The sequence below is a fragment of the Phocoena phocoena genome, chromosome 12 (genome assembly GCF_963924675.1).
Source record: "Phocoena phocoena chromosome 12, mPhoPho1.1, whole genome shotgun sequence".
NCBI classification, from domain to species: domain Eukaryota; kingdom Metazoa; phylum Chordata; class Mammalia; order Artiodactyla; family Phocoenidae; genus Phocoena; species Phocoena phocoena.
In genome coordinates, this window is record NC_089230.1 from 53,694,101 (window position 1) to 53,838,279 (window position 144,179).

A 144,179-nucleotide genomic window follows, 5' to 3' on the forward strand; every position below is an offset into this window, starting at 1 on the left:
CACATCTTCTTTAGAAAGTTATTTATATTTCTCTGGTTTTCATTGATAGACCCTCATCCCACTACTTTCTTTAGACCAATTAACTCTAATCTTCTATTTTCCTGGCAGGAGTTGGCAAATTATGTCCTATGGATCAAATCTGGCTTGTGGTCTAAGAATTTTTTTTAACATTTTGAATTGTTGCTTAAAAATTTTTTAAATGAAGGAGAATATGTGATGGAGAAGAATATGGGGTCTACAAAGGCCTAAAAATATTTACTATCTGGCCCTTTATAGAAACAGTTAGTTGACACCTTTTCTAGGAGTTGGCTCCAAGGCCCTAGTCATAGCATGTGCAGAATAAAAATCATTATGGTCCAGGCTTGGCCCTTGATATTCCCAGTTATTAGACAAGACCTGAATGTCTTAGGCAGTGGTATAGTTTCCTGTATATCTCTGACAAGAAAATGCATCTCTTATATAGAAATTTATCCTGTAACCAACAAAGCACGAATTTGGAAAAAGTACACATGGAGCATTGAAGAATTTTGAGGACATCCATGTAGTCAGTCACATTATGCCAAATCCATCGAGGAGGTCAATGAACTTATGTTAATACCACATTACATTTGCATCCATGATAATTATGCTGGTTATGTAGCAAAATAAAGTGCATATGTGGTCTTCTACTTCTGCTTGCTTATTTGCCAAACTCTTGAACTTCTAGTTAGAGTTTCTTCCCACTTAGTTGGCCGACACTGTCAATCTCTGAGAAAAGAGCCTCTGATGTTAACCATCTTACCTCCTGTACTCTTGGTTTGCTTCTTTTAATAAGACTGTCCTTTATTTAAAATATGTAAAAAGAGATTATAAGGATTCTGTTCTTACCCTTAAGTAAGAGGTGACTTTCTTCTTGAGTGGAAAAAACTTTTCTCTATATACTCTGCTTGCTTATCTATTTTTCCCAATTGTGTTCGCACCCCTTTATCTATCTGGGATAAAATCAAGACAAAATGTCTTCTCAACTAATATGCACATATACACACACACACACACACTTGTGGTTTTCTTCCTAAAGCAGGTTCGTATAAAGTCATTTTTTGTCTTGACAGGAAAAAAAAAGTTAAAATGAAATTCCTAAAATAAAGATGAGAATAATCATATCAGTACTCATCATTTTTCCCCCTTCCCCAATTACCTCATTCTTCTTTTCATTCTGTTTTTTTTTTTTTTTTTAATCTTCTCTGGGTTAGAGCAAAATAATCGGTAGTGAATTAAGGTATTTGCTTCTAAAATATCAAGACCATGAGGGCTCCAGAGGACCTACGTCACAGCTGTAATCAATGGCCTCCATTTAATGCTGTTCACACCTGTGAGCAGCGCAAATCTGTTAGCTGTTATCTGTCCACACAGGATTATTGCTTAAAACCATTGTCTCACTATTACTGGCATGCATTGAGTACTTGTGGACTTGAATCCAACTGAATTGAATTGAATCAGATCAAAGGGCAGGAAGACCTTATTCTCTGTGCACTGTTGTTGGCAGCTGCTTGCCTACTGCTTCACTTGAAAGTGCTGTTTCTAGTTCTCAAGTCTGAATTCCTTCCCTTTCTATTTTATACAGCCTTAGCTTGTACCCCAATCCTTATTTTTGTTCTCAGAGTTGACTTTTCCTTTCCTTGAGTGTGACTCCTGGATATCTGATTTTAAGACCTTTACCATGCCTCTGCCTGGGCTCTGTGGATGCCAGATTGGCCTCTGCAGTTGGCCTCTGAACTGTGCCTGTGCTTTCACTCCAGCCACTACTGCATGATACACAATAAAATATGATTTTCTATAAAAGCAAACTATCCGAAGTAGAGGTGGTGCAGCACTATTTACAATAGCCGGGACATAGAAGCAACCTAAGTGACCATCAACAGATGAATGGATGAAGATGTGGCATATATATACAATGGAATATTACTCAGCCATAAAAAGGAACGAAATTGGGTATTTGTAGTGAGGTGGATGGACCTAGAGTCTGTCATACAGAGTGGACTAAGTCAGAAAGAGAGAAACAAATACGGTATGCTAACACATGTACATGAAATCTAAAAAAACAATGGTTCTGATGAACCTAGGGGCAGGACAGGAATAAAGACGCAGACGTAGAGAATGGACTTGAGGACACGGGGAGGGGGAAGGGTAAGCTGGGACGAAGTGAGAGAGTAGCATTGACATATATACACTACCAAATGTAAAATAGATAGCTAGTGGGAAGCAGCTGCATAGCACAGGGAGATCAGTGCTTTGTGACCACCTAGAGGGGTGGGATAGGGAAGGTGGGAGGGAGACACAAGAGGGAGGGGATATGGGGATATATGTATACATATAGCTGATTCACTTTGTTATACAGCAGAAACTAACACAACATTGTAAAGCAATTATGCTCCAATAAAGATGTTAAAAAATATACTTTTATGATACAGAAAGCACAAAACAAAACAAAACAGAGGTGATAAGGGCACGCACATCACTGTCCATGGTCCTGAATTTACCACTGCGCTAAAACACCCCGGTGTTGTCTTCTCTGATCTACCTACACTCCATTTATCTTGCTCTCCAGTCTGGTTCACGGTCTTGGCCTCTGAATTCTGTTCTGCCAAGCATTGGACGTGAACACTATTTTAAGTTGCAAAGCACCTCCAGGAAGGTGCTATGTGGAGGCCCTGAAATGGTGAACTTGGCCTGCATCTGCCACCTGAGTTTATGTTCATTTGATCAAAACATGTTTAAAACCAAAGACCATGGCTTGAAAGAAAATGTTAAGTGTGGATACAAATCTTAGAACTTTTTTCCAAGTTATTTTATTTGCTGATCCCTCTATTTTACTCAACTCTTTATCTGTCAGTGCACACTGATAGGTTTATATACATAATTATCATTGTAGTTCTTTGCACAGGATTTTTATATTTTTTGATATTTCATTTTTGTCACAGGGATAGAGAAAAATCTTAGAGGATCTAGATTTTAAACAAGCTTGCCCAGATAGTTGTGAAACTCTGATAAACGACCTTGTCATTAATGAAAGATGATTTCAAAGCCTAATTAAAACTGTTGAGAATGGTGAGTGGATCAGAATCCAGATATTTATAAAAATCTCTTGGGCTTCCCTGGTGGCATAGTGGTTAAGGATCCACCTGCCAATGCAGGGGACATGGGTTCAAGCCCTGGCGCAGGAAGATCCCACATGGCACAGAGCAACTAAGCCCATGCGCCACAACTACTGAGCCTGTGCTCTAGAGCTCACATGCCACAACTGCTGAGCCCGTGTGCCACAACTACTGAAGCCCGTGCACCTAGAGCCTGTGCTTCGCAACAAGAGAAGCCACTGCAGTGAGAAGCCCGCGCACCGCAAGGAAGATTAGCCCCTGCTCACTGCAACCAGAGAAGGCCCGTGCACAGCAACGAAGACCCAACAGCCAAAAATTTAAAAATAAAATAAATAATAAATAAATTGATTTTAAAAATCTCTTCTTTAGAGAAAGATGATTACAAAGAGGAAGAAGTTATATGAATAGAGAAAGTAAAGTTTTCATGTTAGGCAAACATATTTGGCCATAAATTGATAATCACTGAAGCTGGATTATGGATACTTGGGGGTTACTTATGAATATTCCCTCTACTTTGGTTTGTGTTTGGCAAACGTAACAAAAAGTTTTAAAAGTTGTTTTAGATAGTTGGGAACAAAATAAGAGACCTATGAATAAAATCATACTACATCTATATAATAAAATACCAGATACATATTAAAATGATTTCTGAATGTTTTATGTAAGTATGCTTATAATATAACTGTGTCATAGTATCAGAGCTATTAGGGGGATGGGAAATTCTATCGAGTCCGTGTCAAATCCTGCTCTACCAGTTCATGTGGTTTTTCTGTTTTGTTTTGTTTTTCAACTGGCAAGATTAATACTTAATACAACTTGGGATTTTTTTGATAAAAACTTAAAAAATATAGAGACATTAAAATAAATGTATAAATTTCTGCATGTGGCCTTAGCTTTACTTCTCTCAATATAATGTCCCTCCTCAGAAGTAACACCTTTATCAGGTTCATGGGTATTACCCTTGAAGATTTTTTTAAAAAATGAATTAATATCAATGTGTAAATTTATAAATATATAGTTCTATTATACATATATGTGTTAACAAATTGTGTGTTTTTCTGTCAATTGAATTTTAAACTTAATTGCATTTGAGAGATAATAATAGTCATTAAAAAGGAATTTAGGGACTTCCCTGGTGGTCCAGTGGTAAAGAATCCACCTTACAATGCAGGGGATGCCTGTTGGATCCCTGGTCAGGGAACTAAGATCCCATATGCCGCGGGGTACCTAAGCCCACGTGCCTCAACTAGAGAGCCCAGGCGCCATGGAGCCCGCGTGCCACAAGTAGAGAGAGAAAATACGCATGCCACAGCTAGAGAGAAGCCTGCGTGCCACAAGGAAGAGCCCACACCACAATGAAAGATCCCGCATGCCGCAACTAAGACCTGACGTAGTCCAAAAAAGGTTTTTTAATAGATTTTTTTAAAATAATAAAAAATAAAATAAAAAGGAATTTACTCATCTATTTAAAATACCTATTTCATCTTAAAACTGAGTCTGTTGTCTCATTATTCTAATGACAAGCTTCTGAGCCTTCCTGGTATAGAAGAAAAAAAAGGATGCAGTTTTAAAGATAAAAGAAAATATTTATCACCTATTATTACCACAGTCCATGTAAGTATGGCTAATTGTTAGCCTGAGCTTATAAAATACCTGGCAGTAATGATTTGGAAATACTTCTCTGGTTTTCCCAGAGTCATGGTACTGAGCCAAAATTAGACTTCCAATCATGGTGGATTCTGCTCCGGTCCATAATTACACCCTAACGTGCAGAGTCTGACAGCTTTGTTCTGGGTCATCCATGTGCTCATGACTGCCTGTCAGTTGTTCTCCATTACTTTTATTGAGCATACAATTACTGCAATTACAGCATCAAAGCACTGGCAGGGACGTAAACAATTATCTGATTTGCTTAACGAGGGTGATAGCACAACACCCCATATTATTGACATGTTGATGTCTTAAAACATTACCTGCTTCCTTAAATCCCAGATACTTTTCCCTCTTGCATTAGCTCTGTGTGTGTGTGTGTGTGTGTGTGTGTGTGTGTTTTCCCAGCTCTATTGAGATGTAATTTTGTAAGTTTAAGGTGCACAGTGTATTGATTTGATACATTTATAAATTGCAAAATGATTACCATCTCCATCCTATCACATTGTTAACCATTTATTTTTTTGTGGTGAGAATATTTAAGATCCACTCTCTTAGCAACATTCAAGTATATGATACAGTATTATTACCTATAATCACCATGCTGTATATTACATCCCCAAACTTGTTAATCTTATAACTGGAAGTTTGTACCCTTTAACCAATATCTCCCCTTTTCTCCCACCCCCATCCCCTGATAACCACCACTCTACTCTCTGTTTCTCTGAAGTTTGTCTTTTCTAGATTCCACATATAAGTGATATTATACATTATTTGTCTTTCTCAAAATCCAGATTTTTGCTTTCACATAAGTAACATTACCTCAAACATCACTGAGGCATATCAGCCAATGGTGTTATAAGACATTGACTTTTAAATACTTTATGATAGAATTTCTGTGTATATGAAATTGATAAAACCTGGGTTACTTTTCCTGAGGCTATGTAGCCTCTTACCAATTAGACTTGCTGCTGGGGTGATCTCTTTTAACATTTTCTACTGAAAATCATGTGTCCCTTCCATATGCAGGAGCATATTTCCAGAATCAAATCTGTAGTGAGATTTTCATAAGAGGCAGTATGTCTTGTAGAAGAGTAGCTATTGTAGGGAGGAGCAGGGAGAATATAGAGATAGAAAGACCTCAATGAAATCACTTAGTGAGGGAGCCACACAGTAAAACAACCTAACACATGGTGATTAAAGTGTAATATATGTGTGTAGAATAAACAATGGGATCCTAGAGGGCATACCCCTAACTCATCTAAGGAGTGTCATGAGCTGAGTCTTGAAGAAAACGTAGGAATTAAGCAAGTAAATGAGGCTGGAGGAACATTCCAAGGAAAGGTAACAGCACATCATAGATGTGATATGTGAGAAAGCACTATATATTTGGAGAACAAATATTTTGTCATGGTTGGAGTGAGGGGTTCATATAGCAGAATATCAAAAGAAGATGAAGCTGAAAATGGAGATTTAGAAGGGCCTTGCATGCCATTCCACTAGTCTGAACTGTGTTCTGAACGTGATAAAGACCACTTGACAGGGAATTCCAGGGCAGTCCAGTGGTTAAGACTCCCCGCTTTCACTGCTGAGGGCCCGGGTTCAATCCCTGGCCGGGGAACTAAGATCCCACAAGCCGCGCAGCACGGCCAAAAGAAAAAAGAAAAAAAAAAAAAACACTTTACAGACTTTAAGTAGGGGAATGATATGATCAAGTATTTGAAAGACATTTGTATAATAGAAGTATGGAAGATTGATTGCAGGGGGCGAGGCCTGACTCAAGTGAACCAAGTCGGATACTATAGCAAAAAATAATCTGCTGTGCATCAGGCTCTTTCTGCAGAGTGATCCTGATTGTAACCTGGCTGCTGTCCAGATTCCCTTGGGTTTGCCTTGTTCCCAAGCCTGGCTGTATTTTTCCTAGTAACTCCTCTTCAGCTTAAATCAGTCATAAGTTTCTGATGCTTGCGATCAAGTTCTTTGATGGATACTAGCAAATTTGGAGGGTAGAATGGTGTAGGGCTGTAGAGAAAATGTTTTTATGTGTCTATCTAGCTAGGGCTTTCTGAACAAATGTTACTGCAACTTGGTTCTACCAAGCCGTTAAAGGTGACTTACGACTAATTAGATAATGAGTTCTGTAGAGATTTACCTCAGAGAGGCATGTGTTTAGAGTTGCGGAGGGAGGGGTGAAAGCCAGGACCTCGAAGGCATCTGTGGGTTGTAAAGCTGAAGACAATGGTCTTTTCCACGAGGGGTTTATTTACATGAGAATCCAGGATCCATTCCATTCTACCTCCAAGGAGACTTTCTGTGGGGAAGGGGACAGCTGCTTGATTCTTTTATATAAATGTCCTGATTCCTTTTGGTTGGTGGTGGGGAACCCTTTCCTACAATACAATCCCTGTATTTGTAGAGTAATATCTGGCTTTTGTTGCATCACCCCAGGGGAAAGAATAGGGACTTGGGGAACCACAGGGTGCTTACTTGGTTTAAAGTGAATAATAACGATCTGTCTCTACTCCAGAAACCTCGTGTGTGTGTGTGTGTGTGTGTGTGTGTGTGTGTGTGTGTGTGTTCAGGATAATATTAACAAACAAGGAAAGAGAGAGGAAGAAATAGTAATATGTTCATGTATCTTGGAGACATCAATGGACTGAAGGTAGCAGTTTTCAGGAGGTCACAGAGGAAGGACAAGGGGACTAAATTTGAAACGGTGGCAAAAAATAAGAAATGGATCAAAGTTGTATTAAGAAAAAAGTTGTGATTGTAGAGAACTGATGGAGAGAAACAGGAGGAAAGAACTAAGGGCTAAACACCTGGAGAACTCACATCCTCAGGGACAGGGTCTAATCCATTAGCCAGAAAGTTAGAATAGGAATGCTTACCCTCCAGAACCTCATTCATGCCGACAATTATTTGTGCTCCTACACTTGCCAAGTACTGTGCTAGGTTCTGAGGATATAACAATGAACAAAAATAAACAAAGGTCCTACCCTCGAGAAGCATAAAGTCCAGTGCAGGGAGACAAACAACTCTATGTGTCAGGCAGAAATAAATATACTGTAATGAGAAAAAATAAAACAAGATGAAGGAGCAAGATGACAGGAGGGGTCAGATGGATATGTTTAAAGATAAGCTGAGGTATATTAAATTTTTTAAGAGTTTATCTGAGCAAAAATCCATTCAGATTGGACAGCATCCAACCGGAAGTGGTTAGAAGTGCTCCACTAACAGGAGCTGGGGCAAGACTTTTATAGAGAAGACATGGAAGCGAAGCAAGGAAATTAGATGATTGGCTATAGCTTAAGTGGTTGCCTTATTTGGGAAAGCCTAGTTGGCTCTTTGTGATTGGCTGTCCTTAGGTTTTGAGTTCTTAGAACTGAGGCACTTACAGGCTTAGTATCTGGTTAGCTTACAGAGACGGCCTCAGTCTAATGGCCTCCTTGTTTAATTAATTTAACAGTATTAATTTATACAGGACAGTGGTCAAGGGCTTCCCTGGTGGCGCAGTGGTTGAGAGTCCGCCTGCCGATGCAGGGGACATGGGTTCGTGCCCCAGTCCGGGAAGATCCCACATGCCGCGGAGCAGCTGGGCCCGTGAGCCATGGCCGCTGAGCCTGCGCGTCCTGAGCCTGTGCTCCGCAACGGGAGAGGTCACAACAGTGAGAGGCCCGCGTACAGCAAAAAAAAAAAAAAAGATACGTGCAAAGGTTTGTCTTTTGATAGATACCGCCAAACTGTCCTCCAGATGAGTTACACTAATTAACATTACCTCAACGATACAGGAAAGCTGTTCAATTTCCCATCAAACCCGTTCCAAGCAGGTTATTCCACTGAAACCACACTTGTCAAGGACACAAATGACCTCAAACTGCCAAATTCAGTAGTCGATTTTCAGTCTTATTACTCTAACTCTCAAGAGTGCTTTAAACACTTTTTTCACTTGGTTTCTAGTCTACCAAATACCACTGATTGCACCTCCTTAGCCTGCTGTGCCTGATCTATCTACACTTCCCTATCTGTAAATGTTGGATGGCTTATTACGTCAAATTTTCCTATCTACAGTCATTCCCTAAGGGGTCTCATTCAGTTCCGTTGTTTTATTTTTTACTTATTTATTTTTAAAATTTATTTATTTGGCTGCGCCGGGTCTTAGTCGCGGCATGTGGGATCTTCGCTGCTGTGTGTGGGATCTTCATTGAGGCATGTGGGATCTTTTTCAGTTGCAGCATGCAGGCCCTAGTTCCCTGACCAGGGATCAAACCCAGGCCCCCTGCATTGGGAGCGCAGAGTCTTAACCACTGGACCACCAGGTTAAGTCCCAGTTCTGTTGTTTTACTACAATCTAATGCTGATGAGATACGTAATATGAGAAATGTATTATATCTAATCCTGACCTCTTTCCTCAATGCCAGACTCATAATCCAGCCTTCAACTTGACATTTCCTCTTAGATGTCTAGTAAGCATAAAAGGACTCTTGATTTCTCCCATCTGCAATCATCTCCTCCTCCCGTGTCCTCCGTATCAATACATGGCCCAATAAGGACTTACAGTATAGCACAGAGAACTATACTCAATATTTTGTAGTAACCTATAAGGGAAAAGAATCTAAAAAAAAAATATATATATATATATATGTATAACTGAATCACTTTGCTGTACACCTGAGACTAACACAACATTGTAAATCAACTACACTTCAATTAAAAAAATTGAGAATGAAAAAAAAATACATGGCAACCCCAGTCACCCAGAAACTCGGGACAAAATCCTTAGGCTCTAAATCTTAGACTCTTGTCTTCCCTCTTTCTCTCAAACTCCTCATTCTATCTACCAGCAAATTCTTGAAAACTATCATATCTCACCACCTTCAGTGAAGTAGTTATCTTAGTTCAAGCCACCACCATCCCTGTACTGAATTGTTCCAATAGCTTCCTAACTGACCTCCTAGTTTGCAATTTTTTACTCCTACAGTTTGCTTTCTGCTCAGTAGCTAGGGAAATATTTTAAAAATATACATTAGATTACATCACTCCATAGGTTCAGACCGTTTGGTGATTCTTCAAACTATGGTCTCTCACATCATTTCCTTGCACTTTCTCCCAAGCTCCCTGTATTTTACTTACCCTAGGCTTTGTGCTATTCCTCAAACACCCCAAGCTCTTTCCCATTTCATGACCTTTGTACTTCTGGTTCCTTCTGCTTTTTTCCCGTAGCACTTTTAGATAGCTAATATTATATTATTTATTTTTATTTTCATATATTAAGTTTCCTCTACTTGAATGTTAACCCATGAGGACAGGGATATTGTCTGTTTTACTTATAGCTATGTCCCCAGTACCTAGAACAGTGCCTGGAATGGAATAGATACACAATAAATATGTGTTCAGTGAATTAAAACGTGTGTGTCTTGGACTTCCCTGGTGGTCCAGTAGATAAGACTCTGTGCTTCCACTGTGGGGGACACGGGTTTGATCCCTGGTCGGGGAATTAAGATCCCACATGCCACGTGACGCAGCATGGCCAAAACAAAACAAAAAACCCACCTGTCTTAATCTGTTTTCTGCCAAGTATTTCACCTCTACCCCACCTCCACCACCAGCTCTCGCTTGCTATTTTCTTAAAGACAAGGACAACACCTTATATTTAATCAGTGTCTCCTTCAGCATGAAACACAGGCTCTGCCCTCTTTCCACCTGTTGAACACTTGATGAAATAGTGATTTGGAGAAATAAAGAGGTGTCAGAAGGATGAAAGGCTTTCTTTTAGCCTTACAGTCTGATGCTATCTTCCAAAAATGTTTAAAGTTATAATCAACTCAATTATAAAAAGCTGTTCAGAAAAGAATAGCTAGTATAGTAGCTATTCTATAACTCTAATAGAATAGCTATTATAGAATAGTGCCAGCCTAGTGGCACTTCTGTGAGCATCACTGTAAGCGGTTCATAGCCATGTGGGTCCCTCAGTGAGAATCAGACTCCTTCCCACCGTCAGTGCTCCTGAGAACAGCCCCTTCCAGAAATGAGGTGGTCAGAGCCATCTAATTCTCTAACAGAAAGCTGGGTCTGAGTACAGATGATCCCCCCAACCCCTGGACAATTTCTCAGACATCAAGTCTAGAGCACCCACTTCCCCTTTCATCTGCCTTCTGCCCCAACCCCCACCAAACCTCTCTCCACATGACCCAGGAAGTGTAACTGGATCCATTGTCTTGAAATTCAGAGAAAGAAAGAGAAACTAAAGATTCTGTAGAGATTAATCAGGGAGATGAAAAGAAATCATTCCTCACCAACTTAGTGCTCAGCTAAGAAAGTACCATTAAACATCAAAGATTTGCTACACTCTACTTCTACATCTACATACCTCCATTTCCAGGTATGCACATTTTAGGTAATTGTGAAGAAAAGATAGATCCATCATTTTTATTGTTTTTTGGCATGAATTTCCATATGAAGTGTAGCCCTGCCTTTGTGAATGCTATAGGCATACTAAGTCATAAATGTAATTTGAAGAACCAGTGCCCAAAATGTTGAAATGTAGGGGTTAAACTGGAGCTGTGGGATTAGGTAGGAAGCAGGTGGGGGCACAGAAATTAATGGTTAATAAGGGAGATTTAAGGTTAAGTAAGGACTTTGGAGCTGTGGTATGTGTCCAGGTGAAATAAAGCTGTAAGAAAACTGCTCTCTCTCGACAGCATGAAATCTACCACCTCCAAGGCTCAGAGTAAGGAGGCTGACCAAACATTCTCGACCCTGTCCCGAATGGCCAATTTGGGTCAAGAGAGTGGTGAGGAGGCAGTCTTCCACAATGGCTATTACAGAGGGTAGAGGGGACAGCAAATTCTGCTAGATCAGCTCAGCTTACTTTAAAGAAACAAAAACAAAAACAAAAACAAGTGATAATATATTCAATTAATCAATAATTCCTGGGGTGTGGTAGTGCTAAAACTGAAGGATTCAGGAGACAAATGCAAGACTGGAAGTACGAACAAAAGAAGCAAAAAATTTACAAGAACATTTTAGAAGAATAGATGTCAAGGATGTGCCAAATAAGGATGCTATTTCCCAGACACAGACTTGTAGGATTGAATAAATAAGTCCGCATCCTCTGTATTGGCCAAATTATTTTGCATCTCTCAGCTTCTACCTTTTGGGGAACTACATCTCCCATGTACGTGGTTTTTAAGAGAGCAGCCTATTTAAATAGCCTGACCCTGCACCTTGATCCAAGAATGAGCCATCAAGAAAAGCTGTAAGATATGAGATCATGTGTCCCTCCATGAAATGAAGAAAGAAATAAGTGAAATAAGACAGATACTGTAATTACCCCCATTTTGCAAATGATGAAAATGGAGGTTTCCAGAGGCTAAGGCAGTTTTTTCAAGGCACCTGGTTAGTACAGATAGAGCCAGGAATTCTAATCGTAGCCTGTTTCCCTCTAAGACAAATCCTGGTTGCAGTAAGCACTCAATAAGTGCAGACAATTATTAAAACAGGACTGGAAAGGTTATTTGAGAACCGATTGTGTCAGGCTTTGAATAGCATGCTTAGGAGGTTAGACTTTAAATTATGGAGAATGGGGACAGCTGCATAGATTCTGAGGGAGGAAGTGAAATGTTTCCAGTTGTTCTTTAAGAAGATAACTCTGACAAAGAACAGAGACAGTTCTAATGGTGCCTCCATCCCTTGAGGGTCCTTAAGCCATCCGCTTGTATTAATAAATTTTTTGTTTGACATATGCTAGCTGAAGTCACTTTCCTGTCACTTGCAACTGGAAAAGTCCTGATTAATAAATTTCATTTTGCTGATGAGGAAACGTGAAACCAGACAGTTGAAATGAATCTCAGTTTTCTGGTCTCAATGTCAGTACTATGTCTCCAATATGTAGCCCTAAACCACCCTACCCTGAGAAATTAGACCTTCTACTTTTTTTAACTGCACTATTTGTCTTGAAGAAAAGGTGAACAAAATAATTCTTCTTCAGGGGCAATTGAAAGTGACTTTTAAATATAATTGAAACCCACACCAATACGGATGTGGAAAACCAGCACTCAGAAAACAGGCCTTTATTAAATATATCTAGCATAGGATTATCCCATACTCCAGACTCAGCCTTGATAAGGCTCTTCAGATTCTGCAATCTAATGATTTGGAGTTATGCAACTTTTTTTTTTTGAAGATGTTGGCGGTTGGAGTTTATTAATTATTTTATTTACTTTTGCTGTGTTGGGTCTTCATTTCTGTGTGAGGGCTTTCTCTAGTTGCGGCGAGCGGGGGCCACTCTTCATCGCGGTGCGCGGGCCTCTCACTATCGCGGCCTCTCTTGTTGCGGAGCACAGGCTCCAGACGCGCAGGCTCAGTAGTTGTGGCTCACGGACCTAGTTGCTCCGCGGCATGTGGGATCCTCCCAGACCAGGGCTCGAACCCATGTTCCCTGCATTAGCAGGCAGATTCTCAACCACTGTGCCACCAGGGAAGCCCAAAAGTCTTATTCTTTATTGTACTTCCACCTTGCATATAAATATTGGTTTGCTTTGAATTTGGGACCAAGTTACTGATGATGGAGTAAACTCACCAACATTTTTTATTTAATCCAAATTGAATGCTTTAAAAAGGCAGTTATTGGGCTTCCCTGGTGGCGCAGTGGTTGAGAGTCCTCCTGCCGATGCACGGGACGCGGGTTCGTGCCCCGGTCCGGGAAGATCCCACATGCCGCAGAGCGGCCGGGCCCGTGAGCCATGGCCGCTGAGCCTGTGCGTCCAGAGCCTGTGCTCCGCAACAGGAGAGGCCACAACAGTGAGAGGCCTGCGTACCGCAAAAAAAAAAAAAAAAAAGAAAAAAAAAATTGATTTCAAATATACACAAATTTAGTGACACTGGTTTTCTTAGCACCATTATGTTTTTGGTAGGAGACATTATCTTTCATGTTCTCTCCAGTGATCACTAAGATTGTTAAACTTAATACAAAATTAGGAAAATCCTTTCATAGTAATTTCATGAAATTACTGATTTCATTTCATTTATTACAAAAGTCAGATTTCTACAAATGCATTATTAATGGTTTAAAAATTTTAAATTCTCAGTATGTCTCATTTTGGATGTTGTCTATCTCTATGTATATCCTAATACCTTACTTTGGAAGACATAGCACTGCTCTTAATAGTAGCATGAACCATGAAATTTTTGCAACAGGTATATGAAAATTTGAAACATCAAAATTATTTTAGTCATAGCCAAAAGCCCCTCCTTTACACAATCCCAATGTAAATGATTTATGGAAATCCCATACTTTACATCTCTCCCAAGAGCTAATACGTTTTTTAATCCTAAACTTCATGTAGGCTTGCAATACCTCCCGATAAAGTTCTGGTGGCTTGCAATTCATATCCACAAGGAACAGCGGCTGTTGCCATATACTTCCTTCCCATGGTTGATATGCAGGGAGAACTGCTTTCTATAGTGCTTTGAATTCATAGAGTTAGATATGGATTTTGAATATATATCCTCAATATTTGTAGTGTGTTATCTCAGGACACAAGAAAATAGAAAAAAAAATATTTTACTGCAGTTAGATTTTTCCAGGACTAATTCTTTCTCATATATTAGGCATATATGTTGCCTGGAAAGGAGAACATTTTCCACCCTATCCACAGTTGACTCTGTGTGTATTTTCTGTGATTATGGCCATGAATATATTTGGATTTATTTCTACCATCTTATTTTTGTGTTTTGTTTTTACAGTGGTTGTTCTTTGTTCTTTTCTTTTGTCCACCCCTGCTCTCTTCCTGCCTTTTATTGAACTCATTGTTTTCTTCTTTTAAATGGAGAAACTTAAGCTTGGGTATCTCCAATAAAACCAATTTTCAGGGAGAAGAAAATCCAGAAATAGAAAAAAGAAAGTTAAAACTGGGTCACAGAGAAATCTGGATTCTTATAAGTGAAAAGCGCTATATTTTTGATAATGGAATTTATGATACAAAATGCCCTTTTAAAGCTTTCATTTGATATTCTTGGTGTTGACTTCCACAGGGCAAGTGAGAATTTTCAGTTCTTCAACTATAACCTATGAGGAGCTATTTCACTTTTTTGTTGTTCTCATGGGCAGCTTCCTTCTTGGTGTGATAAACTGCCCTGTCCAATATGGTGGCCACTAGGCACATGTGGCTACTTAATTTAAATTAATTAATTAGACTAATTACATTTAAATAAATATTTAAAATCTAGTTACACTAGCCACATTTCAAGCACTCAGTAACCCCTTTTGCTTAGTGGCTACTATTCTGGACAGTGCAGACTACAGAACATTTCTGTCATTGTAGAAAGTTCTATTGGACAGGCAGTGATAAGCCTATAGTGTTACCACAGCTTCATACACCTTGGAGCAGAGCTATTTGAGAGAGTGCATCACATTGCAGGATTTAGAACTGACAACCCACAGCAGCATTCTGTAACATTCTTCCAGCATCTTTTACTCCTGTGGTGAACAGTGACCAGCATGGGGAGATGCCCACCATAGAGGTTATTGGGGACTCCTGCTCTGCATGTAAAATCCAGTCTTGGTGCCCAGAGGACATCGGAAATGATTTATATGGAGCAACAGCTTAAGGGGTGGCAGTAATAGCAGAGGCTGAGATGCTACCTTCTGTATAGCAGTGGGGATCTTGACTTTCTGAATGGTATGGGGAAGCCAAGAAAGGCAGGACCATTTCCAGTTGAAGCTAGGTTGCAAAGGGTTGGACATGGCCTGGCCCATAGTGTTTGGCATTCCTTCGAAGCTCTGATGTCTCCATCTTGTTGTTGGACTGGTTTAGGTCTCATCTGAACCAACTGGTTAGAAGGTCTACCCTGAGCCTGTTGCATCACTGGCACAAATAACTGATAGCAGCAGGTTGGAACTGATTCAGGATGGCATTGGCAGGGAACACCCATGCCAGCCACCATCTGCCCCTGCATATCCTGGAAGGGCAGGTGAGATTCTCTTTCTCCTTCTGGGCCAGCTAATATATATCACCAACGTGCATGTGCCCATTCATTGCAGGAACAGCTTTGCCTCTTTGAGGAAGGAGAAGCTGAGAAAGACCAAGCTCTTTGGTTCTCTCTTAACTCCAGCATCATCTGGGCACTGGTTATGCCCAAGAAGATAAAATTCCTCTTTTCATTGTCAGTGGTGTTAGGTAGGCTCATACTCACCTGGATTGGATAAATTCTTTCATGTTTCAGCTGCTTCAAATTTGTTTTTATCCTGGCTTGTGCTCTACTTCTGTGTAGAGCTGACAAATATGGTTTTTCCCCACTGATTTCCTTTTAATTAATTTCATCCACACTTGTTGGTATTGTCAAGTTTTTTTGCAACTCACGAAATCAGTCTTTGGATTTCCCACTGGGATCTATCATCATCTTGAGACTTCAGCATTGTTCCCAAATAAACTAGAATTTTCTTTTAGGATGTCACCATCCATATATTCCCCAAAGTTTCAACTTTGTGTCAGGTGCTGTGGTGAGTACGGGAATACAAGGCACAAGATAAAGGGACGGCTTTGCCCTCACGAAATCGCCCAGCAGGGGAGACAAATAATTAAGCTACGGTTACGTTACTTGCAATGAAGGAAAGAGTGTATTCTGCGTTTGAATTTGTTTGACTTTATCATTCTTTAACATATGAAAATGTAATATTTCAACAGTTCATGTATCTGGAAAACAAATGTACCAAAACTGGGATGATTGACGATGGATTTAAGAACCGTGCAAATCCCCAATCGGCTATATAGGGGGGAGTGACAGAATTGAAGGGAGCTGCTCTCGTACAGCTTTGCGGTGCAGGAGAAGGGGCTCGTGGGGACACCCAATAAGTCCCTCCGCAAGCCTGCGCACAGCTTCCCGCACACACCGCCCTACCCAGGGGTCTGCGTGGCAGGGGCGCGGAGCCACGGGCGCACCCAGCGTGGCTCCGCCCCGGGCGCGCGACTCGGAACTACCGCTCCCAGAAGGCTGTGCGAGTCCGGGAGGGAAGAGGTGGTGGCGGCGGCAGGAAGGGCCAGAGCGGCGTCTCCGGCGGCGGGTGTCCACTTGGTGGTCTGTCCGACAGCTCCCGGCCCCCGGACGGAGGACGCAGTCCTAAACGGCCTCCGTAGCCCCGGGCTCTGGCCCGGGCGAACCGCCGCCTCCGCCCGCGGGACGGGCGCGGGGCGGGATGTAGGGCGCTGGGCGCGGAGGCCGCGAGCGCGGCACGGGTAGCGCCTAGGGCGCGCCGAGGATGGAGAGAGCGATGGAGCAGCTCAATCGCCTGACGCGCTCGCTGCGCCGCGCGCGCACCGTAGAGCTGCCGGACGGTGAGCTGGCCGCGGGCTAGGGGCGCCGGGGGCGGGGCTCGGGGCGCGGGGAGGCCCGGGTGGGAAAACTAACCAAAAGCTGAACAAACGCCCACATTTACTTTCCTTGGCAGGGGCCGGGCTGGGACCTCCTGCTACCCCTCGCCCGCCACTCCCGCCCGGGGCAGGTGGGAGTTTGGGGGAGGGGTCCGGGCTGTGAAGGTTCTGCTGCTAGAAGAAGCAGGATCGACCCAAGTCTCTCCAGACTATCGATTAGGGGTTTTGGCGAAGGAGCAGAAATATCACCCGGAGGGCGGAGATCCGGATTCAGAAAACATCACAGTTGTGGGCCGTTTTACAGTCTCTGCCTGCTGGGGCTAGAGAGATGCTCCCCAAGTAGTATTGTTTACTTTAAGCTGCTGAGGGGAATTAAGCAGTCTTTTCTTTTTCTAAATGTAGAGCACTGTTGTATTTTGACAATAAATAAAAGGGTGTCAAATATCAAACATGTACTTGAAGTACTGTGTGTTTACATATATACACTTTACTTTAATATGCATGTCTGCCTTCATTTATTCATCAGACGGAGGGGGCTGGGGCGCTTCTACAGAGAGGAGTAAGGCATGAGCCCTGTCGTTTAGGAATTTTAGTTCAGTGTGCCAGGATTTCTTCAGAATAGGTAAAACACTAGTAATAAAAGAGATGAGAAAGAAAGCCGTTTTGTTTGCAGCCTCATGAATTCAGATGGTTTAGTGGTAGTGGGAGAGGGCAGTGCTGTCTCTAAGAGGCTTGATTCTGTATGCCCAACTGAGAGAAAGGGTAGGAGTTAAGTCTGGTGATTTTTTATTTTTAATGCATTGCATTAGTTTATCTTATATCATTTTTAAAAAAAATTTCTTTGAATTGCTGCTGGGGAGGTGATCTGTAAGGTTAGTGAAGGAGAACTTGGGTGAGAGCCATAAAAGAAATGTGGGACTGGAGACCTGAGGATAATTTTTCTGAAAAAAATTTTCCCTAGTCTCTACTTATGATTCAGAACAGGATGATTTGTGGCGACTGTTTCTCAAAAGATAATTTTGTCCTTGGTACCTTGCTAGTGTAAAGTAAGAGACTGAAAATGATCCTGATTTTAGGAACAAGACTTTTGGCTTCAACCTTTTCTTTCTCTGTTTTCTTTCCACCTTCCACCTTTGCGTCCATTTCTTAAGTGCTGATCTCACTCATTTTCCGCAGTCAGATTATTGGTATCCTTTGCTGCGTGTGTAGTTTCATTTACACGGTATTTGTATTGCTCAGTTTAAATCCCGTTTTTTTTTTTAACGTAAATGTGACTTAGAAGACTTTGATAATGTTTCTTGTTTTAAAAGTAATGTGTTTTCATTGTGGAACATTTTGAAAAGAAAGAAAAATAAAATAATCTGGCATTTCACACCCAGTGATAAACAATGTTAGTATTTTCTTTATTTCCTTCTATTATTATTTTTTCTCTTTTTCTACTGAAACTAAGATCATACTGCATATAGTCTTTTATTTTGCTTTTAGAAAACATACCTTTATTATATCTTTAAATACGCTTAATTATTTTGTAGGATTTAATGTAGGTTTATTTTGTAGGTTAATATGTAACAAATATTGAATCTAATTATTGTTTTTATAATAGATTTTATGAGGAACAGCTTTGTACATTTTTAAATCTCAGTCTGCCTTTATAAATATTTCCTTAGGATTATTACACAGAAGAGTATAGATCTAATTATATCAGCATTTTTAAGACTATCAACCTCTCAACTAACTCTTTGGAAAAGAAAGTTCCACCCACAGTCTAAGAGTTCCTGGAAGCTAGAGTAATTAAAAATAAAACTTTTTCCCATGTTGCTTACATTTGTTTTTCTTTGATTATAGTGAGTTTGCTCATCCTGTCCTTTTAATTTATCTTTGTCCCTAAGTTCTGATGAATATTTTTGAATTCTCTGAGATTGGCCCTTTCAAGTGTGTGTGTGTGTGTGTGTGTGTTACATTCTAATTATAAAAATTTAGATTGTTGTGCTTTCATTTTAAGGGCTGAACAGAAGTTCTGAGATCTGTCTAACTTTAGGAAATAATCAGATGTTTATCTTGCCTTGTTAGACTTAAGTGATTAATAAGCACTTGATTGGAGCTAATTATTAAGGTTGGAAAGTTTTTAATCAGCCCTCACTCTAAAATTAACTTTGTTGCATAGGATTAACCTGCAGATATTTTATTTATTGAATTGAATTCTGGGAAAACATATTTATGTTTCCTTGGGATGATGAAAACCTGAGTATTCCCTCTAAGTAATGGAGTGCAGGTTGTTGAGTCATCTTAGGCAGGGCTAACAGGAATATTCTTGTGAGAGAGGAAGTGAAAGGAAAACAATTATTTTAGGGATATAGATTCTCTGCGGACTGTAAAAAGTTGGCTTATATTATTCATTTATGTGGAAAAAGTAATCTTAAAGTACTGCATTTACAGTGAATGTAATTTGTTTAATAAAATAATGGAACTTGAGCCCATTTGAGCATATATTTGAATAATGATTAGGACAGTTATCAATTTTTAAAAAAATCTCTCCCATTTTATGGTTTGATGAGACATTGAATATAGCATAGTGAATCTGAGCTTCCTGTTCTTTGAGATTTTCCTTTTAGTTGCTGAGTTCTGAAATGTTATTAATAAAAATGGCCAACATATCTGATAAAGTGAGAGATTGATTAAACTTTTCTTATCACTCTGAAAACTTTTGTTACATACCTACTTCTCAAGATTTCTTCATGAGTGTGGAGAAGGAAGCACCTGACAGCACATTTTATTCAGTACTTTCTTAGTATAGTATTTCCTGGATAGTCTCCTTCTAGCATCAGAGTTGTGGTTATATTTGTGTCTTCGTACCTTTTAGCGTATGTGAGCTATTTTTTAATAAGGTTAGATACTACTTAAAAAACAAGATCTACCTCTAAATTTTATCTAAATGAACACCCTATAAGTAAAACCCATGCGAACCTTATGGTGCTCACTTAAAAGTATGTACTATCTTGATTTATAAGTTTAAATTCACAAATAAGGGTATTTCCTGTTTATGACTTTGTTTATTATGGAGTGACTTAATTGAAATTGTCATGGTTTAGAAGTTCAGATTTTTATTGGGGCGTGTATTATATGAGAGAGAAAGAATGTTGCCATAATGAGGAAGGCTTAGTGAAGTGCTTTTCAACTCCTTTTGGTGACTCACTGTTAGATAATGAGAGTAATTTAGTGGTTGCAGTCAGCATTTTGAAAAAATTGAGATGGACGAGAATAAAACAAGTTAGACTGTATTGTACATGTTAAGAATAGTATTGTAGGGCTTCCCTGGTGGCGCAGTGGTTGAGAGTCCGCCTGACGATGCAGGGGAAAACGGGTTCTTGCCCCGGTCCGGGAGGATCCCGCATGCCACGGAGCGGCTGGGCCCGTGAACCATGGCCGCTGAGCCTGCGCGTCCGGAGCCTGTGCTCCGCAGCGGGAGAGGCCACAGCGGTGAAAGGCCCGCATACCGCAAAAAAAAAAAAAAAAAAAAAAAAAAGAATAGTATTGTAGACCTTTTGGCTATTTATATAGTGTATACTGGGGGCAGTGGAAGATTTTTCTTGTAGGGGCTTTGGAATCAGCCAGCTTTGAATTCCAGTTTAGCCATTTAATGCCACCATCGCACGGCTTATTACTTAGTGCTTCAGCTTTCTCGTTTGTAAAATAGGGATAATACTAGTACCTACTTCATAAGGTGGCTGTGAAGATAAAAGAGATGATGCATATGCATGTGAAGTGTTTAGAACAGTGCCTTTAAGGTAATGGTTTAAAACATGTTGGCTGTTATTAGTAGGATTCTTTGGTTATTAAATTATTATAGTGAAAGAGTTGTTGCATCTGCATACTGTACTTGTGAATGTTGACAAGGACTAAATTGCTCTTCATGTATACATTCAAAAATAGTAAAATAATGAACAAAAATGTGAAGAAATGGTAACTTTTTTTCTCTTCCTTTAAATACTTCAGGATATATTTCTACATATATAATGTTTTTTCAAACATAATCACAATACCATTATTAGAGCCAACACAAGTAACAGTAATTTTAATTCTCATCAAATACCCAGTCCATGTTCAGTTTTCTCCTCTCAGAAATATTCACTTACAGTTGGTTTGTTTGAATCAGTATCCAGTCAGGTCCACACATTACATTTGGTTGACTCATCTCTTAAGAATCTTTTAATGATAACAGTTCCCCCTCTTCTTTCTTTTTCTTTTTAACTTTCTATTTTTAAGTAATTTTAGACTTACAGAAAAGTTGCATAAATAGTGCGCAGTTCCTGTATACCCTTCACTCAGCTTCCCCTCGTGTTCACATCTTATACAACCAAAGAACAGTGATCAAAACTAAGGAGTTAATATTGGTGTAATACTGTTAGCCACATTCCAGACTTTTATTAGAATTTCATGAGTTTTCCCACTAATGTCTTTTTTCTATTTAAGGATCCAGTTGAGGATACCACACTGCATTTAGTTGTCATGTTTCCTTAACCTCCCCTGAACTGTGATATTTCTTCAATTTTTCCTTGACTTTAATGGTCTTGATTAAGAGGACTGATCAGGTATTTTGTGGAATTCTCCTTAATTTGGGTTTGTCTGATGTTTTCCCATGAGTAGATTAAAGTTACAGATTTTTGGCAAGAATACTACAAAAGTGATGTGCCCTTCTCAGTGGAAACTCAAGGGCTACAATATACTAATATGTATTATTTCCGGTGATGTTACCCTTTATCAGATGATTAAGGTGATAATCTGCTGGGTTCTCCACTGTAAATTCACTGTGGGGGAAATACTTTGATACTATGCAAATATCCTTTTTCTCAAACTTTTACTCATAAATTTTAGTACTGCTATTAACTTTTTAAGGGCTAAATGGGACTTGTCAGTGTTACTTCTCTGTAAGTAACTTATTAAAAAACGTAAAGCTCTAATACGCATTGAATTGAGGAATGACCATTAGTAATACATAAAAGTAAATTCAGGGACTTGCCTGGCGGTCCGGTGGTTAAGACCTCGCCTTCCAAAGCAGCGGGTGCGGGTTTGATCCCTGGTCAGGGATCTAGGATCCCACATGCCTCGTAGCCAGAAAAACCAAAACATAAAACAGAAGCAATATTGTAACAAATTCAATAAAGACTTTAAAAATGGTCCACATAAAAAAAAAAAAAATTCAAACGCTATCTGAAATTTATATAAGTATTGCATGAGATCATAGATGTTATTGACTTTTAACTTCTTTTGGATCATATTTCTGTGAATTTATTCTATAAAAGATAATAAATGAAAATGTGAGGTAAGTAAAAATAAGACTTTAATGCTGTTTCATAAAAACTTCTAAAAATTTCTTGTGTTATTGACAAGGAGCAAATACTAAGTATATGTAATATTTTAAAATAATTTTAGCATACTTTGATATTCATATATACTTAACATTCCTCCAAGTACTTGTAAGTATGATGAAACATTGTGCATTATTGCAAATCTTGCAATACCTCTGGTGTTTTTCACTATCCATAATCTTCCACCTCTTCTCCTAGCTTTTTATTTAGAGTTAAGAAAACTCTGAAGTAGTCATAAGTATCACCCTTTGGAAAAAGTAGGAGATAAATTAATTCCTTTTCTTTTTTTTTTTAACACTTAGATAATGAAACTGCTGTTTATACATTAATGCCAATGGTTATGGCTGATCAACACAGGTGAGTGCCTATTTACAAATTTATATATTTTTTCCACAAATTTATATTTTTTAAGAATATAAATTTACCTAAATGTTGCGTACACACACACACAAACACACCATAGAGTTTGGACATAGGTTTTGTCCTGTGGCAAGTTATTTAACCTCTATTTTAATTTTCTGTCTGTGAAATAAGAAACAAGATTTTCTAAGATCCGTATCAACTGTAAAATTCTATGATAAGAGATTTTCTAAATGCATAGTCAGAACTTAAAACAAGTATTTGCTTGGTCACTGACAGTGAAAAAAACATTATGATGGTTTCTGTTAGAGGTCACTACTGATCTTTATAGCAAAAAGTTAGGGCTGATGGACAAGTTATTCCCTAATATTCTACTACTTTCATGTTCTTTCTATTGAGGTAGTGTTGACACTTCTTTTACAGGGTGCACATGAGGTGTGGTTGTCTGGCTGTGTGATGAGAGTTTATACTTGTAACAGACAGCTCTGCTGTGGTTAGCCATTGGGTAGTTTGGTATTATGAGGAGAAAGTAAAGAGACACTGTATTTTGAAACACGTTTAAAATATAAATGATTTTTTTGCTTTGAACTCCTGTCTGATATAATTAAAGCATGTTTTTGTCTGATTTTTCTTATTTGACCAAAATGAATATAGATAGGCTCAACTTTCTGCAGGGGGAGCAGCCAGTTCTACTCTCTTTGCTTCTCAAGAATCTAGTGGGAGCTGAAGCCAATTTAGGTGTCCTCAGAGCAGGTGACATAGTCAGAGCGGCAGACGAGGAACCCTTCAGCACCAGTTTATAGGTGAGGGCAGTTGGTTTGTGGATGATGCTGCACTGGCTGCTGTGCTACGCTTAGAGAGTAGTGCCTTGTTTTTTGGCTGATGTGGGACAAAACCTTTTGAATAATTGGTAAGAGTAACACTAAATAGCTATTAACTTGAGTTACTATGTTTTTAAAAACTTTTCTTTTAAACCTTGACTCAATTTTCTTTTGGGATAGGTCTGTTTCTGAACTACTATCAAATTCAAAGTTTGATGTCAATTATGCATTTGGACGTGTGAAAAGAAGCTTGCTTCACATTGCAGCAAAGTAAGACTAAGACATTTTGGATTAAATTTTGGTCTAGAGTAATGATCAGTAAGCTTTGAATCAGTGTGTTCCATAGTAGTTACGGAGAGAGATGAGAACAGACAGCTGAGTGGTTCTTTGTTTTGTCGAGGGCATAGTGTGCTATGCTTACATTCTTTCACTAGATAGATTGTTAATCTTGGGATTGGACTCAAGTCTTATATCTGATGTTTTAGCTTGATCTAGATCAGATTAGAGGAGATTAGGCACGGGGATTATCTTTCCTGGATATACTTAACAGGGTACATTCACCAAAATTTTACTTTTATCCCACCAATATAAGATTTTATATGCTAATTGCATGTGAAGTTGTTGGCTTTATATTTTTTACTTAGCTGTGGGAATGATTTTTATTCATAATTTTCCAGTGTGTAGCTAATCAATTTGTTGATATCTCATCACCCTTTAGGATTTAGGTTGAGATTACTCTACCTAAATAAAATTGATTTTTCAATATAAATTTGGATTCTGGAAAGCCAAAAGTTGAGAGTACTGTATGGTTTCTTTTATATGCTAATACTTTATTTCGCTTTATGTGAACTTCTCAAATACTTCATAGCTTTTGCAGTAGAATGTACCATCTTGAAAGTAGAGGATATTTACTATTTGTGACAGGAGTTAAATTGTAGGTCAATATGGACCCCCCAAATAATGTGTTTAATAGGGCTTTTTGTTTTTTAATTAAGCTGTGTCAACTATGGCTGTTTGTTAAATGTGTCTGAACTGTTTTTAATATTGTTTTAGTTGTGGATCGGTGGAATGCTTGGTTCTGCTTTTAAAGAAAGGAGCAAATCCTAACTATCAAGATATTTCAGGCTGTACACCCCTTCATTTGGCAGCTAGAAATGGGTAAATATTTTTTCTTAAGTAGCTTAAGTTGTATTGTTATGACTAAGAGTAGTCAAGGCACTCTACCTTCATTTGGGAATTTTTTTTTTTCTTTTGCCCAATATTTGCCTTGGGAAGAGGGTCTTGGATTATTTTGTTACACTTTTAAATAACTATAATTTTAATAATTTATTAAGTTTACTGATATTTTTCTTCTTGAAGATATATTTGTCAAAGTTTATTTTTACTAGTATTATAATGACATTTTCTGAAAAGCATAATTAATTACCTCTTTGTTTTAGTGTCCTTTTTCCTGGTAGTCTTTTGCCTTGCTGAACTCCATGGCTTATTTTCCACATTGTTTAGTTAATTTTATTAATGCAATTAAAGACAGAGTTAATACATTATACTTAGTTTTTTTTTTTAATAAATTTATTTTTGACTGTGTTGGGTCTTCGTTGCTGCACGCGGGCTTTCTCTAGTTGCGGCGAGTGGGGCTACTCTTCGTTGCGGTGCGTGGGCTTCTCATTGCGGTGGCTTCTCTTGTTGCAGATCACAGGCTCTAGGCGTGTGGGCTTCAGTAGTTGTGGCTCGCGGGCTCTAGAGCGCAGGCTCAGTAGTTGTGGTGCACGGGCTTAGCTGCTCTGCGGCATGTGGGATCTTCCCGGACCAGGGCTGAAACCCGTGTTCTCTGCATTGGCAGGCGGATTCTTAACCACCGCGCCACCAGGGAAGTCCCTATACCTAGTTTTTTTGTCAAGAATTTCGGATAGTCATGTCTCTGTGTCTGCCTCCACAATATTTTTCTGTTGGACTGAGAAACCAGACTAAAATAGTTGGAATTATGTTTAAAATGAAAATAAGTAGTTTTTGATTCAGGGCTTGAGGAACTTTACATTTATAAACATTTTTTGAATGCTGGAAAACTTTTCTATGAAAGATTATTCCTATGTGTCTCTTCTTTTGATTACTCTTGGAAGTATTTTTGTTGACTGTTTTGAACAGGAATTCTAGGTAGTTGAGGTGGCTGCCTAAGTGAGATGGATATGGGGCTAAAATTGTCCACTGCCTCAGTCTGAGGCCAAATTTTTGTAGACAAGGATTAAAGTGGAACCAGAAAGACTAGAACCATAGTGATGTCTCATTTGGACAGAGGAGAAGCATAGCCCTTTGACCCTGTCTGGTCTGTCCCATTTCCTGACTTAGCACGTGAACCAGTTTAGTTGTCCACTGTTGCAAGAGGTAACGTGTTGATTAAACAATTGTTTTTTCTAATAATTGGCCACATTAGGTATGTTGTAGGGTGTCACGCCCAAGGTCATAGACTAAATCATTCATTCCCTTGTTGAATTGATCTCAGGTCTAGATACATTGTCCCAAATGTTGGTAGGATAGTGACAAAGCTCTCTGAAAAAGTTACATATAGAAAAATATCTTAGTACAGTGTCTCAACAACTGTAAATGAAGGGACAGATTGGTGCACAGCAGGGATAAAATGTTTACTGCTGTTGTAGTAGGAGACTTAGTCATTTAGGAGACCATTGCTTTTTTTTTTTTCCAGCTTTGTTGAGGTATAATTGGTAAATAAAATTATAATATATTTAAAGTGTGCATCATGATGAATTTGATCTATACGTTGTGAAAGGATTTTTGTCACCTAGTTAATTAACATATCCATCACCTCACATATTTATCTTCTTTTTTTTTTTTTTTTGGTGAGACATTGAATTTGGAGACCATAACATTTTAAAGATGAAGAAATATAACAGATATTATTACATAATTCATATGGTAAATCAGTGAAGAGAAAAGGAGTAAGAAGAGTCCATAACCCTAACATAACATCTAACTTGGATGCCTTTCTATTTCTATAAAGATTACTTTTGATATTCCATACTTAATTATTTTGGTTTTTATATATTGAATGAATGCCTTGTACAACTTAGAGGTGCTCAGTAAATGTTTATTAAGTGACTTGATTACTTGTTGCTTCCTGTAGCTTTTGATGGTTTCAGAAATAGTCTTTGGCTCTAATTTCTCTATACGTTCAAATTTGTCTAGACTGAAGCAGAAGTCATAGGTGAATTCTACCCCTTTTGCTGGTCTGTCTGGTTTATGGGGGTTTTTGTTTTGTCCCCTTATCTATCGTTGTCAGAGGGGTAGAGTATTTCTCTTGGCCTGCTTTAGTGTTTCTGTCTTCAGCCATCAGTGCATTAATACTAAATTGCCCTCCTTTCCAGTGGAAAACCCAGTAAGCTGCCTCTGAGCATGTGGATGACTGGTCCCTGTGTCATTTGGGTTACCATAAACTTCTTATAATTGTTGCAGTATCTGGCCAGGAAAATAGTTGTTTCCTGTACAGTAGGATCCAGCATTGCTCATGATTTTATGAGAATATAAAAAGGGAAGACTTAAAAATTATTGTCTATCCTTATGTTGCATATTGGTCAGATTTGAAACATTTTTTCTTTTTTCTTTTTTTTTTTTTGCGGTACGCGGGCCTCTCACTGCTGTGGCCTCTCCCGCCACAGAGCACAGGCTCCGGACGCGCAGGCCCAGTGGCCATGGCTCACGGGCCCAGCCACTCCGCAGCATGTGGGATCCTCCTGGACCGGGGCACGAACACGCATCCCCTGCATCGGCAGGCGGACTGTCAACCACTGCGCCACCAGGGAAGCCCTCTTTTTTCTTTTTTTAAAAATTTTTTTGCCACACCACACCAGGATGTGGGATCTTAATTCTTCAACCAAGGATTGAACCCGCGCCTCCTGCAGTGGAATTGTGGAGTCTTAACCACTGGACTGCCGGAGAAGTCCCAGAAACATTTTTTCTTTATTTTTTGGGCTAGATTGTGAGCTCATAAAGGGCAGAACTCATAAGTTAGTTAACATTTTAGTTCCATTCTAAGCAAAATTGGTGTGCACTTAGTTGGTCTTTTTGATTTACTCGGGGTTCTGGAAAATAGCAATAATGATTATTAAGTAAGAAAAAGAATATAGTTCTCTTATATTGCCCTGTAGTTTTGCAGTTCATTTTTGGGATGGCGATTATGGATTGCTGCTTTTCTTCAACAATCTCTACCCTAAACACTTCTTTAGAGCTTTTTTCCCTGGTACAGTCCCACCTAAGTGTTTATTTTGACAATATGCCAGTGGTCCACGACAGGCTTCTGAATAGATTTTAGAAATCCAGCAATATGGGTGCAGACACACACACACAGACACACACACACACACACACATAATTTAAACAATGCAATATTAATTTTAATAAGACTTTCTGGTCTGTTGCCTCACGTTATTGAAGATTTATTTTCTAAGGTTTTCATAACAATGTGTTAGATGAAGGAACTTTGTAAACTTTTTTTTTTTTTTGCGGTACGCGGGCCTCTCACTGCCGCAGCCTCTCCCGCTGCGGAGCACAGGCTCCGGACGCGCAGGCCCAGCGGCCATGGCCCACGGGCCCAGCCGCTCCGCGGCACGCGGGATCCTCCTGGACCGGGGCATGAACCCGCGTCCCCCGCATCAGCAGGCGGACTCTCAACCACTGCGCCACCAGGGAAGCCCACTTTGTAAACTTTTGAACTTAAAAGTTTACTCAGAGCTTTGTTTTCTTCCATTTCTTTGATTATAAAGCTGATTTTAAATGACATTTAACCTCATTTTAGATATAAAAAATCAAAGCAAGGAAAGTAATTTGTTCTCTTTTAAAAGGTTTATTCAGTTAATAAAAATTTTAGCTATTGATTATAAGATTTAATAATTAGTAATCAGTTAGTTATGCTTAGTACTGAGTTGATTAAAGAAATATGATATAATCCATGGCACGAAGATATTTATTATCTGAATAAATACTTATATATATTACATGTATTATGTATATTCTCTGTATGTCATATATATATATATATAGCATACTTGCAAAGGGTTCCTGGACCCAGTTCCACTGTGTGTTTGTGTGTGTGTGTGTGTGTGTGTGTGTGTGTGTGTGTGTGTGTGTGTACGTGTACGCTTCCCCATACCAACAAGCAATTCTCGGATGCCAGCAGAGTGTCCTAGAAGTCAGCTCAGTTCTGACTCTATGTACCTTCAGGTAGAAGCAAATTCTGTAGGTAAAGGGCTCAGTCCTATAAGACCACTCTCTACTTCATATACCATTTGCAAGCTCAGTCACAAGTGGTGCTTCTGACTGACTGGCTACAAATTGGAGGTTCCAACAACCCCCTCCAACTCAGGATTCCAGTTGAAAGTCCAGGTTGTTATCAGTACTTTTGACTGACTGGCTATAAATCAGAGGTTCCCACAATCCCTTTCTTGGGTTCAATTAATTTGCTAGAATGGCTCACAGAACTCAGAAAAATATGTTTGTTTACTCACTAGATTACTGATTTATTATAAAAGGGTATTAAAGGATACGAATCAATAGCCAAATGAAGAGACAGATACACAGGGTGAGGTCCTGAACAAAGAAGGTCCCGGCATGGTCACACGGAGAAACATTTTGATTCCCATCTGGGAAGCTCTCCCTGAAAGGGACAGAAAGCTCTCCTTTTGGGTCTTTATGCAGGCTTCATTACATAGTCATGATTGACTTAAATCATTGGCCATTAGCAGTTGATTCAACCTCCAGGTGCTCTCCCCTCCCTGGAAATCGGGGTGGGACTGAAAGTACCCTGTAGTCATGTGGTTGGTTCTCCTGGCAACCAACCCCCACCCTTGGGTGGGACCCAAAATTCACCTTCCCTGAACCGTTTTCAGGAAATGAGGGCCATTGCCCTTAACTGCTTAGGAAATTCCAAGGGTTTGGGAGCTGTGACCCAAAAAGTGTGGATTAAGACCAAATATATGTTTTTCCCATAAATCACAGTATCTCAATACTCATATTAATACTATATATACTATATTGTGTAACATTATACATAATATGCTATTACACATACCCTATTTTATATTTTTTATGTATATATATATATAATTTACTCAACTAGATCATAAACTTTTTTATGCCATGGATTAAATCATATTTCCTTAATTCAATACTGAGCATAGTTAAGCATATACATAAAAAGCATATTTTATTTATTTATTTATATATATATGGTGTGTGTATCACTTTGTTTCCAAAGCATGAATTTTCATTTAATTATTTAATGAAGGAGAAATTGAGATAAATACTGAAGAGTGACTAGGAATGGCTCAGGCTAGGAGGAAACATTGTGAGCAAAATGAAGTGGTAGGCAGTTCAAAAGGTGGCAAAGGACTTTTGTAGACATGTCTCCAAATAAGATACATAGGGGGCTTCCCTGGTGGCGCAGTGGTTGAGAGTCCGCCTGCCAATGCAGGGGACACGGGTTCGTGCCCCGGTCCGGGAAGATCCCACATGCCGCGGAGCGGCTGGGCCCGTGAGCCATGGCCGCTGAGCCTGCGCGTCCGGAGCCTGTGCTCCACGACGGGAGAGGCCACAACAGTGAGAGGCCTGCATACTGCAAAAAAAAAAAAAAAAAAAAAGATACATAGGTGGCCAATAAGAACATGAAAAGATGCTCAATACCCCTAATCAGGGAAATGCAAATTAAAACTACAGTGAGATACCAACTCACACTCATTAGTATGGCTATCAGAAAAACAGTGTTGACAGAATGACAAGTGTTGTTGAGGATGTGGAGAAATTGGGACCCTTGTGCTCTGTTGGTGGGAAAGAAAAATGGTACAGATGCTCTGAAAACTAGTTTGGTGCTTCCTCAAAAAATAAAAAAATAGGATTATCATATGGGAAATTCCTTGGCTGTACAGTGGTTGGGATTCCTCGCTTTCACTGCTGAAGGCCCCGGTTCAATCCCTTGGTCAGGGAGCTAGAATCACACAAGCTGCATGGCGTGGCCAAAAATTACCATGTGATCCAACAGTCCCACTTCTGGGTATATAACACCCCAAAATTTGTCACAGGGTCTTGCAGAAATATTTGTATACTTGAGCTCATAGCAGTATGATTTATAATAGCTAAAACAAAAGGAACCTATGTGTCCATTGACAGATGAATGGATAAGCAAAATGTGGTATATACATACAATGGAATATTATTCAGCCTTAAAACAGAAAGAAATTCTGACATATGCTACAACATGGATGAGCCTTGAGGACATTATACTAAGTGAAATAAGCCAGTCACAGAAAGACAAACTGTATGATTCCACTTTTATGAGGTACTTAGATAAGCCCAAATCATAGATGTAGAAAGTAGAATACTGGTTGCCAGGGGCTAGCAGGAGAGGGAATGGGGAGTTATTGTTTAATGGATATAGAATTTCAGCTTTGCAAGCTGAAAAGAGTTCTTGAGATGGATGGTGGTGATGGTTGCACAACAATGTGAATAAACTTAATATCACTGAACTGTACACTTAAAAATGGTTCAGATGATAAATTTATGTTATGTGTATTTTACCACAGTAAAATAAATTGAAAAAAAGTGAAGTAGGTAGGTGGATGAATAGATAGGCATTTTATTAATTCTGTGGTTTTTATAACTCATCTTAGTATTTTAAATATTTTGCAATTAAGAATGTAGGATACAACATCGAGACATCATTTTACTCTGTCCATTCCCCTTCCATTAGACTTATATTGTGTGACATTTCTAATGAAGATTACTATTCCAAATATTCTGTCAACTCTAGAAATTTCTCAGCATTTTGAATGATGAATTTGTCCCAATGGCATGAAAACCTCATTGTGCCTTTTCTTTATCCTATTATCTTTGAGTCATAGAAAAAATTTTGTGTTTTGTTTCAGATGTTACAGTACTTATTTAAATATTGCAGATGGAAGTTGATATTTGCCATTAATTAATGTTGAGTATAGTTACTGTTTCAGTAAAATAATTGTCATTTGCTTATATTTCTAGTACCAGTTATCTGTAACTGTCTCTTTCTTTTCAGGCAGAAGAAATGCATGAGTAAATTATTAGAATACAATGCTGATGTCAACATTTGTAATAATGAAGGCCTTACAGCAGTAAGTGCTAAGAATTTTTATCTGCGATTTAAAAAATACTTTTTAGAAAATAATATTGAAGGTGATAGTATGCAAAGTGTAGTACAAGTATTTTTGCAGTTACCTCTTTGTGGTAATTGGGAAGATACAGTATGATTGAGACACAGTTCTCAGCTATATTTATTAAGAGAAGTTATGGTTCACCATTTTTCTCCTTTCCCCTTATTTTTTAACTTTATGACCTTTCATTTATTTTGAAGTCTTGATCCCCTAGCTTTTGTCACTGACTTTCAAGGGAGTTTGTAGGAGCATCTCCACTGAGGTGTGTTTTGAGTTCATTATAGGACAGCTGTTTATCATTATGTCCTTTTAAATTCTTTTAATATATACATGGTAGGAAAATTTGGATGGCTATGTTTTTATAACTCATCTTAGTTTTAAAAAAGGAAAGGAATGAAAAAAAAAAAGGAAAGGAAATAAAAGGTAACTGAGGGAATGATCACTCACCTGTACTCCCTGCACTCAGAGATAATCACTGTTAATATTTTAGCCTATATCCTTTCAGACTTGTTATATCTTACTTAAACTAGTATTTTTACCCTTTTTGCCATGTCACTTTCTTTTCAAAAATATGATTATATTTTTTTGATCCACATAGATATAGGGAGGGTGGTGTGGGATATTTCTGAAGAGATTGCTGAAATCCAAAAATTTTAATCATATTGTCATTTAATGGAGCATATTTGATTTAGAAGTAGAGATAAAATAGAATTATGTGATTACTGAGAAATTGTTTTGACATTGTGACAGAAATAAATTTTGTTAAATTTTACCTTCCTGTATGTGAGGTGATGGAGATTTTAATTAAATGGATAGTGGAAATCCTTTCACAATGTATATCAAAACATTGTGATGTATACTTTAAATGTCTTACAGTTTTGTCAATTATACCTCAATAAAGCGGAACTTTTTTTTTTTAACCTTCCTTTGGTAGTTTTTGTAAATTTTGAGTCCTTTAATTTGTGAATAAAGAAGAATATTGAGTATTTACATACCGTGCTAGTTTTCAAGGCCTTTCTGATTAAAAATTTTTTTTTTCAGTGGGCAGGGAGGGAGTTGGGGCATAACAAAACAGCTTTCCTAAGATGTGAATTATTCTGAGAATGACTTGTTAAAGATTAAGTTCAATCACAATTATTATATGGAATTCACAATTCCTGTGATAATCTACATTTTTGTTACATAGTAACAATATAACACCATTTGTTCTGTAAAGAAAAACTGTATTCCAAATATCTACAGGATGCTATAGTGATATGGTAGGTACCACAGAGGGTTATAAAACTATGTAATTGACATAGCTCTATCCTTAGGACACTCTCTAGTATAGGTAAGACAAGATGCTCAGTACTAACATAGTCTGTTTAATCGCATAAGTTTTTATCTGCTAATTTTCCCCCTTCACTCCTGAACTTTAAGGGAAGTGGAATACAAAATTTTTAAAAATAAAATTTTTATTAAAAAATTATTCATGCATATATTTAAAGAGTCAAATGATTCTACAAGGCTTATTATATAAAAAGTCTCAGCTCTTTTTCTGCCTGGGACCAATCTCAGTGTTCTGTCCTGTGGCCCTGATTGGTATGGTGTGCCTCCTTCTCTTAGAAACAATTCTGGCCACCAAGCGTGTTCCTGCCTAGTCCCAGGTCACATGATGGAATTAATTCAACAGCCAGGCACATTGACCCCATCAGCTGAAGGAAGCTAGCTAGGATGGTGGAAATGTGGTGCTGCAGAATTGAATAGTGGCCACCAAGCATGTGGGGCAGTAAAGGCAAGGGCTCCTGAGATGGAAGAGCCTTCAGTGGGGAGTCAAGATCCCCAGGATTTTTCATACAAAAGGAGAGAACTGTTGACTGCATACTTTGTGGGCTGATCACCTTCACAAAGGGCTTCTCATGTTTCTTCATTCATTTGTTCTTTGAACAGGATTTTCTTGGATACCTATTATGTGCTAGGCACTTTACTGGTATGGGGTTAGAGCGGTAATTTGACTGATGCAGTCCTTGTCTTCCCCAAACTTCCAAGGAAGTCAGGATAGTCAACAGGCAATGGTGACACATTGTAATGAATGTTAACATAGGTGCTGGAGATGCTATAGAAGTCAGATAAGGGGACCCATCCTCACCAATGGCATTGGAGGAGGCATCCCAGGGAAGTATCACAAGAGCTGAGGCCAAAGGGACAAACAGAAGTTAGACTAGTGTAAGTGGTGATTGTGAGGTTGGGAGTGGTAGTGGGGTTCTAGCTCTGTGGAATAGGTTGGCAAAGGCTTGGAGATGCAAGAGAGCATGCTACATTGGAGCAGTGAGCTTAACTGGTGTTCAGATACCACTGGGGGTTTATGAAGACTTCCAAAGGTCTGTAGCATGGATAGTTAAGGGGGTCACTTTCCAGGTCTTCAGCCTTTATATGTGTGCTCCTTCCTCAAGCTGATTACTCAAGGACACCTTGCACTTCCCACCTTCACCTTCAAAATCACTCTTCTATCACTTTTATGTTTTTATTTATTTATTTATTTATTAAATTGAAGCATAGATGATTTACAGTACTCTTAACTGAGCCTTTTGTAGTACGGAAGTTTTAAATTTTGATGTTCAGTATATCAGTTTTTCCATTTATGGATTGTGTTTTTGGTATCAAGTTTAGGAACTCTTTGCCTAGCTATACATCCTGAAGGTTTTCTCCTATCTTTTCCAAAAAGTTTTATACTTTTACATTTTACATCTAAACCTGTGATCTATTTGAGCTAATATTTGTCTGTGATGCTTAAGTCAAGGCTTATTTTTTTTACCTATGGAGTCTAGTTACCCTAGCACTGTTTGTTGAAAAGGCTATATACTTCCTGCATGAAATTGGTTTTGTCGCTCTCTCAAAAATCTTTTGGGCATATTTGTATGGGGTTATTTCTGGGTCCTCAGTTCTGTTCCAGTGATCTGTCTGTCCCTTTGCCAATACCACACTGTCTTGATTACTCTAGCTATATAGTAAGTTTTAATGTCAGGTAGAGTAATTACTCCCACTTTATTTTTCTTTGTCAAGATTGTGTTAGCTACTCTGGTTCTTTGCCTATCCATATACATTTTAGAATAAACTTGTCTATGACAAAAAAACCTTGCTGAGATTTCTTATTGGAATTGCATTAAGCCTGTAGATCAATTTGGGGAGAATTGACATCTTTACTACGTTGAGTCTTCCAATCTATAAACACAGTATGTCTCTCCATTTATTTAGGTCTTTGATTTCTTTCATCACAATTTTGTATTATTCAGCTTACAGATCTTGTGCATGTTTTAAGTGTATAGCTAGGTATTTTATTTTCTTTGGAGCAATTGTAAGTGACGTTTATATTTTTTAATTTTTTAAAAATTTATTTATTTATTTTCGGCTGCGTTGGGTCTTCATTGCTGCGCACAGGCTTTCTCTTGTTGCGGTGCACGGGCTTCTCATTGTAGTGGCTTCTCGTTGAAGAGCACGGGCTCTAGGCATGCGGGCTTCAGTAGTTGTGACATGCAGGCTCAGTAGTTGTGGCACACGTGCTTAGTTGCTCCGTGGCATGTGGGATCTTGCAGCACCAAGGCTCAAACCTGTGTCCCCTGCATTGGCAGGTGGATTCTTAACCACTCCACCACCAGGGAAGTCCCGCAACATTGTTTTTAATTTTTATTTCTGCATGTTCATTGATAGTACATGGAAATGCAGTTGCCTTTTATGTGTTGATCATGTAGGCTGTGACCTTGCTGAACTCACTTATTAGTTCTAGGAGTTTTTGGTAGATTCCTTGGGATTTTCTACATAGACAGTCATGTCATCTGCAAATAGAGATAGTTTCATCTTTTCCTTTCCAATCTGTATGTCTTTTATTTCTGTTTCTTCATTTATTGAACCTTAACATTTTTTTTTTGTTTTCTAAATACGTGTTGTTAATTCATTACTAGACTTCCCTGAGCTTTGTAAATATCCTCATAACATTTGTTCAGTACCTTTCACCTTCTTGAATAGTTTTGAAGGAGTCTGTTATGGGGACTGCTGTTCTCTAAGTGAGATTGGTTGATTTCTAGGCCTGCTTTACAGCGTTATTTGGAATAACTCTTCACCATCATCCCAGAGATTCCTTTGCCTTTCTTTTGTTTTGGGTTTTTATTTATAGGCATACCTCAGAGATACTGCAGGTTCTGTTCCTGACCATGTCAATAAAATGAATACTGAGATAAAGCAAGTCATACAAGTATTTTGGTTTCCTAGTGCATATAAAAGTTATATGTAACTTCAAGAAGTGCAGGAGAGTGTTGCTACCTGTTCTTGAGCCTTTGGGGAGTTCTGTGATCTGAATCTACCTTCTTGGTGCTCTATTACTGGTTTAGGATTCAGCTCTTTGTTCTGACAATGAAGACAAAAGCTTCCAGCTTGCAAAATGTGTTGCTCTTGTATTCTCTCCTTTTCTTTTTCTTAATAGGTCTGTCCTTTAAGAAAAAGTACTCTTTACTGTCATTTCAGTGATGTTCGGGAAAGAAGTAGGAGCTGATGCATGGGTTCAGAGTTACCATTTTAAAACAAAAGTTTCATGATCTATTTTTTGAATGGAAAAAAAGTCAGATGAAAAATGCATGGACAGCATAGTCCAAAGTTTTAACATTGATTATCTTTGTGGGGTAGACTTATAGGTGTTTTATATTTTTTTAATCCTCCCCATATATGTTATTATATATGTTACATGCATTATGTGTAAAATATAGGAAGTAAAGAATATGACACCTGCTGTCATATTAATTACTTTTTAACTTATGTTTGTTTCTGGGGGAGGAAAAATATCCAGTACCTCTTCTCTAGAGATAAGCTATACATGCAGTCCATGGTCATCTAAGAAGCAGAGTATTTGGTGATCCTAAGTTTAGGATTTTTAACTACTTTGAAACCATGAAATGCTTGATTTTGAAGTACATGGTGGTGTAACCTACATCCTGATGCATATTTTTTCCCCATATAAAAATATAGGAAAAAAGTATATTGGCTTAAATTTTAATTTTAATATTTAGTGTGCATGTCATGCTCACAGTTGATAAATAATTGCATTATTTATCTGCTGCTTTTATGTGAAACACTCTTGCACAAATGTTAAGTAACCTAAATGGCTGCACAGATACACTGGCTGGCTGTGAATGGGCGGACAGAACTACTCCATGACCTTGTACAGCACGTCAGTGACGTCGATGTTGAGGACGCGATGGGGCAGACAGCGCTGCATGTGGCCTGCCAGAACGGTCACAAGACGGTAAATAAAGCCTCGAGGACTTTAAATTAAGTTGCATCTGTTTAAACTTTGAATTCATGAAAAGTTTTCCACTGTGTATAATTGGAAACATGAAGCAAAATCTTATAACATTTTCTGTGTCATGTGGTCTTCTGATTAATATATTCTATGTGGATAAAAGGAACAGAAAATAGTGTTTTTAAATATGTTTAATGTATTTGTAATTTGGATTTCAATTTTATTTCTGATTCATAGATTATAATAGCTGAATATTTAAAATTTTAAATGTAGTATGTTCACATATAATAATTTTAACAGTTTATAATGTTTATTGTCCTCAGTTTTATCAAATAACTTTTTCATATTTTTTACCATTTTCATATTTTTACCCTTAAGCCTCAAGTTTTGGAATTAGTGAAGAAAGTGAGCTCTGACATTGCTTAAATAATTCAACTTGGATTATCATATTTTTCTACTCTCTTGGAATATGATTTAAGTGCTAGAGTCACAGCTGTTTTCTTCCTTACGTTTGATTTCTAAAATCATGCATTTGTTTTAGGCAGTACTTTCCTGTTATCCCTATGTATAAACATTTGGCTTTTAAAATTGCTAATAGTTTTCTCTCTCATTAGAAGACTGCTGCCTTATTTAAAGATTGTTAGCTTAAGATTTTAGATTGAATTTCTGCTTTTTGTATTTTCCTATCCTGGTTACTTTCATTTTTTTCCCACATTTAACATTATGGATAATAGAATATTATTTATTTACTAACTAAACAACAAAAACCAGTTGAAAACCAAAAAACACCACCAGCATCTACAAAGATACAGAAGTTTGCTTGTTTATATTTATTTTTTTGTATACACTGAGTCTTATCTTTTTGTTGGGAGAATTCCTAGTAGAATCTAGATTTCTGTCTCTGCAAACACTTTTTTTTTTGTGGTACGCAGGCCTCTCACTGTTGTGGCCTCTCCCGTCGCGGAGCACAGGCTCCGGACCCACAGGCTCAGCGGCCATGGCTCACGGGCCCAGCTACTCCGCGGCATGTGGGATCCTCCCGGACCAGGACACGAACCTGTGTCCCCTGCATCGGCAGGCGGACTCTCAACCACTGCGCCACCAGGGAAGCCCCGTGCAAACACTTTTTTCCTAACCTAGGTTCAGGATGTCAGATCCTACGTATTTAGATGCTTTATGTATGACCTCAATTCATAGAATACTGCACTTCTTTTAAGATAGTGAGCTCAAGGTTGACATTGTCTTATGTTTAATAAGAGTTGGATAAAAGGAAGGATATATGCTTTTTCTTTTTTTTTCTTTCCTGGCATTTCTTCTGAACACCAATGTTCGTTTTTATTCTTTTGTCTTTTATCATCTGAAAACTAACCCATTTGTATTCAAGGAGTATTCCTTTTCATTACCTTTTACTTTCTCTATGTCAGTACTACTAAATTTAAGAAGTATTCTGGGTGGGAAAAAAAAATCATCTGTAATGTTCTAATCTTGACTGGCCCCAGTAAACAACTGCTGCCTGTTAGAGCAAGAGTCCTGCTGGCAGCTCTTACAGGACAGAAAAGCACCCGCTGTAATATAAATACTCCCTGCCGTTAACGAACGAGTGGCGTGTCATTTACTAAGATTGTAAACCTACTTGTCGCCCGGGAACTTGTGTAGTAAAAAACTGCAATTCAGATTAGGAATTACCTACAAAGGCTAATTTTAGCTGCCTTAAGCCAGTAAAGAAACAAGAATGACGCAGAAAACCTTGGTTCAAAACATGTGCATTACAGGGTGCATTAAAAATTTAGAATTGCCTTCTGAAGTTATTGAAGAGTAGTTAGTATAAGTATAATACACTCCATATGGTTTACCACCTAAAGCAGGCGTGGTAAAGTAAGGGAGAATTCCTCATAGTCATATGCCTTTGAAGAATTGTATTTTCAGAAGATTTATAGGGGGCCTGACTTCACTGTGGTGATGGGCTTCACAGGGTGAGATTTTGCAGGTATGTTACAGGAGGAAGAGTACAAAAAGTCATGTTGACTTGTGACTGATTGTATTAGTGAGTGAGATTCCTTTCTGTCATAGTTGGTCCATTATAGTTATCTGTGAGGGTTGTATACAAAGAGAATGTTTAGCACTATTTTCCAGTTCATTGTATGCACCTTTAATCCTTCAATAGGGCAAAAAGGAATCCTGAAAAATTAGGCCATCTCCTAGCCTCCAGGCTGAATTATACCTCTAAAAATCTGTGTTGATAGTTGTGCTATTATTACCTGTGTGCCATAATTACTCATGTATTTCTGGGACATGTTCAGATCTCAGTGGATGAGAATATTCTTTTATCTTGAGTTGGATATGATTTAAGAGCTGAGATATGTTATTATAGGGTAGATGTTATTGATTTTGTTTTTAACCCTTTGTGTATCTTTCCATAAGTTGAACAGAGTCTAAAATGCTTTGTCAGATTTCAGCAAATGAAAATGGCCTTTTCATTGTCTCAAAGTAGTCAGTTTTTGCATAAATTCATTAAAAGGTCTTCAAAACTTGTGTCCATGTAGACATATACCAGTGCACATAGGTTTCAAGATTTATATATATTGGTTATATATATATTTTATAGAATGAAATGTAAAACTTTAAAGGGGGAAAGAAACTCCCTTAAAAATATTCTCAAAAGCACATCAGCTCATTTCAAATTAAAGAGGATGATACGAAAAAAAAAAAAGGATGATATGATAAAGAAATCCTCTGAAATTTACTTTCTAATCTCATTTTAAGGTAAATCTCAAGAATGCATGAAAAGATTTTGAACAACTGGCTAAGAGCTCTAAAGCTTTGTAGAATTTATAATTGAATACCGTATTCTTGCTTTGATGACAAATAATTTTTAGATTTACATGACATTTTTACAGATAAAAGATTTGGAAGAAAGATTGATTTTGTCATAACTAAGAAATCAAGTAATTTTTGCCATGATTTCCTATAGATGCATCTGTTTAATTAGAGGTAAACCAAGATAAGGGTCTCTTCATCATCTTGTTAGAAGGAAGTGATTTGGGCAGTTGAAGAGTGCAGCGTGACCATTTTTGTCCTTGTAACATAATAGCACTATGATTTTAAATGACTTCTATTCCTATTTTAAAATGATCAGATGAAAGAAATGATCAACTCCTTAATAATTTAATTTTTTATAAATTTCCTTAGGTCAGCTGTTACTAGCTATACAATACCAGAATTATGGTTTGTCTTTGGATATTGATTTAAAATAAAAAATAATTAGAGAATTTGGTTATTCATCTGGCTTATTATATAGCCTTTGGCAACTTTTTCTTCCCCTGCCTTTATCTACCTCTTAAGATATACTCTGCTGATTACACAATTAAGGAAAGTGTTGTGAATATTTTGGAAGATACTTAAGAGTAATGATAGGGGCTTCCCTGGTGGCGCTGTGGTTGAGAATCTGCCTGCTAATGCAGGGGACACGGTTTCGAGCCCTGGTCTGGGAGGATCCAACATGCCGCGGAGCAACTAGGCCCGTGAGCCACAACTACTGAGCCTGCGCGTCTGGAGCCTGTGCTCTGCAACAAGAGAGGCCGCGATAGTGAGAGGCCTGCGCACCGTGATGAAGAATGGCCCCCGCTTGCCACAACTAGAGAAAGCCCTCGCACAGAAATGAAGACCCAACACAGCAAAAAATTAAAAAAAATAAAATAAATTAATAAACTCCTACCCCCAACATCTTAAAAAAAACCAAAAAGAGTAATGATAGTATTGGTACTGTTACTACCATTATTAATATTGATGATGTGATTCTGTAAGAACAGTACAAAGAGCACTACCTGGACTCTTCATTCATTTGCTCTTATGTAGTAAGCTAGGCCTAATGTGTTGTTTGATTTTTAATCTCATTTTTAGAAAGTGTAGTAAAACCTAATATTATTCTACATAGGTATAATTGACTCCATTTTTTTTGGCTATAAATTGAACTTACTTTTTGGTAATTTTTTTCTTTGTCATTAGGTCTTTAAGATTTATTGATGTGTTGAATTGCCACAAATGGTTGATTACTGTTTTCCTGGAATAACTTGGACTTAGAAACTCTAGAGAACTGTCAAACGGTTCAATCTCAATTTCTATTAGTTAAAGTACACAGCAGGATTAGTTTTTGGACTACTTTCAGTTCACTTAAGGAAATTTTATTTTTATCACAATAGACTTTATATTGCTAAATTTAGATAACTGAATATGATGGTTCACAAACAATATGAAATGATAGTTGAAACCTGCTTAGAGTAGATTACCTTTGATAGAACTGACTGCATTTTTTTTTTTTTTTACTGAAATTGTAGGCTTGTTAAGGAACAGTGCTCATCTACGTTCAGTCAGCTCTCTTGATATCTTTAGCCAGCTTCCAAGCTTTTCATCCCGAGAATTACAGGGCAGCCATGCAAACTTAATTGAAAGCTTTTGCAAAAACATTAACTGGATTCAGCCTTGAAGCATGAAGGTAGATGTACTTAACATTTCAGGATATGTTTTTAGGTTCAGAGTAATTTTATTTATTCTAATGTTAGAATTCTCCTTTCATCACTCCTGAGAAATGTGAGCAAATAATAGGAAATTCTATTACTGTGATTTTTTTTTCCTAACACAACTGGGTAATATTGATTTTTTTGCTAGGTATTACATAAGGGTTCAAAGTCTTGATAGGCTTAGGTGGACGGGTTTCTAGAGAAGACCTATACACACCAGTCACTGACTAGTGAGTTGGCCATTTTTCTTAGTGCATAAGTTGTTAGTACATTGCTGTCCTGTCATCAGAATTACTTTTTTTTTTTTGCCATACGCGGGCCTCTCATTGCTGCGGCCTCTCCCATTGTGGAGCACAGGCTCCGGAAGCGCAGGCCCAGCGGCCACGGCCCACGGGCCCAGCCGCTCCGCGGCATGAAAATCGCCTTTCCATGCTTTTCTTTCAGTATTCCTTCCCAGCTCTTCCTTACTCTGTAAGGAGGAAGACTCCCCTTGTAGATTATCTAGGAATAGGATGATAATGTGTTTTTGTTTTTTAAGGGGGAGAGGGTTGGACAGGGAATTTGAAGGTCTGAATTATTTTAAAAACATATTTTGGTGATCTATATTACACACATAAAATGATTTTAGTTCAGTGTACTTCTTAAAATTATGTTATATTAGCTTGAAAGATACAGGTAATCAGCTCGCAGTCACAGATATTTGTTAGTATACTTTCACATGTTTACATTTACTAAATTGTAAGCTGCTGAGCTTAATTTTTGCAAGTAAATGAGAAGCTATAAAAGTTTGAAAACAGGGGAACTTATGACCGTTGTAAATTACAGTGATTTATTTTGGACGTCATGGCTTATGTCTGTTAAACAGACAATGCAGTTTTCACCGAAGTACTTGTGTGTAGAGGTTTAGGGGTGAGAAATTTGCTAAAACAAACTGAATCCAAATCTGTCATAGAGAATCCTATTAGTTTTTCTGGATAGCACTAGTCACCATCTAGCATACTACATATTTTATTTCTCACGTCCCTTTGTTTTCCTTTTCCACTAGAATGTAAGCTTCATGAAGGCAGATGTTTGTCCATTTTGTTCATTGCTGTGACTCTAACATCTAGCACATACTACTAGCACATACCAACATTGAAATTTTTGTTGAAAAATGGAATGGGCTAGTCAAATGCAGTATCATTCCAAGCAGTTTTTTCTGCCATTTTCTTTCCGTTTGTAAATGTTTGTAATTTTTTTCTTTTGTACCTTTAAGTGAAGCGTATATTGATAGTGCTGATTTTTATAAAAGATTGTATCTGGTTTGTTCATTGCTGAAAATTTCTGCTTTTGAGACTCCTTAGGGATTGTAGTGGTTGAATCCAGAATTTATTCTCTTTGATTTTGTTTTCCCTTATGCTTCTGTATAATTTAAAATCTTCAAGTAGTATTGTTTCTTCAAGGGCTTTTATGTTTTTAATTTAATAGTTTCCTCCACCTGAATTCTCCTAGTTTCAAAGTTATTTTGCCCTTCATTTACATAGATTGGAAATTAAAAAAAAAACTTTTAAGTTATGTGACTTTCTTGCTTCTTTTATTATGCTATTTAATCAATAATTGAATTCTGTGTTATCCTTATTCCTCCTGTTTCAGAGATTTTACAAAAAGAAATCTGCATACATTTTTTTGAAATCACAAAGATTGATGACTTTTCACTCATGTCAGTGCTGCAAGGCAATTTTTTTTACTCTTTACATTCAAATCCCTTTATGTATTTTTTTTCTTCTTACTCTGAGGGAAATGGGTTTTTCTCCCTCTTTGACTTCAGGCAACATTTTATCTACAAGTGAGCTATTGAAAGCTTTTTTAAAATATGTGTTTCTTTTAATAGTTGTATATTTTGAGGATCTTAATTGAGATAATTTTGTTAAAACAGAAAAGCAGATTTATGAATGTAAAAGAAAATGCTGGAATGAGCTTTTCCACTTTATTAATCAAGTGTTTTTCTCTGTTAAGAACAGAATTTTTAATGTATTCATAGGATATTTCCTGTGTACAAGGGTATGATAGAAATGTATGACACAGAAGTATTTGTGTGTAGGGGTTTCGGGGTGAGAAATGTGCGAAAACAAATCATGCTGTCTTGCTATGATTTGCCTGAAGTTTGTCTTACCACTTTGTAGAGGAATATGTTAGTCTAATGTTAGTCTAATGGCTAATTTGTTTTACTGTTAGCTCTACAGTATAAATAAAAATACAGAAATACTGTAAAAAGTATATGAATTTAGAAATGGCATTATTTAAAAACTGAACGGAAATAACTGTCTAGGCTCTTGAGCATGACTCTCAAATAGTTATTTAGTAGGGAATTAGTAGATCATCTGTGATTAATGTAGCTTATGAAAATATGCCAAATTAGCCAGAATACTATTTAGTATTCTGAATTTAGAATTTCTGTTTTTTGGTAAATTGCTTAGTGGTTATGACCATGGGCTTAGGTTTTAATCCCCGCTCCCCTGTTTATTTGTGTGTTGGGGTGCGCATTACTTGACCTCTTTGAGATTCAGTTTCCTACTTGTGAATGTGCAGAGAAGGATATCAACTTCCCATCAGGATGCAGTAAATGAAATGATAAATGCTTATTAGCACAGTATCCAGGTACATGCTAAGGTTATTCATACTATTATATCATTATATACTTTTAACAATTATATAATTTTTATGAATGCATAGTATGTTTTGTTAATAATTACTTTATTTCAGCTTCTCTCTGAATTGCTAGGTTTTAATTGAATATTAATATGTATTTTTGATATAATTGCTTTTATCTCTCCTGAGCCTTTTTGAGAGATGGCTTATTGTCTATATAATTTCTGTAACAGTCAGTGAAAATTATTGCTGCTATCCATCTCACTTCTGATTTGGGACCACATACACACAACTTCTAGGTCAGATATCAAAAAGGGCAAAGCCATGATCAAAAGGTTCAAGTGGGCCTTGCCTTATAATAACCTAAATGCTTATTTTCTTATATTTTTGAGAGCAGTACTTGACCACTTGTCCATAGTTTAAGAATTATATAGCTGATAATAAAGTTTTATGTAACCATGTTTCTATTACATAGATTTTCAAATTCCTCCTGAGATAGAAATTCAAATAGTAATAATACATGAATACTATATCTTAAAATATTTTATTTTTATCAAAATCTTTGTAATAAAAAATTATAGTCCTTTAAATCACCCTTCTTTGTCAATTCACAATCACTAGGCGGCAATTTTCAGCTCTTTTAGCTTTTCTTCTGGTATCTATTTCCACATAATATGCTTCTACTGCTCTTTCTCAATTTATGACTTTTAGATATCACTGAATCATTTCTTGTTATGGTGAGTGAGTGTTTAACTCATTTAAATCCTCTTCCCATGCCCTGTCGCCCCATTTCTAAAATTAATTATATCATAAATTTTAATGAGACAATATTAGTTGCATATACAGTTAGGTAAATATTGTTTACTGCTGAGTCAAGTAGTGAACTATAATAACATTTTCTACTAGGGTGACTATTAGCTTAGCTCAGGTTTTTTTTTTTTTTGGTGAATCAGTAGTTCTTCCTATATGCTCCCACAGAATCTTTTTCAGTACTGTTTTCTTCAAAGACAAGTTCATTAGATAATGTCACTCCATTGTTTTTCTCTAAACCTGGGAATTTCTTGATATCTTCTGTGTTTGATCTTCAGTATTGTAGATTCCACATCTTCTATTTTGATGTATTCCCTTGTTTGGAGGAGGATATCCTCCAGTAGCTTCTTGAGAAAAGGTGCGTTGGAGGTAATTTTTTGGAAATCTTACATAGCTAAGCCTATTTCTTATTTAAAAGCATGTATTTGAATGATAGTGTGGCTGGCTATAGAATTCTACATTGGAAGTCATTCACCTTACAATTTTGAGGGCATTTCACCTTTTAAATTTCAGTGTTGCTGTTGAAAAGTTTAATGTCAATCTGGATTCTGTTTATCTCTGGAATCTTATATCACCAGTATTATGAAATTTCACTTTGATGTGCCTTGTTGAAGGTCTTTTAATTTATTAGACTGGACACTGGTGAGCCTTTTCAATCTGGCAACTTGTGTCCTTCAGTTCTGGGAAATTTTTTGTATTATTTCTTGATTACTTCGTTTTGGTCTCCCACCTCCTTCATTTTCTTTATTCTGAATTTCTACAATGACTCCCTGGATTGATCTACTAGTTTTCTCATTTTTCCTGTTTTCCTTTGTCTTTTTGTTTCTTGTATAGTTTTTCAACATTGTATTTCTAACTTCTATTGAATTTTTATTTCTTCCATCATATTTTTGATATCTTATTCTCTGAATATTTTTCCCCCAGCATCTTGTTTTTGTCCCATGGATAGTATTTTTTCTTTTCTCTCTGAGGGTATCAGTTACTTTTCTAATATTTGTTGCTGTTTTTTGGTTCCCTTTATTGTCTTTATTTTTCTTACTTCCTTTTTCTGTTTGTTTTTCAGGTTAGAGGCCTGCTTCACTTGTGTCTTAAACATTGTCTGTCCATTCATGTATAGTGGTGAGGCACTGAAATAGGGCTGAAAGCGTTGTGTACATGAGCTGGGTTTGTTGACTGGTCTCACTGTACGTCAGGGTTTTTTAATCTTGACACTATTGATATTTGGGGCCTGAACATTCTTTGTTGTGGGGCCTGTATGTAGATTGTCAGATGTTTAGACGTACCCTGGCCTCTACCCACTAGCTGCCAACTGGACCCTCCCTTCTATAGTAATGAAAATCAAAAAAGTCTCCCAGCATTGCTGAATGTCCCCTTGTGGCCAACTGGGCTATTTCACTGGTGTCTGTAATGCCAGTATCAGTCAGACTCTTCTCTGGTGCCACTTTCCAGAGAGGAAACCTTCAGTCTCCTCCTGCTTAAGCTTTTAAGCCTGGCTACTGGATTTCTGGGAGCCTAGTGGAGCATGGGGGCTGGAGGTTTTCACTTAATTAGTTGTTTTCAGCATGGCTGCTCATCCCTGCTTTTCCCTGTATTTCTTGTCTGCCAGTCCAGAGCCTCACTGTTCACTTTGTCCAGATAATAAACCTCCCTACTTCCAAGACAGATAGGGAGGGATAGTGGCTAACTGTATGGGATGGGGAGGAAGGGTCCTGGGGGAGGGCCCAGCTGTTAGGTTTTCAACTACTTCTCCTGTCTTAGCTCTATATAACTATCCCTGTCTTCCAAGATACCTGTTACTTCCAATTCCTGTGTCGTGTGTGTGTGTTCGGTAGTGAGAATTTGGTGGTTTCTTGTTGGAATCTGCATTTGCAGACACTTAGACTTCAGCTTTCTTTGATCTGCTAAGTCAGTTACTCTTCTTTCACTTGCTTGCCATTTTCCTAAAACTTCTGACTTATCTAGTATGTGTTGTATTCTTTGCTGTTCTTCCTTCGAGTTTGTAGTCTTAATATTTTGCTGACAATGTACTAGGGTTTAGAGCAGCAATAAAGATGAACATGTGTGTTCAATCCAGAAGTAATTATTAAACAGTCTAATTCCAAAAACATTTAAGTTTTTACATCTTGTCTTCCTTTTTGCAGGAGAAACTAAAATGAAGATCATAGGAATTAAAACCAGAAAAGATTCTCTTTTTTAAGGTTTTTCAGGCAAGCCTTGCTGTATTCCTAATCATCAGATTTTTTTTTTTTTTTTTTGCGGTATGCGGGCCTCTCACTGTTGTGGCCTCTCCCGTTGCGGAGCACAGGCTCCGGACGCCCAGGCTCAGCGGCCATGGGTCACGGGCGCAGCCGCTCCGTGGCACGTGGGATCCTCCTGGACCGGGGCACAAACCCGCGTCCCCTGCATCGGCAGGCAGACTCTCAACCACTGCGCCACCAGGGAAGCCCAAATCATCAGATATTTATTTTTAAAATTTTATATTAGCTTATTTTCCCTTAGTACACATCAAATGATTGCAGAAGTAGAGCTTAGGGGACAATCAGAGAAACTGAGTCAGTATTGGTGACTGTCAGTAGCAAAAGGACTTCTTAGCTTTTTAATATTTTATACTTTAATAATTGTCCTCTTTGAATTTTGAGAAAGAGCTCTGGTACCAACTTTTTGTTTTTAAAGGCAAAAAACTCTGGTTTTTAATAAAATTCAGAAATCTAGAGCAGCACTGTCCAGTGCTGCCACATGTGGCTATTTAAACTTAATTATAATAAAATAAAATTTAAAATTCTGTGTCTCAGTTGTACTAGCCACATTTCAAGTCCTTTGGTAGCTACTACACATGTCAGTGATTTTCTAGAACCTTCCCAGGTTAACACAATTTACATTACATTGATAATTCCACATATACTGTGTAGCGCCTGAGGCTCAGAGCTTACCAAAAAGTGGAATTTGTTCAGCCATCATAATTGGCATGTTCCTACTCTTTTTTCTTTAAAGCTTCAGGTTGTGGTGAGAACTTTCCTTATATGGACTAAAATTGTGATAACTGTGTCTTTGTTCAACTTCTCTGGCTTTACTTTTGTTTCTTTTTCCCCCAGACAGTGCAATGCTTGCTAGACAGTGGTGCTGATATTAACAGGCCGAATGTATCAGGAGCCACTCCATTGTACTTTGCTTGCAGGTATGATAATTTATATTGCCAGATGCTCTCATTAAAGAATGTTGAATCTGCTATTTTTCCAAACACAAACATTTGTGTGTATTTTCTAAAACTCCTCCCTTCCTAGAAATACTATGCTCCCTTTTAAGATGAAGTATATAGCATTATGGTTCTGTTACTTAACTGCATGATGAAAAGTGTTTTATATTGCCAGTGTTTTTATATATTGTAAGTGGGAGCTTTTGATTTACTTGATTACTTAGATTTTAGAATTACTTAGTAATAAAAAAGACATACCAATAATCCAGTAACTTTCATAGTTTTCTTTATCAAGTATCAAGTTAGTTCCAATGGGATAAGCTATTAAAGTATGCCTTAGTTCAGAGCCATGTCTTTGCTTTCTCTGGATTTGTAACTTTAAAAAATTTCTTGAATCATTCTTGTTAGATATTGAGTTATGCATTAAGTTGTTTTTAATACTCTGTCCTGGTTCATTTTCTTTTTTCTTTTTTTCTGGTTCATTTTCCTAAAGCATATGTTTTGTTCATTGATTCATTCATGTAATAAGCATTTAGTTAGCATTCACTGTGTGCCATGCATTATTATAGGCATTAGTGATACAGTAATAAATAAACCCCAGTCCTTAAGGAGCTAACAGTGTAATAATTATACACATACCCGGCCCCCCCCATAATATGTTATGTAAATTTAGTTGCAATTAGGAGCAGTTCACAATACACTTGATTTTTCTTTTTGGTTTAGATTACAGGAATTGTAGTATTTATTTAGGCTCTATTTTAGATATAAAGCTCTCCAGAAAGCTCCTCTTTTCTTATCCTTTTTCCTGTTTTATGTCATTTTACTGGAGGTTTGTTTTGTGTTTTTTTTTTTTTTTTTTTTTGCCGTATGTGGGCCTCTCACTGTTGCGGCCTCTCACGTTGCGGAGCGCAGGCTCCGGACGCGCAGGCTCAGCGGCCATGGCTCACGGGCCCAGCCGCTCCACGGCACACGGGATCCTCCCGGACCGGGGCATGAACCCGTGTCCCCTGCATCGGCAGGCGGACGCTCAACCACTGCGCCACCAGGGAAGCCCTTGTTTTATGTTTTATTTTTAATTTTTATAATTTTTTTTGGCCTCACCGTGTGGCTTGTGGGATTTTAGTTCCCCGACCAGGGGTCAAACCTGGGCCCTGACATTGAAAAGTGGTGAGTCCTAACCACTGGACTGCCAGGGAATTCCCTGGAGCTTTGTTTAAAATGAAAGATCTGCTTTTCTTCTCGTTTAGCTTTTCTTTAGGGTCTCTGATGTTGCTTTGGTCTGACTGATTCAAATCATCATTGAACAGCCTTGAATTAGAATACAAGGACTTTTGGACCTCTAGACTTCTCAATCTTACCTGAATCCAGGCTTTTTCTTATGTTATACTTAAAATTTGATTGCTTGGCTAGAACACAAATTCCTTTTTTAGTGTCCTGAATTTATGAATAATATCATTGTTTGATTCCCTGAAATCATATCCTGTCTTGAGGGGTTATCTTTAGATCAGACGTTTCTTTGAAGCTTCAGATTTGAATGTCCATCTACCTGATATACATCATCACTTGCAAGTCTCATAGAATCTCAGATATTAGCATGTCCAAAATATAGCTTCTGATTTCCTTTTCAAACCTTTCCTCCAGTTTTTCTCATCTCAGTCATTGGAACCGTTATCTTCTCAGTTGTGTAAACCAGAAACTAGGTCATTATTTTTTATTTCTGTCTCTCTCTCTGACCCTCACCTTGGAATATATTAGTAAGTTCTGTAAATTTCACTTTCAGAATACATTCTGAATCTCATTACTGCTCTCCACCTCACTAAACCACCTTAAATTTTTTACTTCTTGTCTAGAATACTGCAGTAGTCTCTTAACTGGTCTTCCAGATTCCTCTGTTGTTTCCCTCCCTTCTGTTCTTTCCTCAGAAGCCAAAGTGACCTTCTAAAAAATGAATGGGCTGTTGTCACTTTGTGCTTAAACCTTGTATTTAAACTTTTCAGTGCCTCTTTGTTGCATTTCCAATAAAATCCACGTGACCTGTATGGTCTGACCCTGCTTAGCTCACTGTGCTTCAGCCACGTTGGTTCTCTTTGAGTTCCCCCAATACATCAGACTCTTTCCAGCAGGCTTTTCTATGTGCTATTTATTTTGCCTGAAACCTTCTTCGTAGGGTTTTTATGTGGCTGCCTCCATGTCAGTGCCTCACTGTTACTTTTTAGGAAAGAATTCCTGATGAATCTAGGTAGGCCTCTCCCCATATTTCCTATCACAGTATCATGATCATTTCTTTCGTAGCACTTTGTACTTTGTATTTTATAGTGTTTATGTACTTGTTTATAGTGTGTCTCCCCTGCTAGACTGAAAGCCCAATGAAAGCAAGAATTTTGTTTTATTCATCACTTTATATTCCATGTGTAGTATAGTGCTTTGTGCTTAGATGCTTAGTAAATGTTTTTGAATGAGTGAATCACTATAGTTACGTTTTTGAAAAATATATAAAATAATGCCATGTATACTGGTAAAATATAGGTATATATTAGTGTTCACATAACTGTGATATTTGTATAGTTAGTCTGAGCATAGGGTTATGGTAAAAGAATTTTTTAGAAGTACTTTCTGCTAGTATTGTATAGCCATCATTAAGTTTGTTTTTTTTTTTTTTTGTGGTAGGCGGGCCTCTCACTGTTGTGGCCTCTCCCGTCGCGGAGCAACAGGCTCCGGACGCGCAGGCTCAGCGGCCATGGCTCACGGGCCCAGCCGCTCCGTGGCATGTGGGATCTTCCCGGACCGGGGCACGAACCCGTGTCCCCTGCATCGGCAGGCGGACTCTCAACCACTGCGCCACCAGGGAAGCCCCATCATTAAGTTTTTTTTTTTTTTTTTTTTATTAAGTTTTAATCTAGCAAACATTAGCTCTCTTTGAACAAAGATGGCTAAGCAAATATGATTAAAATTGAAACTAGAATATAAATTCTTCATTGTTGCAGGATGATAAATATGGAACATGGAAAATTTTTCATTTTATAGGCAGACTTCTAATTATATTCATGATATCTAGATAGAGGTATACATTAAAAATTATAAATTATTCCCAATGTATTGTCTCTGATAAATGAAAGGGAAAGGAATGTGAGAAATAGAACAGGTTGATCCTGCAGACAAGTTACAGGGCTCTAAGATAAAAAGCTGAACTTAATGTAAATTTTTATTGTTGAGGGATGTTACTAGATATGTCATATGTCTAGTTCAGTGATTAACTCCTAAAACTGTTTTCTTTAAATCGAAAATGTATTAAAATATATAGGAGGCAGGGTTCAAATCCCATCCCCAAAGCTATGCAACTTTAGTCAAGTTTCTTGACCTCTGAAGCTTTGTTTCTTTGTAAAGTTGAAATGCTGATATCTGCCTCGTGGGACTACAGTGATAATTCAATGAGGTGGCTTATATAAAGCATCCTGCAGAGGATTTTATGTGGTACGCGGGCCTCTCACTGTTGTGGCCTCTCCCGCTGCGGAGCACAGGCTCCGGACGCGCAGGCTCAGCGGCCATGGCTCACGGGCCCAGCCACTCCGCGGCATGTGGGATCCTCCTGGACCGGGGCACGAACCCGTGTCCCCTGCATAGGCAGGCGGACTCTCAACCACTGCGCCACCAGGGAAGCCCTGTGCAGAGGATTTTATACTTAGTAGTTGGTAGGTGCTCACTAAGCTCTAGTACACTTTTCCACACCCAGTGAGCACAGAGTTGTATTGTCCTCTTTCAATTTCATTGCAATGCATGGTTTTCTAAGAAATTTGACTCTTATCCCATCATACAGGCAGGCCTTTCCTTCTTTCCTTTGTATTCTATTCTAATTCTGAGCACTATTTAATAAAGTAATGCTTCTGTGAGTGAGTCATTTCAGATTGATTTTGACCTAAAATTATGACAGGAAGTATTTCCCAGCCACTTTTCCTCTCTAGGTATTTTGTACAAGACATTCTAATTCACTAGCTTTCTTTCATGTGGACTATAGGCACACATATATTGACCCCCCCGCCCATTCAGCTGCCTTTGTTTCCAGGACTTTTATGTGGTATCTGCAAATGCTTCAGGTCCTTAAATGATTAGATTGGTTTTATATTTGTCATAATACTTCCCATTCCCTTAACTGGGTTCCTCAACTAAAGGTTTGGATGTATAATGATTTTCAAATATTTTCTGTATCTGCAGATAACTTTTATTCTGTAAAGGAAAGCAAGGTTTAGCTGGGGTTACATAGATACAGTAAATTAGTGAGATTTTTATGGAATTTTGGAGGTCTGTAATAAAGTGAGAAACAGGTTAAGATTCTGAACATAGTTTGCAGCTACTGCTAAGCAACTCCTTTCAGTTAGGAAACTCACAAAGTAGCCACGTGAAACAGTCCATAGATTCAAAATTGCAAACTTTTAGAATAGAAAAGGACCATTAGAAAATATGGCCTCTTTGTTTCATAAGCAGCTCCAAAAAGTGTTGTTATATATATAGTACACATGCACTGTTAGCCAAATTTTCAAATTGTATCACTGCAAAGCCTGAAGTTAGGAGACTTGAAAGTGCTTGAGAAATCAGTTCTAAGTGCTTTAGAAGCACTACAGGTTTGTTATTAGTTAAATCTTTGCCAACTTCTTAGTTTCCAGAAAATACACTGGCATTTCCTTGAAGAGAGTATTATCTCAATCAATATAAAAAAAATAAGTTCAATTGTAAAGAATAATTATTCATTGAGCAAATTTTTGCAGTTATTTGAATTGAAAAGTCTTTCATGCGATACTTTGAGCAGTCTGTAACAGGATGATCTTTATCTTTTGCAATATTACACATGGGGCACTTGAGCCCGTAATGAAGTTATGCAGATTTTATATATTATTAGCAATCATTTCTTTTAATTTACTTTTGAAATGAAATGCCACCTGTTCACAGATGAGATTTTAATGTAGTTTTAGAAATTACTCCAGCTTTCTAAAAATGTCATAGTGGTATTTTTTTCTTGATATTAATTATTCTTGTCGCTATATGTGGTACAAAATTAATCCTAAATAACAATTCGGGTCTTTTTGTTATTTTTGTGTAGCTTAGTACATTATTTAATGCTTACTTGTCAGATGAATGGTATCTAAAATTAAAGCCCTCAACTCAACAAGTATATTGAGTACATGTTATAAGCCATGCTTGGTGTTATAGAACAAGGGTATTGTCAAGAAGTTTATAGTTTAGTTGGAAAGATTAAACACATCTAACACAGATAATAACTGTAAAAGAAATGTCATTAAAGTTGAGCAGAATAGCTTTGCAAATCTGGGTTTCTCAGAACCTTGGGTCCTAGCAAAGAAATCACTGACTTCTTAAATAAAGCTCAAGTTAGTTTCTTTTCACTTAGGTATTATACGGAATAGAACAGTGTTAATTATAAAATAATTCCTATTAGCTGTAATATATAATGTGTTGGCCAGCATGCCCAGCTGACAAATGTAGACTAGTAAAATTAGTTTTACTAAATTTTTTTTGTAGATTTTTCTTAATGTAGACTAGTAAAATTAGTTACTGTTGCTTTTGGAGGGATTGCTGATGTACTTACTTTCTTGATTTTCTGCTTTTTCTGGAGTAAATTAGATATTGTTCTTAAGTTAGTTTTCGTCTGTCGGTATTTGTATTAAGGAAGGTAATCAATATTACAGTAAAGTATCAAGAGAGTGATATACCTAATGCCTGCCACCAGCTTCCTAGTATGATCCTGTTTTTTTAAATTAAGTCCAATTATACTTTATGCAGCCTCATTTTGTGGAAAAGAAAGAATAGGTTGTTTTTATTTGTTTGTTTTAAGTTTCTGAGGAATCTGTGTAGTCTTTGTGAAATAACATACCTTTTTAGGTAATGGTACTGTGGGAAGAGTATTGGTCTAGAAGACCAGAGATCTGAGTTCTAGTTTCACTTGTGCTTGAATAGTAATTTTTTTCATCTACAAAATAAAATTCTTTTTCTTAAATTAATTTTTATTGGAGTATATTTGCTTTACAATGTTGTGTTAGTTTCTACTGTATAGCAAAATGAATCAGCTATACGTATACATATATCCCCTCTTTTTTGGATTTCCTTCCCATGTAGGTCACCACAGAGCACTGAGTAGAGTTCCCTGAGCTATACAGTAGGTTCTCATTAGTTATCTATTTTATACACAGTATCAATAGTGTATTATGTCAATCCCAATCTCCCAATTCATCCCACCTCCCTGCTTTCCCCCCTTGGTGTCCATATGTTTGTTCTCTATGTCTGTGTCTCTATTTCTGCTTTGCAAATAAGATCATCTATACCATTTTTCTAGATTCCACATATATGCGTTAATATACGATATTTGTTTTTCTTTCTGACTTACTTCACTCTGTATGTCAGTCTCTAGGTCCATCCACGTCTCTACAAATGACCCAATTTCATTCCTTTTTATGGCTGAGTAATATTCCATTGTATATACATACCACATCTTCTTTATCCATTCTTCTGTTGATGGACATTTAGGTTGCTTCCATGTCCTGGCTATTGTAAATAGTGCTGCAATGAACATTGGGGTGCATGTGTCTTTTTGAATTATGGTTTTCTCTAGGTATATGCCCAGTAGTGGGATTGCTGTGGTAGTTCTATTTTTAGTTTTTTAAGGAACCTCCATACTGTTCTCCATAGTGGCTGTATCAGTTTACAAAATAAAATTCTTTGATGAGATACTCTTCCAAACTGTATGACTTCCTTGGGCATTTTGTAAAATTAGCTTTAAACTTTAATGTCCCTGCATTATAAATTTATTATTTATTGTCTGTGTCTAGGATCAGATTAGCTCATTTAATAACGAAATGTAGAGTCTAGTGATTATTACCCCCAAAGCAGCTTCCTCCTAGCTTAAAGAGTGGTTGTTAAACCTACTTGAAAGAACAATTAGAGAGAATGGGGCATGTGGATGAGAGTTGTTCATTCTAGGTCAGATTGAATAGCTGTCAGCAGAAGCCAAACTGAGTGGGTTGATAAAATGAAGGTTGGCATTTAGTTAGTATTTTTGGCTAATGAATCCCCCCCATTTACTCATTTTGATATTTGTCTTTTCTCCTTCCTTTGTTTTTATTTTTTTACCACATATTAAAGTGTCATAAAATGTACTTTATTTTTGAGTATTGAGGTTCTTTTGGACTAAGAAGTCTGGAGACTTGGATGTATGTGGTAGGAAGGTGGTCAGGCTAGAGTTGAGAAGGAAAAGATTGGAAGAAAAAAATAAAGCATAAGCCTGAGTACCAGCAACTTATCCCAAAATATTATGATTTATTGTAGGTAATGTGTCCCAAGTTCAATTCTAAGATTCAGTAGGCCAGTTTCTTATCTACATTGTAAAAATATGACTTAACGTTGGGAAGTTTTTCTAACGGTTGAGGTTATAGTTCAGATCTTCCTCTCAATTTTTTAAGATTATTAATCCTCTGTTGATTGATACTAACTGTCCATAATTTATAGAGAAAGACTTAAAATTAAAAAGATTATATGTTTAAACTTTGTTTCTGTACAGTCATGGTCAGAGAGACACAGCACAGATTCTTCTGTTGCGAGGAGCCAAATACCTGCCAGATAAAAATGGAGTAAGCCCTCTGGATTTATGTGTGCAGGTACGCTGTTCACGTATGTTCTTAGTCCCTTACTTCGTAAGAGAAACCGACAAGATCACTTTTTTTTCCTCAAATGAGAGGATGGGTGCAAAGATTTTTATTCTGTTAAGAATATGATCTTTAAAAGGAACTGTGATAGTATAAGAAATATATATTGGTCTTTATCCCAGTTCCTAACACAAGAGCTTCTAAGACCCTTGGAATCTCCAGAGTGATAAGCATGTCTTTTTGTACATTAATGAGATGAGTGGTGGCTGAAAGGCCCTAGGTAGCTTCAGGAACAGGGCTGGTTGACAGGTGAGCCAACCATGTAATTAGAAGGCAATTTCCTCCCCCACCCCCAGGGAGGAGTCAGGGGCTAGAGACTGAGTTTAGTCCTTCAGGCCTGTGTAATGGAAGTTTCATAAAAACCCTAAACAGTGTGGTTCTCAGAGAGCTTCTGGGTTGGTGAACACATCAAAGTGCTGGGAGGGTGGCATGCCCAGTGAGGGCATGGAAGCTCTGTGCCCCTTCCCACATACTTTGCCCTATGCATCTTTTCCATTTGCCTGTTCCTGAGTTGTAGCCTTTATAATAAACAGGTAATGGTAAATAAAATGTTTCCCTGAGTTCTGTGAGCTGTTCTAGCAAATTATCAAACCTGAGGAGGAGGTCGAGGGAGTTCCTTACTTACAGCTGGTTAGTCAGAAGTATGGGTGACCTGGACTTGTGATTGGCTTTTGAAGTGGGGGGCACTCTTGTGAGACGGAACCCTTCTGTGTGGTCTGCCCTAACTCTAGGCAGTTAGCATGATAATTGAATTAAATTGGACACCCAATCGGTATCCACAGAGAATTGGAGAATTGGTTGGTGTGGAAATCCCACATATTTGGTGTCAGACTTATATATAAAACAAATGTTTTCCTTTAGGAGTTTTGTTTTTAAACCTAGATAATTTTAAATCTTGTTTTTAGGGTGGATATGGAGAGACTTGTGAAGTATTAATTCAGTATCACCCTAGGCTTTTCCAGACAATTATTCAAATGACACAGAATGAAGATCTCCGAGAAAACATGGTAATGTAATTGTGCTGGTAGCTATTAAATGAACAAGCTTTTTTTTTTTTAATTAATTAATTTATTTTAGGCTGCATTGGGTCTTCGTTGCTGCATGTGGGCTTTCTCTAGTTGTGGCGAGCGGGGGCTACTCTTTGGTGTGGTGCGCAGGCTTCTCATTTTGGTGGCTTCTCTTGTTGTGGACCACAAGCTCTAGGCATGTGGGCTTCAGTAGTTGTGGCATGTGGGCTCGGTAGTTGTGGCTCGCGGGCTCTAGAGCTCAGGTTCAGTAGTTGCGGCACACGGGCTTAGTTGCTCCGTGGCATGTGGGATCTTCACGGACCAGGGCTTGAACCAGTGCCCCTGGCAGGAGGATTCTTAACCACTGCACCACGAGGGAAGCCCCTGAACAAGCTTTGTTCATGTTTGGTGTATATGGCATCTTACAAATGTGTTTATTGATTTTATTATTATAAATATTTAAGTAATTTGAATTGGCTTATCTGCATTATAGGTTAAGTATGAATTATATAAGAATTAATAAACTTTATGCTAATATTTGGCCCTATGAGTCTTCTGTCCTCTGTGCCTTTGATCTCTCCTTAAGATAATTAGAATATTTCCCATAGGTAGAGGAAAAGAATCTAAGGAGGAATATCATGTTACGATTAGTAATCACTAGTTTACTGAGCTCTGTATTTGTTAATAGTTCTACTCTTTGAATAATTACAGAGTTTTTTTCTTACATATTTAGAAGTTTGGAATTAATTTTCCATAAATAAACTTGGTGATTTCTGTTCTCTCTATTTATACGTTTTCACTGGGTGATTTTGAACAAACATTGTATGTCATCTTATCTCTCTATAAGCTTTTGATTTTATGCAAGACCAAATAACTGTAAAGGACTTGGTTTCAGCTAATTGAGCTTTGGGATACTTACTAAACTAATAGGTACTTAATTTCTTGACAAAGTTTAGTGGATTATTATGTAATCACATTTTTTTATTTGTAAAAAAATTAGTTACGGCAAGTTCTGGAGCATTTATCTCAGCAAAGTGAGAACCAGTATTTAAAGATTCTAACAAGCCTTGCTGAAGTTGCCACAACAAATGGTCATAAGTTGCTGAGGTAAGTGTTTCACAATATAAGCAAATCAGTAGGCAGCAATATCTGTCAGCTTCGTCACTTTTTAGGCTTTTCTGAGAATAGTGTATTTTGTTGATTATTTTGTTGATGTCTTTTGTCAGTGTTAAGATGTTCCAAACATTTGTTGCGTTATCACTGTTTGTTTTGTTTTAAAGGATCAGGGCAATCAGCTATTCCTGAGGAGACTTTAGCCTGTCTGAAGAGACTAAAAATAGAGACTTACTTAAGTGGATTTGGACTTCTGTATCTAGAATTTTAGAAAATGATTGCTTAGACTAGTCATGTAAGTAAAATGTTCATAGAGAAGAATCAAGAACGTAGTTTAGGAATCTTGATCAGTAATTTACAAAACTGGGTATAGGCTACTGTTCAGCCTTGCAGTATTATACCCTCATGTGTCTTTATAAAGTTTTCTCCCTGAACTGTCCCGCTCAGTTCAGTTCTTTGTTTTTTTCCAATTCTGTGGTTTTAATGGCTCATCACTAAGTCCTTGAAGTTAGTGCCTTTATATATTTTCCTGTACCTCCGCTTGTTTGTGTGTGGTTAGTCACCCCAGTTAGGAGTAAACAGCCATTTAAAAATGATTAAGGTGTTATTTCTTAGCTTAAATTTGGCCTACTTCTGTTATGGATGCTTTCTTCCTTTGATTGGGTTTGCCAAAAAGTTCGTTTGGATTTTTCTGTAAGCTGGAAAAACCCAAATGAACTTTTTGGCTAACCCAATAGTTTTCTTTTCATGTCAACTTTTAATACATTGACAGTATTAGAATAGGTCGTGGTCTTCTCTCACCTTTGTATGTGGAACTGGACTTTGTTCCTCCCAACTGTATGCTGCTTCTGTAAATCAGCTACATTGTCAAGTCCATTATGTTAGCCCTTTATTCCTGTCTTCCTTTGTACTTTTCATATACTTCAGACCAGAATCACACTGTGTACTGTTTGCTTAGAAGGCCCCTTACACTTCATGGTCCAAGATTACTTTCTTGTGTCTTTTTAGCTGTTAAGTCTTTCTTCAGCAGTCCTACTCAGTATGCCATTTGCTAATTTTTCTATTATTCTCTTTCTACTTTTGAGGCTACTTTAAACTTTGTCTGTAAGATTCATTGAATTCCAGCTTTACATAATGCTCTCCTTTTATTAGTCATTTCTGTTAATCCATTTATATGATGAGGACTTTCTAAGACATACTGAATAAAAGCATGGGCTCTGGAGTCAGCTAGACTCATATTTAATCCAGACATCACCATTTACTGTGTGACCCCAGCAAGTAACTTTTTGGAGTTTCCTTTCATCATCCATCCATCTATCCAATACATATTTTTGAGTGCCTGCTATCCTAACTAGGCCATCTGCTAGATAGCAGTGAGTAAAACAGACAAGATCTTACCCTACACTTAATTTACAGTCTAGTCAGGATTTTATTTCCTTGTTGGAAAATGATAGTAAATATCTTAATGAATTGTTGTAAGAATGAAATGATACGGTTCTGTAAGCGTAGTGCCAACCATTATGTCTGGCATGTAGTAGAGATGATGATGATGCTGGTGATAATGATGGTTCTTTTTTAAATTCCTCATAATACCTTAACCTGTTTTCCTACATTAGAAAACTTGTTTTTTCTACTTAAATCTCTGCCCTATTTTCTGCTCTTCCTAATAATCAGAAAGCATTTATGTTTCTCTGTTTTTATTTTAAGTTCACCTTTAATACGTACTTAAGCAGGTTCTAATAAGCTAAAGAGCATTCAGATACATTATTTCCTTTAAACCTCACAGTGACTTTGTGATTTAGATATTATCTCCATTTTATATATAAGAAAATTGAATTTCAGTGATTTTGCTAGGCTAGAAGAACCAGGATTTACATCCTTACTAATGGATAAAGAGCAGATCCTGGGCTCCAATTTAGCTCTTAAAAATGACAGCGATATTAGTGGAACAGTAGAAACAGGGTAGGAAAGAGGGATCCGTGCCAGAACAAGTTTTAAAATTACCTTGCTAGACTTACTGCCTCACCATTTACAATGATGCCTTTCCTATGTCTTATGGAGTATGTTATTATGGCCAGTTTGGTCTGTAAACATCTCTTTGTTGGGATTGGTAACCAGTATTGGTTATTAGTATTGTGTTAGAATTTACTGTATTGGTACCATCTTGGCAAAACCTAGTCTTCCTGCTGTGTTTCTCCTTTACTCTCCCACTACTACCACATCCACACTCCTTTACTCTCACACTACTACCACACCCACAACACTTTGGAAACCAGTGGTGGGAGTTTTTATTCCCCACACCAAGCAATTCTTTGACACCAGCCGGGTGTCCTACAGTTTACCTCAATTCTGCCTAGAGATGGCATTAGATCCCACAGGTTAAGGGCTCAGTTCTAGGAGACTGTCCCCCACCACAGATGCCACTTGGAATTAGTGGATCCGCAGATTACCCACAACTTTTGTTACCTGACTACAGATCAGAGGTTTTCATGACCTCCTCCCCTTTGGATTCAGTTATTTCCTAGAGCAGGTCACAGAATTCAGGGAAACACTTACTTTTGTTTACCAGTTTTTAAAAGAATATGATAAAGGATATTGATGAACAACCAGATGAATAGATACATAGGATGAGCTCTGGGAGGGTCCATAGTACAGGAGCTTCTGTCCCCATAGATTTGGGGAATGTCACTCTCCCAGTTTGTGGATGTGTTTGTCAACTTGGAAGCTCCCTGAACCCCCCATATTTTTGTTTTTTATATGGAGGTTTCATCACATGGGTGTGTTGATCATTAACTCCATTTCCAGCCCCCACCCTTCTCTGGATAATGGGGGATAAGGCTGAAAATTCCAAGTCTCTAATCATTGCTTGGTCTTTCTGGTGACCAGCCCCCATCCAAAAGCCCACTAAGAGTTGCCTCATTAGAATAAAAGCTACTGCTATCACCCAGGAAATTCCGAGGGATTTAGGATCTCTGTGTCAGGAACCAGGGTCAGAGACCCAATATGAGAACAGAAGGTGCTCCTAGTGCACTTATCACTTCAGAAATTACAGGGTTTTTAGGAGCTCTGTGCCAGGAAAAAGGCTGGGGGCAGAAAACATATATTTTTCTGTTATCTCACAGCTACCAAAGTAGATTGTTAAGAGGACCTCAAATACAAACCATTCCCCCCTGCCAATTTAGTTTAATGGTACTTTTGCAGGTTGTCTTCCTTTTGTTCATTTGTCAATCATTTTATGTTTCTTAACCCACAATGTGATGTAATTTTGGCCACTTATTTTAATAGATATTTTAGTTAAAAAAATAATTCAAATACATATTAATTAGCGGCAATTGAGGTGTTATTTAGCATACTTTCGGAAAAATGGATAGCCTTTTTGTCTAAGTGATTCTAGGAATATTTGCTGAAGATAATAAATATTTACTGAGGGCCCTTTTGCACATAGTGTTGTGTTTCACTAAATAAGTGAGTCATCTTGCTTCCTATATATTTATGATTGAAGGTAAAGATAGTTACAAATGTGCAAATGAAAAGAGAATTCACAGCTATTTGCTAAGTAAGACACTGAATGAAAGTATAATCTTATATTAACAAAGGTAAGTACATTGACAGGGCTTTGAATTAGGAAACTAATTTTTAAACTTTTATTTTGAGACCTGGTGGCTTGAGAAGAAATTATCATTTTGTGATGAGCTGGAGCAGTTTGTGATGAAGTTTGGATTTTATGATCTTTTCATATAATACGAAAGAGATATTTCACTGGTTGGAAAGTGAAAAACGACATTTTTTAGATCAGTGACTTAATTGGAAGAAGTTTAAACTGGGTAAAGTAATATTTATATAGTCTAATAATCTTATATTAGACTGTTATTAGACTATATTAATAATTGATGACGTTCAGACTCCATTGTATAAGAGAATACTTCTTACCTTAAGGTAACTCATGAAGTTCCCTAAATCAGGTACTTAAAACAAATATTTATATATATGGTAATTTCACAGATGAAAATTAAATTCACATCATTCTCATAGAAGAATTTTTTGTTGTTGTTGTTGTTTCGGTTTGGTTTTTTTTGTTTTGTTTTTTTTTGCGGTACGCGGGCCTCTCACTGCTTCGGCCTCTCCCGTTGCGGAGCACAGGCTCCAGACGCGCAGGCTCAGCGGCCATGGCTCACGGGCCTATCCGCTCCGCGGCATGTGGGATCTTCCCGGACCGGGGCATGAACCCGTGCCCCCTGCATCGGCAGGCGGATTCTCAACCACTGTGCCACCAGGGAAGCCCTCATAGAATAATTTGAGAGTCATTGGAGTTAACTTTTCCAATAGCTGCAACACAATATAAAAAGGAAATAGTTTCAACCATACTGCATTTCTCTTTTGTCAGTCTCAACAATCTTATGATATAGAATTAAAAACAACTTTGTAAAGACAAATATGTAAAAATCAGTGTGAGTTAACCTAATGATTCTATACACATTTGATTCAAAGTTAGTAAAACAAAGAAAAAGTTTTGCTAATGTGTTGTAGCTATCCCAGTCAAATACAGTATGGATAGCAATAGCTATTGTATTTTACTAACACTTGTAACTGATAGCTAATTTTTATGTATAGTTTTTAACAATTTAATAATTTTTAGAATGAGAAAACAACATGAATGTTGAAGTAAAAATGTCAGGAAATTTTGGTTCAGTTGTCACCAGAATAGAAAATACTCTCTGATTTTTCACTTATCAAATCTGAATACTTAGAATAGGCATTTGCTATTTCCACATAACTAATCATTATTGTTTTTCATGTTAGAGGATACCTAAAAATACCATAGAGGAAGATTTTAATGAACTGAGGAAGATAGAGTAAGCTTTGATGATTAAACTTATGCAAAGGCAGTCATATCATTCTGCCCAAATGTCATGCAACTCTTTACTCTGCTTTTGTGTAACCATTGTAATACAAGATAACTGATGTTGGAGGTTTCAAAATAAAACCACCCCTGAAAAACAGCAACAAGTTTTTTTTTAAGATCTATCATTAGATTCAATACACATTTACCCTAACTCCTACAGTTTCTCTGTGGAAGAGTAATGATTGATATTCATGATGATGATGAACAATCCCCAGGCACTGGGATTTTGAAGGGCTTTTTGATTAGTCAAAGAAAGTTTATATTATATTTAATACAGTTTAGTATTAATTGGATCAGTCTTTTTCATAGTAGGATGTATTTCCCTTATTTATATACAGTCATAAGACAACCCGTAATATGGAGAACCACCCTGATACAGATAGTAACTTTAAGATTATTCAATTTGTACATGTTCTGTATGTGAACAATTGGTTACTATTCTGGGATGAGTTAGGGAAGATGGGGTTATGGATAGAATAGTAGAGTTCAGGCTCTACAATTCAGTTGTGGGTTGGCCTAAGATCATAATCAACATTCCTACTATTGGTTCTCAGTGAAATGTTCTCAGAGTTCTAAAGAATTAATTTAATTTATAAATATACTGTTCTATACTGGTGATTTTCTTCATATTTTATGCTTTGATCATTGGTTATATTCTAGTTACTTAAAAGTAAATAAATCATTCACATGCAATCCAAATAATGTACATTTGCTAACTTCCTGGTAGACAAAACATTCCATCCCGAGTATCATGACAGGAAAGAAATTTTATTCGTTAAATTATGAAACAGATGGTAAATGTAATGAAAATGTTTTAAAATCAGTATTTTAAGATGTAATTTGTTTTATTCCATCTAATCTGTTCATATTTTAATTTTTATTTTCAGCATATCTAGTAATTATGATGCTCAAATGAAGAGCCTTTTAAGGATTGTGAGAATATTTTGTCATGTCTTTCGAATTGGTCCATCCTCTCCCAGTAATGGAATCGATATGGGCTACAATGGGAATAAAACTCCAAGAAGCCAGGTGTTCAAGGTCAGAAAAGTATATGATGTTGTTAGGAAGATAGATGTAAAAGAGATGAATTTGACAAAGCATACATTCATTAATTGGAAACCTCATAAACAGGATGTAAATTTGGTTTATACCAGTGATTGACACGTTGTAAACTAAGACCTTTTTCCTTTCATCTCTGTCTAATCAGCAGCAAGTCTCATTTGGTGAGCTTTCTGTTTTTCTTACAAGTAAAATTTTAATTTCAGTAGTGTTTTATTCTAAGGGTAAAGGTATTTAATGTTTAAATATAATTAAATCTACTTTTTTTATTGGATTATAGGTCCTAAATGCAGCCATCACGATTTTTAAAAAATACGTCTTATTCAGAAAGAAGACATCCGGTTTTTAATTAGGTTTTATTATCGTTTGTGTTATGTGTGTGTCCGTGTATGTTTTTTTTTAAATACGTTTACTTTCACTTATTGGGTTTATTAACAATTCCTTGGGTAACTTCAAGGAAGAAACATTGAGGTATTTTCTTAATGTATTTTATATTGCTTTAGCTGCTGCTTCTTTACAAGCACATTTATGAATGGAATCCTTGGAAGAAAGATTTCCAAGGCAGTGTAACCATGCCAAATTACAATTTTGTGAAGTAAGCAAAATGTACATGACTATAATGGCTATTGTTAATAAATGTACATGACTATAGTTGCTATTGTTAATGCTTTTTTATGGCATTACATTTTCAAATAACTCAGATTTTGGACAAATGTGTAATTTAATAATTGTTTTCATGTTATTTTTTTAAAGGTAATTTATCTGGAGAGCTTTTCATAGTATAAAATCAGCTTTTGGGTTCATGAAAAATTATATTTCTTTAAACAGTCTTTTAGGTATAAATATAGGTTGTCTATCCAAAAGGTGATATAAATGTTTTTATGTGCCACATCCTCAAAAACGAGTTGTGATTGACAGCTTTACTTATCTATAAAATTTGAAGTTATATAAAGTTAAATTAATGATGTATGCTAAATGATTCTATTCTTACATGGCAAGTTTTTGGCAGACACAAATAAATGGTTAGCAAGCATTTTGACACTAGTCAATTCTTTAATACCTGGAATAGGTATGATAACCTTTTAGAAGAGGTATGTATCAGTTTCTGTGCATCTGTTCGTCTGCTTCAGGCTCTTTTTTTTTTTACATTGGTGCAGGAGTGTTCAGCCACATATGTGCATGCTTCTCCCTCCCCCCGCAGTTGTGCGTGCGAGTGTGTGTGTGTGTGTGTGTATGTGTCTTTTTCTTCCTTCTTTTATTTTCCCCTATTGTGCCATCTCCTGGAAGAAGGAAGTTATGCATCTTCTTGTAATTCAGATTTTAGCTTTTCAACGTACCACTTCCTTTAATACTAGTTAGAAGTGATAGCTTCCTGTCTTTGTAAAATTTGAATTTGAATTATTGATCCTCTGTTTTGTTAGTGCTGTTTTAAGTGAGTTTCACTGCTCAAACATTCATATTACAGGAAGTTGTTCTTAATGTGTTCTAATATGACTCATGCAGTTTGTTACTGAAACTTCTCCTGATTGATTTTTCTACTTGTCCTTCTACTCATCTGTAATGATGAATGAAAATCAAACCAGGTATAGATATGGTCACTATTGACAAATTGAGTATATATTATATTTATTATTGTCTTATTTTTTGTTAAAATTTCAATTTGCCACCTGTTGCTAATGATATCAGAAAATACTTATGTGCTAAGTAACCTCTTTATAGGCGTTTAGTGCTTGATTTAAATGTTATTTTTCTATCTAGACCATCAGTACAGATAAAACAGAGTAGAAAAGGATATTATTGCTTTTCTTTTAGCTTTTCTTTTATGGAATCCAGACTCTTTGTTTCATTGTTATATATCAATGATATATATAATATATAAAGTTCTTTCCTTCTCTTTTATTTCATTTGTTAGTATCTTTATTTCTCTTTTTAAGGTTTTTTTTTTTCCCCCTGTATCATTGACAACTGCCTTTGTCTCTGTCTTTGTCTTATTTTCTCTTAAATTTTGACCTTTCACTTTGGTAAAACATTTTTGTTACAAACGCAGCCAGTTTTTTAAAACATTAACAAGTGTTACTCTTAAGGAACTGATTAATCTCTTTCTATCTAATTTTATGAATTAAATGTGGACTCTTTGGAGGATGGCAAAATGATCTGCCCTCCCACTTACACGGATAAAAATAGAAACTACACTGTCATCCATGTATTTAAGGTCTTTTCATTTTGGGATGATTGAAGTTGTAAAAATCTGAACCATCTGGTCAGTTGCTGCAATTTTAGATTGGAAATACCATTTTAATTTTTACCACATTTTGTCTATGGTAGCAATTGATCCCTACTTTCTATTTCATTAACTAGTTACTATGTCACTTTATTGTTGGGGTTAGCTAATGGGTTTTCCATTAAGAATGAGTGGGTTTATAGGCCATGTGTTTGTAGTAGGTTTGTTTAACATCCTGTTATTAGTTTCCTGATTTATCTTAGAAGTCCTTTAAGTTAATCTTAACACTTAGCCCTTCTTTCAGTGTTAAGAGATTTTTATCTAGAGCCTTGTGAACTTTGGAACATCTGAAGGAGAAAGTAGTTCTGGTTATAGGAGTAGGGTGAACATGGGGAAGAGAGTTTAGGCTTCTTGAATCTTGATATGCTCCTTTTTTGTGAGTAGTAAGCTGTGACTATTAACGGTTTCATAGAATTATAATTGGAAATTTGGAAGCCAAGAAAGATTGAGAAACTTTTAACTTTAAGATCTTATCTTTTGGATCGTGGCATTTGACATTATCAAGTTGAGAACAGTCTGATTGACAGAGAATTTCAAGATGCTATTAATAAGTTTGTTAGTAAAATGCTTTCCATTTGACACATGGATCTTGAGATTTTTTAAATTGTCCAACAAGTTTGGGATTATATATTATAGCTTTGACTTGTTAACTTGAAATGTTTTGAAAATCATGTATGCTTGTCAAATCGTTGTTATAGGTAGAATATAATTCTGTGGTGAAGATCACTCAATAATATGAAATGAAGTAATACTTCCATAGTGCCAAGAAGCCTAATATTTTCCATAGTCATTGACTCATTTTTCTGTAACAGTTAATATGTACGGTACTTTGTATTGATGTTTTTTATCATTATTATGTATGAGTATAAAAAAGCCTCATAGATATGGTTTGCAATTGTTAATTTTTAATTTTTAAAATTTATTTTAACCCTTTCTGTCTGTGACTGCTACTACAGTTAGAAATTAAAGTTATTTTCACAGTATTCTTTTTGTTATTGAGGAATGAATTTTCTGAACAAGTCTTCAAAGGGACAACTCCCTACGTAAAAATGCTTTAAGGTTGGGATTTAGTTTTAGTGCACGTGTGAATGAATAAATAAACAGTGGGAAAAAGAGAAAACTAAAGAAAAGCCCAAGATGATTTACTACTTCTTTTTTTCCCTCATTCTCTTTTAATTCTTTGCTGTGCTACTTTATTGAAAACTCTTTCTAGCTTTTCTCGGTATCTTTATTGTCGCTATCATTTTTACACCGATCTGGCTGTTTTTGGATATTACTTCTGGAATGATTCAGAATTCACCTTTAATTTTTGCAGGTTGTTAGTATTTGAGAATAGGATGGTCATAGTTCAGGCTCAGCACTCTCATCCACGTGAGGAGCAGGTATCACTTCCAGCCTTAGCCTTCATCTCTATCTAGTGTGAGGATTTTCTGGGTTTTAGTCCTTCTCACTTAGAGGCCAGTTATTCCTTTTTCCTTTTGTTTCAAGCAGTTTTTCATCACCACCTGTTCTTTCTTTTTTGGAAGTTCATTTTTTGATGAAAGCTAAATAGTTTTGCTGACATAAGAAGTTCTTTTCATCTTTTATAGCAGGGTTTAATGTTTTTCTCATGAAGAGAGACTGTAGACCCAAACTTGGATCATGATTAAAATTAAGACATTTTCAGTGAAGGTACCATGTCAGTGTTGATGGCAGCTGGTGCTTCTTGCCCTTCTTTTAAGCAGTTCAGGGACCCTTTAAGAAGTTAGGCATCCAGCTGCTGTGACTAACCATGGAAAAGCCTTCTTTGTGCAGGAGAAGGGTGCTCATTTCAACCTCAGAAAGGGTTTCTCAGAAATTAGTTTCTCACTTTGCTTACCTGTTTACCTAGGCTGTACTAACTAAATATTTGTTGAATGAGTAAACTGGTTTTTTGTTGATGGTGGTAGGGTTTTTTCCTTCTTGCTTTTTAGTTTAATTTTTAAGTGAAGACTTAGGTGTGATTTAATTGTTTGCAAATTCAATAAGTAGATTATTCTCAAATAGAGTGTTCTGGAAATCTGAAGAAAGGCTGACGATAACAGCAGGGATATTTATTAGATAATAATTGTAAAGAATTGCTTGGCAGAACAGGTTATTTAAACATTTCCTAAAGTTCCAAATATGGTTGTATAATCTCTTTACATAGTGGTCTTTAAAAGTAAGATTATTTCTTTTAGTTGAAATATTTAGGGTGGGTTTTTCAGAAGCATGTGGTCTAGTTTGTAGTGTTCTGTGATCATATAAGAATCAAAAAGTAAGATTAACTTTTTATTCATTTGTAGAAAGACAATTTATCACTCTCAATAGGAATATTTAGAATAGTGTAGGAATGGAAGACCATTAAACCACTATCCCCCCTGCTCCCCTGTGCCTTCACTGTTCATCTTTATTTGGGATTAAAAAATGTTCTAGCAGGTCTTTCTTCCCCCCAGCTTTACTGAGCTGTAACTGTTACATAGGGTTGAGTAACTTTAAGGTATACAGTGTGATGATTTGATACAAGTATATTTTGCAAAATGTTTAGTACAGTAAGGTTAGGTAACACATCCTTCACCTCACATAATTACCACTTTGTTGCTGTTGCTGTGGTGAGAACATTAAAGCTTTATTCTCATAGCATCTTTCAAGTGTACAATACAGTATTGATAACTATAGTGACAATGCTGTACATTAGATCCCCAGTAGCATGTCTTTTAATAGTAGTTGGGCATTTGTATTTCTCCTTGTGTTAAAAATTACTGTTTACTAGAGATGATATATATATATTTCATTTTTCTGTAGTACTTAGTCCTGTTATAGCATTTATGATCACATAATATTTTAAAGATAAAATTTCATTTGCTGTTAATTTACAAAAGACATTTCATTATTCTCAAAAGGAATATTTAAAATAGTATAGAATTAAGAAACTGTTTACTCCTATGTGTTCCTTTTTTATTAAGCTGTTAATCTTTACTTTGAATTATGGATTTGCTAGCCAATATTTGATAGTTTCTAGTTATTAGAGATGGATTCGTGTGTGGTTGGGTATGCCTGTATATGTGTGTGTGTGTGTGTGTGTGTGTGTGTGTGTATGTAAATATCACGTCATATTTTAAAGTTTCTCATCATAAATTTTCAAAATCTCAGAGATTCCATGTAAAGAAGAGTGCAGTAAACTAAGTTTATTAAGCTCTTTATGAATTCTCATTTTTTTAATTGAAAAGCAACATAATTAAAAATAGTTGACACATTAATACAGTAAAGGTTAGGGGGATTGTATTCATAAAAGTAATGTATGGTTTAAAACTAAATATTTGAAAAATTTTAAAAGAAATATTGCTTATGCATTTTTTTGTTAGAGTTTAATTTTCCTTTTTTTTATTCTAAGGAATAAATAAGTGCAAATTAAGTTTTTGCTATAAATGAAGAAATTGTCATTTATATGAGGTTTATGTTTTTGTTACTTACCTTTAGGCATTGCTGACACATAAACTTGGGAAAATAAAAGTATCTAGAGTAAATATTCTCTTCTATAATATTTGTCTGAGTGGGTTTTTTATCCTGCAGTTTAAGAATGATGTTTTAAAAAAGCACTTTTCTTTTTTTCTTAGCCTCTTGAATTGCTTTGGCACTCATTAGATGAATGGCTAGTTTTAATAGCTACAGAATTAATGAAAAACAAAAAGGACTCAACGGATATCACTTCTATTTTACTGAAACAAAAAGGCCAAGATCAAGATGGTACTTCCATTCCTGCATTTGAACCTCCAGGACCTGGGAGCTATGAAAATCTATCCACTGGCACAGGGGAATCTAAACCAGATGCTCTTGGAGGGAAACAGGAAGCCAGTGCAGACTGCCAGGATGTTATTTCTATGACAGCTAACCGGCTAAGTGCTGTCATTCAAGCTTTTTACATGTGCTGTTCTTGTCAGATGCCTCCAGGGTAAGAAGGTTTCTGCTTGTTTTGTGTGCTGATCTCTGCCTATCAATAACCAATGTTGTGGCTGGAGCAGCCCTTGTGGTTCTTATTATGATTGCAAGACACCCTTCAGCAATAACCATCAGGAAACTTTGAAAAAAAAGAAAAGGTTTATTACTTACAGGACGTGGAAATTACATGACACACCTGGGGCCACACAGCAAGGTTGCCAGTAGAAAGAAAGCTCGAGGCCCTGGGGTTCTCTTTTTATTGGAGTTGAAGGTAGAGGCCTAGGGTTTTGAAAGCTCACTCTTTATTGGTGAATTTAAAACATGAGAGTGGGAATTTGAAGCATGAGAAGAGAAAACACAAGTGGCTCAAATGGTCAGTTATTGAAATCAACCAAGATCTCTAAAACAAAGGAACTTGGAGATGGAGGGGTGGGTCTTTATCTAGTTGTGGGCCTGGCATTATGTTTATTCGAGATAGCCATCTTTGAAGCAGATGCCTCTTTGAAGTGGATAAAGTGGAGGCAATCTGCTAGATTTTCCTCGTTTGCAGTCTGAATGTATCTGGTGATTTTTCTGAGTGGCCCATATAGCAACAGGCACAAAGATTGTCCATATATGAGCTGTTGTTGTTTCTCTGAATTTTACATCAAGTTGTCCTACTTTATATTGTATGGATTTGGAAAAGGAGCAGTTTTAGTTCTCAGTGATTCCAAGTGAGAAGGGTGGGAGAAAAATTGGAAACATTAATTTGGAGAATTGTAGCTGGATATTGAAGGAAATGAAAATTCAGCATCCAGTACAGTTTACAGGTAGAAAAAGAAAACCTCAAAGGCAGTTAACAGGACGAGAATCTGATATCCACAAGAGTGCTTCCTTCTAGTATAATTTTTCAGTGTGATACAAGACATGTTTACTAAGAGAACCAAATTTATCATTAGTTCCTCTGTAATAGAAAGCCAAAAGTGGATAAACCTATGTTTAGTAATTAATGTTTCAATATCTTACCTTATTTGGAAATGACCTAGATATTCAGTAAATTTTCCATCATTTAATTTAACTTAGCAAAACTCTGAAGTTTTTAAGTTACCAAAGAGATTTGGGAAACTTTTTAAGTAGACATACCATGAAACATAGCTATTGCTGAAAAGTTCACCTAAACTTTACTCCACTTACATCTGTTTAAATCACTTGTTCTTAACAATTATGTCTAGATTACTCATGAAAGTCTCATTAGGCATTAGACAAAATTGGCCGTCATCCCAAGCTATTTTTCTTGCTAACAAATTGTGTAACCTAGATAATATGAACTTATTTGAATTGTAAACCCAAGTAGAATAAAAGCTGCATGTCTGCATTATATCTAATGTTGATAAATCTGAGATATGCCTTTTTAAATTAAACCAACAAGTTTAAACTACCTTTTATTTACAGAAGATTATCCCAGATCACATGAACTTGAAAAACGTTAGGGTTAGTTTATTACTGAGTTTTAGGAATACTTAATTCATAGTATTTATTTTTAAGCCAATTAAATACAGCTCTTTTACAAATTAATTTTGTCAATACCATCCAGAGGTAGAGAGAAAAAAAAATCACTTGCATATAACATACATCTGTATAGACATACATAAACATGCAGCCAGACACAGAGACCCTATAGCTTCCGTTCTAAAATTTTAGCTGTGGATCAGGTACAACAATATACAACTTACTAGTTTACAGACTACCTTTGAGTCCAAATTGTGTCTGGCAGATGGAACAAGTTAAGGTTACCTGCTCCAGCGGTTAAAGCTTTTTACAAATATTTGTGGAGAAGACTTTTAAGATTTGTATTTGTCTTTGACATGTTTTCTTAAGGAGGGTGTGGACTAGATTTGGGGTAAGAGGTTTTACAACAGTTTATATTTTAAAAGGCCTCTTTCCCTTTCTCTTTTTCCTTCAGGCTCAGGTGATTGTGGGCAGAGTTTTAGTTACCTCCTAGGGTATTTGTATTTCAAAAACATGGTAAGACTTACATCTTAAGGGACAGAGAAAGAATGTAAGTTTCCTCCTAGGATTTTTAGTGCCTTTTGGATGGTTTTGGCAGTCCCAATAAAATGTAGTAGGGCCAACCTGTAATTAGGGGGAGTGTCCTGTAAAAATAATTCCCTGGACTCAGGGTCAAATGGGGCTTCTCCAGGGTTGGAAATGAAGAGGGGGTCACTTGGGTCACTATGGTCATGGAAATGATAAATCCATTGGACCATGCCAGTTTTGCACAGCAGGAGATGGGCCTCATCGTAATGTTTTCCATTCACAGTGAGCCTTAGCAGTATGGAAGAGTCGGCATGGTGCCAGGCATTAAATATCCAAGTGAGGAGAGGAGGTGCCCTGGTATGAATATTTGTGGCTCTGGGTGCTTTTGCCTTCTCATATCCCTTTTTTTTCCTCACTTAGAGGCCTTGCTAACCCTGTCGGCTTTTGCCTTGGTGGCAGGGATGCCTTGTGAGGCGTTTTTCTTAGTTCTGCCCCGTTCAGGGGAAAGCGGAAAGGGGCTCAGCATCTGTGATCTCTTGGAGGAAACAAGCTTGTAGTCCAGATGGATCTTTAAGAAAGTTATGGATTTTAGGGTCTTTAGAGATACTGACCAGTTGATGCATTTTGGTGGTCGCAACAATTTAGAGCTCATTCTAAACAAACAAGAAAACCTGGAGTAGTCTGCTCCCTTCTCCTCTTCCTGTTGCATAAAATCTTTGAGAAGGGTTTGAATTTTGAATTAAGGAGTGGTTTTTGAACTCACTTTCTACTTCTTGTTTTTTTCCTGTTACCTTAATCTTATGTGTTGTTACTGGAACATTTTAGATGACGTCACTGTTAGCCCCTTTGTAGGTGGCTGCTTTCCTTTCAAGGGGTCCCAAGAGAATACTCCAGGATTGTGGTCGGCCTCTGTTAGCACCAGATACTCAGGCTCTTTGGGAAAAGCCCCCAGGCTTTTGGAATGTATTGGGTTGGCCAAAAAGTTCGTTCGGTTTTAAGTAAAAATAGAAGACACATTTTTCATTTTCACCAAGAATGTTATTGAACAACGTATTCATTAACCGAACGAAGTTTTTGGCCAACCCGATGATATCAAATTCTTGGCATGTTAGTATGCATAGCATTGAATAATGCCCAGGTAGCAACCAAGGGGTTTTGCGTTTATCAAAGAGCCGGTGTACCTCCTCAGTGTTCTTAGGAAGCACTGGCGCTTCATTTTTCAGTAGCGTTATACCACGGATTGGACCCGATATCCCATTGGGTTAGTGGACAAAGAGTGACAGTAGTGAGTGAAGTGGTGACACAGACCATAGGCTTCTGGTGTATTTTCCCTCAGGTGGTGCCATTGGTTTCCACTGTGAGGCTATTTTACTCTGCTAGGTTAGGACACTTAGTCTAGGCACAACATACTGACACCGTGGTTACAGACAGAGGTCTCCCCTCCTCACCTACGGAATCTTCTCGTGCCTTGAGCCCAGAGCCTTTACTTGGGTTGCGGTAATAGCCTTGCTGTCCAACTCAGTTTCCTTAGCTCTCCTTGGCCTTGAGGCGAAGAGGATCCTCACACACATTAATAGTCATTCAAGGCCTTTATAATTAGTGGTCTCATCGGCTCATTAGACCATATATGGCCTTGATCATACTGCTCTGAGGAGATTGTTGGCAGCTGTGACCTTTTGGGTTGGATGTCTCAGGCAACACATGACAGAGGCAGTACGCAAAAGCACGTTGCTGCAAGGCAGATCCCCAGCAAGTGGTGCTCCTTTCCCAGATGATGTTACTTACCTGAGTTAGGTGGTGGTAAGCAAGCTGCAGCCAAAGGGCATTCCTCTTGGTTCCCTGCAGGGCAGTCCTGCAGTCCTGCTGAGTACACCAGTTGTTCTGTGTGCCAGTCTCCACCTATCAATAACCAATGTCGTGGCCGGACTGGCCCTTGTGATTCTTCATATGATTACAGGATGTCCTTCAGCAGTAACCATTGAAAACTTAGGGGGAAAAAAGTTTTTTTACTTATAGGACCGGGAAATTACATGGCACACCTGGGGCCACACAGCCAGGTCATCATGGGGGAGTGGGGGGAGAGAGAGATAAAGAGGGAAAGAGCACACACAAGCCTGGGGTCGAGGGCAGGGGACTAGGGTTTCGAGGGCTCACTATTGGTGAATTTAAACGTAAGAGTGGGAGTATAAAGCATGAGAAGAGAAAAAAACAAGTAGCCCAAATGGTCAGTTATCAAAATTAACCAAGATCTCTGAAACAAAGGAGACTCAGTGGGAGGCATCCTGGCTCTTTATCTAGTTGTGGGCCTGGCATTGTGTTTATTCGAGATAGCCATCTTTGAAGTGGATACTTCACCAGTCAAACCTTAAGTCAGACACTTGCATTACAGAGTAGAGAAAACCCAGTTATCTGGGCTTATGCTACATGCTTATTATTTCCTTTTCTGATAGATGAAGAAAAGCTATAATTTTAAAAATAATTGCAGAAATAACAATACTTTGCTGTTTTTGGTTGTTTTCTGATCTTTAGGATACTCATTGAACTGATCTGGAATTAGTACAGAATATTTGAGTTTTAAGCATCATTTATGTTATTAACATGTAGGATGGTGAATGTCACTTTCTATAGGATCATTTAACCATGTATTGGAAACATATAGACAGAGATGCTTAAAATTTCAAGGTTTTTAAAAAGTCACTTGTTTATATCATCTGTTAATGAAAAGTTATTATAAATTGACTAGGCATGCCTCAGATTCCATAAAGACCATCCAAACCCCATTTTTTGTGTGTGTAGAAGCCAGTCCAATTCAACACATAGTCACATTTGCCATATCACCAACTTTGGTCTGTGTGTTCTGATTGTTTTTTACCCCCCACAGAATGACTTCACCCCGTTTCATTGAATTTGTCTGCAAACATGATGAAGTTTTAAAATGCTTTGTTAACAGGTAAAGCTTTCTTGGTTTCATGGACTACTATTGTAGCCTTTTCTTTCTTTTCTTACGGTTTTTATCTCAACAGAAAAAATATTACTTCTGTTACTATTCAAAAAATGCTCAATGACAAGTACAAGTATAGTAGGTGTGGATTAATATGTATTTTTATTCTGTTTCAATATCTGTATATCTAAATTTGCATGTCACTTAATGCTACTCATCCTTCCCATCCATGTAAACAATGTGTTTTTCTTTTAGGAATCCGAAGATTATATTTGACCACTTTCACTTCCTCCTTGAATGTCCTGAACTGATGTCAAGATTCATGCATATCATAAAAGCACAGGTAGTGCTTTTTTTAATCTTGTTTTTAGAATGTCTAATGAATACTGTTCAGCTAATTTGAATACTGTTCAGTAATTATTATACTTGAGACCACCTGCTGTAAGTGGAGTGACATTACCTTATTCTTTACTTTAGTATATGGAGTTACATTAGTATGTAACTTTTGTATGAGGAGTAACTTTAAGAAATGTGCATTGAGTGCCTACTATGTGCAAAGACAACATGTTGCCACATTGCTGAAATGGAACACTAGTCCTATAAGGCTGATGGTCCTTGGGGATTTTATCCCCAAATACATTTGGGAAATATAACACATGCCCTGTTGGAGATTAATAAAACATATCAGCAGCTTGCTAAAGGCTTTGAGAAGCCCTTTGGTAAAAATAATAATTCAGCTTTGTTAGTCTTCCAAACTTAATTGACCTGAGAGCTTTCCCTGATGGGGGTTCATTCCATATATCTCATGTTTCATGAAACATGCTTGGGAAAAGCTTGTTTTGCTACTTAGCAGCTATGTGACTTTGGGCATATTTCTAACATCTTTGAGCCTTGGGTTCTTCATCTGTAAAACAGAGATAATGACACCAACCTCATAAAACTTCCATGGTGAATAATAAGTTTTAAATAGTGACTTGTATATATGTTCAATAAATGGTAGTTGTTTTGGAGATAGAAAGGATATGTTCTGTCTCCAAGGGGATCTTAATTCAGTCTAGCACGGGAGATAATAAACGTACCTGTAAAATACAGTAATTACAGTATGACCTGATTCTTTAGGAGTTTAAGGGAGGAAGAGCTTGCTTTTGGCTGCTGTAGTCAAGGGAGATTTCAAAGAGGAGGTGGATTTTAATCTAAAAAACATGCAAAATTTTGAAAGGAGTAAATGGGGAAGATGAACATTCTAGCCAAGATATGGGTCAGGACATATAGATGGAAAAGTGTATTAAAATACAGTGGGTTAAAGCAGAAATTTTGTGTAGGTGAGGAATGAGATGTAATTCTGGGAGGGTAGATTAGGGTTATACTGTATGGAACATTGATTGCCAGATTGCAGACTCTCCATTTGCTAGGCTGTCAGGAGCCACTAATAATTTTAGGAGAATGACATGATCCTGCAAAGTTTTAGGAAATAATTTGTCTGAAATGTAGGCTAGACTGGAGGTAATGGTTTGGTTAGTAGTCATAAGATAAAGGCTATAGATATTTTAAATTGTCTTCAGGGACACTGATCCTTTTAGAAATTAAAGAAAGCTAAGAACTAATCTTTATAAAATTATACACATGTATATAGGTCTCCTTTGGCATCTGTTTAATAATGATGATGTAAAAGATAAGGTAGTAGTAATAACTTGCATTTATTTAATGCTAACTTTATGTCAGGTTCCATACATGTTTTCACATAGATTATTTTATTTTTGTAACAATCATGTGAGATAGGTACTCTTTTACTGAAACCGGAGAGGTTAAGCAACTTGTTTAAGTCATTCAGCTACTAAGTGGGGGAACCAAAATTTAAAAGTCCATCTGGTTCTTAAGTTCATTTTCTTAATCTACACTAAATTACTCCATTCTAGGGTAAATGAGATTATAGGTGAAAGAAGCTTTTAGTTTTTGAAAGAGGTAGTTTGCTATATTTAATACTGTCTCTGCATTTCACTTCATTTTCCCTCTTCCATTCCTGCAAAAGCATCTGCATTAGCTACCCACCTTTTTGACCCACGGAGGGGGTTTTGTTGCCTGACCAGTGCGGGTGTCCACATTCATAGTGGTGGCCCAGTGAGGGGCTTGGACATGCTAAGGAGGGTGTTTGTGTAGAAGAGGAGCTCAGCACGGAGTATGTGAGTTGGCACGGTATATGGAGGATGTCCAGTGTGCAGGGTGGTGACAGTTGCTCAGAGTAATTTGACAAAGCTTGAGTGGGGTATAGGGTATCTATGCAGTGAATGGTCCGTGTCAGTGACAGAAGATTGATTATATATGAGGTGGGGCAGTTGATTGAATAAGTCAGTATAGTAAAGATAATGTGTCTCACTGTTGGAGAAAGTTCAAAAATGGAGGAAAACGATGAATCATGTACTATTGGATTGGAATTGGAGATATCACTGTGAACTTATAGTTTCCTATGTGGTTAGATAGATACAGCAAACCTGGCATCCATTTCTTGGTCTCTGAATACCATTCTCAATGAACGAGGGCCTGTTGGAGAAATGGCTAATTCAGAGAAAGTACAAGATGAGCCTGGATCGTCTTATTGTGCCAGAAAGTTGTGCAGAGAATTATGAGGTTATGTCAAAACGGTTCAGAACCAACTTGAATGGATTCTACTGGCCAAATCTGGAACAAGTTGAACATCAAAATAAATAATGATGGCAAAATATTGCAAATAAAATCAGAACCTGTAAGTCTATAGTGAAAGAATTAATGAATAAATGGAAAGTTTGATGAAGGGTGGAATATTTTTATAGTCTCAAAGTATCTCCTCTTAGAATGCTAACTAATTACAAAGATTAAAAAGGAACTTTACAGTGGAGAAGCTTGGCAGTGATCACAGCAGACATACCAGTGTGCCAGCTGATAGGATGCACTGAGAATATGGTGTCACTTCTTTGATATTCCTGTCAAAGATGCATACCCTGAATTTAATCATGAGAAATCATCAGACTAACTCTGAGAGACATTCTACAATATAACTGACCTGCAATCTTTAAATGTAGGTCATGAAAATTAAGAAAACACTGAACAGCTGTGCCAGAATGAAAGCGGACAACTGAACACAGTTCATGAGTCATTATGCTATATAGGACATTATATGGATCCCCGCAAAACTTGAAATGGGGTCTGAAGATTAGATATAGTAATATATCAGTGTCAATTTCCTGATTTTGCTGATTGTAAGCTGCTTGTATAGGAGAATTCTCTTGTTTGTAGGAAATACACACTGAAGTATTTAGGGGTAACTGGACATTGTGTTAGCAATTTACTTTCACCTTAGGGGAAAAAGAACACCCCATTGTACTATTCATGTTAGCAGTTTACTTTCACCTTAGGGGAAAAAAACCCCCACCATTGTACTATACTAAGAAATTTTCTGTAACTTGGAGGCAATTAAAAAAAGTAAAAACAAAAACAACTACCTCTGCTAAGGGATTGACTTCTTCTTCTGTTGGTGGTTTTCAGGTGGCCTGCTAGTTAAAGGGAGAGACATTTTGTATTGCTGTACAGATACTATTAAGAAGAGCCTCTGTAATCAGTCCTGTTTTGTGAATTATTTTATGGAAATGCAGGTACTCAGAAAGTTTACATACAGAAATGTGCTCTTTGGCTTTGTAGGTATATGGATGTGTGTGTGGATGTTTTGATCTTAACAGATAACTTACTAGCTTTTGAAGGTAGCATTTTGTACCTTTTAATGTTACATTCGAATTACTTTTAAAAAATTGCCACTTGTATTTATTTTCAAATGGTCCACATTTTCTATATGAAGGATAGAATTTAATATTTACTATCTTATAATGGCAGATAAGTTTACTGTCATTTAAAGTACTTATTCGCAATAATTTTTACGTTGTTGTGAGTGATAAGAACAACATCTATTAGCATTCTGGGAGTTGAGTATTTGCACAAATTACTTAACCTCTTGGTGCTGCATTTTTCTCTTCTATGAAATGGAGATGATAAAAGTCCCTTTTTCTCAGAGTGTTGTGAGGATTAAATGTGAAAATGCATGTAAAGTGCTTAAAATAGTACCTGGCTTATAGATGCTTTAATAAACGTTAGTTAATTTATGATTATTATTATTTTGTTCTGTATTTGCATTATTTCATTTAATCCTCAGAATTAGCCCTTGAAGTGGTATTATTTTCCCCATTTTACCGGTAGGAAAACTAAAGTTCTGAGAGGACTTGTAATTCCCCTAAGATCACAAACCTAGTAGTGGCAGATCTAGGATTTCAAACCATGTTTATCAAACTTCAAAGCCCATATTTAAATACATTAATTCTGTGTAATATTTTTTCTCTCCTCTTTTACCTAAGTTTTAGGAATAATCAGCATTAAAATTTCAAGCACTTAACATTCTAGCCTGTTTACTAAAAATGAAATATTTTATTTATATGACCAGTAATGAATATAACAACAGCAGCATTTTATTCAAAATGTGGAAAACTGCTAGAAGTATGGACAAAATTACACATTTAACTTTGGAAAAGGGAGCATTTACTCTTTTCTTATTGAAAGAACAGACATTAAAAGGCAAAAATTAATCTTGCACAGTTATTTTCATAAAAATATTTTTATTAAGAATTAATAAAAAGATGTTTAAGTCTTTTGAAGAAAACAAATGTTTAGTTTAGCTCAGATGAAGAAATGTACTGGTATCCTAAAAATTGCATGAGAGAGAACCTCTTTGTGGTGTTGGACATGAGTCGTATTTATCTCTTGAAACTTTTGGCTTTTGTGGTATTGCACCACCCTGGTTCTCCTTTGACTTTTCTAGCTGTGTGTATCATTTGCTAATAAGCAAATTCTCAATCCTGACCTGTGATCATAAACTTCTCTGTTCTTGGTGTTTGTCCCTGTATCTTTAATCTCTTGAACAAGGGACATTACCTTGTCTCCCATTTCAGCTTTGTTCATGACTCTCTTTCTAATGTCTCAACTGCAGAACGTTCTAGTATTTATTTCTAAGCTCTTAGTAGTTATATCCTAAGTAACCTTAAATTCAGAACATATAAAACCTCATTTGTTGTCTTCCACCAGTGCCTTCTAGGAGTGGGGTAGACGGTGGTGGTGCTGGGGTTCCCCCTCTAAGCTGTTTCTGATTTTAAGTTCTGCCCCTAGATATCTTCTTTTACTTTTCTTCTTTATTCAGAGGAGTAATGTCTTTCAGATTTACTTCATTGTTCTTCTTCCCTACCATGACCAGGACCGTATCAGTCTATATGTATTATTTCAACTGCTGCCTAGATGGCCTCCCTTTATCCTGGTACTACTCTCATTTTAATGAGTGCATTTACCATGCTATTCCTCTAGCCAAGTATCTTCAGTGGCCACTGTGTCTTTTACTTGATTCGAAAGATCCATAATTATGTCCTTGATTTACTTACAAAAACTTCCTTCTTTCAATATGTGTAGGGTTATGCCGGCGCCTTCACTGCATCTTCGGCGGAGACACAGTTTCTCCTTCTGAGCCTTTTTCCTTGTCTCCCTTAGCCTGGTGTGCTTTCTTTTCCTCCTGCTTGAGCAAGACCTACCCATCTTTAAGTCCTGGTTCAGACCAGGACCTCATGAAGCCTTTGTACTCCACTTATCTGCACAATCTCTGAATTCTTAGTGCACTGTGGTCTGTACTTCACTGTTTAGAACTTGATATCATTATGTGTTATATTGTTCCAATGTTATTCTCATCTCTTTAAGTGTATTAAACAGTTTTCAGCAATGAAATTTTTACATTTTACACATCCTAGGTACTCAATAATACTTTCTGATGAATAAAATTACAAATCACTTACAGTTTGCATATCTGGCAAAAGAACAAAAGGTAGAGACTTTATTTATTGTTCACGAGATCTTATTCTTCAGTTTTTAGGGTGGAGGAAGGGAAGAACAAAGGATAACAAATTCCTTTCTAGTTGCTGCATATATTCAGAGGATGGAAATTACAATTAGCCATAAAGATTATCTTCATAGAAAATTAAATGAACATGCAACATAATTTTTCTGGATGTGGAAATTCATTCTTACAAGCCTTCTTGGGTTTAAAAGAAATTGAGAGTGTGTTCAATTGTATGTCTGATATTGAATTCTTTTAATTTATCAAGTCTTTTCTGTTGATAATATAGGGAATTAAAAGAAATATGCTCTCTAGGTAGTCAAAGTGTTTCAGCTCAGATCTACCTTTTTGTGAATAGTGGATGCAATGTCAGAACCTTATCTGGAACTACTTATTATAAATAAAGGTCTAAGAATGATTATTTGTAGAAAGGGCATTTAGCATGCTAGTTAAGTAAATCTGACAGTTAAGTGACTGAAATACTGCTAACATATTTCACTGTTATTTGTTGGGGTAGCCATTTAAAGATCGCTGTGAATGGTTCTATGAACATTTGCATTCAGGACAGCCAGATTCAGACATGGTGCACAGGCCAGTGAATGAAAGTGATATCCTGCTAGTTCACAGAGGTATGTTTAACAAAGTGATGTGTGTGTGAGGCACAAAATACTAGTTATTGTAAATTTTAATATGTAAAATTAACCAATGCTACATATTTAGATTCTATTTTTAGGAGTAGCTGTGAAGTTGTGTCAAAAGCAAATTGTGCAAAGCTAAAGCAAGGAATTGCTGTACGGTTCCATGGGGAAGAAGGCATGGTGGGTATAAAAATAAGTGTTGTTAAGATCACTGTCTCTAAAAGATTGAAATGCCCTTCAGTAAAGTTTAATATTTAATTGATAATGGAAGAAATTTAATATAATTTTAATGTTATTATTATTTAGAAATAAATTTCACCATATATTTCTGTTGATACTTAATCTTATTTTCTTGAACTCAGGGTCAAGGTGTTGTGCGTGAGTGGTTTGATATTCTGTCTAATGAGATAGTCAATCCTGATTATGCATTGTTTACCCAGTCAGCTGATGGTAAGTTGTACAGTCTAGATGACTTTTTCTGTGAGTTGTCACATTTTCAGACTACTTCAGTGCATTTTATCCTTTGATTCCTATACTAGCCCTGTGAGCTAGGGTGGTTGGATATTCCCTTTTCATAGAAGAGGAAATTGAAATTCAGGGTTTTTGTTTATGTTAGCAGTTAATGAGTGGTAGGATCTTGAGTGGAACCTGACTCAGCCTAGCATTCTTTCCTCTGAACAGTTGGTTCTCAAATGCTTGTCTCAAGGACTAGTGCTGGCCTCAAGGAAGTTTTCATCAGTTCTTTGTATAAAATAAAACTAAATTTATTCAATTTAAGGATCATCCTTTAGTCTACCTTTCTTGAGTTAAAATTTCCTTTTATAAAATCATGCTAGTAGATGAACTTAAAAAAGATACAAGTCCGTGTTGGAAAAGTTAAAATTTGCTAACCCTATTTGAGTTTCCAACTCTTAAAAGTTATTGGTCATTAAAAACAAAGTCTAGAAATCATGGTGTGTTAAATCTTAACTTATAATCTGTTTGTTTATAGTAACTTTGTTTTCAGCCCTTTTAAAAGATTAAGACTTGGTAACTAAAAAGCTCTTATTTAACCATGTAATGCAAATAAAAACATCATTGAAATGATGTTTGCTACCTACTGAATTGTCATTTGATACGCTAAATGGCAATGGTTACCACCTCATTTGTATGATATACCTGAGAGTTCTTTAACTTAATAAAGACTTACATCCAAGTGAAGGTGGGATTTCAGTTTTTGAATGCTCTGTTCAGTTGCTTTTATTTCCTGAAAAATTTTTCTTTCCCAATGTTTAAATTCTCCTATAAGGAGAGAGTGTCTTATTAATTGTAGTTTCCTATTGTATCCAACCAAACCAGCAGCAAATCTCCATTGAATAAGAAGGATGAAAAAAAAAAAAAAAAAGAAGGATGACTGTATGAGAGGCAAGTGGGGGTGGGCTGCAGTGATGCTAGAGAACTGCAGATATTCACCTATGTGATGGGCTCCTCAGACACATTCAGTGTATTTGAAATTATTTAGGAATATGGGACTTCCTGCTTTAATTCTGTAACCTTTGATTCTTTGCTCTGAGATGAACTTAGTGTCATTGTGATTTTACGGCAATTATGATGAGGCCCTAGTTTTTTAGGCCTAATCTTTGCAGCAAGAGTTAGCATTAAAACATTGTATTTTAGATTTATTTCTTTTCTTTATAGTCCCTTATTCTGAGTTGTTTATTTAGTTTCATATCTGAAAAACAGATTTGGTGTGGAATCATTAGTTGAGGTGCTTATTCTGCAAATTTATGGCAGGTAATATGATGAAGCACATAGACCATAGTTTCTGATTCGTCCTTTTTGTAAGCCATGTATGTCTTCTCTTTGGGGCTGTAATATTAATAAAATATAGATGAAATATTTTCATGTTCTTATGTTTAGTTGACAAGAAGAAAATTACATTTAGGGTTCCTAAATGTGGAGAATGTTTGGATAGACCTAATGTATGTAGTAATTTCTTTAAAACTTGTTTTCTAATTAAATTAAGATGCTTACTATAGAGCAATAGTAGTGTAGTAGAGTGGCTAAGAGTTTGGCCTTTGGCACATTCCACTGAATGTGAATCCTAGCTCTGTCCCTTTTTCTGCTATGATCTTGTGCCAATAAATGTAGTATTTCTGGACCTTGATTTCCTTACTTGAATATGGTGATAACCTATGTTTTGTAATATAGTGGGAAATCAGCTGATGTGTAAAAATGGTTAGCCCAGTGCCTGGCACATAGAAATCAGAAGTAAATATTAGATGCTATTATTGTTATTTTTTAAAAAATATTTTTAAAAATTAATTTTATTCTTTTTTTTTTTTTGGCTGTGTTGAGTCTTCATTGCTGCATGTGGGCTTTCTGTAGTTGAGGCGAGCAGGGGCTACTCTTCATTGTGGTGCACAGGCTTCACACTGCGGTGGCTTCTCTTGTTGCAGAGCATGGGCTCTAGGTGCGTGGGCTTCAGTAGTTGTGGCACATGGGCTCAGTAGTTGTGGTTCGCGGGCTCTAAAGCACAGGCTCAGTACTTTTGGTGCACGGGCTTAGTTGCTCCGCGGCATGTGGGATCTTCCCAGACCAGGGCTCGAACCACCAAGGAAGCCCTATGCTATTATTACTATTCTGTGAAAATGATATTTTCTTACTGAATAGGGTTTTTCTGAGATGATGAAATGTCACAGTTTTATTGGTTTTGAACTTAAAACATGACATAAACTTTATATTCTATCCTAATTCACTTTCGAGCTAAAAATTATTATTCATTTCCTGAAGACCTTTTCCCCCGTGTGTTTCCTTTTTTTCTTTTGACTTCTCTGTATCTATTCTTTTTAATAACCCGAATTTCCCAGAAAGTACTTAGAGAAGGAATTATACACAGACCTAGGGGAGGAAATAGGTAAAAGTATTTCTGATTATTCTCAGAATATTGTATTTTTGGAATAATGGTTATGTTTGTCTTTGAAGTCTTTCTTCATCTCACAAAACTTTGTTTTGACTTTTTTTTTTTTTGGCTGTGCTGGGTCTTCATTGTGGCATGTGGGCTCTCTAGTTGTGGTGCGTGGGCTCCAGAGCTCGCGGGCTCAGTAGTTGCGGTGGGCGGGCTCTCCAGTTGTGGCACGTGGGCTTAGTTGCCCGCAGCATGTGGGATCTTAGTTACCCCACCAGGGATCGAACCCGCGTCCCCTGCATTGGAAGGCGGATTCTTAACCACTGGACCACCGGGAAGTCCCTGCTTTGACTTTTAATACCCAATCTTATATCATGACTGGGAATGATTCTCAAAAGGTACTTAACAGTGGATGACTAGCTTCATGTGGCCCTTTTAAGTCATTCAGCAATAAGCTTCCAAATGTGTACCTTGTATCTAAGTAAACTTACTGGTCATGGCAATTTAGTCCAGTGCCAGCACTGATAAATCAAAGACCAGCAAAGCACAAAGAGTTAAAATATGTATGCTCAATGGCCAAACATTTCACTTTCCAATACTTTCACTTTTCCTTTGTTTATTTATTTTTGATGCTATTTCATTAGATTTATCAGTCTTTCTATTTGCCCAGGTGCCTAGAAGAGAAGTAAATAGCATGAACTCAGTAAATATTTGTTGAATGAATGAGAGGTAGTGGTCACACAGAAAAAATAAGGAAGGTTATTTAAAGTTGAGATCTTGGTATTAGGTTTTTCCATTGCACTACATTTTTGTTTTTGAGACTTTCTTATTGTGGTAAAATATACATAACGTAAAATTTACCATTTTAACCATTTAAAAGTGTACGCTTCAGTAGCATTAAGTACATTCACCACTATCTTATTTCCAGACTTTTTTTTCATGTAACTGGAATTACCCTCCATTTCACTAGAGTTTGGCAATAGTCAATAACTATTGCTAATGCTGTTTTTACTTTTATACCTCAGTGGTACTTATTCAAACTTGATTATTTGTCAGGAGGAAAACAGTTGTACATTTAAAAATATTAGTTACTCTCTTGTAGTGCTCAATTCCTTAAGGAGCAAAATGGTAGTGAATACCTGCTACGCTGGGCATGTATAGGTGAATGAAACAATGTCTGCCCTAATTCATAGCCTAAGTAGTTATTTCCACACTGCCTGGGAAAACGTGTGTGTGTGTGTGTGTGTATGTATTTCTAGGATCTCTCTGACACCTCTTCCAACTACTTTCAGTGAAAAGTATTCTAAAATTTTCTCTCTGCACAAAGACTTATTCTGATAAGTATGTGTGAATTAATGATTAGTATTTCCAATTCCACTATTGTGTGTATGTATTTCTAGGATCTCTCTGACACCTCTTCCAACTACTTTCAGTGAAAAATATTCTAAAATTTTCTCTCTGCACAAAGACTTATTCTGATAAATGTGTGAATTAATGATTAGTATTTCCAATTCCACTATTAAATATTCCACAAAGAACTTTCTTCGCTGAAGAACGTTTATACATAATGTAACCTTAGCTTTGCTGAAGTTGTATGTGAACTAATTTACCTGCATTGAAATGATCTCTCTTATGCATGGTCTTAAAAATAAATTATTTTGTCTTTATTTTAATAGGAACAACTTTTCAACCTAATAGCAACTCCTATGTAAATCCCGATCACTTGAACTATTTCCGGTTTGCTGGACAGATCTTGGGATTAGCTCTGAACCATAGGCAGCTGGTGAACATTTACTTCACGAGATCATTCTACAAGCACATTCTTGGTATGGCTCCATTGTTATTTCCTTAGGCATTTATTTAAAGTGTTTTTCTTATAGGCTTTAGTGAAAATTAAGTAGATACATCGTGGCATTTTGGGTGAATAATTTTTGTTTTGATTGGAGACAGTCTGTGTATGTAAGGCATTTGGGGGCCTGAGGGAGAGAAAAAATAACCTACATTTTTGATTTAAAAAAGTTTTTTTTTCCATTTTAGTGTGTGTATGTTTATGCTAAAAATGCATTTTAATATGAATATACTTAAGAGAATTGGCACTTTTTAAAGTTTATAATAAGTTCCTGAATAGCTGTTTTAAAGAAAGGGTACATTGTAGAAATGTAAGCTTAAATTTACAGACTTCCAAATTCAGGAATTAACATTCATTTAAATCATGCTGTGAATTGGATTATATTTTGCAGTTTTACAGAGTATCTGTAGAGGGCAGTATTTCACCATTAAACAGATAAGGAAAGGCAGAAACATTTAGAATATAACTGCTGTATGTTTGCATTTTTAGGTATTCCTGTGAATTACCAAGATGTGGCATCCATTGATCCAGAATATGCCAAAAATTTGCAGTGGATTTTAGATAATGATATTAGTGATTTGGGTCTAGAACTAACTTTTTCTGTTGAGACTGATGTGTTTGGAGCAATGGAAGAGGTGCCTTTGAAACCTGGGGGTGGAAGTATTCTTGTAACACAGAATAACAAAGTAAGTATTTGAATTTTTACCTTAGCCATTGTTTGTAACTTAGCCCTGATAGTTTGCTAATTACTCTAAGTCTCCTAGCACTAGCCAGGAAAACTTTTACTGTTAGACTTTTGTAACATTTATAACAGATAAAATATTTAAATTAACTAAACTGTCAAATACCAGACTTCGAATTATAAAGGATCATTTCATTGTTGTGTTAGATATGCTGAGGCAGTTCCTGAAGCAGCCTAGAGCATCGTTCAGTTGATTGTGTAAGTTGGGCATCTGCATATCAAAACATTTGATTAGAAATATAAACTTACATCAATATCATATTTGCACTAGATCACTATTTCATGTTTTAGAAGTACGATATTAATAGTTTCAATAGAGAGAAGAAATCCCAGTGTTTAAACTTTGTACACACTTTTGGGATGCAGTAAATTCTACGGGACCTCTGAACTTGATCTTTTTTTAACTTTATAACTTGATTATTTTTATTTATTATTATATCTCCTGTTTGTACATATTTTTTTTTTTTTTTTTTTTTTTTTTTTTCTTTTTTGGTACGCGGGCCTCTCACTGCTGTGGCCTCTCCCCGGACGCGCAGGCCCTGCGGCCATGGCTCACGGGCCCAGCCACTCCGCGGCATGTGGGATCCTCCCATATCGGGGCACGAACCCACGTCCCCTGCATCGCAGGCGGACTCTCAACCACTGCGCCACCTGGGAAGCCCTGTACATATTTTTTAAAAACTTGGTGCACGTTTTAAATTACACTGTTGAAAGTTAATATTACTTTAATATATAATACAGCTTTATTTTATGTTTTGATAGATTATGTAGGAAATTGGGAGTCAGAAAATCTGGTTTTGGAATTCCAGTTCTATCACTTACCAGTAGCAACTTCTGGTAAAACAGGACTAAAACTTTTTTCCTTTCCTTTTATTGGATTATAATTCCAAGACAGCTTCAGAATCAGCTAACTTAAGAAATAATGTCCACTGAATCATTTTGTAGACTAGAGAGATAGTAAAATGTAGTTTGTTTTTTTTTTTAAAGCCAAAAGACTTGGCTGTGTTTTAACCTCTTTGAGCCTCAGTTTTCTCTTCTGTGTGCTTGGGATAATAATACCTCCCATACAGGAGTGGTACCAGCATTTTTTAAACTGAAAAACACAACACAAAAGTTAGTTTTTATTGGATAGTTTTCTATAAAAATAGGTTCCTAGGTTTCACTTATCTATAGGAATGAAGACCTAAATTAAGCTAGGTAATTTTACCTTTTGAAACTTAGATACTATACATATTTAAAAAAAAAAGAAATTTAGTTTTTGAATATAAAATCAGGACTGTTTTTTGTACATTTATACTTAGTAAAGTTTTAGTCTACCCTCTCATTTTACACATGAGGACACTGAAGCCTGAAGAGTTAATGGTAAAGCTGGGGCCAAAACCCAGGTCTCCTAGTTTCAAGTCTAAGGTTCTTCATCCTGTTAGTAAAAGTAATCACACTGAGGTAGATCTTACTTGATTTAATATAATGAGTCACGTTAAACTCTGGAAGATTAAAATAGTAAAATGCTTAAAATAATTTTTTGAATCTATATGAACTTGCCAGTGAATGGAAATTTTTATAAAATCTTCTAATTATTAGATTGTCCACCTCATAGTGCATTTATTATTTTATTTTACAGTGGCTACCTCCTCTCAATTAGGGGTAATGAAGTCATAAAATCTTCATTATAAGCAAGTGATTGCTTTTCATGAGAGAATCTCATACATGATTCCTATCTGTGAATACACTCTCTGGTGATTGGATTTGTCACTCCTCTCAGATATATGAAAAGTGGAAAGGCTCATTAACAATTGCATGGTAGATAGCTATATTTATACTTGTATCTCCTAACAGCCTCTCTTCCATATGACATGATTTTTGTTTCGATTTTTTAAAATATGTATTTTATTCTTTTGCATTTGTGTTTTTGTATTAAAATCTAGAAAGAAGGAAGATATTTAATAAATAATAACAAATAAGAATACACTTATATTGAGGCTTGATCGTGAGTCTAGCCTGAGGCTGGAATATTGCTGTAACATGAAAGAGCTTGGATGTTTTGTTTCTAAGTTTAGCACATTTTTATTTAACTATATTATTGACATTGTTTTGTTAATGACAGGCTAACTTTGATGATGAGGTTCAGTAATATAGAGGTAAAAGCAGGATCTCAATCACTAATATGTTAATTCTCAGCTTTTGTTTTTCTGGTACAAACATTTCTCACAATAAAATGAGCCTCTCATTTTTCTAATATTACTAGTAAAGGTCAAGTGTAATTGTATATCAAATTGTTGATGCTTAAGCATTTAATGTTTGTGCAATAAGCAACCTGATTTTTTAAAATTAAAAATCTTTAAAAACATAATAGCATCTTAAATTGATCACTTGATTTAGAATTGTTAAATTATTCAATTTACAAATAAAATTTTCAAACCGTGTTCTTTAGAGGTGTTATTGTTATATTTTAACATACATTTCTGTTACTCTAGGGTCAGCCTTTTACTTACTTAACTTCAGGTATAAAGTTATAATTGTCACATTTGGCGTCAACTTCAGAATTTCTAGGCATATTGAAGCTTAAGTGACTTGCCAAGCATGTTAGAAAGAAAAAGTCGATGTAAGCTAATCTCCACATGGGGGAGTCATTTATTCCTAAGTTTTATTGAAAGGCTTTGGTAATTGTAGACTGAAACCAAATAGATAAAATACCTTTGTTTAAAAAGAAGTATATTAATAAATACAAGTAATGTAGGCAGAACAGTATATATTCCATATTTGAAATAAAATTCTCTTTTAAATTCAATTTTATATCTGTCAATGATTTGTTTTAAAATCTAGAGGAAAAAATAAGATCACTTGGTTTCACTTTAGAAAATGGCTGAATTACCAGGAGCTGAACATTTACATTTAAATAGTATTTTCAGCATTTTAACAAGTTTTGCTTTAACTTTTCACTTTCACTTTTAAATTCTTGACCAAACGATAAAATTGTGGAACCATAAAACCTTAAGTTAGGAGTGACATATTTTTGCTAGACCTTCAGTTCTAGCTCTTAGTACTGAAGAGTAAGCTCCGTGGCTTTTAAGTGTTAACAACACTTTTACCATACTAATCATAAAGTTCATTAAGTCTGGGAGAGAACAAAATGGGGGGGTGAGATGGGACAGATATCAGGGAATGGAGGAGGTGGCATGGAAGTTGAGTTATAGAGGAGAAGCATTAAGTGGTCAGATAGGAGTGAGGAAGGGGAGAAGGACATGTTCTGGGCTTATAGAAGGGCACAGAGATGGCAGAGCATGGTCTGTTTGGGGAACCACAGGTAGGTCAGAGTTGTAGATCTTAGCGTAGATTGCAAAGTAAATGAGTGGGAAAAGATAAGGTGGGAGAGGTAGACAGAGACCAAATTCTGAAAGACTTTGCATCCACAATTAGAAATTTGAAAATTATTCTGAAGGCTTAGGGATGATTGCAGATGCTGTAGAGGGCACTGACATGACTGAATTTATGTTTTTTAAGAAAAACAACACCAATCTCAGCTTGGAGTGTGAAGAATGGGTTGAAATGGGGCAATATTGGAGTCAGGGCAACTGATAGGTGATTGTGGCGTTGCTCTGGGGAGCATGCATGAGTGATTTTATAAGACAGTGGCAGTGAGGATGGAGAAAATGAGACATCTTTTGAGGATGTAGAATTTGTAGAACATGGTAATCAGCTGTTTGGGAAGGTGAAAAAGAAGAAAGACTCCAGGATGAGCCACTTAGGTGGATGGGCTCTAGAATGATGGGTGGTGGTGTCATTCTCCTAGTCATCAACCTCATCACATCAGTTGTATTCTCTAGTGATGATAATAGCCACTGCCTATTGAGTACTTTGGGTATATTTCATTTATTCGAGTTGTGTTCTTTATGCATTTCTCATTTACTATAACAGCCTTTTGAGATAGTTATTTCTATTCATTCAGTGTGGGAACAGCTTTAATAATAAAAGCGTCTTACATGTATTAGGTGTTTATAATGTGCTAGGCACTGTTAAAAGTGCTTTATGTGTATTAACTTACACTTAAACAATCCTATGAGGTATAGATACCCCTTTCTACAGGTGAGGAAACTGAAGCATAGAGAGGTTAAGTAGCTTTCCTCCAAATCACAAGACTAATAAGTGGTGGTTTTGAATCCAGACAGTCTATAAATTTCAAGCCTGAGCTTGTAACTATGACACTATATTTCTTTAGAATATAGACAGACAAATAACTGTCTAAGGGCTCAAAATTGGTAACTGGTAGACCCTCAGTTTAAATCGAGGTCTGTATGGTTGTGTAACTGCTGGGCCTCTCATATACTAAGGCACTGAATATGAACAAGGTAGCAAATACAAATTTAGTGTGTTTTCCCAATTTATGGTTAGCAAAGGGCAAGGATGGGGAGGGAGGGATAAATGAGGAGTTTGGGATTAACAGATACATACTACTATATATAAAATAAACAACAAGGACCTACTGTATAGCACAGGGAACTATACTCAATACTTGTAATACCCTGTAATGGAAAAGAGTATGAAAAAGAATATATATATATATATATATATATATATATATATATATACACACACACACATATATATGTAACTGAATCACTTTGCTGTACATCTGAAACTAACAAAGCATTGTAAATCAACTATAGTTCTATTTAAAAATTTAATATGTTTTCCTCCATTTCATTTTTATTTGGTTAATACCTTATATTTTATTGCTAGTTTAATTTGATTTATTTCACATACAAGCACATTTGATACCCATCCAAGTACAAAATACAAGCTTGTCTATATAGATTATTGACTTAAAGTGGATTCCTATGTGTATCTTCAGAAAAGTATACTATGAGAGATCTTTTTATTACTCTGAAAACTTTTAAAACAGTTTAGGTCTAAGGTTCTCCATATTGAGTGTATGTATGTATTTTTAGATTGGGTTTTAAATTATCTTTAGTATCTTTTTGTCAATGAAGGAGGACATACTTTCCTCTGCATTTTAGTCGGTATATTCTAAAAATTCACTTTAAAAATCACCAAACCCGGGGCTTCCCTGGTGGCGCAGTGGTTGAGAGTCCGCCTGCCGATGCAGGGGATACGGGTTCGTGCCCCGGTCCGGGAAGATCCCACATGCCGCAAAGCGGCTGGGCCTGTGAGCCATGGCCGCTGGGCCTGCGTGTCCGGAGCCTGTGCTCTGCAACGGGAGAGGCCACAACGGTGAGAGGCCCGTGTACTGCAAAAAAAAAAAAAAAAATCACCAAATCCTTGTAATGGTAACCTGAAGAGTCACTATTTTCAATGACTGAATTTGTTCTACGGAAACTGATGTAATAGGATTTTTATCAGACTATCAGTCTTTATAACTAATTAGTGACCTTAAAAATAAGAATATATTGGTAAAGGATAAGTTATTAGAAAATGTTACATTGTAAAAATGTGCGTCTCTTTTTTCTTATATCTACTTATTCCTGCAGAAGAAATCTGGTATCCTTTGAGTTTTCAGTGGAGAAATTTTCAGTGAAAACTCTTACATACCAGAGCAATAATAATCAAGTGGATAAGCCCAGGAAAGAAGCTTTTATTACTAAAGCATTTATATTCAAACAGTGAATTGAATTATGCCAGTCATAATGCCATTTTAAACTATTAATTTAAAAGTAAAAATAACTTTCAAACAGTTTTACAAGTATGTCCAAGTTTATCAGCTTACTTGGGATAAGAACATTTTGCTTTCACTATTAAAAGTTAACTATTAGTTAAGTTAACATGATATATATGTATATATATATATCTTTCAAAAATCGTGAAAAAAATTTTCAAGAAGAAAAATACCTTCAAAAAAAAGGTGTCAATCTTCAATGTTACCACCACTCCTCATAAGAAGACATAATTTAGATTCAAAGCCTGAAAAGAAGTTAAAATTTTAAGGAAGATTTCCAAGGGGTGATATTATTCATTGCACACATTCAGAAGACTAGGAGATAATTAAAACAAAATGTTTCTGTAACTAGACATGCAATTTAACTGGAACGTAATATCTGAAAGTTGAATCTCAATCTTAGTGTTTTTATTTTTCCCTTGGCACTTATTCTTTGCTTACCTATCTTATATCAGTGATGAGGCTCAGAGGTTGAGCTAGGAAAAAGTTGCTAAGGCTCTTTTTTATTTTGTTATCTCTATGCTGAGGCTTTGTAAGTTGAAAGCTTTCTATAAACATAACTATTTCACCAGAACAGGTACTAACTCAGATTCTTTAGTATAGTTATTTCTCCAATTTACTTCTGTGGCATCTGGTATTATCCTATGCCCTCAAAGAATTAACAGTACAACTCAGGTGGGAGCACGTATACACCTGTTGGGGATAAAAATACCCCCCACACCCAAGTTATATCATCTCTTTAAATACCTTAGAATGAAGTGGGATTTTAGGTTTCCTTTATATTTAATGTTTATTTGAGCAACTCTTTATGCCAGTGTTTTGTGGACTGATTGTCATCTACATGTTGACTGTTTCCTTAGAGCATTTAAGGTATTTGATGTAGTTACTCAAGGGCATGAAGTGTGTGGATGAGTCACTCCGATGCCTTCGTAGGTGGTGGGAATGCAACCAGTGTATTTCTGTACAGTATGAACCGTCAGAATGTTAGTGTATGATAATAGTGGATGTTCATAGTAATAATTGTGTCATCAAGAACACGTTAATGTGTGTTATTCTCTCTGAGAATGTGCTCTTTAAGGAGGCAGGGAAACATTTTAGAAGCAGCTGGATTCAGATTTTTTCTCTTAAACACAATTGTCTTTCAACTACCTGGAAAACTTACTTTACTAAACAACTCAGGAGACTTTGTGATGGCTTGGATTTTATTTTACTGAGAAATAATTAGACCAAGATTTGTCCATATTTAAATTAACTTAATGTGGAGACTGGTATCTGGAGGAGCTGATTTTTCACAAATTGATATCTAATAACTGTGGGCCAGAGCTACAAAAATAAATGTGGGAAATAATATTAGAGGGGACATTAGTATATTTGTGAAATTAATTTTTAAAAATAGAATGTATGAGGAAATAATAGGAATTAATTGATAGAAAATGTGTACTATTCTGATAAATATGGAATACAATGGCAAATTAAAATAAAGTGTACTTGAGCAGTTCATGCTTCATAATTTGAGGTCTTGAATAATTATTAGTGAATAGTACCTTAAGATTATAAAAGCAAAACATCTTGAGAGAAATATATAATTATTAATGAATGAATGGAGGAGAAAAATTCTAGTATGTTCATTAAGCAGTTTAGTTAGAACAGACATCAGTTAAAAGATAATCACGTGTTAATGCTGAAATCATTGCTGGTTATTACTTGGAAGTGTGTTATATATATTATTTTTTTAGATTGGATCCTGAAAATTTAGTTTGTGTTTCTGTTTGATTGTTTGGCACACATTTCTATTTCCCTCTCTCTAGTAACTACCTGGATGTAACTTGTAGAAACTGATTAATTCCTATACAATGGAGAAAAACCTTTGGGCGGTTGGGAGTGGGATTTGGGGTGGGAGTAGATTGAATAGCAGAGACGGTAGCTTTCCCCATGCCAGATTGCAGAAGGAGCCGTGCAGGGCTTGGGGAGAGCTGTGAGTAATCCATTGTGACAATTCTGTAGGTCTGAGATGTATGGAGAATTCATAGCCGGAATCATGTATAACTTGCTGGCTCAGTGCCTGACGTTTTTTTGGCAGGGGGAACAGAGTGCATCAGATTAGTGCCAAAAAAAAGAAAATATTAAAGGAAGGGGCCTAAAATAGGTTTTCTCCCTCTGTGTTTAGAGCATTCATTCCTGGGAGGTGAGAACCATATACAGCATATTGCTTTTAACTCTCAAAGTTTCACTTAGTTGTAATTTAAAATATATGAATAATGACAATGGTAGGGTTTATATACAGAGAGTGATGATAATTCATTTTGTTTGAGCCAAAATACATTTTTTTAGTTAAATTTTAAGAGACACTGTTCTAGATGATGGTGATGTGTATTTTAAAAGAAAATGTGTGAAAATAGGTTACCTTAACTCAGAATCAAATAGGCTACACTTAAATGAGTCTTTTTATCAGGTTCTAAGTGTGTTTTAAATGAATTTGTAGAATGTATGCCTTCATCACATTATTTGTTGAACACTTACAAAGTGACAGCCTCTTTTTTAAGAGCTGAGGATATATACTGGTAAACAAAACAGAGCCCCTGCTTGCAGAGAGATTACAGTCTAGTAAGAGATTTCAGTCAGAGAAACCAGGAAGTATACAGACACGGAGGCCTGAGCAAGCTTGTATTTGGGGGATAGAGTGAGGGAGCAAAGGGGAAAGTGGAAGGAAATGAGATGAGAGAGCAAGGCAGAGGCTGGGTCATTTCGGGCCTTATGGACTAGGAAAGGAGTTTGGACTTCAATCCAAGTGTCATAGGAAGTCATTGTAGGGTTTTGAGAAGGAGGGTATGTGATCTGAATTATATATAAAAAATCTATACGTAATTTTAAAAAGTCACTCTGGTGTGGTGAAGAAGCAGTAACAGAGGCAAACAGAGGCAGCAGTGATACCAGATGTTGCAGTAATCCAGGTGAGAGATGATGACGGCTTGGACCAAGGTGCTAAAAGTGGAGGTGGTGAGACAAGGTCTGATTGAGAATGTTTTTTCAGGTAGATCTGATAGCACTTGCTGATAGAGGGTGTGAGAGAAACCTGGGTGATTGATTCTTAGGATTTTGGCCTAAACAGGTTAGTGAATGGTAGATTACTGGTTTGCTGAGGTGTATGAATATTTCTGCCAAATTAATTCTAAACCTTTACCTCTTAAATGAGAAATGATTATATCAATAATGTCTTAAGTACGTGAAATTAAAAAGAAATCATCACAGAAACTTTTTTTTTTTAATAGGCGGAGTATGTCCAGCTTGTCACTGAACTTCGAATGACAAGAGCCATTCAGCCTCAGATTAATGCTTTTTTACAGGGCTTTCATATGTTCATTCCACCTTCCCTCATACAACTTTTTGATGAATATGAATTGGTAAGGAAAAACATCAGTTCTTTTTTTAAAATTATTATTTATTTTTGGCTGTGTTGGGTCTCCGTTGCTGTGCGCCTCTAGTTGGGGCGAGTGGGGGCTACTCTTTGTTGTGGTGCTCGGGCTTCTTATTGCGGTGGCTTCTCTTGTTACGGAGTGTGGACTCTAGGCCCGTAGGCTTCAGTAGTTGTGGCACACAGGCTTAGTTGCTCCGCGGCATGTGGGATCTTCCCGGACCAGGGCTTGAACCCGTGTCCCCTGCATTGGCAGGTGGATTCTTAACCATTGCACTACCAGGGAAGTCCCAAACATCAGTTCTTTTGTTGTTATGCAACACAACACAAAACTCCAATGGATGTAGTTTAGAAATAATTTTGGAGCACAGTGATGAATGGAATAATGTAGAAGACATTATGGTTTAATGTTGATTTTTAGGGAGGTATAAGATTTGTGATTGTGCTTCTCTTAAGGTTAATAACCAGATTAGCAATTTCTTAATGTGGAATGGAGTGAGCTGGTGATAAAGAAAAATGTAATGTATTTCCAAAGTGTTCTACATGGGAGATGTTGAAGGCCAATCTTCCCAAAAGCAATATTCACATTATTTCTAAATTTTTTGTTTGGCTGTATGAGGTAAAGGATACTGATAGTAACTTCGTGTACCTTTTATTTTTTCCAAAAAGAAAAATTGACTGAGGGATTTTCTTGTATTTCTGTTATCTTCTCCAGCTTCTTATTTCATCATGTATATAATTTTATAATTTTCCATTTTAACCATGTATGGAGTCCACTGTCTTTGCTGGCCCCTAGTCTCTAATGAATGTTTTGTTTTGCTTCTTTGATTTGCTTGCCCTTTACTGTGATCTAACAGGATTTCTGATTTTATATGAATTATGTCTGCATTTTCCCCCATTTCCTTTTTTCTCTTTTATTTTTGGTAATAAATTATTTGTAAGCTCTTTGAGTTGTCTAACTCCTTAATAAAACCACACAATATTTTAAATAGAGTATGGCTGCTTTCTTAGTTTGGAATAATAAATTTTAGATTTGGAATAAAAAAAATTTATAATTTGGAATAATAAATTTTAGATCAGTGGAAAAGTGTCCTTTGGCTTTTATTCTGTCTCATAAAATGAGTTTCACCCTATGCCTTTCATTTTAATATATGAATAAGTACATTGGTGTGTACCGTACATTGGTGTGTACCGTACATTGGTGTGTACCGGTTAATTTTACATATACCAGTATTTTCAATTTATCACTCATAGTATGTCTTAGTATAGTAGTGGACAAAATTTGCTAAATAATGTTGAAGTCCATGGTGACTTAGTTTCTCTAAATGTCAGTTTTGAGGTTTTTTTGTTGTGTTTTTACGGTTAAGATGAATGGTTTTATTTAGCATAGACTTGTCTAGTTTTTGTATAACCATAAAAGTTACTATTTTTAGTATTTAAAAATGGAGGAGTACTTATGAATTGGTAAGCAGAAAATTACATTATTTTCTGGACCTATGTATAAAAAACAAATAACTGACAAAAACTTTGCTTCATAATTTACTGATACTGAGTTTAATGAAACTTTTTATTGAACTACAATATACATGAGAAAAGTACATACATCGTAAATGTATAGCTTGATGAATTTTCACAAACTGTATACACCCATGAAACAGCACCCAGATCAAGAAACTGAGAAATCCTAACACCCCAGATCCCTCTCATGTCCTCTTCCAGTCACTCGGACCCCTCATGGGTATCCACTCTCCTGGCTTCTAATAATACAGACTAGGTTACCTGTTTTTGAACTTAATGTAAATGGAATAATCACCTAGAATATATCTGACTTCCTTAGCACAGCTTTTTGTTTGTGAGAATCATATGTATTATTGCAAGCAGTTGTAATGTGTTCATTTTCATTGCTCTGTAGTACTTCATTGTGTTAATATACTTTTTTTTTTTTTTGTCTTTTCTACTCTTGATGGACATTTGGTGGGTAGTTTTCAGTTTCAGGCTATTGTGTAGATTATATATCTTGGAGTGGAATTGCTGGGATTTAAGGGGTGCATTTATTCCATTAGGGTAGATACTAGCAAGTAGTTTTCCAAAGTAGTATGTCAGTTTACACTCCCACCAACAGGTTATGAGAGTTCTGGGTATTCTGCATCCTAAACAGCATTGGATATTTTTGTCTTTTTTATTTTTACCATTCAGGTGGAATAGTAGTGGTACTTCCTGGTGATTTTAATTTGTATTTCCCTGGTATTGAGTGTGGGATTGAGTGTGTTTTACATGTTTATTGGCCATTTGTATACTCTGTTTTTGAAGTGTTTATTCAAGTAATTTGTCCATTTTTCTGTTGTGTTTTCTGTGTTTTTTAAAACACCGATTTGTAGGAATCTTTATATATTCTTTATAGGAGTCTTTGTTAGATATATGTATTATGAAGATCTTCTCCTACTCTGGTGTCTTTTAACCAATAAAAGTTTTTAGTTTTAACGCAGTTCAGTTTATCACTTGTTTTTTCTCTTCCCTTTTTTTTTTTTAAATGAATGGAGCTTTTTGTGTCCTGTTTAAGAAACTTTCTTATTCCAAGGTCATGAAAGTGTTTTCCTGTATTTTCTTCTGAAAACTTTATTCCTTTGTCTTTTATATTTAGGTTTGCTACTGTTAAGTTTTTAATTGTGGTTCTTACATTAGAAGTTAGTTCAGGATTCCTGGTCTGTCTTCTACTCTGGCTTTACTAAGTTGAGCTGATTCAGATGGTGGGATTGTTTTGGAAGAGCAGTGTTGTTGGCATGACACTTAACTTATGCAGTGATGATAATTATTAGTATTAAACACTTAGTATTTGCCAGGTACTTCATGTGTATTAACTTTTAAAACCTTCACATCAGACCCCTGAGGTAACTTATTATTCCCATTTTACAGATGAGAAAAACTAGGCCAAAGAAGGTATGGGACTTGCTCATGTTCACAGAGTATATGTTACAGCCAGACTGAACCCATGGTCTCTGACCATAGCCCAGTCTCTCTTCATCAGTATTGCCTCTCAGTGGCGTGCACTATATAAGTAGGACTTGGTTTTAGAACCTTTGGTGTGACTTTGTGTCTTTCGTAGGAAAGGGCTCTGCTACACTGGGATAGAAAACGTTTTTAAAAAGTTGGTGCAAACATCTAAGCTAGATGTTCATCAGAGTTAAAGGATACTGGTTAGATTCTAGAGTTTTAGTGAAAAGAAGGTATCCAGTAGCATCAGTGTCCTTAACTGGATGTGTATTCGTCCATTTGTGGATAGAACGCAGTCTCAAGTCAAGAGGTGATCATCAGGTTCAAAAATGGTGACAACTGGGCTTCCCTGGTGGCGCAGTGGTTGAGAGTCCGCCTGCCGATGCACGGGACACGGGTTCGTGCCCCGGTCTGGGAAGATCCCACATGCCGCGGAGCGGCTGGGCCCGTGAGCCATGGCCGCTGAGCCTGCGCGTCCGGAGCCTGTGCTCCACAACGGGAGAGGCCACAACAGTGAGAGGCCCGCCTACAAAGAAAAAAAAAAAATGGTGGCAACATTTTGTGATTACTGTATCTATAACATTATTACAGTTGAGGGGTTCCTCAAATGTCTGAGGGACTCTCCTGCCATACTGTGTTGCTTATGAGTTTATCCATGGTGGTACCAGGATATTAAAACACTGAGTCATGTAAATTCTAGGTAAGCTAAGAGCTGTGAACACCTGCATGACTCAGTTTCTGACTATTAGTTTATGGGTTATATATGTTGTACCTAATTCCAACAGACCAATTCAGTTATTTTGTCACTTCCCTGGTGGTCCAGTGGTTAATATTTTTGCCTTCCAATGCAGGGGGTACAGCTAAGATCCCACATGCCTCAGGGCCAAAAAACCAAAACATAAACAGAAGCAGTATTGTAACAGATTGAGCAAAGACTTTAAAAATGGTCCACATCAAAAAAATCTTAAAATAAATAGGGGCTTCCCTGGTGGCACAGTAGTTAAGAGTCTGCCTGCCAATACTAGGGGACACGGGTTCGAGCCCTGGTCTGGGAAAATCCCACATGCCGCGGAGCAGCTAAGCCCGCGAGCCACAACTACTGAAGCCCGCGCACCCAGAGCCCGTGTTCTGCAACAAGAGAAGCCACCACAATGAGAAGCCCGTACACTGCAATGAAGAATAGCCCCCGCTCGCCACAACTAGATAAAATCTCGCACGTAGCAACAAAGACCCAACACAGCCAAAAACAAATAAATATATAACTTTAAAATATATATATTAAAAAAATAATAAATTATTGATTGGGATTTAAAATCTTTTTGTTATATGCGTATGTACTTTGTATTGTGGACTTCCCATTTCATCTGTTTTCAGTCAGTTTAATAACTTTTTTTGCCCAGGTGTTAAATGGGAATAATAAAGATCTTTTGTCCTCTTCACAAAGTCATAACATATGATGTTCATGAAATGCTTCAGATTTCTTGAGAGAATATCGTCTCACTCATTTTTATTCACAATTATTAACAATGAAAGCATACTTAATATTATTAAAAGCTTATCTTCAGCCTAGAAAGGAAGAGCATTAAACTCATGGGTTGTAAGAAACATGTAACAATCATCCATATTCCTTTTGGCAGATCTGTGTCAGGGTACTGCCAAGGAGCAGAATTTCCCCAGATGGTTCAAATAAAGAAACTTTAGTGAAGGAACTTAAAGAGGCATGGGCAGGTTAAGAAGAAACAAGATATCGTTGAGGCATCCAGAGAATAGCAACAGTGGAAAGCCTTATCACCCCTAGAATTGAAGACAAGTGGAGGAATTACTGTGAGGAGCCCGGTGAGAGCCTGAACCACCAGGGGCCACCAGGTGGCAGCTCTAGTTGAGGAGACATAGCTACTGCAAAGATGTACTGAAGCAGGGAGGGAGCAGAAAATACTCTTACCTGCAGACTCCTGCCTGTTTCCCAGTGATGGAGCCCAACCTGAAACCAACAGGCAAGAGAGCCAGTCTGTGCCTCTTGGGGCACAGAATGTACAAAGGAAGATGGAAAATGTATTTGGGGGTGATAAAATGCACCCTACCAGAATGGCTTCATCTAGTTAAAGTATTTTATAATACTATAGCAAGGAGGACTAAAACACACCCTAGATAGGCAGTTCTCAAACTTTTTGGTCTTAGGACCCCTTAAAAGAAAAGAGTTTGTTTATGTGGTTTATAGTAATTGATACTTAACTGTATTTGAAATTCAAACAGAAATGTAAAATTTGTTATTAATTCACATAAAAATAACAATTCATTACATATTAACATAAATAAAACATTTAAGAAATTAAAACTGCATTTTCCAGAATAAAACAAAAATAGTGGGAGAAGTGGCATTGTTTTACATCTTTGCAAGTGTCCTTAATGTCTGGCTTAATAGGAGAAACTGGGTTCTCATATCTGCTTCTGCTTATAATCTGTTGTGATATGTTGCTTGGTTGAACTATATGGAGAAAATCCAGCCTCAGATACGTTGGAAAAGGGAGAACCTTGCAGGCTCCTTAAATAGATCCCAGAAACACCCAAGAGTTCTGAGACACCACCTTACATTGGCCTTCATACTCTATACTAGGAGCATACTCTATACTAGGCAGGTATATGTTATGAGGAATTGCTGTAGGAGAAGTGATTTTGAACCACATGGTATCTCTCTCTGCGATAACAAAGTCTGCTATTCTGGCTTGTCGGTGTTAAGCTTAGGCTAGTTTTTACCTCACTTTACTGTGTAAACACATCCAACTGTTAAATACGGGCTGATTCACAGATTTGGACAAGCCTTTTTCATGTTCTCTTTTCTCTTGGGGAACATGATGGTAAATACGTTTGCCATTATTAATTTCATCCTTAGTTATTGGATTGATATTTTGTTTGTTTGATGATCTTCCTGGAAAAAAAAGGATACCAAAAGTCATTAGTAGGAAAATTGCATTTTTTTTTCACCTTGGAGAAATTTGACTTGAAAGTTGGATTGGAATTATTCCAGAATAGAGTTCTTCAAAGGCCTAAATCTGTTTTGGTTTTTTAAAAATAATAACTATTTTTATTATAATAACTCCTTTTTTTTCTAGTGATTAGGGTTTCTTGATCTTTTCCTTTGCTTAACCCAGATTTATTTAGGTCTTTGTTTTCACTTTCATGCTGAGAGTACAGTATTTTTATAGAATTTAACAAATTCATGAAATATATATAAACCAAAGATAATAATGTTCGCAAAATTATTGCACATATAAACTGTTGTGGCATATGTGTTTCTATATAAAGGTAAACTGTTATCTCATGGTTTTTTTTTTGTTTTTTTTTTTTTTGTGGTACGCGGGCCTGTCACTGCTGTGGCCTCTCCCGCTGTGGAGCACAGGCTCCGGACGCGCAGGCCCAGTGGCCATGGCTCACGGGCCCAGCCGCTCCGCGGCATGTCGGATCCTCCCAGGCCAGGGCACAAACCCGTGTCCCCTGCATCGGCAGGCGGACTCTCAACCACTGCACCACCAGGGAAGCCCTATCTCATGTTTTAATTAAATTGTATCAGTGTAGAGACATCTCCACATCTCACAATATTTGAGATTATTAGTATCAAGGGTTCTCTCTCAGGTAGTACTTGTTATTGATGACTTGCAGACACTGTTACAAAAATAAATCAGTTTTACATGGGATTAGTTTCTAATTAAGGCAAATTTACTATTTAAATGTAATCACTTTTTTTTCCCCAGAGAAGATTAATGAAATATTTTGCTTCTTCCCCAAAGGAGCTACTGCTTTCTGGCATGCCAGAAATTGATGTGAGTGATTGGATAAAAAATACTGAATACACAAGTGGCTATGAAAGAGAAGATCCAGTTATTCAGGTAAAGTCTCTCTAGAGCTTAGAATGAAGTTAAGTTTTGCTATTTAATCTTGTAAGCTTTTCAGCACTATTGGATGAAAACCTACATTAATTAACAAAGTAAAGTTTTTCCCTAAATCTTCTCATGGGAATTGCATATGAGCGCTTTGTATGAAATCTTTTCTGATAAATGAGTTTCATGGAATAAAATATGCTTTATGAATATTGCATATCTCTCTGGTACTAAGAAGCCTGCAGTTGCTCTGAAATATGAGCTGAGTTTTTTATTGTTGTTTTTAGTGGTTCTGGGAAGTTGTGGAAGATATTACTCCAGAGGAGAGAGTTCTTCTGTTGCAGTTTGTTACTGGCAGGTAAGAAGTGTTTTTATGATAATGTGGAAAGAATTTAATAGATTCCATTTCTAATGGCTTAGACATAACTCAAAATGAATTATTACTCTGAATTATCAATTTCTTACCTCCTTTTCCATTTTTTTAGATATTAAACAAAGGTTTATTTAGGCATTAAAGTTAAAACATATAGTAGTGCTCAGTAAATGTTTATTTAAGGTATAAAAGATAAACTGTTCCAATCAGGACTATCAGCATGTATATTATATTTTATAACTTGGTAGTCTTTTCATTCTGCAGGTAAGTCAATGATAGTAGCCAACATTTGTTGCTGGGACAACACACACACACATGCACACAATACATAATAATACCCATACACAGCAGTTTTTCTCCAATTCTTATCAAACTTTAAAGTCTTAAGTTTTGTGGCCTGAAAAATAATTTGTGATACCACACTTTGAAAAGTCTACTTTTGGAACCAATTAAATATCATAGATATTAGAAAACTAGATGATTTAAACCTCTTTTAACTTACAGTTCTGAAAGATGTAAAAGAAAAGGTCTGATTTTCATTCTTTTTAAAAAAACTAATTTATTTTTTATTTATTCATTTTTGGCTGCATTGGGTCTTCATTGCTGCGCACGGGCTTTCTCTAGTTGCAGTGAGCGGGGGCTACTCTTTGTTGCGGTGCGTGGGCTTCTCATTGTGGTGGCTTCTCTTATTGTGGACCACAGGCTCTAGGCATGTGGGCTCAGTAGTTGCGGCTTGCGGGCTCTAGAGCGCAGGCTCAGTAGATGTGGCGCACGGGCCTAGTGGCTCCGCGGCATGTGGGATCTTCCCAGACCAGGGCTCGAACCCGTGTCCCCTGAATTGGCAGGCGGATCCTTAACCACTGTGCCACCAGGGAATTCCTGATTTTCATCCTTGATAAGTTAGAATTTCATCTGTGTCCTTCTATTTATGAAAATATAGTTTAGTCATTCCATTATAAATGTACATGGTTCTTCTAAGAAAGTTGGAACACAGAGAATTAGAAGAAATAGAAAAACCATCACCTGCCAGCAATAAGCACTGTAAATAATTTGATGTATTTATTTTTTTCATACCTGTTTTAAAAACAGAGTGTGAATATATATCTATCATATATATGTAATTTAAAGTCAACTGTTTTATTTTTAAAGTAGTTTATAACCATTATAGAAAATTTTGAAAATGGAGACTATAGATAGAAGAAAATGAAAATGGAGACTATAGATAGAAGAAAATCAAAATCCCATTAAGTAATTACACTATTTAGAGATAACAATATTTGCTGTATTTTCTTAGTTTTTTAGGTATATAATTAGAAAAATATACACTATATACCTATATAATATATACTATGTACCTAATTTCAAAGAATAAAACATGAATTATTCACAGATTATAGACTAAAGATATGAAAGAAAATCTTTTCAGTTTTTTTTTTTTTTTTGGCTACTTAGTGCCAGAAATACCTAGAGATTTGAGTAATTTAATAAAAAGCGTTAAGGGCTTCCCTGGTGGCGCAGTGGTTGAGAGTCCACCTGCCGATGCAGGGGGCACGAACCCATGTCCCCTGCATCGGCAGGCGGACTCCCAACCACTGTGCCACCAGGGAAGCCCGACAATTCAAATTTTTAAAAAATCGCCTTTAATATCAGTCTCTGAATATAATCACTTAACATTTTGGTTATTTTTCCAGAATTTTTCTCACATATATAAATTTTTATTTTTAAAAAACATTGTTCCTATTTTGTAACTTTTTAATTTAGCAATATATCATTAAAAATTGTTCATTTGTAGATCTAATTTTTTAAATGGCTGTCTATTCTTCAGTCTGTGGACCTCCCTTAATTGATATAGTCCTTTATTGCTACATTTTCCTGTTTATGAATAATGCTGAATAAGGAATTCTTGTGCTTTATACACTTGCAGCCCAGTTTGATTATTTATAAATATAGGATTAATGTAATATATGTAATATATATATTATATATAGGATAAAAATATAGGATAAATTCTTAGAAGGGAAATTTTTAGATACAAACGTATATAAAATTTTATAACCTTGAGACATTGTTCATTTAACCTTCGGAAAAATATCAGTATTCACCTCAGCCTATTTCTTTTATTCTATCAATACAGGATGTAATCATTTTTATTTTCATAGTTTCATATACGTATACTTTGTGTGGTGTGGATTTCCTTTATTTTTTGCACATTATTCTACCATGATTTTCAAAAATTTGGTTTTAAATGTTCTTTATATATAGGGACATTAACTCTGCAAATATCTTTCCCAGTTTATCATTTGCCTTTTAATTATATTAAGTTAAATGTACAGATTTCCCTGTAATTTAGATTATAAATTTAATTTATAAAAATTATATAATGAAAGTGCTAAATTAGGTTGCAAGTTGATTATCAGTACTTTCCTTATGTTTTTTAAAATAAATTCTTCCCTACTCCCAAGATTTTGTGTATATATGTTTATCTACCTTTCTTTCTGTAACTTTTTTGTAGTTTCTGTTTTTACATACCAATTTTTAAGCCATCTGGACTTTATTTTGGTTTATGTTATAAGGCAGGGCTCTTTGATTATTTTTCTAAGCAGTTTATATTTAAACACCATTTAATAAATTATTATATTTTCCTTCATGATTCAGTTGGTATGAGTCTTTAAGATGCAGGAAACAATTATTCAAGTTCTTTAGTACTAAAAATGTCTGTTAGATTGCCGCTCTTGTAGAATAAAAAACAAACACTTCGATTAGTAATACACTGTACGTCTCCTGTGTCAATAGTACAGTCGTAGTTAGCAGTGCTGAAAAGAACTGCACTGTTTACTATTTAATTGGTCGAGAAGTGTAGCTGCGAATCCATTTAAACTGAGATGAAGGATGTGGGTAAAGAGTAGAAGCCAAGAGGGAGGAGATATGGGGATATATGTGTATGTATAGCTGATTCACTTTGTTATAAAGCAGAAAGTAACACACAATTGTAAAGCAATTATAAAGAGGTTATAAAAAAAAGAGTAGAAGCCAAGGAAGCTGAGGGGAAACTACGTGGAGCTAAGCTTTACCTTCAGGTTGAAGAATCCACTTTTCAGCACTTAGTCTCCATGGAGTCCTTGTTTTGAATTCAAACTAAGTCTTAAGTTCTTTTATTGTTTTTGTGGGTTTTTTTTTTTTTGCGGTAGGCGGGCCTCTCACCACTGTGGCCTCTCCTGTTCCGGAGCACAGGCTCTGGACGCGCAGGCTCAGCGGCCATGGCTCATGGGCCCAGCCGCTCCGTGGCATGTGGGATCCTCCCAGACCGGGGCACGAACCCGTGTCCCCTGCATCGGCAGGCAGACTCTCAACCACTGCGCCACCAGGGAAGCCCTTAAGTTCTTTTAAACCTTAACTTTCCTTTTACACTAGACCCAGTTATCAATAGGTATTGCATTTGCCATTCTAGACCTAGAGTGTGTGTTTTGGGGTTTTTTTCCCACTTTTTGGAAAATTCTCTCATGTATATTTAGATTGTAAAATGTCTTTCTCTGTGTCCATAGTATAATTTAAAAGAATCTTACTAAAGAGTCAAATGTGTTCCAGTTGTAGAAGCAAGAATCTGTATCAACAGTAACTTTAAAATATTTTATGGTGGTGACAATATTTTGTTTATCTACAAGGCTGTCTTAAATGTCTTACTCTTGTTTCATTATCTCATAAGAATAATGAAAGTCAGACTTGATGATTTGTGTATAAAATAGAAATATTTCGTTTTTATTAACTGTAATTTTACATTGTATACATCAGGTGTCATAATACTCAACCAAAGACCATTTATTTTTCTCACACATGCTTAAGCTTGATGAGCCATAATCTTAGCTAAGATCCACTGGTTATTCACGTGTGGGGCCCAGTCATTGTAGTTTAGAGGAAGAGGAGTAAGGTTTCAGAGATTGTTTGTGAATATCAGTTTACAGAATAATTTCAATTTAGATATGAAAATTGGGGGATCATCTGATTTTTTAAGCTTATTTTTCAAAATTTATTTATATGAAAGACATTAGATTGATCATTCTGTTATTGAAATACTGTGGTATAATTTGTGTAAGAATCAGTGTCAAGGCTCATCTCACCTTGTCCTGGTGAAGTGGAATACTTGTTTTTAAAGTCTGCCTCTGTAGGAAATTGAAAACAGCTTGCCTTTTATTCCTTTTCATTTTTGGTCACCTTTGTTAATTTTTTAGGCAAAGGTAAATATGCAGAAAGTAATGTTTCAGTTTACAGACATATTCAGGTCTTTAGATATTCTCTTTCCCTAAGTAGGAATTGCTCATGTGTTAGTGTTTTGTTAGCAAGATGCAGGCATCCTTTTTTTTTTTTTTTTTTTTTTTTTTGATGCAGGCATCCTTTTAACATTCACTTGGATTTCTAAAGTAAGCTTAGGCATTTCATCAATGAAGTGTTTAATAGCAACCAAACTACTTCCCAGCTAGAAAAGAAAAATGCTGGGAAGAGATCTGTTTATATTGGATTGCTTTTTTTTCCCTGTGAATGTAAACATATCATCTGTGATTTCAGACAGAAAATCCTGGTGCATTATTCGACAGGCTTTTTTAGTGTGTGTGGTAAAACATACTTAATATTAAACATTTTAATCATTTTTAAGTGTACAGTTCTGTGTACATCACATATTTGTGCAGCCATCACCACCATTCATCTCCTGAGCTTTTTATCTTTCTCAGTTGAAATTGTACCTATTAAACACTAACTTTCCATTTCCCCTACCCCCCAGCCTCTGGCATCCACCGTTCTACTTTCTGTCTCTATGAATTTTATAATTTTTTTAATAGATTTATTTATTTATTTTTGGCTGTGTTGGGTCTTCGTTGCTGCTCATGGGCTTTCTCTAGTTGGCATTGAGCAGGGGCTACTCTTCGTTGTGGTGCACGTGCTTCTCATTGTGGTGGCTTCTCTTGCTGTGGAGCACGCGCTCTAGGCACACGGGTCTTAGGCTCACGGGCTTCAGTAGTTGTGGCACGTGGGCCCAGTAGTTGTGGCTCGCAGGCTCAGTAGTCTCAGTAGTTATGGTGCACGGGCTTAGTTGCTCCGCGGCATGTGGGATCCTCCCAGACCAGGGCTCAAACCCGGGTCCCCTGCATTGGCAGGTGGATTCTTAACCACTGAGCCACCAGGGAAGTCCCTCTATGAATTTGATTACTTTAGGTCCCTTATGTAAGTGGAATCATACATTATTTGTCTTTTTGTGACTGGCTCATTTCACCTAGCATAATGTCCTCGAGATTCATCCATATTGTAGCATATGTCCTTTTAAAGGCTGAATAGTATTCCATTGTATGTGTTTACCACAGTTTGCTTATCCTTTCATCCATGGACAGTTATTTGGGTTGAGTCCACTATTTGGCTATTGTGAGTAATGCTGCTATGAACATGGATGTACAAATATCTGTTTGAGTCTCTACTTTCTATTCTTTTGGATATTTACTGTAATTCTATGGTTAATTTTTTGAGAAACTGCGATAATGTTTTCCACAGTGGCTGCACAATTTTACATTTCCACCAGCAATCGCATAAGGGTTTCAATTTCTGCATGTCCTTTCCAATACTTGTTATTTTCTAGTGATCTTTTGTTTTAATAGTTATCTTAATGCCTATGAGGTGGTTATCTCAATGAGGTTTTGATTTGCATTTCCCTAATGACAAGTGATGTTGATTGAGCATCTTTTCGAATGCTTATAAGCCATCTGTGTATCTTCTTTGGAGAAATGTCTATTTGAGTCCTGTCCCTATTTTTTAAATTTTAAAAATTGTCCCTATTTTTTGTTGTTGTTAAGTTGTAGGAGATCTATATATTTTCTTGATATTAATTCCTTGTCATATTTATGATTTCAAAATATTTTCTCCTGTGGCTCACATTTTCACTCAGTTCATGGTGTCCTTTGGCACACAAGTTTTTAATTTTGATGATGTCTAATTTATTTTTCTTTTGTTGCCTGTGCTTTTGGTGTCATACCCAAGAAATCATTACCAAATCCAGTGTCATGAAGTTTTTCCCCTGTATTTTCTTCTAAGAATTTTATAGTTTTAGCTCTTCATTTAGGTCTTTGATTCATTTTGAGTTAACTTTTTGTATATGGCGTTAGGTAAGGGTCCAACTTCATTTTTTTTTAGTGGATATCCAGTTTTCTCAACACAATTTGTTGAAAAGACTGTCCTTTTTCCATTGGAGATTCTTAGCACTCTTGTCAAAAATCATTTGGCCATATATTTAAGGGTTTATTTTGAGGTTCTCTATTCCATTGGTCTGTGTATCTGTCTTTATGCCAGTGCCACACTGTTTTGATGACTGCAGTTTTGTAGTTTAAGTTTGGAAATTAGGAACTGTGAGACTTCTGAGTTTGTTCACCTTCCTGTGGTCTCACTATGTTAGGGGACATTTAAAAAGAATACAACCAATGTTGTAAATCTCTGGAAAGAGAAGTGTAAATAATTTTCTAGTTTTCCCACCGTGTAAAACAATACAAAACAAAAACCCTTTGACTCTAGATATTTTTCACAGACAGGGAAATCATTTGGATAATATGTAAGAGCCTCTATTGCTTGAATTAATCAAGTAAGCCATTTATTTATTCAGCAAATATTTAATGAACATCTACTAGATACTAGTCATTTTGCTAATTCGAAATATACCTGTTACCAAGATTTTCCTTGCATGATCATGACTTACTAAGATATGAACTCTTAGTTCCAGGGTCCCACATGGTGGATTTGCTAATATCATGGGTGGAAGTGGATTGCAGAACTTTACAATTGCTGCTGTGCCATATACTCCAAATCTTCTACCGACTTCAAGCACATGGTATGTTAAATTGGTTTATTTAAATGCATTGCAAATTGTTCTGATTAATTTTGAATGATCAAGGTCTAACTACTGTATTGCTGCATTAAGAGGAAAATCTCAACAGTGATCTCTATTCAACATTTTGTAATCACTGATAAATAAGTAGCTAGATAGTTTTTTGCCTTCCCCTTTTTTGGTAGGGAAAATGTTTGAGGAAACTACCTACCTATGCTCTAATTGAATATGTATAGTTCAAGTATCACTAAAGTTACACTGTCATAAGTATCACTGAGTTACACCATCATTTCAAACTAAATTGCCCTATTGCTTATTTATTTTAGGCGGAAGGGAACTTATTTTCTTCTACATTTGCATGCTAAAGGAAACTGCAATGCAGCAGGGTTTTTTTTTTTTTTTCTTGCGGTATGTGGGCCTCTCACTGTTGTGGCCTCTCCCGTTACGGAGCACAGGCTGCGGACACGCAGGCTCAGCAGCCATGGCTCACGGGCCCAGCCGCTCCGCGGCATGTGGGATCTTCCCGGACCGGGACACGAACCTGTGTCCCCTGCATCAGCAGGCAGACTCTCAACCACTGCGCCACCAGGGAAGCCCTTTTTTTTCCTTTTTAAATACTACTTCAGGGTTTTCCAATTTGATGGCAAATTTAAGAGGGTGGTTTTACGTTAATTTTGAGTAGTGTTTTCACTGCTAGACAAAACAATAAAAAATTTCAGAGATTTCTTAGTTAATAGTGGTATGTTTTTCTTTTAAAGCATCAACATGCTCAAGTTACCTGAATACCCAAGTAAAGAAATACTCAAGGACAGGCTTCTTGTGGCACTACATTGTGGCAGCTATGGTTACACAATGGCATAATGAAGTCTGGAAAATTCATCTGACTGCTGAAGCGCAATGCAGAGTCGCAGAAGTAATTTAGGAAACCGTCAACAGAAAAGCAGCCTAAATGCAGCCCACGGGCAGGGCTGATGTTTAAAATTCATAAAGGGTCAGGTTTTCTTTCTTCCCCCTCTCTTTTCCCTTTTATGTTTTCTCAGTTTGTGATACAATTAGAAAATATAAATCACAGTAGTCTTCATTTAAAAAATGCTAATTGAAAATAGTAGAAACTGTCCTTTTTCATATTTCTTTAATCTTATCCAAGAGTGTGTTAGGGCAGAATCTTATTCTACATTCCATGTCTGCTATGTTACTGTTCTGTTAAAAAGGTGTTGTCTCCTTTATTTTTCTATATAGTAAATTAATTAGGACATCCAGCTTGGTATGTCCTATTGCATGTAAAGTGCCGTTTATATTTTGGAAAACTATTGTATAGAATGGATTAATTTACATTGTGTATAAAGCCACAAATATGTATTTTCCCATATTGAATCTATATTGCAGTGATGTTTTCTAGCCTTTCAGTATTTTAATATGTAAAGTTTAGACTGATGTGACTAATAAACAGCTGATGAAATGACATCTAATTTATATATTAAAGCTTATGCTATATTGTATGAATTATTTGCATCTTCCAGTGGTCAGTTTTTCACATACATATATTGTCTCAAAGTTTTTCTTATGCCTTAATTTATATTTTAGATAAAATTAAAATACGATATTTTACTGGGTTTCTTTTCGTTACTATTGTTTTATCTGTGAGCTCTAATGATACATTTGAAAATGTAATCTGATGTGCAGATTACAATTTAAGTTTGTAATTTTTCCGTAAACTTTCTTTTTATTATTAGAATGTTGAGTTCAAGTAATGTATACGTAATACAAAGCAGTGGGTTTAATTTTAGGGTGTCTTTTTTTTTTTTTTTTTGGCGGTGCACGGGCCTCTCACTGCCGTGGCCTTTCCCGCTGCGGAGCACAGGCTCTGGACGCGCAGGCCCAGGGCTATGGCTCACGGGCCCAGCCGCTCCGCGGCATGTGGGATCTTCCTGGATTGGGGCACGAACCTGTGTCCCCTGCATCGGCAGGCGGACTCTCAACCACTGCGCCACCAGGGAGGGAAGCCCCTAGGGTGTCTTGGAAAAGACACAGTTGAGTAGTTACAGCATACCTTTTAGGGGAAGTAGGAACACTCAGACATTTAAAAATACTAACGGGAATTTGTAATGTTTAGGACCTTGCCTTTGGAAACTAAAAATAGATTATCCAGTGGCATCATTATTGGTAAAATGACTCTTATACGCATATTTTCTGATATGAGCAGCCACTGTATTTGTCACTGACAAATGTAGACAATGTATATATGTCAATATAGGCAAATATGTATTGTATATACATGTATTTAGGCATATATGTTGAAAGCTTTGCTAAGTCATAAAACTTCTTTAATACATGTTTTTTGGTCCTCTTTTGTTATTGTGGGGTTTTTTTTAAATATTAAGAAAACATCTCTCAACAGATTACATTAAAAACTAAGAAATCTTTTAAAATTACTATTAGCCCTAAAATTAGGATTCAGATGCATTATTTACAACAAATGAAGCTAATAATTTTTAAAATGTTGGTTTTTGAAATTTAATTGTACAAGAGGTCATTGCCTTCTAACTTCAGATAGGTAACTGATTTATTTAATATTACATTGCTTATAATTTTAGTATTTACAAACATTTATTTCTGTTTATAATCATACATTGGCTTTGTCAGATTGGTTCTTTTGCAGGTATTTATGGAGAGGAGATAATAAAACATTAAAAATCTCATGGCTTTATATCCATGAATTTGAATATTTTTTTATATAGAGCTAGCAATTTTAGGGTTTATTCTTTTATATTATCTTTAGTTTCTAAACAATAAGAATTTAGCTAATATAAAAAGATTTTATATGGATTAAAAATCCTATTTAAACTAGAGGCAGCAAGTGTTTTTAATTCTATTCCCACAATTTCTTCTGTAAGTAGATGGATATGTTGAAGGCAAATATAAAAAAATGATTAGAGATTTTCTTCTCCTTTGGGTAAAAGAAGATTACACTAACAAGAAAATAACTCTTACAACATGTGGTAGTTTCATATAAGGAAGAAAACAGAAATACAGCACTTTACAGGAATCAAACTAGAAGGCAAGGGAGCATATTGTAGGAAACTGATGAATGAAAACACCTGGGCAAGAGTAGATTAAGTTATTCAAATAGTTTGTGGGGATAGTGACCACGTAGTTAATAAAACCCATCTTCTGATTCATCCAAAAACGTAATGTAATCTAATGAAATCCTAGTTTTACAACAAGATGCTAAACACAGCCGGTTGTGGTGACGTCTTTGTTGGCTTTGGTGGGGCAATGATAGCTTTAAACATAGGTCACACGTTGGAGGCTCAACAGATGAGTCCCACTCACACATGTGTTTTGTTTGTTACACCAATTCTAAATTTTTCGTGAGTTGTCAACATTTTAAAAATCTGGAGGTTTCATGCAGAAGTCCAGATTTTTGGCTTTTGTGAGAAATCTGACAGTTTAACATTGGGCAGAGATTCCTAGAAGGCATTATTAGTAGGCTGGAATTGAGTAGAAGCTGTTTCTTGCAATGACTGAACATGCTCTCCAGTTTGCCATTTTCTTACCCCAGCCTGCTTCACTAATTTATTTTCCTGGCCGTTGACAGCATCGGAGTTTGCTTTTAAAAAAAAATCTGTGTTGATTAGAAATGTTCCCCTGGAGTGTAAAGTGATACAAATTCTTTGGAAGGCGATTTGGCAATATCACATTTTTAAAATGTACACCATAGTCTTTGAATCAACAATTCTACTTATAAGAATTTATCTATGGAGATACTTATTCCCATACATGACATATTTGTACAAGAATGTTCACTAAGGACTTGTTATAGAGAAAACCAGAAATAATTTAAATATCGTTAAGGGGTTGCTAATTGTGTTATGTAAATACAATAGAAAATTAGTATGTACAAAGAATGCAGTGGATGTATACATACTGATTCGTAAATGTTTCTAAGGTACATTAAGTGAAATAAGGTGTATAGAAGTGTTATTAGTGTGTAAATACAGTATACATAGGGTTATATGCAAGAAAAGTTTGTGGCCCAGAGACTTGCAATATCTGGGAAAACGTAAGATGGGATTAAGACTTTTTCACTATATAACCTCTTTTTCCTGTTTGTCTAAATCACAACCCTGTGTTATTTTCTCTATGATATATATTAAATGTCCAGAATCCTAAATCAAGAGAAGACTCAGTAATAGGTTTTATTGGATCTATAAAATGCCATAGCAATAGTAATAAGTAATGTTTTCATAATCACAAAACTTATAATATGATTAATTTAAAATGAGTATCCTAATTAAACTCTCAGAAACATAGTCAAAGAAAGGAATGCTCCTTTGTCCACAAAGCTCTGTTTCCATATTGCCTGATAATTAGCACTGTTTATAGCTCTCTCAAATTCTATTATTTATTTATTTGAATTTACACTGCCCCCAATTTTCCTTTTTTTTTTTTTCCCTTTTTACGCGGGCCTCTCACTGCTGTGGCCTCTCCCGTTGCGGAGCATAGGCTCGGGATGCGCAGGCTCAGCGGCCATGGTTCACGGACCCAGCCGCTCCGCGGCATGTGGGATCCTCCCGGACCTGGCACGAACTTGTGTCCCCGCCATCGGCAGGCGGACTCTCAACCACTGCGCCACCAGGGAAGCCCTTCCTTTTTTTAAAATAACAAAAAGTGGTACTTATTTAACATGGGAAAATCTGGAAATCATGGATTCATGTACTGACTTGAAAAAAGCAATAAATTATACTACCCAACAATTGTATTTCCTTCTAATCTTCCTCAATGCATTTTTTCAATAGTTGTGTTCATAAAGAACATAGCATTTAGTATTTTCTTTATTCAGCATTATATATTAAACATATCCTATGTTATTACAGCTTATTTGTAAACTTTTTAAAAAATGATGGCATGATATTCTGTTATACAGATGTTTCATAATTTACTTGATCATATCTCTAAAATTTTTAACACTTAGATTTCTAATATTTTTTGCTTTTATAAAAGGTGGCCTCTTTCAACACTAGTTATAGTCTCGGAGTAGTAACATTTTCTGGGTTATTTGTTGAAATGTTCATCAATTGCTCCATAGTTGTGGAATTACTGTTTGAAGGCTCAGGGAGGGGCTGTTGGAACAGAGAACCCTTAAGCAGGACTGATAGGATTGTTCCAACAGCATGATTAGGGCTATGTACCCTCCCAGAATGTAAAAGGGTTAGAAGGAGGTAGAAAGCTGTGACAAAGGTAGAATCGTTTTTTTTTTTTTTGCAGTATGTGGGCCTCTCACTGTTGTGGGCTCTCCCGTTGCGGAGCACAGGCTCCGGATGCGCATGGCTCACGGGCCTAGCCGCTCCGTGGCATATGGGATCTTCCTGGACTGGGGCACGAACCCGTGTCCCCTGCATCGGCAGGCGGACTCTCAACCACTGCACCACCAGGGAAGCTCAAGGTAGATTAGTTTTAATAATTGCTTACTTCCAGTCTTCTTCCCAAGAATAGGGAAGGAAATTCATCTTCTATGTGACACAAGCCCCAGTCTCAGGACCCAGAACTCAAGCATTTAATGTTATGTTATATAGTTCATCTACATCAAGGGTCACTTACGTGCTTATGGGTTAAACTAAAAACTTAGCCTCCATTTATAAAGTTTCCCCAAAGTGGACTTACAGTCTTTTGGAGTGCAACCTTTTTGTCAACTGGAGAAAGTGTAATAGCTGTCTTTATGAGTGGGCATTTAGCTAATATTAAAATTTTGGTTATTTTCACCACAACTTAGGCATATCTATGTATATCTATAGTCACAGTTGTTTTTTTGTGTGAAACATGTTCCCCGGTTTCCTATGTATTTTACAGTTGTTAGGCAACAAACTTACTTTTAAGGTTAACAATAGTAACAGAAATCCCAATTTTATAGTTTGGTTTAAGATATTTTAATGTGGACAAGATTTCTGTTAGAATGTCCTTTGTGAAATTCTTAGGTCTTGGATTATGGTTACTTGTCTATTGGTCTGGTGCAAATTGGCACAAATTAATTTAAAATCAGTCCTTTCATTTTAAAGATGAGAAAATTTGAGACTGGAGAGGCGATGACTTCCTTAACCAAGGAAGAATTTAGAACTTCGATTTTCTGATTTGAAATCCACTAGGTTTTCTTTTACTCCATGCTGTCTCTTTATGACATAACCGCATTTATAAAAAGACTTTTAGAAGAACACCTGCAGCCTACTACATGTAAGACAAACCTGTTGGGAAACTATAACTTAATAAGCTGAAAGTTAAGAGTGATTAATTGGACTCTATTTCTTTTCTCCCACTATGCCACAATAAGCTAGGGTGGGTACTTTACCATTTCAGGAGGAAAAAGAACAGATGTCAGATTGTAGATCATGGGTAGTCATTAACTTTTATTATCTTTATAAAAATGTTCAATTTCAAGCATACTTGGTGCTTGGAAAGACATTGTGCCTCTAATGTTGCAAAACCATTAAAACCATAAACAGAATATAATGACTATAATGGTATACTTGTGTGAGTGCATCGAGGGGATGCACTCCCCCTCGATGTTGAGTGAAATGGAGGGGAAGTAGTCCTAGGTGGGTGCTGGTTATACAGTTAGTGTAGAAAACTTTTTAAATCAATTCAACAAATTCCCTTTAATGCCTTCTATGTATTCAATACTGGTTTAGGGACTGTGACCAGGCCCTGCCCTCAAAGAAAATAAAATTCAGTTGGGCAGATGGAAGGCCTACTTGACCAGGTTTTAAAACTGCTGTGTAGCATATGATTAAGTGTAAAAACCAGCTACAGAAAAGTATTGGTGCAGGGGAAGAAGGGTTTAATATAGACTGAGTGTCCAAGGCAGCTTTAAGCATCTGACCTAATTGAATTATTAAATTGCCCTCTAGATTTGGAGACAAATAAATTGATTAGCCTGTTGATTGAGCAACTAACTGAAAAGCTTAAACATGATAAACTTAGAAAAAAAACCTAATGTGTGCTAGTCATTGAGTTCTAAAAGATTTCATTAGTGTATTATTAGCTTGCTCAGTTCTATGTTCTAGTTATTCCTTGAGAATTCTGATCTGGTGGCTTTCATGATTTGGAGGCTGTTGTGTCCACAAGGCTCTACATTCTTCTGAGAAGAGTGGCCATATCTGATTCTTTTTGATAAGCTTATTGAAAAAGTGGGGAAGAGTGCTTGAAGTGATGTCTATACAGTATTCAAGTAAAATTAATATTCTCAGCCAAATTCTAAAATAGTATGAAGGTTCCTCAGAAAATTAGAAATAGAACCAGCATATGATCCAGCAAGTCCACTTCTGGATGTTTATCTGAAGAAAATGAAAACACTCTAAAAGAAATCTGTGCCCCCATGTTCATTGCAGCATTATTTACAATAGCCAAGATATGGAAGCAATCTAAGTGTCCATAGATGGATGAATCGATAAGGAAAATGTGGTACATATATACAGTGGAATATTCTTCAGCCATAAAAACAAATGAGGTCTTGCCATTTGTGACAACATGGATGGACCTTGAGGGCATTATGCTAAGTGAAGTAAGTCAGAAAGGTGAACACCATATGATCTCAATTATATGTGGAGTCTTGAAAAACAAAAAAACAAGTTCTCAGAATAGATTGGTGGTTGCAAGAGGCAGGAGGGTGGAGGGTGGGCAAAATGGGTGAAGAGGGTCAAAAGGTATAAACTTCTAAAGTAAATAAGTCATGGGGATGTAAAGTACGTCATGGTGACTATAGTTCATAATATTGTATTGCTTATTTTAAAGTTGCTAAAAGAATTGATCTTAAAAGTTATTGCAAGAAAAATATTTGTATGGTGACAGATGTTAACTAGACTTACTGTGGTGATCATTTTGCAATATATACAAATATTGAATCAATATGTTTTACATCTGAAACATAATGTTATATGTCAATTATATCTCAATTTTTAAAAAGATATCTCTGGATTGGAAAAATAAGAATTAAAAAACAAGATGGAACTTAAACAGCTAAATGTTAAAGTTTTATATCTTGATTCCAAAAAAAAGTTGAAAAATATAGGGAACATGTGGCTTGAGAGTAATTAATGAGGGGGAAACTACCCTGAGGATTTTCGGGGACCACTAAGTAGCCTCATAAAAGCCAACAATGTGACACGAATGAATGCTAAATAGCAAAGTATCTAGCTGCATTAATAACCCTCTTTGTTTCTTGCCAAAGAGAGATAGTAGTCATACTGTTTTTTTCTTCTCAGGCTACATATGGAGTATATATATCCAGGTAGAGCAGGGTTTCTCAGCCTTGGTACTATTGACATTTTTGACTGGATAATTCTTTGTTATAGGGGCTGTCTTGGGCACCGTAGGATGTTTAGCAGCATCCCTGGCCTCTACCCACTAGATGTCAGTAGTATCCGCCCCCGAGTCATGACAATCAAAAATGCCTGCACACATTGCCAACTGTCCCCTGGGAGACAAAATTGCCTCTAGTTGAGAGCCACTGCGTTACAGGTGTCTCTGCAGACAGCTATTCTCACAAGGGACACTTTGATGTCGTGGCATCTGACTCTAAGGTTGGCTCCTTTAGAGTTGGGCTGCTTTTGATTCTGCCAGGCATCTGGGTGCACCACCAACCCAGAACCGTTCTAAACCCTATTCCTATCCTGACGTTTCTTTGGTACCACTCCAGTGATGTGCATTTGGGCTAGAGACCCAAATGAAGGTCTGTTCTGTGGTTATGAATTCTTAAGAGAGACTTTTTTCCTCCTCTCCTAGCACTAGGGATTGAGAAATTAGTCTTTCTTATTATCTCTGACGTAGGGGGCAGTGGATCTGTGGGTCACTGAGGTCTCCCACTCCCCACCTTGCTCAGGCCCTGCACTTTGTTTGACTTGTGTCTCCATCCCCACAACCCTATGAAATCAGAGAGCCAAGTCCTCAGGATCAGTGAATATTGTCAGACTTCACCGTTCAGCTTGCCTCTCTAGGCCCACATTTTCTTGTAATTGTAGGCACCTCAGTATTCCTTCCTTTTCTTTTTTAAATTAAAAAAAAAATTATTTTTGGCTGTGTTGGGTCTTCGTTGCCGCGTGCGGGCTTTCTCTAGTTGTGGCAAGTGGGGGCTACTCTTTGTTGCAGTGCATGGGCTTCTCATTGTGGTGGCTTCTCTTGTTGCGGAGCACGGGCTCCAGGTGTGTGGGCTTCAGTAGTTGTGGCACGTGGGCTCAGTAGTTGTGGCTCGTGGGCTTAGTTGCTCCGCGGCATGTGGGATCTTCCCGGACCAGGGCTTGAACCCGTGTCCCCTGCATTGGCAGGCGGATTCTTAACCACTGAGCCACCAGGGAAGCCCCTCCTTACTTTCTTGCCAGCTTGTTAGCATGTTTTTAAAAGTTTTTTCCTTTTAATTTTATGCATCAATTTTAGGTGTTTTTCAGTGAGAGGATCAGTTAGACTGACTATCTAGGCTGTACTATGGCCTGATGTGGAAATACTCATTATTGTTTTTAGAAAAATTAATGAAATTTCTCAGAATTCAGAAGTCTTCCCAAATTCATCATTATTGCCACACAATAATCAGAGCACAAGTTGGAGAATCAGTTTGCCTAGGCTGGAATCTTAATTTTAACATTTACTAGCTATGTGGTCACAGGTAAGTTAATCAACCTCTCGTTGCTTCAGTTTTCTCCTCAGAAGAACAGTAGCTATTTCATAGGGTTATGATGAGAATTTAATAACTATACATAAAGCATTTAGAATAGTGGAAAACATTAAGTGCTTGATACATTATACATTAGTTTTTTTTTTTTTTTTTGGCCGTGCCACATGTCTTGCAGGATCTCAGTTCCCCGACCAGGGACTGAACCCAGGCCCACAGCAGTGAAAGCCCAGAATCCTAATCACTAGGCCACCAGGGAACTCCCTAGCTCTTACTATTCCCATTATTATCATTCCTTCATATACCTTCTAGCTAACCTACTTTTTCATTGCCCTTTGATTTCACTGGCTACGTATCAATATTTTTCTTAAAGCTCTCCTCCAACTGTTAATAAGTGGAGGTCACTCTCAAAGAACACTTGTCCCATCACTTAGGGAGAACTGGAGAATTTTCAGCACTGCCCTCTACCAGACCCCACACATTTAGTGCTGCCTCCACTTCTGCTGTTTCCTTATCTGAAGTGTGAAAGAGTTCTCTGTAGGGAACAGAGGGACCCTGACAGTGCTGCCCTACTCAGGAATAGGACCTCACCACTGCTATCTCTCCCTAACCCAGCTACCCTAGACTAACACTAGAACAAAACCTCCAATAACAAGATTTCCAGCGTTGGGAAGACCTCAAAACTTGAAGTCATCAGATCTAGGTTTGAGTCTCAGTCCTGTGAGTTACTAATGATGTAAATGATGCTACCATCTCTATTGACCTCTCAGTGTTGTTGTGCTAGCTAAACAAGATAAAGTACTTAAAGATCTTGGTAACAGTAAAGCCCTAAATTGGTACGGGCATTATTAAGAGGTTGGGAACCCTTGTTTAAAGGATAGGAGGTCATTAAAAACAACAAGGCAAAGGTTTGTTTACATCTTGAGGAATGGAGCACACTGTTGGTAGGTGCTTGTGAGGATAGTGGGTTATATGACAGGAAGCCTGGTGGATGTAATATCATTAAACATGAACTGACATCACCACGCACAGGAGGGTACTCCTCCACCAGACCGAAAGCAGTGATCATTAACCTATGCACAAGAGGCTAGAGTTTGTGTGTCAACACAGAGTTCGGCTGTTACGTACTTATTCCTCTAAGTACTCGTGACATGCTACGTCAAGAGTTCAGCAGCTGAGTTTCACATGGGGCCGTGTGATTCATCAGGATTGTTAGCATCCTCCAGGAATAACTTCCCCGAGTTGACTGCCTTTGACAGATCAGTTTGCTTAGATTAAAAAGCAATTGCCGCTGTCTAGTCAAATTTTAACACTTTGGCTAGAAGAAGCTGAACTCTAACTCTGTCCAGTCTATAGAAACACCTTGATGTGAAAATTACATCGAATGTAGTGAAGAGAAAACTGAGTTAGCAATACTCCGGGGTATGGTTTTGTAATAACATGAAGGAGTGTAAATGCCAAACAAAAGTGACCCTAGGCATATGTGGGGGGGGGGGAAGTGTATTTTGCTTTTAATAGCAACTGTATCTGTGCCCCATGTACTGGGAAGGTGGTGATGGATGTGTGAGGTACCACTCTGCTCCACATTCATACAACACTGACCACCGTTAGAACTGGAGTAGGAAGGACTCATCTTCTAGCTGAACAATGGAAAGTATGTGGGGATACAGGCAGGGGTCTCACACTTCCCCCTTTCTGAATGGACCCGGGAATTTAATAGAAGAAACAATACTATCAAGGAGAATGAAATAGCAGTATGATAAGATTTAAATCATCTTTTAAAAAAATGGGTGGAATATCTCATTTAAGTGAAACATAAGCCTAATGCCTGACATTACATTCCCAGCCTGCATGAGCAGTAGATTAACAAAAAAAGAGGCTGAAATGTCGTTAAGCTGACATCCAACCTGTCTCTGGTGGATGGGCCAAATAGAGTGACACGAGTATGAGTAAGAGGAGAGTCTCATACCATCGCTTTTATCACAGCTTCCTTTTATATTTAGGCTTCTTGATCTCGTTGAATGTGGAGGCTGCCTGAGAGAAGGAGGAGATGAGAAGCCTCGCTTGATGGGCTCCTATCTACTTTCTTAGGAGTCTAAGTCCCCTGAGGGTATTATCCACACACGGACCTAGGCTACAGAAAGCCTTGGTTATACAGTTTTATTTTTAGTGAATTTGTAGTGTATTTTTGTCAACAAAGAGCATCATTACCATGTCCATCTATGAGTATATGTGTCGAGCTGTGTGACCATCATGATGACAGAGTTTAGACCATTTTCTTCACTGCAAAGGAACCCAGGCATCTACGAGCAGTGTGTCCAGGAATGAATGCCGGGGGAGAACGCCATGTACACGGAGGATAGCAAAGATCATCACAGTGCCTGCCACTGGGAAGAGAAGTCCAAACATTCTGCCCACTGCATCTTGGTATCAGAGTCACCAAGGAAAACACAACACTGTCAAGTGCTGCCCGGAGCAAAGCTTTTACTCACACAGAATAGATGGAGCAGCGAGATGCGCTCTAACAGGAAACGCCGGGCACTTCTAGCTAGCGCTGCCCCCGCAGCAGCTGACACACGGCAGGCGGCCTTCACACACCCATCTCGGCCCACAGCAGAAGTACCTCAACCTCTCCTCTGTGGGTCTGAAATACTGAAATAAGGGGGTGCACCTGAGGGCCACTGAACAGAACAAAGGACCACTCACTGAGTCTGAAACAGCCTGGCCCACAGCCAGACAGCGCGGGCAGCACCAGGGAGGCGGCGAGGCGGTGGCCACGTGGTGGAGGACAATGACCAAGTAGCAGAGCAGTTCTGAGAAGCCCGACACACACTGGTCCACCCTTCGCCGCAGAGGCAGCTCCGGCCCGCCCTTCCACGAGCCGCTCGGCCTCTACCAGCTCTGGATGCGCAGGCGCCCTGCGAGGAGCCGCTCGGGGGCCCAGTGCGTCTGCGTGCGAGCGCGGGTCCTAAAGCTCCCGGGAGCCGTGCGGGAAGCCCAGGGCTGAGTGACCCTCTCCTCGCTGCTGCTGCTGCTGCTGCTTCTGCGGGGGCTGTAGCGGATGCGCAGGGGGGCTGCTCAGCAGCTCCTCGGCCTCCAGCCCTCTGGGGGCAGTGCTCGGCGCGTCGCGGGCCTCCGAGGGGCCTAGGAACGCGGCCTCCGCTTCGCTCACCTACAGCTGGTCCTGTGCACCTTTCGCCCCTGAGGGGCTCCCGTGAGGAGGCGCACTGCAGCCCACGCCCTGGTGCCGCGTGAAGGTGGGCAGCCAGCCCGCCAGCTGGTCCACTGGCGCCCGCCCCAGTAGCCCCAGCAGCTGCCCGGTGCTCAGCGCTCGCTGCATCAGGTGACCGTGGCCCACGCCACCTTGTCCTCCGGGCCCACCGCAGGCTCCGCCTCCTGGCTGAGGCCGGCTCCCATGGGCAGCTGCCCTGGCCGCTCCTAACGCTGTGCCTCAGCACCTGCTGGGCCATGGCCACCCACGGCTGGTAGTCCATCTGGAAGGAGCTCTGTGCCGATGGCCTGGGGTTCTCGGTCTGGGCTTTCTCCTCCAGACTCGAAAAGGAAGCACGCCCAGGAGTGGATGACTGTGGCGTGGTCCAGCCATGGCCGCCACTGCTATCTCTGTGGCAGGGAAGAGCCCCCTGGAGACTGTCGGGCCCTGGCTCCTGGCTGGGGTCCAGGGGATCTGCAGGGGCCACGGCCGGCCCGGCCCTGCCTGTGCTTCTCGTGCTTTGGCACAGATGTGCTCCATCGTGGGGAAGCCCCGGAACTGGAAGGTGTAGACAGCAGTGAGTACCAGCGTCATGTAGGCCCCTCCAGCTACCTTCAGCAGCTTTCGCCACAGGCTGTAGACCTGGAAGAAGGTGAGCAGAGCAGGAAGAGGAACAAGGAGACGAGCAGATGAGTCTGGATGAACATGATGCCTCAGACCCCCTTCGACATGATCGAGTGTTAGGACTGGCCTCCCATCCCCCAACATCTCCTTCAACAAGCACATCGGCACTGGGACCATCAGGGCAGAGGGGCAAAAACTCGCTTGATCTTGATTTTCAGTATGAATACAGACTGTGAAAGTGGGGCCTCACAATCCTCCTGACCTTTTGAGTTTTAAGTAGGAGGTGCCAGAAAAGTTACCAGAGCTACGCAACTGACTTGTGGTGACGAAGCCTTCATAGCGATGCTGCTTCTCCGTCCTTTGCCGTTGGCTCTTCCTATCATTGTGAAGCACAGTTTACCAAGCATTGGATTGTTAACCCACTAACAGGGAACGTGAGCTGGGATGTCTCCGTCGTGGGACAGGTGAGTTTCACCCTACTGATGATGTGTTGTTGCCATGGTAATCCTGTTTCGTGTAAGAGGAACTGCCCAGTCATTTTAAATAATCACAGTTCTGGAATTCACTTAAAGTTCAAAGAAGTGTACTGAGCTTCACACGTATGAAGTCGATTTTGCAATTTGAATGGAAAGTTTAACTTTCTACAGTCATGTTTAGGTACTCAGAATTTTGGAGATCATCTGGCTCAGGGATTACACAGCAGTCGCTCAGTGCCGGTCAATTATTGCTAGACTGGACTGAGGGCCTAGTGATGCTGGATCATCCAATTAAAAAAAAAAAAAAAAAAGGAAATCTGGAAATTTATGGGAAATCTCCAAGTTTTTAAATGGCAACAATGAATTAAAAACTTTAAAAACTCTGTTAAGATCAGGGGCCCTGCTGTTTTAGTTTATTTGTATCCTGCTTTGTCTTCAGCGTGCTGTGGATTGGTGATAGATGTAGCTAAAGAATATAATTGAAGGAGTTCTAGGAGATTATATCTTAACACTGACACAGACAGGAAAAAAATGGTCAACTTTAGCTTTTTAGTATAAATATTGGCTATTTAGAACCAGTTAGCTATTAAGAAGCTATGTCAGTGAACTTTCTTCCCTCTTTAAGCTTTCACACTTGATTAGCCAGTTATTTATAAAGTTGGATCTTCAAAGACACTTTATGTTAGGCCTGGGAGTTGTCCCTTTTACTCAGCTGGAACTTGACAAAATGCCTTAAAATCAAGCATTTATTCTCCTACTCAGCTCAAGTTTTAAGGACTGGTATGTTGTGGAAGCGAGGCTCTTGTAAAGAAGCATCCTGGGCACTTTGACATTCAAGGTGAACGGCCTGGGATACATGCCCATGGAAAGTCCAGCACCATTATTCAAAGCAATATATTTAAAGCTATACTTGGAAGTGACTAAAGATGCATTTAAAAAATTGAGAATGGGTCCTTTTTTTTTTTGGAGCTAGAGATAGAATATCCCTTGTGATCTTTTTCTTCTTGGTTGATCTTGGGATTTGATTTCTCTGTTCAGAAAAAGAGCTGGGTTGAGCATTTTGCTCTCGGAAGTGTTTTGAGCTCTTTACAGATGACTGCCATGGTCCTTAGTTTCCTGATTCCTTTCTTACTTGAGATTTCCTTCCTGGGGAAACTTTGTCTCATAGCAAAAGAATGAAGCCCTCTGGCCACATCCTGTCATTCTGGTGTGTGGCCAGTCTTTTACAAATCTCAGGAAAAGGCAAGGTGAAGTAGGCTCCTAACCCTTCTCTTTTGTACCTATAAATATTTAGAACTAGAAGCCTTTGAACCAACGCAACTGGGTGTCTAAATATGTTTTGCCAAGTAAGGCAGTCTTTTTAAAATGGGGCTATTTAATGGTAAAAATGGAAATCTTGAACAGTTAGCCAGGGAGAATGCCTGGTGCTGGAAAATTTTTTAAAAATGTGGTGTAAGACTCTCTTGCTGAAAGACTGCAGTGCTTTTCCTCCCTTGTGTGTGACTTCTGTTTTGTACCCCATTTAGGCAATATAGATTTTTTTCCCCCTTAATGAACAAGCAATTGAAGTATACATTTTATGTGCCAGTAAGGTGACTATGAGACACTTCTGAAAATTAGCCACTAGCAAGTACATTTCATGTGTGAAGCAACTCTCTGGCAGCTGGATTTAGATTAAAATTGAGAATGTCCTAAGCTAGCTTTCAGAATCTTAATTCCATGTGGAACCCCACCAAAACTTTTGGCATTAAATGGAGCATGGTATTAATGTTTGAAATGTACGTCGCACTGGATGAGTTGGCTGGCCTTTCTGATAAAAAGTGAGTCCAGAGGCTAGACACCTGGTGGTGGTGTTTATGCAAAATATATTGTCAAATTGCAGCCTATAGAAAAGTAATGATCGTTGTTCTCTTTAGCTGCCATTACTCCCAGGAGCATATTATTTTCTGCTCACTAGTCAAAATTATGTTAAATGACAATAATAATAATAATAGACAAGCTTCACAGGGTTTCAAACCTACCATTACCAGTTGGTTGTTCTTAGGGAATGTGACTTATCTCTACTTTGTGATGCTGCAGTTTCTTTCTTTTTCACGCGCATAGCTAAGATCCGCTCAAAGCATAAAGGAGGAGGATGTATGTTTTTCAAATGCTGACTTCCGTTTTACCACCTGCTTTTATTTATAAAAAAGAACATGTTGTATTTCTTCCTCTTCTGAATGTAATTTATTCCATTTCAGTGTGCTTTCCAGTTCTGGTTAATATTTATTTCTTATTTTGAAGGCATTCTTTATAATTTTCATCAGATTCTTAGTTTTACTTTTGCAAACCTTAAGATCCGTGATTTCAGATTATTATTTCTTTACCCATTATAAATAACCTTTTTGTATTTAATCTAATGGAGCTTCAGAATACTTAAATTGATGAAGATAGTATGTGTAACAGTGGTTTCAGTCTACCACGATAATTCTGTTTGAAATATTCTGAATTTGAACTTAAAGAGGGTAGATGTGATTTGATCTGAATATCTTATCTATTCAGGCCAAATCTATAGGTTAGAGTAGGAAAGAGGGGCTGGTAACCATTCATCTCTCCTCTGTCTGGAAAACTTTTACCCCTTTCTTTTGTACATTTGTTAAATCCTACTTATCTTTCAAGCATCTTAGCATAGGTAGCATTCATTACGTGTTCCACAAGTTCCTTACATTGATGCCTAATGAAAAGCTTCTTTCATGCAATGTACCTTTAAATATGGGGAGTTTTAAACGGTCCACCTTGGGAGCATCCTTTCAATAGCAGGTTGAAGAGACTTTCCCCACATTGCTACTGTCAAGGAGAACCTAGACCTGTGTTAAAGGAGGTAGTACAAAGCAATTTGTGTCGATGAAAAAAATCTAAACTTTGTTGAAATCACTATATTGCTCACCAACAAAAAAGGAGACTGTCATTTTGAAGACCTTTTCCAGTGACTGAACTGCCATTTGGCTGAATTGTCCTGGCCTACTATGAGTGGATCCCTGCCCGTAAAATGAAATCTCTTTGTTCTTGTGGTTATAAGTTTTTATTCTTTGATGATAAATCTAGTCCAAAGATATTTCTTTACTGTAAATTTGTCTCCACTGAAGCGATCGTAAACAGTATCTGCTTCCATTACGGGTGGTAGAACCAAGTTCTAGCATCTTGTAGAGTAAGCATATGCACTAAGAATCAATATGTGTTTTATTAGCACCGAGAGACTCATTGGATTGATTTTTTTTTCCTTTTTACCTTTATGGGCAATTGCTATAAAAAGGTAAATTAAAAAGTTAACCATCTGCTACCTCACTTTTCATTTAAAATCTTTCATTTGATTACTCTTTCCAGGTAATCAACGCTGTCTATTCTATTCTGCTGGATAGTGAGTGAAGGTGGTTTTAATTTATAGCTTTTATTTATTTAACGGCATTGTCAGAGTCACAATCTTTATGCATCCTATTAGTAGTCTGGAAAATATTTCTTACTACATCGAAACAGAACAAAATTCAATTTAGAAATATAATTTCCTGCCATGGAGACACTTGATAACAGGGGGGAGATTAATGGAGCCCGGTGACAGAAACTTGATTTAAAGCAGGAGATTAATACTGCTTTATCAGCCTACACTGCAAGTGAATTGGCTCTGAAAGAAAAAAAATCTGTTTGAAGTTGCTGAGTTGTCGGCTTGGCTGGTTGGGAAAAGGTCTCCGGACATTTATTTTGTTATTGCTGAGTATTTGCTGCATGCTTGTCTATTTGACAACATAGGAACAAACCTGCACACAACACCAGACTTGCTTATTTACAGTAGTAACATGTTTCTTATTATTCCTTTTGATCCCACAGGAAGCTTGAATGCTGTGGAGGTCAGCTTCTGACTTAAGGGGATTATACTCAGTAAATCATGTCAAAATTAACGAATAGAGTTTTGCTGACACTCCAGTTTGGTTGGATTTAAGTAAAATGTTTAAATCGTATTTTTAATTGCAAAGCTCCTGCCCCGAAAACCCATTATAAATACTTTTTTTCCTATACTTTATAGAAGTCATTAATTTCCTTTCCCAACTACAAAAGTATGAATCTTCCAGAAGAATTTAAATCACATCTCAAGATTACCCCAGTGGGTCGGACTGCCCACTAGAATTGTTCTGAAACAAAATTTGGAGCTTGGTGAACTATTAGAATGAGTAGGAAAGGAAGTGGGTCCAAATTTTGATTTTAAAAAAATTTTTCTTCCAAGGAAGTTAGAGTATTCGTATTGCTGGGATTAAATTTTTTGAACTTGTGCTTGAGCTATATGAATTTTTAAACTTGGTATTTGTCTAACAAATCCCTCCTGAAAAATAAAAAAAGAAATAGGGTAAGTTCCTTCCCCAGTAGCTTCACAAAAATGGCTACATGTTTTTCAAAAGCTTGAATTTTTACATAATTACTTACAGACGAATTAGTTACCTTATTACTGAGGGAAGGAGATATGTTTAACAACTTTTATTGTTTTAACTGACTGAAATCTTGAAGAAATGAACTGAAAAAGTTTGCATTAATTTTTATTAAGTTCTGTAATAGAGTATTTTGCTAGAAATCAGACTAACTGGGATGTAGTTTAAGGTCATTTAAAAACGCTGTGTTCTTATGGGTATTTTTAAACCACTTTCTCTTTCCAAGAGAGCTGAATAGTAATAATAATATTGGCCTTACTATATCACAGGTTATTGAGAATATCAAATGAGATGATTTATGTAAAATGTTTAGACATATAAAGGACTACAGCAATATAAGCAATTTTACTTAAAATAGTATTAGTATATGTAGACTAAATATATTGCATTTAGGATTTTATTGGAGGAAGATACATGATTTCACAGACATCTACTTTAGTATTATGTTGGTGTAACTAACACTATCAATATTTTTTAGAATTGACCTACTGAAAGTTGTTTAGATGTTTTAAAATATACGGAGAGTAATGACCTGTAGTGCTCTTCTCTTTGGAAATAAACACATGGAATAAATGAAGTAAAAGACATGGTAGGGCCACTTTGATTTGCTCATGTTGGGCTCTCAATGCAATAAAAAAAAGAATGATAGTGAAGGATAGTGAAGATGGTCAGCCTAGTGGACGTGAGTCCTAAGGGCTCTTAGCCTGGTGCTTTGGGTGGTTCTCTGTCTGATGTCACCCATGTGGCACTTTTAGGCATTTGTTAGCTTGTGGACTCTGTTTGGTGCTTGAAAAAAATCCATATGTCTGAAGGGAATAGTAGAGCCCGTTAAAACTTTTCCTGGCTGAAGGCACATATGAAACTCCCAGGCAAAGCATCTTAAAGTGGCTATGCATTCACTCAGAGGGGAAGGAGTTGCTTTCAGGAATTTAAAGTCATTTTCAAGCCATAAGAATTTAGCAGAGAGGACAGCCTAAAAGGGTTTTTAATTTCAATGAACATGCATATGCTTTTATTCCATCTTGTTTCACTGATCCAGAGGGACCTTTAGCGAATATGCCCCTTTGACCTTTTCCTAGTCATCAAATTACCCTCATCCTGCTTTTTCTCTTTTGCGCTTCCTTTCCCAGATGGCCTTTCTTTGGTGATGCAGTTTAAATTGTGCAGTGCCTACTCCAGACATTGCCACTTGTATTAATTTTAATCCCCTCCCTTCTGGTCTTGCTGGGACACGATCATCAAGTGTGCTGACCTCTTGGGAGCCGGTCTGGGTTTTGCCTGGGGTTCATGGCAACCCCAAATATATAAACATTTTATTTTCCATCCTTGTGGGCATAGAATAGAAGATTTTGCTTCTCTTTTGTTCTTCCTTTTTTTTTTTTTTTTTTTTTTTTTTTTTTTTTTTTTTTTTTTTTTTGTGGTATGCAGGCCTCTCACTGTTGTGGCCTCTCCCGTTGTGGAACACAGGCTCCGGACGTGCAGGCTCAGCGGCCATGGCTCACGGGCCCAGCCGCTCAGCGGCATGTGGGATCCTCCCGGACCGGGGCACGAACCCACGTCCCCTGCATCGGCAGGCGGACTCTCAACCACTGCGCCACCAGGGAAGCCCTGTTCTTCCTTTTAAACTGCCTCTTCTCTGTGCTGAGAGTGACATTTGGAACAGGTATGAAGGTTACTGACTGCGACAGCTCATCAGCTGCCGTTATGAGTCCGAGTTGGCAAATCAAACTCGGGAGACACAGACAGGCTTTAATCTGATCCTACTCTTACTGAGCTTTCTGGAAGGGAAGACAGCAGGAGACGTAGCAAGGAGATGAAGGATCATCAGCTCATGGGGACGCGCAGCAGCTCCCCTAGTAGCTGCTTTTTTTTTGCCACCACACCCACGTGCAGGGCCAAGGTGTGTGGGGTCATCTTGTCACAAAGAGGCCACAGCCCCCTTCCCCCCTCAGTCTGGTATATGGTTTTCATCAAGCCTGAGGTCTGCATGCCAGCTTGCAGATTCCCACCCCAGGTTTTTGTTTCACACAATACAGAGGGAGACACAACTGTTCCCTATTTATCTTAACTCCACTGTTTCCTAGGAAACAGGGCCTTGGGAGACCGAGGTCATTCTCAGGCAGGCCTGCCTCAGCCAGGCCTGACATTAACCCTTTACTCACAGTCATATATGCTGCTGTCAAAATGGTAGTGTCACTAGATGCGATGCTAATGCCAAGCTTCAGTGTGCTAGTAGAGTGTCTTTAATATCAGCGTTTACCATTGTGTAGTTTCTAGGGCAACAAATAGAGAAAGCCTTAAATATCCATCCGTCCAGCCAACACTCCACATTTACTGAGTGTGCACTACATGCCTCACCTGATTTTAGGTACTGAGGATGCAAAAATCTGAATCTGAATTCACATCAGAATCTGGAGGGCAGTTCTCTCTGTATTTGAGTTCCTGCAAATCTCCAAGTTCCATGCAGAGCTGAGTGCTCTCTGTGGGAGCATGAAGAAAGCAACTCACTCTTTTGCCACTATTTTGTATCTTATAGACCTTATTCAGCCTTTGCTTATAAACGTGATCATATAGAATAGTAACTGATGTCCATAATGATGACTCTGTGATGTTGTAAGCTCATAAAGTGCCCTGTGAATCGCTGAAAACAGACCTTAGACTTATCTGCATTTTATTATATTCTAGACCACAAATATTCAGATCATCTTTGTGTTCCTCCCACTATATCAACACAGTATTGTGTGTCGAGGAAGCAAAGGATAAAGTTTGTTGAGTTAAGTCTAAATAATACCACTAGGAACACTTCACGATATTCAAGACATTAAGTTATGGAAAAATAAACAAGAGTACTCCAAATCCAAACTTACGGAGCTTATGCCTTCCAAGACTTCATATGTGCTGAAAAAACAGAATTACTAGAAACACATTAGGTAAGTCCATCAGCTGTAGTTCTGTAATAGGCTATGGAAGGGGAGAGTGTTAAGGCATGCTACGTCCCTACCCTTGAAACAGATGTCAGGGTGCATAACCGCTGCCTCACACAAAATGGATCTGGATGTCACCAGCAGATGCAGTTCTAAGTGGGGGAAGCCAGGGACCCGACCCAGTCATTCCGACTTCATTACCTAGTATACTTGTTTGTAACATGCACTGATGGTATTTATTTATTTTCCTTATTATCTGAGTGGAAAACTAATTCATGAGGCTTCTGCCAGTGTTGGGGAGAATCCAAGTTTAATGTTAGCAGAGAACCTGTTCAATGTTCAGATTTTGTTTCAACAGACAATTTCTGAGTTCCTACTAAATGCCAGGCACTTCCACATGAATTATCTAATTTGATTCTCGCTAGAAATAAGCTTCTTATAATATCTCACTTTTCAACTGAGGACATTAAGTTCAACGAAGTTGAAGAACTTGGCTGAGTCACACAGCTGGAAAACGGCAGAGCTGGAATTTGAACCCCTGTCTTTTGAGTCAAAGGATAATGTTCTATTTATTATACCACCACCAGCTGTAAGCTGAGAAAAAAAGGCAAGAAAAATTTTATGGGACTATTTAGAAGTCACCAGGTAAGACGTTGTAAAGATAAGAAGCCATAAAAACATAGTAGCATCTTTTTAGTTCCTAAAACAAAACACATTTAGTGCCTGTTCCTTGCTTTGGTGGCTTCTAGGTCTTCTGCAAATCTCATCTCAAATGTGATCACTTCAGAGGCCTTCTCTTACTTCCTTATTTTCTATCCCACTGTAATGTTTTCTTTATTGCATGTTTCTTAATTTTTACTTCATGTTTACCTCTTAAAAATCTACTTATTATCTCTTTTTGCCTTGGGCTATGTGGTTGATAAAGCCATTGTCTCTCTAGTGTCTAGCACAATGACTGCCATATGGCAGACAGTTAATAGATACTTGTGGAATTAATTAATGAGTATATGAAATATGACCAATGAATAGACCAAAAGTAGATGTCTGTCACCTTTCATCCTGATTAAAAATCAGAATTGGTGAAATCAGAATTATTTAAAATTGGCTGACTGAGCACACATTGTGGGGTTTTTTTTGTTTTTTTGTTTTGGCTGCGTGACGTGGCATGTGAGATCTTTGTTCCCAACCAGAGGTCGAACCCATGCCCCCTGCATTGGAAGTGTGGAGTCTTAACCACTGGACCGCGGGAAGTCCCTGAGCACACATTTTTAACCACCGCTCCCTCCCCCAATTCCACTATAATAAGAGTAAAAGGTTTTATTTAACAAGGAATACATCTTCAAGGGAAAGGACATCAGGAGAAGACAACAGCCATGAAATTCTGGACGCTGGAGAGCAGATGGATTCATTGCAAATGCTAAAGCAGATTTGGGAAGTCTGAACCCTGGCCCAGAGTTGGGAAAGTTAAAAAAGCATTCTGATTAGCACTGCAAAACCCCAATAAAGCCCCCAAGTGGTGTTACAGGTTCTAGAAGGAGAGGTGGAGGTGGGCCAAGGACAGGGAGACTGATTGAAAATCTATCTAGTAAGTGGTGGCAGAGAATGCTGCTGTCCTCAGATCCAATCTCCCTTGCTTCCTTTTGGAACAGAACCCCTTCATCACCAAGTTTTAGCTGAGCACGTGCTACCCAGTTAGCAATGACATTTCTCGGGCTTTTTTTTGCAGGGAGAGATGGCTGCATGAATTAGTTTTAGCTCATGGGATGTGATGGGTCAGGCTTTTAGAAAAGAAGTTAATTGCCCTTCAGTTTCTCTCTCCTCTCTTTCTGTGGGCTGGAATGTAGATATCATGATGAGTTAACCTTGACCATGCGCATACAAATGAAGAGGACCTCCTAAGGACAAGGTGGGGCAACAGGTAGAATGCACCTGGATTTTTTTTTTTTTTTTCTCCTCATGAAGCACAGCCTACCCATCCAGGACCATCTGTCTACTTCTGAACTATTTTCTGAGAGAAAAATAAAGTATCTTCCTAATTAACATAGAAACAGATCTTTGGACCTTCTCTCCAACTCTGCACAACCGGGTGACTGTTTCTTGCCTATCCTGGCAGAAGACTGCAGGTTTATTTATCCAGGACTGTATTAAAAATAGGGAGATTAAGTGAATGTTTACATACTGATAGTGTGGCTCCAATTCCCCCTTCACTTCTTCTCCTGCTGGTTCCCGGAATAGAGAGTCAGGCTTTACCTATATGCAGGAGACTTGGAAGAGTCCTATCCAAAAAAAATCTGACCAGCCCAAGAGAAAGGCCTTCATCTGCTGACATTCAGTGAATGGGCCTCTGGCAGATGACTACACAGAAGAACAAAGTAACCAAACCTCCTCCAAGCATACAGAGCTTCAATAAACTTGTTAGTACAACACTTCTGAATAGAGGCAGACAACCAGAGATGTTCATACCTTTTAGGAAAGCGTCCAGGAAGGCAGACAGAGATAGAAACAACCTAAAAAAGCATCTTGGAGGGAATAAGCACTAGGAAAGCAATAGAAGAAGAAAATAGAACCAGAAGAAATTACTATAGTCAGGGATGGAAGAAGATACTGCAGCCGTGGACAAAAAATAGTGGCTATAAAAAGTAACGTTCAGAAAACAATAAGTGATACTAAAAATTTAAACTATGAGAAAAGAAATGAAAACTCAGTGGAAGGGTGGGAAGATAAAGTTGAGGAAATAAGCCAGAAGGTAGACCAAAAAATAATTTTTAAAACATTCCAGTATTGAAGGGCAAGAATTTCCAGATTCAAAGAGCTCATGGACTTGTGGGAGTATCAATGGATCAAACCAGTTTGGCATTACATGTGGAGGGGGAAGTAGGTCTAATGTAAGGGGTGGTTTTTTTATAAGAAGGCTGATTTCCCCATTTGACCATTTAAAATATGCACATGTGTAACTTTGTTAAAAAAAAAAAACAACAAACTATTTTAAAGAAAGCTATTATGTTAGTTTCTTTTCCTAACAATAATAGCTACTGTTTACTGAGGTCGTTCTGTTAGGCATGAAAATAAGTTTTTTCAGACATTATTTCTAATTTTTACATGAACCCTGCAAGTGAGGTATTATCTTCACCATTTATGGAGAAGAAAACTACCCCTCAAGAAAAGTTAAATGACTTTTCCACCACCACATCTGTGTGGCTCCAAAGCCCACCCTCTGCCCTCTAGACCTGCCTTTACTTCTCTGAGGTGGCTCCCCAGGACCTGCCTGGAGATCATCTTATTCCTGGCTTTATGGGAGTCCTGGGACTCAGGCTCACATGGCTTTTCTGTGTCACATACATTCATGATGGTGGCAGGAATAACAGGAGGTGCTAAATTTGATCACAAAAAGTGACAAATTTGTTCTCTTCTAGCAATGGAAGCTTTTAGAGGGCTTTTCTGCTGGCCACCGAAGGATGGATACTGGGGACCTTTCTGGTAGAATCTTGTTGAGTAGAAGTGGGAGGGTGGATGCAAGTGTCCACATGTGGATGAAATATGGCTTTTGATTCTCTTATTTTGTGAGCTGGTTTTAGACTGTTCAGTTCTGTAGAGGCAACTTCTGAGTAAACTAGAACTGACAGATAGTAAACATGTGGCTATAGGGCTATAGCAGCAGAAATCGATGCATTTCAAGTTCCACATAGAAGAAAACAGTCAAGATGTCTCAGGTCCTTTTAGAGTGATAAATGCAATTTACACAATAAGCAAGAAGCAATGATTGGGAACAGATGGTGTAAGATCCCATCTAGGAGATGGAAAAGGGGTGTCTGACGGGGGCGATGTTGCTCACCTTAGGAGCTGCCAGCAAAATTGGCTCTGAAAGCTATCAGACGCTTGTGAATATAAGCCAAAAGGACAGGAAAAGCTTAGGTTCTGTGTGGCGCCACATCACCCGCATAACGGTGACAGGCCCTGGCCTGAGTGGTGCAGCTGGTTGCTTGTTTTAAGCAGTACTGCCTCGCTGGTCTGAGAGAAGTGGAGCCGAACACCAGTTGTGTATAGACACAGAAAGACATTTCATGCAAGTACAGGCAAGGTGAGCCCGTGTTTCCAGAGCGCTTTCCCCAGGCCACTGCCAAATCGTCTACTATACTATTTGCTATATGTAATCTGAATGGCACATTCCATTGATGGGAGACTTTGTGGGGCACAAGATGAACTCACTGAAGTTTCATGATGATATCTGTTATAAAATAAGCCTCATGCGTCTCCCAACCTGTAAAGATTGTGCATTTCAATAATCTCATTACAGGACCTTGGGAGTGAGGGACATGTCCCCTGGGGCCAGTTACCATGGCAGAGGGGCTCTGAGCAGGATATCAAAACGGCGAAGCCCTGCTTTCTCAAGGCTACTCTGGGACCCTGGGCAAGTTACCTAACCTTTGTGAAACTAGGTATCATCTGTTGCAGACGGGGATGATGCTGTTCCCTACTTTAGAGCGCAGCTGTGAGCAGTCAGTAGGATACTGCATATGGAGTGGCAGTAGAGAGAGCCTGCGTGTAATCAGCACTCGGTAGACGTCAGCTTTATAAAGTTACTTCTTGACTCTAAGCTCTGTTTCCTAAATCCTCAAATGGGGACAGTAAAACCCTCTCCATGGAGTTGTTCGTGGAATTAGGGCTGGTTCAGGCGGAGAGTCAGGCTCACGCTGCATCCTTGGTGAATGGTCGCCATTATCCCTGAGCCCTGCAAACCCCATCAGAGGTTGGAGTTGCAGAAGGATTCAGCAGTGTGATGGTTGATCCCATGAGACACACAAACCTGATAGATATTAGTTAGGTTAATAGGATACGGTCTCTTTTCACTCTCATTACCTCATTCAATTAGGCTCATGGAGTTGTGCACCCCTGGTTCACCAGGCTCCAGGTCAGGGCTCCAACCAGGCAGTGACTGGTCAGGATGTGCCTTGTTTCCTGCATCCCAGGCCCTGTTGCTCCCCTAAACTACCTCTCTTTCATGTTTAATGGCTAATAGCTAGAGAAAAGGTCTAGAGAAGGTGTCTCTACTCTTTCTTACCTGCTCCTCTCCCCTTTGTTGCATAAAAAAAGATTAAGAACGTATGGTTTAAGGAAGTAAATCTAGTCTAGAATATTCCAGTGTGCCTAAACGTAAAGACTCAGAACATCGCAGCCATTTAATCATCTCTGACAGTTTCTGATCAGGGATACGGGGAGGGCTCAGCTGGGCAGTCGTGGCTCTGGGTCTCTCGTGTGATCACGTCGGACAGTGGCTGGAGCTGGAACTGGAACTGAGGAACCTAGAGTAGCTGGGTGCTGGCTGGGCGCCTCTCTCTTCCTGTAGCCTCAGCACCTGTGGTCCCCCTGGTTGGGATAGTTTGGCTTCCTCACAGCATGGCGGCCTCAGGGTAATTGATGATGCCCATGTGGTGGCTTAGGGCTCTGGCGTGCATGTTCGAGAAGACCAAGTACAAGTGCCTTTATGACCCAGGGTCAGAGGCAGGACTGTCTCTATAATTTTGGGGGCCTTGTGCAAAATGAAAAGGTGGTGCCTTGTTCAAAAATTACAAGAATGTCAAGATTGCAGTAGCAGAGCATTAAACCAAGTGAGGGGCCCTTCTAAGCATGTGGCCCTCTGTGACTTCATAGGTCCCACAACTGTGAAAGTCACGTAGTGTCACTCTCATCATACCCTATTGGTGGACCCATCACTAAGGTCAACCCAGATTCAAGGGCAGGGAACATAGAAACCTGCCTTGTGATGACAGGAGTGTCAAAGAATTTGCAGACATGAATTAAATGCTCACATCCAGATTCCTCTGAGTCCGCATTTTTTGGACTTTCCTGTGTTCTGCTCATCATTCTCTTCATTCTTGTTGCATGTGTATTATCCTTCCCTTAGATGAGGGTCCTTAGTACTATTTGTAGATTTTTTTTTTCAGTTTTTATTTGAGCTTAGTCAAATATAGATTTTAAACAATATATCTTTAACAATTATATGGAATTATGATTCTCAAATTTACTTCATGAAATGCTTCTGGCCCACCTGCAGATGGCTTGTCAGAGTTTCCTGCCTTTCACTGAGCTCTGGGCTGTGTGGCCAGCTGCCTCTGGGCTGTATCCCTTTGTGCTCAGCATCTGCCAGGGCAGAGGGAGGGGTTGAATTCATTGAATTTCTCCAAGAGGAAGAAAAGCTTCTTGAGTGGGGTTCAAGCTGAAAGGAAAAAATATATATGTCCCCTGCTCTCAATACACACGTAAACATAGACACAGACACACACACACACAGACACACACACAGTGCCACTCTTTGGACAATTATGTGAACAGTGCCCTCTACTTGGGCACACTGAACATCTTTGCCTGCAGCCGTAGAGGGTTTTTCTGTTTAATCCTCATTGTCGTGTGATCTTCATCAAGACTTTCCACATTATTGTCTTCTACTCAGGCCACTGAGTTTCTTAATTTTTTTTTTTTTTTTTTTTTTGCAGTACGCGGGCCTCTCACTGTTGTGGCCTCTCCCGTTGCGGAGCACAGGCTCCGGACATGCAGGCTCAGCGGCCATGGCTCACGGCCCCAGCCGCTCTGCGGCACGTGGGATCTTCCCGGACCGGGGCACGAACCCGTGTCCCCTGCATTGGCAGTTGGACTCGCAACCACTGCGCCACCAGGGAAGCACGAGTTTCTTAATTTTTAAAAATTGATTTCATATTAACTAGCTTGTTTATGTTACTTTGTTTATATGGCACTAAATTCTTAGATATTAGTTAGATATTAATTAGCATGTTTATGTCACTTTGTTTACCTGTCACTTTCAATTTTATCATTACCCAATTGGAAACTCACAAGAAACCCCTACAGTATTTGTCACTCCTGATAGTTGAGAAAACCGAGGTTCAAAATATATGTGCCTTTTTCCACATCAGTCAGCTTTTAAGATATGGAGCTGGAAACTGAACCCAGGTCTTCTAACTCCAAATACTTGCTGTGCATTCGTACTGAATCATGCTTTCTCCCATTGAACTTCAGACTTCACTGAATTCAGTGTTTGATGAACAATGAAAGATTCTATGTAGTCAGTGCTTCATAGTAAAAATTTCTCCCGTGTTTTCTTTTAGCAATTATAATGGTTTCATTTTGTATGTTGAAATCTTCTATCCATCCTTAATTTATTTTTGTGAAAGGTAAAAAGTAGCTAGGTGGCTACTCAGTTGTTCTGACAACATTTATTGGACAATTCATCTTTTGCCTACTGATTTAGAAGGACACTTTTATCATATCTTAAATGCCTGTATGTATTTGAGTCCATTTCAGAACTTTCTGTTCTGCTCTATTGTTCTGTACTTTCAGGCGTAATACCATACTGCTTTAATTATTATAGCTTTATAGTATCTTTTTCTCCCTGGTTGGGCTTACCTTCTCATTACTGTCCTTTCTCAGAATATTCTTGACTATTTTGTGAGTTTATTTTTTATTTACTTTAGGATTAGCTTGTTTCATTCTAAATATTCCTGTTGGTGTCTTTACTGGGGTAGCATTAAATGGCATCTTTAATTTAATACTGAGTCTTACAAGCTATTCATCTGAATTTTAAGGTGAGTTTTCTTTTTTTTAAGATAAATTTATTTATTTATTTTTGGCTGCATTGGGTCTTTGTTGCTGCGCACAGGCTTTTCTCTAGTTGTGGTGAGCGGGGGCTGCTCTTTGTTGCAGTGTGCGGGCTTCTCATTGTGGTGGCTTCTCTTGTTGCAGAGCATGGGCTCTAGGCATGTGGGCTTCAGTAGTTGTGGCACATGGGCTCAGTAGTTGTGGCTTGTGGGCTCTAGAGTGCAGGCTCAGTAGTTGTGGCACACGGGCTTAGTTGCTCCACGGCATGTGGGATCTTCCTGGACTAGGGATTGAACCCATCTCCCCTGCATTGGCAGGTGGATTCTCAACTACTGTGCCACCAGGGAAGTCCTAAGGTGAATTTTCTTGAAGTTAACAAATGTAGGAAGATAAGTATGAATAATATTCTCATTTTATAGAGGAAGCAGAGCTCTTCTGAGAGGTTCCAAACATCCTCATTCCTCAAAGTCACAAAGATGATGTCTTTATTTATTTATTTTTAAATTTTTAAAAACATCTTTATTAAATGATAAGTCTTGAAAAGAGCCTAGGACCAGATTTTCTCCCTTATACTGTTGATCTTTCTATCACAGTTCACTCTTTACACATCTAGTCAGTCTCATCTATCCCCTTATGACAGGGAGAGGCAGGTCCTGGAGTACACCTGTCATGGCATACAACCATGCTCAGAAACACAGTATAGTAAAAATAGCTTTAGGGTGGGGAAGACTTCAGTTCCTCCATGACTTTTTTTTTTTTTGTCAATTTTTTTTTAATATTTATTTTTATTTATTTTTGGTTGTGTTGGGTCTTTGTTGCTGCGCGTGAGCTTTCCCTGGTTGTGGCGAGCGGGGTTAGTCTTCATTGTAGCGCATGGGCTTCTCATTGTAGTGGCTTATCTTGTTGCGGAGCACAGGCTCTAGGCGTGCAAGCATCAGTAGTTGAGGCACTTGGGCCCTAGAGCGCGTGGGCTTCAGTAGTTTTGACGCGCAGGCTCAGCAGTCGTGGCTTGTGGTCTCTAGAGCACAGGCTTAGTAGTTGTGGCACACGGGCTTAGTTGCTCTGCAGTGTGTGGGATCTTCCCGGACCGGGGATCAAACCCGTGTCCCGCACATTGGCAGGCAGATTCTCAACCACTGTGCCACCAGGGAAGTCCCTCCTCCATGACTTTGCTATTTCCTCCCCTGTTCCTGGAACGTACATTCTGTACATAGTGAAAAGAGTTTAAAATAGTTACTTGTCTTGAAAACTGAAACTTATGAAAACAAGTTTCCTTATTGGAATAACATTAACAATAATTACAACTATAAACTTAAAATGAACAAGGAATTCATCAAGATTGATTCATTTTTGGTAAAAAAATTTTTCTTCTAAGACAACTGTATGATCATATATATGATATAATTTATTTCACGTTTTTGCATCATGAGCAAAAAAATGTGACAGCTTTATCAGTTTTCCAAAGATTCTCTCTTAATCAGGTGGTATTTAAATAATTTTTTCTTTGCTGTACCCAGCTGTTATTATTTATCCCTGCTGATTTTCTATATTTTTCAATTGTAAAGGGTTCTATCTCTGCTGAATTATGATTTGTCAATAGCTTTGCTCATCATTCCAGCAGTTCTCAATCATAACTTTTGTTGACTTAATGAATTCATTCATCTTTTGCGAGTCTGGCAATTTACTTTGTCTTGCATTGAATTTGAACTGAGTTTTTTATACAGTTTGTGACATCTGATAGTGTGGATAGCCCCCTTCCCCACGCCTCCCACCAAGGGCGTCTGCATCCTAACCCACAGGACTTGTGAATGTCACCTTATATGGCAAAAGGGACTTTGCAGATATGATTAGGTTAAGGCTCTTGAGATAGGATCTTATCCTGGATTATTGGGGTGGGTCTGATGCAGTCACAAAGGTCATTATGAGAGAAAGGCAGGAGATCAGTGGGAGTAGTAACTGCTATGATGGAAGCAAGAGCTTCCCCTTCCCCTCCACCCCACGTGTCCTCAAGTTCATCCTCTACGTCTGCGTCTTTATTCTTGTCCTGGCCCTAGGTTCATCAGAACCATATTTTTTTAGATTCCATATATATGTGTTAGCATACGGTATTTGTCTTTCTCTTTCTGACTTACTTCACTCTGTATGACAGACTCGATGTCCATCCACCTCACTACAAATAACTCAATTTCGTTTCTTTTTATGGCTGAGTAATATTCCATTGTATATCTGTGTCACATCTTCTTTATCCATTCATCTGTTGATGGACACTTAGGTTGCTTCCATGTCCTGGCTATTGTAAATAGAGCTGCAGTGAACATTGTGGTACATGACTGTTTGTGAATTATGGTTTTCTCAGGGTATATGCCCAGTAGTAAAGCAATTATACTCCAATAAAGACGTCAAAAAAAAAAAAAAAAAAAAAAGAGATTGGCACGATGCAGCCACCAGCCAAGGAAAGCCTGCCTCCTTTTAGAAGTTAGAAGAGGCAAGGAACAGATTCTCCCCGGGAAACTCCAGAAGGAAGAAGCCCTGCTAACACTTTGTTATTAGCCCCTCAAGACTCATTTCAGACTTCTGACCTCCAGATCTGTGAAAGAATATATGTGTGTTGTTTTAAGGGACTTAGTGTAGTAATAAGAAACGAATACAGCCGGATACCCCAAATCCTGACCTCAGAGAGGGTGGGAGTGATAGATAAAGTTGTGAGAAGTGTGGGATAAACAGAGTCAGTTCATTAATAAATATTTTAGTGACTTTAGCTTCTGCATATAGCCTATAACTGTGGTGTGTGAGAGTCTCTGTGTATCTCTACACCGAAAAATGAATATTCAAGATGTGATTTATGTAAAACTTTTCCTTCTTCTGTCTTGTCAAGAAGCAAGATTCTTCCTTGTAGAGCTACTGGATCTAGTTGGGGAAATGTTTGGAGATAAAACCTGAAGAAGCTGCAGAAGATTGGTGGACTGGGTGTAAGAAAGAGCCTGAAACGATCTGAGTAATAAAGGAAAGATGCCGACAGGTTAGTGAGAAGTAGAGCTTACTGATGCTGGAATATTTTAAGAGAGAGAATTAGAACAGGGGCAGCTGTTCCAAGAAGTAGGACTTAGGGGACAGAGATGAGCCAGGAGGATTTTTAGCGTGTCACTGTGTGTTGTATATTGTAATTTATACCTCTGTGGCTCCCCAACCAGCTCCCCTTTATGAAAATCTTGAGTTAGGCTTTTGTTTGATTGTTTTAAAAATAGGTCTCTAACGATGCTGGTCCTAAAGCAGGAGGAGGCACCTCTTTATTTGGGGTGTATGTTTTCAAAATAAACTCATTATTTCTTCCCTAAGGCTTCTAAGGCAGTTCCCTCTGGTCTGTGATGTTCTAGGCTGGGACCGGGATGTCTGCAGCTTCCTGATCTTTAGCAGTGGGGGTGAACCCTTCTTGCTGATTATCTTCTTAGAGGTGCCTTTGTGGCACCTGGTGCTTTCTGAATAGCTCCTGTTGTGGGCAAGGCCTTCAGGAGAGAAAACTTTCCAACCTCAGCTTCATGCTTCTGTTTCTCATTTTCTTTGCTTTTCTGCACTTACAACAGTCAAACATCTGTAATGTTAGAATTCCTTCCTCTGGCTGCAGTTTCCTTGGCCTCTCTTGTAACTGACTGTTTTGGATGAATATTCCTCTTTGGGTCAGCTCCTATACTGTTTTGATGAGCACAGTTTGGGAATTTGAGAGTAAAGTCTATGAACTGTGTACATTTGCACACAGGTGCCCATGTCCTTGTACCACTTCATATGCCATCAACTAAAGTCCGGTTCTGATCAGTAACGACCATGATTACAACCAGATTCAGGGTTTGTGGTCCAAAGGAAATGCAGGCTACCCAGCCATTTTCCACATCGCGCTTGGTGACTTTCAGCCTGAAGCCCTTGGAGGCTTCTGGGCAGTTTCAATTAGGTGTCTCCTTTACTGTGTCCTCTGTCCTTTCCCCAGAGAGAATCAAAGGCAGTTTTCAACTTTGAAATACCCTCTCCATGTTATCGGGCTCCTGGTTCCTGCATGAAATTATCCTATAATGTGCTATGAAAGTTGAGTGTTTTAGTTTTATTATTGTTATTTTCCCTCTCAATTTAGTGTAGCTGAATGATGAACAGTTGGTCACAGAGGTCATTCAGGGGGCACAGCTTACTGGGAATGGCACTGCAGAGCCACATGTGTTCATGCTTCCCATTCCCAGCAGCGACTCCCTCATGGGAAAGAGAGGCTGTGTCCAAGTATTTATGACCTGAACTGATACATTCAGAGAGAACATAATAGGATTTATTTTCCTTTAGGCTCCGGAAGTCCTGTGTTGCAGTGCCCACATGGACTATTTTGTCTCTATAGTGCTGCCTGAAACACAGCCAGGTCCGAAGAGCCAAGGCTTCCAACTGGCCTGTGTAACTGACAGGCAGGCACATGGTCATGGCTAGTAGATGCATCTTTTCTGGCTCTAAGGGTATAATTAAGTCCTGAGTGATTACTGAAGAGAACTAATAGCTCTGAAAGTGCAAAATGAGGCACGGAGTTCTTCGTACAAATGAGAAGCAAGGACTTGTGTCAGCAGATTTTTGACAAAGGTGGAATAAATGGACAAGCCTCAGTTATCTTTTTTTCTTCTATGTGAATGTGGTGAGCAGAAAGAATCTGTTACAGACAGAATCATTTACTAAACAAAGATGAACATTTTTACATAAAAATCTATGTTTTGCCTGGTGCCTGGCATGCTAGGATTATTCTGACAAAAAGTA

The 144,179-nt window shown here is 37.7% G+C and overlaps 1 protein-coding gene across 4 annotated transcripts; it reads left to right on the forward strand.

Annotated features, from left to right (window-relative positions):
* Window positions 1-17,012: 17,012 nt before the first annotated feature.
* On the forward strand, window positions 17,013-112,060 carry HACE1 (HECT domain and ankyrin repeat containing E3 ubiquitin protein ligase 1). 4 transcript variants are annotated; one of them, XM_065889228.1, is made up of 24 exons: window positions 17,013-17,116; window positions 22,821-22,875; window positions 23,880-23,969; window positions 24,753-24,857; window positions 31,771-31,846; window positions 37,026-37,157; window positions 48,202-48,284; window positions 55,864-55,960; window positions 56,914-57,015; window positions 58,016-58,122; window positions 63,919-64,069; window positions 69,986-70,320; window positions 75,205-75,273; window positions 75,520-75,607; window positions 81,675-81,786; window positions 81,878-81,975; window positions 82,158-82,245; window positions 86,359-86,508; window positions 87,021-87,217; window positions 96,214-96,345; window positions 103,133-103,231; window positions 103,510-103,580; window positions 110,341-110,454; window positions 111,210-112,060. In XM_065889228.1, exons 1-24 carry the CDS (start codon window positions 17,041-17,043, stop codon window positions 111,310-111,312), a joined length of 2,730 nt encoding a protein of 909 aa, XP_065745300.1. In that variant the 5' UTR covers window positions 17,013-17,040; the 3' UTR covers window positions 111,313-112,060. The 4 variants fall into 4 exon arrangements, with proteins under 4 accessions (XP_065745300.1, XP_065745301.1, XP_065745302.1 ...); XM_065889229.1 differs by lacking the exon at window positions 37,026-37,157 and having other exon boundaries at window positions 17,041-17,116; window positions 111,210-111,312; XM_065889230.1 differs by lacking the exons at window positions 31,771-31,846; window positions 37,026-37,157; window positions 48,202-48,284 and having other exon boundaries at window positions 17,041-17,116; window positions 111,210-111,312.
* The last annotated feature ends 32,119 nt before the right edge of the window (window positions 112,061-144,179 follow it).

Bases quoted from the DNA above. Each gene is read 5' to 3' on its own strand.
- HACE1 (XM_065889228.1), top strand. From the start codon at position 17,041: ATGGAGAGAGCGATGGAGCAGCTCAATCGCCTGACGCGCTCGCTGCGC. The intron at 24,858-31,770 runs GTAAATATTTTT...CTTTCTTTTCAG, and splicing joins CATTTGGCAGCTAGAAATGG to GCAGAAGAAATGCATGAGTA. The intron at 58,123-63,918 runs GTAAGTGTTTCA...TTTTATTTTCAG, and splicing joins AATGGTCATAAGTTGCTGAG to CATATCTAGTAATTATGATG.